The following is a 127,266-nucleotide window of genomic DNA, read 5'->3' as shown; positions in this document are numbered from 1 at the left end:
GTTTCCACATGGTTGGTTTAAAGTATCCGACATTTTTAACCAACTGCTGGATGAATGATATGTTTTTGATTGAAACACAGTGAGGTCCATCTGGTCCTTCTCAGGAATGTTGATCAGCAGCCATCACCACCCTACACACACAGAAGTTACAAACACAAACCCACAACACCCTCCTCCACACACACAACCAACATTAATTTTTTAATTACTCCAGTGTTTGGTTGACTTGTAGGTGGGAAGCATGGTATTATTGATTTATGTGAGGGCATTTTTCAAAAGTCATATTGATCTGGTGGGCGAAATAAGATCTCCTGCAAAGATTGTACTTTCATGTCTTCAGATTTTATACAAAATAACAGGAAAAAAAAGTAGAATTCATTGGGAGACCAGGTTGTTCCATTAATAAATATTTAGGTTTGGATTGCAGCAGGCTCTAAACCAAACACGTGTCAGGCTTACATTGGTATTTAGGATGAAACATTGGGAAATTTTTACAAACATTAGCAAATATTGAGTCCAGATCTCGTATCATTTGAGATTCATTCCTCATTTAGTCATGCTCTTTAAAAATAGCTGGAAACAGCAACTTAGATCAGTACTGAGATATTACATAGGGTCATTTAAATGATATATAGAACAAAACAAAGGATGGGAGTTTTAATTCAAGAATCCAGGATATGGAGCAATAAATTAAAGAAACCAAATCAGAAATTTCCTTCAAAAACGAATTAATACAAAAATACAATAGATGAACTTTGTTGCTTTATTCCAGGAACCCAAATGTACAAAAAGACACAACTTGCTATGCGTTGGTCTAAACTGAATGCTATTCTACATTGCAGAAATGTTTGTCTCGACACAGTACCTTTCTATATTACATTTTGTACCCTTGTTTTGCTCTTTTAAAGAATGTAAAAGGGGCAGAACAATAGGTTGTCTTCTTTATGTTACCTTTCTTTTATTATGTATAAGAATTTGTCATGTTCATCTTGGGGAGACAGACCCAGATGCTGGAACCCAGAAAGAAACACGAGTGTTAGATGGATAAATGGATTTATTTTCCTGGATGTGGATCCGAGGGTGAGTAAGTTAATGATTGTATGATGGCAAGATGAGACTGGTGTGGCAACCGGGAGTACTGGCTTGGAATTGTGGCGTGGCTTGGGGATCTTGACTTGGCTGGAGTCTTGGGGTTGTTTGGGGATCTTGACTTAGCTGGAGTCTTGGCGTTGTTTGGGGATCTTGACTTGGCTGGAGTTTAGGCGTGGCTTGAGGCTAGGATTGCAGATGAGGATTGGACTGCTCATACATGGAAGGACCCAGGAGGACAGCTCGTGGTAATTGGTCCTGTAGATGAGGCAGGGGAGCAAAGTTAGAAGGTAGCAAGAGTACAAGAGCATAGTAAACATAACGTGAGTGGCCAGTTAGGCACCATAAGGGGTAATGAACTGGCGATAAATGTTGGGACTGGATCTCCTTATGAAGGTAGGTGGATGATGAGGTGACCGTCCACAGCTGGGTCCAATCAGGAAAGCAGAGCAGAGTGGGGAGGGGAGGAGAGACTGACAGAGGCACCATGACACTTGTGTGAGATCTGTTGTTGATCCATTGAAATATAAAGAAATAAGGGGAAAAAGTGTGGGTGTGTGGTTGTGTTTAGGCCATAGACATTTACATGCTAGATGGATAATCCATACCAGGCTTTTTGTGGATTTGGAGAAGGCGTTTGACCGCGTCCCCCGTGGTGTCCTGTGGAGAGTGCTCTGGGAGTATGGGGTCCGGGGAGCCTTACTGAGGGCTGTCCAGTCTCTGTATGACCGGAGTAGGAGCTTGGTTTGCATAGCCAGCAGTAAGTCAGACCTGTTCCTGGTCCACGTTGGACTCCAGCAGGACTGCCCTTTATCACCGGTTCTGTTCATAGTTTTTATGGACAGAATTTCTAGGCGCAGCCAGGGGCCGCAAGGGATCTGGTTTGGGGAGCACAGGATTTCCTCTCTGATTTTTGCAGATGATGTTGTCCTGTTGGCTTCATCGAGGCAGGACCTCCAGCGTGCATTGGGGCGGTTTGTGGCTGAGTGTGAAGCGGCTGGGATGAGGGTCAGCACCGCTAAATATGAGGCCATGGTCCTCGACCGGAGAAAGGTAGTCTGCCATCTCTCGGTGGGTGGAGTGCCCTGCCCCAGGTGGAGGAGTTTAAATACCTTGGGGTCTTGTTAACGAGTGAGGGAAGACCGGAGCGTGAGATTGACAGGCGGATCGGGGCAGCATCCGTAGTTATGCGGTCGCTGTATCGGTCCGTCATGGTGAAGAGAGAGCTAAGCCGAAAAGCAAAGCTCTCAATTTACCGGTCGATCTTCATTCCAATACTCACCTGTGGTCACGAGCTATGGGTCATGACCGATAGAACGAGGTCCCGAATACAAGCGGCTGAAATGAGCTCCCTCCGCAGGGTGGCTGGGCACTCCCATAGAGATAGGGTGAGAAGCTCGGTCACCCGCAGAGAGCTCGGAGTAGAACCGCTTCTCCTCCACATCGAAAGTAGCCAGTTGAGGTGGCTCGGGCATCTAGTCCGGATGCCTCCTGGACATGTCCCACTGGGCGGAGGCCCCGGGGAAGACCCAGGACACGCTGGGGAGACTACGTCTCTCGGCTGGCCTGGGAACGCCTTGGGGTCCCCCCAGAGGAGCTGGAGGAAGTGGTTGGGGAGAGGGAAGTCTGGGCATCTCTGCTTAGACTGCTGCCCCCGCGACCCTGTCCCGGATGAGTTGAGGAAGATGGATGGATGGATAAATATAATATTGCCTGAACAAAAAACACTTACATTTGTGGTGCATACTTGGATTCATTTTTAAATTTGACATTAATTTCTGTTAATTTTTTTAAAATAAATACCAGATGATAAAAATCAATCAGTTAAATTGCCAACCAAAAATGCAGATTTAGAAAAATTATTATAAACCGAGTTTTTAAGCTTCATGTTGGAATTTAAAGAAGGAAAACAGGCTCAGTAGCTGAAATATAAAAATCTACCCTCAAATTATGACTCCAGGTAAACCTGAAGCAACAGGGCCTATTGATTTTAGGTATTTATTACTTGTAAAGTCAGGGAAGGAAGATTAATTTTACTCCAGGAAAAATAGCCTATAAACTGCAGTTAAATGTCAAACCAAATGTCACAATGAGTCTCACCCCTCAGCTTATATCCTCAAGGTAAAATCCCTTTTGTTTTTTAGAATAATTAAATTTTATGTTACTGCAAGATGCCTAAACAGTGTCTATTTAGTATTTTCCCCAGCCTGATTTGGACGAGAATGTAAAAATGGACTGGCTTCATTAATTCTGACTGCTGTGTGTTCATTTCCCAACAATCACAGGCTGTCAGGCAACCGTGCATGCTCGCAACGAAAGCCAATTTAGAACCAGCAGTTGGTATTACATGTGTGCCGGGGAAAATGCATCCTTCAGAACAACTGGCACAGGGACAAGAATTTTTATAAACAAAAATTAAAGAAATAAATAGAATTCTCCTCGACGTCAAACACCAGTGACCTCAGAGTCAAAATGCCCTTGTGCTTTTGACCTCAATTAAAAGTTCAGTTTCATAACGATCGTCAAGAATCTTTTGCTATAACCTAGAGCCATAAGTTCCTTACAAGTTTTATTATTCTAACTGTGAAAGTTTTAACCTCAGATGCAGACAAATCTGTTAAAAATAATACATTTTCATTGCATTACATACTTTTAATAATCATTTTTTTCCTCTGTTTACCTAATAAATGCTCAGCATGGTCAGTATGACCTCTCATCAATCTATTTCCATACTCCAGCATGGACAAATATTCAATTTCACTATCATCGTATTTGAATAATACAGACCAATTATAATAATAATGGATTGGATTTATCTGTGCTTTTGTCAGATGGTCAAAGTGCTTCCATTGTGTCCATTACTCATTCACTCCTCATTAATACTTGGTGATGGAAGAGGCGTGGCTCCTCCATCTTTGAGTTTGTGCCTATGGTCCCTCTGACCATCACCGGGATCCTTCACGCATATTCATGCTGGTAGGCATAGCGTCACGGGTCTTGCCCAAAGGCCCTCACTTTTAATTGCTCGCCATTGATATGGTAGCGGTACTCCTAGTACCCCTAGGGAATCGAATCCTGGATTCCTGCATGGTAGCTTTTCACCTTACTAACATCACTGACATCACTTTGATGTCACAGATATATGTAAAATTAGCAAAATTTTTACAACTGTCAGGTGGTGCTTCATTCACTGACATGAAGTGCTGGCACCATGGAAACAATGCAAACAGAAAAGGCAACCAGTTGAGTTCTCATTATGAAAACAGAGTATTCATTTAGTTACCGAAAAGACCCAAATTCGTCACTTTAGAGGACAAAGTTTCCTTAAAGGTGTTTTCACTCTAAATTGTTGATTTTCTTTCTCTCTCTAAAACTGGCTTTGTTCAAATTTAGGTAAATGAGCTGAACGGGATAAAGGTGATACAGAGGAGGAAAAAAAATCAATAATTTTTCAATTATGACAAAAATAATGAACAAGTAAAAATTAACAATCAAGATTAATTGAAATGAAATTATTTTTACCCTACAAAAACTAACCTGCAAAACACTTATTGTGTTTTGCGTTTGGCAACTTTACTTTAAAAAAAGGCTGGAGAGCTTAACTTAAGTTCTCGGCATAATTATAATTAAATGCTTTCAAAATAGATCAAAAGATGCTTGAGTTGGAACTTTAAGTAAAGAAAATCTGCTTCAAAATCTAAAGTGGGCTGTGGGTCCAAAGACTGAACTAGATCTAATGACGTCTCTACAAGACAAGCTAAAAGCCAGTTTTACTTTTATTTGGGTGTTTATGACAGGACAATTCTGTTTGTTTACTGTATTTTGATTAACTTTACAGTAAATCTGCAATGAATCACTTAAACACAATAAACCACAGTGAGTTCACTAATTTTTTACCACAACTGTGCATAACCATGGAAACCTCCAGCAATTATGATGTGTCATGTGAAATAATGAATGGCACGTTATAAGAACGGCCAAGATTATAACCTATAATAATAAAGTCAAATGCTCTCTGCGTGAGTCATGGCAACCATTAAAAGTGAGATTAGAGGATGGTAGTGAGTTGAGTCACTCTTGTGCAGGAGGCCAAGTTTGGAAAGAAACAATCAGTGCACAGTGCCGCACTGTGATATTCAGCAGGTTTAGGAAAATTATTGACCTAAAAAAAATAATCAGTCTTGTATTTTCAAAAATACAGATTGCACTGGTTGGGAAAGTTGGATATCTTAATGGAACCTAATAATCTTCAACATATAAACAAATATTAACTGGGTTATTTTTGTTCCATTTTAAAATCTACATTATGGCTCACAGACAACTGATTATGTTTATGAAAGTAAACAAACAGCAGGCTGGAATGAGCTATAAAAAGAGTCATTTCTGTGCTGCTGAGAGAGATTCTTCCGTGTTAATTTGTTGTATTCAGGATCAACTCATATGCAGACCAGCAAGCTAGAAGCCAATGTGTGGAGGTTGAACATGTAAACAAGAGAAAAAGAAAAAAAAAAGCAGACAGATGGAGAGGGGGTGAAGACGGAGCAAATACAAAGTGAAGAGTGGACCGATACCATCTGTAAAACAGTTGGGAGAGATTGTGGATAGGAGACGGGAATGAAACTAAAGAAGCTTTGTCACTTCAATAAACATGTCACTTAACTTGTAAAAAGCCCTGTCAGAACATTTGATCACAAACATCCAGAGTCCATTCACGGTGCATGATTTCTATGATGATTGAGAGCAAGTTTTTAGGCTAAAATTTAAAAATAAATGGCTAAACCACATAGCTAATGGAAAAAAAAGTGTTACATTTGCAACATTCAGGTATATTTGTTAACCAGTTTTATTCTGCTTTGCTTTCAGCAGACAGTCTCTCTGTGATGTGGGCGTGTTCAGCTATTTGTCATTGTGCAAACTGTGGTGACGCAGAGACAGGATGGAAAAGTTGATTAATCTGGTCATTGAACTGTGACAGTCTACAGCTGGTTCTTTGTGCAAAAGTGGGCGTCGTCTTTTCAGAGGGAGTTTAACAAATGTTCACAGCTAAATTTATCTCAAGGGAAAAAAAACTTTAATCTAAACCTCTGGCATATTCTTTGTCTTAAAGAAACTAATAATAACACAAGTAACCTTTTTTTCCCCCTTGAATCTGAGACCATCATGTAACCTACAGTATCTTCTCAAAGGCTCTAGCAATTTCCATTTCATTTTATCCACATTTTGTAGCTGAATGCTGACATGGAATTGTAATAAGCAGGAATCCACTGGTATCAAATTTTTTTGGGTGCCTCATCTACTCAAAGACCCACTCTGATTATCTTTTGATTCATTTTCAAAGCATTCCCAGCAGAACTTTAGTTCTGTGTATGATGTTTTTAGGCCAAATCTAAAAACCAGTGTCATTATCTAAGACGTAGTTTCTGCAGAGCGTCAGCAGTTCATTCAAAATTTGCGTCTAAGTTGTGGGCGGGACAGTGGGCGCAGAGCAACCCCCTCCCTCCCCGTTGCTTAGTGTTCTTAGGAGGAAGCTTGTGGCTTGCCAATTGTAATGTCTATGTCACAGCTACGTATAAGCTCATTCCAACAGCATTTTTTATCTGCTCCTGATTCATGACGATTTGAATAAAGGATTACTCAGAAATGCAATTTTAAGCCTAATTTTCTTTGTCAATCATCAGAAAAATGCCACAAGAACATGTTAAAAACATCAAAAAGACCATTTTCATCAGATTGGGTCTTTAAACATTCATTTAGCTTTAAATGTTGATTTAGCTCCGCTCAAAATGTAACAAGTGGGGACCAATTTAAAGAAAAGAAGAGTGGACTAACCTCTCTCTGGAACACATTGAGTTTTACACTATTTACTTTTACATACATTTTAATTTTAGAAAAAACTGTAAACAAATCAAATTGGAACAAAAAGTAAATTAGATGTGTCTTTTCCACCGTGCAAAAGAAAAATAAGTAACTTACTTTAATTGTGTATGAAAAATGTTGAGTAAATACAGTAAAACAAGCACAGAAAAACAGCTACACATAGGAATAGTAAGGCAGCACTGTAGACAACACTGGTACAATCTATTCATCAAGATAAAAATAGAAAAAGAAAAGAACAGACCAGGTATTGATATATGGAAAAAACCAGCATGAAAATACAAGTCATTTTGAAATCAAACGTACCAGTTAAGTAGGTCTGTTTCGCCTCAGAAATACCTGAAGCAACACATGAAGATTGAGTCTAGGACCATAAAGTCTAAAAAAAGGATTTATAAAGGTTTGTTCTGGAAACATGTGACCTTCATTTACCTGTACACGGGGATATAATAATTTAACACAAGAAGACAGTAGATGATCAATGTAGAATAATTAAATACTTAAAGTCAAGCTCCCTAACACCTATTGATGTAAAAGCGTTTCCAGAGGTCATTAAATTATGATTACGCCATTTTTAGCCAAAAGCAAAAAAAATTGTTGTTTTCTAGGACAGAGTTTCCGCAAAGTGGCAGTAGTCTATCAGAAATTCACCTTTGTGGTCCCAGATTCTTCATCATTCTCATGATCCAAAACAGAGGCAGTCTGATAATCTCACGAAAGTTGTTGGAAGACTGGAGTGCAAAGACAGGGAGACCAGAGGATGACCTGTATACAGCAGAAGGCTTGAAGATGGTTTGTTCCAGGGTGCAGAAGCTGGTCTGGTTGCACAGCTTTTTGGTGTCTGCGATTAGCATAAAACCCAGAGAATGACTGACAACTTATGGTGCTAAGTGCTTCTGATTAAAAATGTTTTAAAGTAGAGTCAGGTAATTTTAACAATGTGGATCTTCACATAATTACTGACAATTAAACACAATAAAAACCTGAAAAACAAAAGCATCTCTAAGAATGCTAAAAAACCTGAAGTGCTTCTATGTGTACTAATATGTCTAACACTAATCAATGTTTTCTGATATTAAAAAACTGCAAAGGTCGGCAGATTTCTCAAGAGATATTTTTAGCTTTAGAGAAATGGACATTAGACGGAAAATCGAAGGAATGAGATTGAATGTGATAATTGGCCAGAAAAGAGATAGGAAGCACAAATGTACCGTCTTTGACACATAAAGGCGCTTAGTCTTCATTTAATAAAAATGACTAAAGTGCTAGTCTTTGTACCTGAGGCACATGATTTCAAAAAGCATCAAGGCATATTTGTTAAATCTCTACTGATAATGATTCCCCCCAAAACCTTAAAAAAACTCATCTCTAATGTAAACCTAGCTGCACATTTCTTGGAGGTTTTGATCTATCTATCTTTAACAGTGTTCCCACTGGTCTTTTAATTATGATTATGTTTTTTGTTTTGGCAGAATCAAAAAATCTGTGTTATTTTCTAGGTCACAGTTTTTGCAGAGCGGCCGGAGTTCATTAGAAATTAACCTCTCAGTTGTGGGGCAGGACTGTGGAGCCTCCCCTTCCCATCATCAAATGCTCTCTTGCTAGATTAACCCCAACCTATCATTACCAGTCCAACAAAAATGGTGAGCAATATTGGAGCTACCCAGCCGTACAGATCTGAGCCAGATTCCAACTCAGACAAGAAAAACAAAGATGTACATCAATCCATTGTCTACTAGCGCATGCAACAGAATGGATTTGAGCAGGGAGCTTGTGATCCGCTTTTTTTGTCTGCTCCTGATTCACAAAGATTTGAAGAAGGAAAAGCACACAAATGCAAATTTAAACTTAATTTCCTTTATATGTGTCCTCCTTCATCAGAAAAATCCCTCAAGAACATGTTAAAAACACCAAACACTCAATTTTCATCAGTGGTTCCTTTGTATTAATGTGTGTCTTCTTCCTTAATCTTTCTGGTTTGCTTTTTTCAAGTACTTCTAGAAAATAACGTTCACTCTTTCTTATTTTTAGTTCAATCATCTCTCCGTCAAGTAATGTTCAACAGACAGGACGAAACCCTTTGATGGCTTCTTCAGATCTCCTCCTCCTGTATTTACATTTGAGCCTGTGACTGCTTGGCATTTTGACAAGTGTGTGACGGTGAAGTCTTTGACAACAGCATGATGAGTCCTCGCACAATATGCTGTCAAAGAACAGTGTCTCTCAAAGCAGTTAGAAGAAGGAATAGCCAAATGTTACATGAGGAAAAAAACCAACCCGGTCTCATCCTAAAATGTGTAGTAGCTACATTTGTCCACATGGAAATGCGTGAGAGTTTTACAAAAACGCCCCCTAAACTGTGAGGGGGATACGTTTCATTTTTCTATTCATTTTCTACGAGCCTTCTCAGGATCACGTGACTTTGGAGGTTTGGCCTGCCGTGAGCAAAAAACATGGCGGATGCACGTTCATTTTTCGGTGGAATATCCCATAAAACAAGATATTTTGAGGACTTATTTTTATTTTGACAACATTTCTAGTGAGAAATATACCATTTTCTTTTAAAATATGCTTTCATTTTGGACATACAGTTTGTAGTTTGCTTGTTTCGTTCAACTTTTTATCCCAAAGGCTCTGTTACGTTGGAGAAACACGTTAACTTTCATTCATATCTGCAGACGTGCGCGTGGGTCACGTGACTAATATGATTCTCTTTTTTCCCCGCAGAAAATGCAATAAAATAGGAGTGATTGTGGACTAATTTATTTTTGAAAACATTTCTAGCAGTATATATCCCCTTTATTTTCATAATATCCATTCATTGCAGACATGCAGTTCGTAGTTTGTTTGTTACGTTCAACTTTTCCTCAAAGGATCTGAAGGCGTTTGATCTTTCAGCCGCATATATTTTTCCATAAATATATGTGGGCTGACGTGGGTCACGTGACGTGACCTGAGTTTCTCTTTTTTCATATAAAAGATCTCGTAAAAAGGTACGTTGCTATTTATTAATTATTTTTATTTACATTTCTACGGACCCGTGTATAGGTTTCATGCTGTGTAGTTGCGACTTTGAAGGACATTTAAACAAACCGGAAGAATGTTGTTCAGGAACGGACTGGAGAGTTCTCTAAATTTACTTAGCGATTTGTTTTATTCAATATTCTTTTACATGTTAAGGTATTCACACTACAAGTCTAAATGCTGTGTACAATGTCTGATCTTTCCCATCATATCTGTGGGCTGACGTGGGGTCATGTGACGCGAGTTTCTTTTTTTTCCCGTGGAAAAAAAAATCTCGTAAAATAAGATCGTCTGAGGTTTAATATTTACGTTTAATAACATTTCTAGGGACCGATGTACTCTGTCGTAACGTCCATGCAAGCGTATTTTTTCAACATCAACTAGTTGAGTTAAGAAATACACTGTAAATACTAAAAAAAAAAAGACGTTTGGCTCTAAACTGGTTTTGTGATTGCTCCCAGTCCCACGTTTATCGGGAAGATTAAGTTTTAAAAATAAGCCCAGCGACAAACAGGTGTTTATTTTTATTTTTTATAGAAATTAATGTTTCCATTACTAATGCAAACTTTTTGTTTTGCAGGTACTTAAAGAAACAAAAAATCAAATGTTTTTCAGAGCGAAGGTACCTTGTCGCGTGACAGATTGCAGTTGTTTTTTATTCAAACTTTATTGACTGTAACAATTCAAAACAACAATTCCAAAAAGCAACAAGAAAGAAACAAACCAGGGGATTATTATGAAATTTTTCACAAAAACATTGAAACTGACGCACAGATTGAATGTTTTAAATGCTTTCTTATTGTCAGAGTTTCTTATTGTGTTCATGTTTTGTTTGAACTCATTGATAAAGTTAGAAAAATGGGGGGTATGATTTATAACTTTGTATTTATGAATGTGCCATATGAATAAAAATAAAAAAAGGTTAATGATGTAGAATTGTTCTTTTTTATGGGATGGACAGTGGGTGAGGCACGACAGATTACAGTAAAACAGTCAAACTGCTACCACAATAGCGTTGAACTTCTGTTGAGAATAATTCATTCATAAATCTGTCTATATATTAGAATATCAGCATCTGGATCATTTACGTCTATTTTAACATAAAAGGGGCTAAAAAGAACTAACATCAACAAACAACAACTACTAATAAATATTATAGGAAATAAGGAAACTAAGTATAAAAAAGTAAAACAAAATAAATGTACATAGTATATTATTTATTATTGTAAATAAAAAAAATAAACATGTCTGACTAAGAGTGGGGGTTGAGGTCGGGGGTTTTTTTGTCTCTTTTTTGGAATCCAGCGTAGAGGCCATGACCCCCCCCTGCAAGAAAAGTAGAGAAGGTTCAATCAAACAGTGATAGACGATGGGCTACAGTTTGTTCACTCAGTGCTCACAGGACGACTGTTTCTAATTTGATTAGTGTCAATTATCCTTTGTAGGAAATATTAGTACTATTCAAATATTCATGAATAATTACATTACTACATTGATTTTTAATGCATAGCACAAAAGCATCAAATAATCAATATCTAACAACTTGTAGAACATGAATAACAAAACTTGGACATGCATCCATCATCTACCCCTTTTGTCCTTTTATTGACAAAATTAGAAAAGATTTATATAATTTTAAATAAACAAAAAAACAAATTAGGCTGATTATTATTTGGACTTATTTATTTGCGACCAAGCAAAAAAACTGATGGAAATTCATGTTGAAGAGGCAAGTTGCTGGATTGTCCGCACGTATTTTAACCATAACCCCGGCTTCTTTACTTGCAAATAGGCACTTCAAAATAAATAAATAAATTCATTAATAATATATACAACATAAAACATGACTAGCACTCCATTAACTCCATCTGGGTTTCATAAATAAAATAAAAACGTTTACCACTCAAAACAATCATCAGAACTCTAACACAGTAAATATGCCAAACAAATTAATAAAAAAGCATTTATATACATTAGAGTTCTACTTTAAAATAGTAATAATGTAAAATAAAAACTGCTCCTTTTTTCTTTAAATGTCCTCATTGCATATTAATCTTTTCCTCCAATCACACGGCTGCATTCTGAAAGATGAAAAGTGTAAACTTGTTTAAGAGATGTTTAAGAGGACTACTGTGAACTAAGATAAATGTGTTAGTTAAAATAAAGTAATAATGCATAGTTATTTTATAATAAAAGACTAAAAAAGGCAAATTAATAATACAAAATCCAAATCTTTACAAATTCTGCAAGTATTTTGTCGTATTACTTTTTACTGGTGGAAATGCAAAGAAAAGCGACAAATTAGAAGAACTGGTTTGAACATGAATTATTGCACAAAGACGGAAAGGTGGGCGTGTCTCCAGGAAAGAGATCCTCATGACAACCAACATGATTTTTGATACGGAGGCTGATGCTTTAAGGAGAAAAGAAACGTCAACAGCCAGTGCTGATCAGAACACAATCCAATATTCTCATCATTTGAATAAATCCTGAAATGTTCATCTGCTGGTGTTTGTCTACATTTCTTGATGAAGTTTTGCTGCAAAATAAACCCATTAACCATCACTGTTCTGTCTGTGATGGAATAAACGCCAGGGCTACTATGGGAAGATATACGGTAGTCAACATTTTCTTGGAAAGGATTCTTTTTAAATAATATTTTATAGAATCTTTTAATAGTGTGTAAAATGTTTTTAACTACAAAGCATATTAATTGCATGTTATATGTTTTATATCAACTGTAATGCCCATTAAAAAGAAAAGCTAAAGTAAACTTGAACTGAATTATTTCTTTCTTATTAAAGATTTGAGGAAAAGTGTAAAAATAACCACCAGATGAATAATTCTGTATTTTCACATTTCTTTGGAGAAACATTTGTTGAGGATAAAAAAACACAGGAATATCTTAAAAAACATATTTTTGCTAACTGTGCAGAAAAATAAGATTGTACCAGGATAGTAAAATGTCAGAAGTTGGCACACTGGTGGACGGCTGTGGGGCTGAAGTGGTGGGAGGATGGATGTCTGAAACGGTTGATGGTTGGACGGCTGAAGCACTGGAGGGCTGCTGGTTTTTCCAACCTTAATGGATGAAAATGATAAAATGATTAGTGTGGTTGTTTTGGTGAGACATGACCAGATCTGCTGACGGTTCACAAATGAAAGTTTCTAATCAAACTAGAGTTTATGCAGATTGAAGATGTGGTGTCATCAAGCTTCCATGAATAATGAGGAACAACAACAGACTGAGGTGAATGTAAAATTATTATTACCAGTATACCTGATACAAGGCCTTCATCCAGTCAAAGCACGTTTCTGCTTGATCAGGGAACTTAAGGCAACTTAGGGGGCACAACATGTGTGTGGTAAGAGGCGGGACTTTTTGGCAGGTTTGGCAGCAATTTTTGTATCGTCATCGTCAAAATTTAAATTATCATACAACACTGTGAACAGATCGACAATTGGTTAATGACTCTGAGTCACAGATGGTAAATACATACCAATACAGACACTTCATCACATGTGAGGCGTTCTCTTTTGGCCTGAAATCTTTGTAGCCCGCCTTACATTTGGATGTTTTGGTGGCCACAGCGATCACAGTTGATGCAAGAAGTTGTCGAGCCTCGTGGCAGAGTCAGCTGAAAATAGGAAAAGCAGAATTTTTGTGTCCAGTTCCCCATTCTGATAAGATTTGGGGAAAATATTGCCATATTAATGACAATGGTTGTTAGTTTTACAATTAAATTAAGGTAGCAATTGAAGTCTAACAGTTTTGTAAGAATGTGCAGGTTATTATTTCTGAATTTTAAAAAGAAAAGTTATAAAAAAAGGTCATGAAGACTTGGTTTTGAGCTGAAGATGTCTTTCCTCTTATCCAAAATGATTTCTGGAATAAAACTGGTAAAAAAGCAGTTTGACTGGATCAGAGAAAAGGTCTGAGCGAGTGTGACGTCACCCATTTCCTTCCAGATCCATCATAACAAATTCAATTCTGTCGTCGTTTCTCTGTGATAAAGACGTCACCACGTTGGAGCCAGTTGACAGTGATTGATCTGAGTATCAATTCTATGGCAACTACTGTCGCCAATCAGGAGTAAGCTTGTTGAAAGTCCACACTGCTTCCACTGAAAGTGAGCTTGGTGGAATTTGTCAAACAAACATTCAAGGTGGCACATGCTATTACTGAGGCATCTGTTGGTCAGTCTATAATTTGAATAACTTGTGATAAAGAAACAGTTTTGTAAAACAAATAACTGGAATTAGAAAAAACATGTTGAAAAGGGTATCACAACAAGAATGGTTAATCTGACCCATAGAATGACTAACTAACAGCTGTTGTTTCTCTTTAGAAGTCTACAGGATTTTGGCTCCTTGGAGCCAGCGGGTACTTCCTGTTTGGAACGTGAGGGGGAGGAGTCAGTCAGTCCAGGTCTCTGAGACAGAGACTGTTTTAAAATATTTACAAAACCAAGTCCAGATGATCGTTGTTACAACGTTTTTTGTGTAAATTTGGAGAAAAACCCTAAATAGGTCAATCATAACACTTTAATATGTCAGTAAATTACTGTTGCTTTTTTTGCCGGGAAACCGGCGGTGGCGCGAGCGCTGCCATAATCATTAGCTAATGTAACCCCGATTCTCACAAACCTCCCTTCCTCTGCTCCACCACAATAACTATACAGTCGAAACAAATAATTAATACATTTTTCTATGACGATCATAGTAACCTGCAGTCGTGTTACGTTCAGTCTCTCGATGGAGGCCGTATTTTTCAGCACCGCTCTGCCGTCACACAGTGATAACAACAGCTGCATTCATTTGTCAGATGAAAATACATTCAGATGACCATAAAGTATTTTCATTACTGCCTCTTGTGTTTACATTTCTTACCTTTGAGACTTCTTTAGCTCGTGCAGAGATGCAGAACGCGCGACAACCAGATTACCTTTATTGACGCCCAACACCCACCGACCGGCGCGCGGATACGTGGGGGTGGGGTGGCTTAATGTGCACGGCGCGCACGCATGCGTATTTGCACTAAAATTTTCACATGGCCTCTTTGACATATAAACCTAACATTTCTATCATTTGTGTCTAAATTACGTGCATTAAATAACACAACTTGATGTGTGTCTGTCATATAAAATATTCCATGTTGGGTCTAAATCAGATAAGCATTGTTCATCACATCAAATATTTACATATTTACTGTATTATACTGTTTTCATATATTTATTACTTTTATCATCTAAATTTTCCCAAGATTTATGAAAAAATGAAAATCACACACTGAAAAATAGGGTTTGCTTTATCAGTTTATTCTGCATAATGGAATGTTTGGCTCAGAACTGAGCTCTTTGGCATCAACTCAACCATTGGGTTTGGAGGAAGAGAATTGCTACCTATGACCCCAAGAACAGCTTCCCCACTGTCAAACATGGAGGTGGAAGCATTATGCTTTGTGGCTATTTTTCTGCACAGAGCTACGTCACCACGTTGATGGAGCCATTAATGGAAAATCCTGAGTGAGAACTTCCTACCCTCCTTAAGCCAGGACCCTTCAAATCAGTCATGAATGGGTCTTCCAACAGGTTAGTGACCTAGAACCTACAGCCAAGGCAACCAAGGAATGGCTGAAGAACAATCATATCAAGGTCATTGAGAGGCCCAGCCCATGTCAATCCTATGGAGAGATCTCACAGTCGCCAAGCAACAGCCACCAAATATTCTTGATGTAGAAGGGTCAAAAGAAGGGCAAATACATTTATATAAATTCTTTCAACTTGATTTCTTTCTAGGTTTGCAATTCTGCACAACAAACAAAGGACAAAAACTTTTTTTCCTCCAAATAAAGGGAAAAACCTTGAAACTTCATGTGAGTTCTTGGCAACTGCCATTTCCCAAATCCTGCTCATACTGGACCCACATCTCCATGTCTTGGATATAAGTAATTAACTTGCCAATAACAAAGACTTATTAAAGGTCACTGAGGTGAACTTTGTAGACAAGTGCGGAAACTGTATAGTGTAAGGCTGATCGGCAAATAAAAGACCATGAAAGTCATCTTGGACTATAGTAGGCACAGAGGAGGGTTCACAGCTTCCCTTTCCTGGGCATCCCCATCTCAGCTGATCTAACTTGGTTTCCTAACATCCAGGACGTTATCAACAAGCACATCAGCACGTCTGAAGCTGCTAGCAACCTACCGCTCAGCCAGTCCAACTGTATCATGGTCTGGCTCTCAGATCAAACTGAAGAAGAGCAACAGAAGCTTCTGTGCTGAAGATACTGGAGCAGATCATCGGCTACCCCCTTCCCTACCTGTCATCCTGTCTGAGTAAAGGAACGTGTCAAGGACAGCACCCTTCCTGCAGCTAACATACTGATAAACACACATTTCTCTCCACACTTCTAATATTCTTAATTTCTCATGTCATTTACCCCTAATTTAAGATAACTCATTGTCATTTTGTTACATTTTACTTCAGTCTTGCTACAATTAAAATGTAGTCTGTACCCTGACAAAGGATTTGGAGATGCATAGCACATTATATGAGTTTAATAGGTCAGTGTTTCATTCTAAGGTGTTGGACATACAAATCAAAGGCCAAACGTTTGAGTTAAAATGAGAAGTGTCTTCAGCACAGGTGTGAGCACTGAAATGTTTAGCTAGTGTTGTAGAAACTTGAACGGAGGTAAAAAACAATGTAATTGTTGAAATTTAGGTTGAAAAACCCTTCATTGGTGCAGTTCAGAAAAAAATCTCTCATTTCAATTAAAAGTCATTTATTGGTACAAAAATGAAATGAGGTTTTCCTTCATATAAGCCTTTTTTTAGGGGTGGAGCTGGGGCTTGAACTGCAGAAAGTCTCCTCCTCAGCAGACAATTAGTCCCTCATGTTCTCTCTCCATCAATGACTCTGTGCTGCCTAAAAATGAAATGAAGAAGAAAACACATAAATGCCACAAGCCCTGGACATCCATGCAGATCACAAAGAGAAACCTCCTGGCTGTGTGGGGCAGAACCATCCAAAAGCTGGGAGGAGAGCTCTTCAACCACACTTCAAGGACCTGCAGTGCTGCTGGACTTCACCAACCACAGTCTGGTCAGCAGCATGACATCATAGAGCCTTTAGTTCTTTACCATGGCACCATAACCTGCAATCCATCACATCATGCTTGATCAGTTATGCAACAACTTTAGAAAGTGTAACCCTTGTGCTATCCTAGGCACTTTACCATTGGGAGTTGGGTCATCTAGACCCACTAGACAGTGCTCTGAACCTTTTTTCTTCAATAATTTGTGATCTTCACTGGTGTCCATGGATTACATGAAATCTTTCCACCTTTATCCACCTTTGTCATGGTAGGGAGAACACGTCAATGTGAGGGTGGGGTCACAAGATAGCACAAGGGTTACAAAAGATTTTTACCATATGTTGATGACAGCTGATTCTTGTTTTCCTGATGCTCAGACAAAGCCCTTCAGTGTTTTTCTCTGGGTCATTTTGATTGGTCCTTGTGGGAAGAGATTAATGTATTAATAATACTGAAGAAATCAAGAGATATTCCACATCAACAGCATGAGAGTAACATGAAAGAAACAAGCCAACATTTATCTACAACATTACCACAGTCTTTACCTGGAGGTATCATTCTGGTCACGTCTGCTCCAGCTTTTCTGACTTCCGCTTGTTCCAGCCACCGGCCTGAACGGCGAGGATGTCTGTGCAGAATGAAAGGATCAAAATGTATTAAACTGAGAAAACAAACTACACAAAAAGGATGCATCTTCAATGAGTATTTACCAGTTTTTGACACATATGTACTCGGAACATGTGTCTGGTGAAGAGAGGAAGCTGTTCAGTCGGTTCAGTCGGTTCAGTCCCTTTCCCTGATGTTGTCCCTTCTTGATTTCATCCTCGGATCCTCATCATTTCAACCAAAATGTATGTTTGCAAACTTTTGAAACATAAGGGGTTAGAAAAAAACTCCAACAGGAATAAGGGCAGAGGCCCTAAGGGAGACCCAGGACACGCTGGGGAGACTACGTCTCTCAGCTGGCCCCGGGGTCCCCCAAGAGGAGCTGGAGGAGAGGGAAGTGTGGGCATCTTTGCTTAGACTGCTGCCCTCACAACCTGGTTCCTGATGAATGGAAGAAGATGGATGCATGGATGGAACGTGTTCAGGCCTTTCAGCAAAACTCCACGATGGCAGACTGCGATCCTTCCTCATTTACTTTGCCAGAAGACTTGTTGGAGGACTCTGGTGCTGCCACAAACTTACCTGCTCCACATCTCCCATCTCCAGGATTCTATCAAAACAAATAAATGTCGTAAATTAACATGATGATATGACACAAAATACAATAAAACATATATGCAGGCATGTTCATTTTCTTAAGGAAGAGGCCATGAAAATAACCTTACATATTCTATTTCCCCATGAATGCAGTTCACAAAGGAGGTCACCACAGTGTTTTTGGTCAAAAACGCATCTTCCAAATAACCACTGAGCCTAAAAGAACAGAAAAGTTTACATAAGAAAAACATTTATACCATCAAAAATGTAGGTGGAAAAGAATTTTACACACCCCAGTTGGCTCTCAAAACAGTACATTTAGCAAGTTCCATCCACTGCTACAGCCAACATGGAGGGAGAGCATGCAGGACCCTGAAACAGATGAACCTGACAGCTTCTCCATCTCAAAGTTAGCAGAAGATCAGTCCAGGAACTATTTGTACATGTTGTCTCCAAATAACTGACCAGTCTGAGAGAGGAAAGGGAAAAAAACATGTGGTTCTTTTATGTATATACATACATACATGCACACATACAAGAATCAGGAATCAGACATTCTGTTGGAGTGGAACTTTAAGTCCCACTCCAACAGAATTTTTAGCTATTATAAAATCGTTCCCAGTGTTTCTTTTAATTACGATCATTTTGTTTTTTTTAAGACATTTTTCTGCAGCACAGCAGCTCATAAGAATTTCACCTCAGAGCTGTGGTGCAGATGTTTGCCTCTGCTAATTTTCCATAAACCGTTTGTTAATTCTCTCTCCCGCTAGCTTATAGCACCTCACAAGCCCTAGCCGACATTAGCATAGCAAAAAAAAAAAAATCAATGAGCAACATTGGAGCTATCCATGTGTACACTTTTGAGCCAGATACCAGCTCAGACAAGGGAACTCAGGACATTAATGGATCTACCGGTATTTGTCTGCAAGTGGATGCATCAGAATTGGAGCGGAGTAGAGACTTTGGCCCATTCATGGCAGTTAGAGCGTCACAACTATAAGCTTTTTGAGACAATGAGTTTCATCTTCTCCTGATCCATTGAGATTTGAATAAATACTCAGAAACAGTTTTAATCTTATATTATTGTGTATGTGTTTATATTTTTGTTAATGTTCTCAATAAAGAGAAAAATGTTTGATCTTAAAAACATGACTTCCATTGGAGCGGCTCTTTAACTTTGTTGACAATGCTAGGATAAATACATGTGGTCAGTCAAATCAGCCATAACTGTTTAGACCAGGGGTCTGCAGCCTGAGGCTCCACAGCCACATGTGGCTCCTTGACCCCCCCTTTGCGGTTCTCTGACAAAAAATAAAAATGTTTTTAATTCAAACAAATATCCTATTTTTCAGACGACACAGCGCATCACGCAAAACATAACAGTCAGATAAGTCAAACTTTACACTTTACTCAACTTGGTGATCTACTCAACAGTTGAAGCAAAGTATTACTGTGCCAGGCTCCTGACTACAGTACCCATAATGCTTCAATAATCTATCAAGCGGTGATGCACAATATTTTAAGAAATTCCAGCATTTATGAAGAATTTTTTTAAACCTGACAACGTACCCTAAAAAAATCAATTTGAGGTCAATACGCACAATTTAGAGGGCCTATACCATGCTAGCCATTTAGAATAAACTATTTCCTCGATCTCTGAGGCTCCGCCTTTCTCTTCTTGTGGGTGTCGCCTATTTCATGACATCAACCTAGAGTCGGCGTCTGCAGCGTTTCTGCGTTTCTTCCATCCAAACTTTTGCAAAGATGGATGTGAATATTGTGCAATGAAAGCATTTTGCTGATCACCACTAGCTCCATTGAGAAAGTGGGCGTGTCTGTTAGCCTGGAGGCGGTTTTAGCTGCACAGGCTCTTCCTAGAAGAGGCTGCTCCTCACTTATGATGACGTCACAATGTGAGGACCCTCTTATTGTGAATTGGGAGGGGCTGGTGCTCAGAGGGTTTCAGAGGAATGCTGAGAGATGCGTGAATGGATCAAAATACTGCTGTGGATTAGTTTTTGTGAGGAATTAACATTATAATACACTTTAAAATTTTAAAACGTTGATGTTGCATGATATAGGCCCTTAAAGAAATACTGGCTGAGATGTACTAACAACATAAAATTTACAATGTGTAAAAAAAAAGCTTTTGTAAACCCCAGTAGTTATCCAGTTTCCAAAATAACATAAATGCAAATGAGTGTTTGACTTTCTAAACGCTGAAGAGACACCTTGTGTGTCCTACTGAGTTCTGGACAGTGAGACATTAGAAAGGCTCTTTAGCAGTTTAAAGGGCTGCAGACCCCGTTTCTGGCTAAATGACCCAAAAGGAAACTTACCTCTGCGGAGACCACGTGACGTTTCCGCCCACGTCCTCTATACAGAAGAGGCCTTCACCGTGATCCTGCGGCCTTTTAAATTTAAGATGGAAAAACGCCTCGTCATTCAACGTTTATCCTAAACAGCCAACACGTTTTTACTAAAAACCCATCTCTGGTTTCCCAAATCTAAACATTACATTTCTACAGAGAAAAGTTCAAAGCATCGCCCACCTTCCAGCTGTCCAAGAGTTCTTTAGCCGCGCGCCTTCCTGCGGGTTCATCCGAGGGTTTCCGGGGGAGTGGGGTGGGGGTGCCCGTATGACGCTGCGTTCACTGGCTTTTCGAAATGCGCACTTCATGTCAATTGGGGCAAATTGAAGGCTTAGAAGCCTGTTTACTTTAGATAATATATCCTATTTAATATATCCTATTTAAAACATTATTGAGAATTACTACAGGAAACAGTGATGAAACCTTTTTTAACAGATAAATTAGAGCACTTCATTGTAATACTATAATATATGAGATACGTCAAAAAATTGACAGTTAAAGAAAAAAGAATATAATAGATCCTAATATTTTATAAAATCCATCAAAATAATTGTTTCATCTCATTTATCATAATATTTATAGTTTTTTTTATCACACACCATTAGACTCATAGTGTAAATAAATTAAAATGCAGAAAAATCAATTTAAAGAACTCTTTGGTCCGTCCCTGAACTCAACATTTTTCCGGTTTGTTGTCACATGTCAATCATAGCCTGATCGCCGCAACAGCAACACGGAACGAGAGAACCTATACACGGGTCCCTAGAAATGTAAATAAAACAAATTAGTAAATCGCAACGTACCTTTTTACGAGATTTTCCACAGGAAAAAAAGAGAAAGGCACGTCACGTGACCCACGTCAGCCCGCATATATGAATGGAAAAGATCAGACGCTTTCAGATCCTTTGAGGAAAAGTTGAACGTAACAAACAAACAACTTCATGTCTGCAATATTACGAAAATAAAGGGGATATATACTGCTAGAAATGTTTTCAAAAATAAATTAGTCCACAATCACTCTTATTTTATGGCATTTTCTGCGGAAAAAAAGAGAATCATATTAGTCACGTGACCCACGCGCACGTCTGCAGATATGAATGAAAGTTAACGTGTTTCTCCAACGTAACAGAGCCTTTGGGAGAAAAAGTTGAACGAAACAAGCAAACTACAAACTGTATGTCCAAAATGAAAGCATATTTTAAAAGAAAATGGTATATTTCTCACTAGAAATGTTGTCAAAATAAAAATTAGTCCTCAAAATATCTTGTTTTATGGGATATTCCACCGAAAAATGAACATGCATCCGCCATGTTTTTTGCTCACGGCAGGCCAAACCTCCAAAGTCACGTGATCCTGAGAAGGCTCGTAGAAAATGAATAGAAAAATGAAACGTATCCCCCTCACAGTTTAGGGGGCGTTTTTGTAAAACTCTCACGCATTTCCATGTGGACAAATGTAGCTACTACACATTTTAGGATGAGACTGGGTTGAAAAAAACACAGCAGCCTGCGATATTATCCTCAGTGTAGCTTAACCGACAAATGAATCATGACAGACAGTGACTGGCTTTGGGACAAGCACAGCTCAATTATTGCCTCAATTAACAGATGTCAGTTCTGAAGGTGTTTTTCAAAATAAAATGACGATGTCCATCCAGAATCCTGCCTTTCTGTTAAGGAGTCAGATTTTCCGCTAAGTCGTTCAAATGTAATGAAAACTTAATTTTTGTTCTTTTCATACATCCGAGATGATTAATCTTAATGATTGAACTAATGACGTCTGCATATTTGTTGCTAAAACTGAGGTAAAGAACATGATTTCGCCACATCTTGTTTTTCAAAAAACATATATTTTTACCTGGTCTGTTGCTAATTTTAAACTCACAGGAAAAGACTTCCTGCTGTTTCTGAATAGCCTCTTAGTGTCGGCTCCGACCTCGGGGAAAGCAAAGGGAAATGGTAGGAGTGAAGTACTCTACTAAAAGAAACAATTACAGTAAATGACTCGTGGACCCTTTAGGCCCATGAAGTATAGTTTCCTCTCGCCAGCTATCAGCAGTCTTCTTGAGTTCATTGTGAACTTCTAAAAAAGAGTGACTCATAAACTTTGTTCATCAAGTAAATGTGAATGATTGCTGGTATCACCGACGGGGGAACTAACAGTGGGGTGGGATGTGCGACACAAAGCAGAACACATGATCCTCAAACTCTGATTAAGAGGACGTTTTACTGCAAATTTTGAATCAACTAAAGTATGATGGTTGAAACTTACTGTATGTTTCATGTAATAAATGCTTGTTTAATGTTTTAAAACTCACTATTTTAGGACTGCTTCCACGTGGATTGGATTTAAAGTTCAACCGCGATCAAGCGTTCCCAGTTGTGGGTAGGACTTCTGGCTCATCTCCCATTATCCCTTTGTTTACATTCTCTTCTGGTAGCTTACAGCCCCTCACAACCCCGACCTGACATTATTGGAGCAACAAAAATGGCAAGCAACATTGGAGCTATCAAGCTGTACAGTTTTGAGCCGGATGCCAGCTCAGACGAGGAAAACAAAGGCGTTCATGGATCTATTTGTCTGCATGTAGATGCATCAGAATGGAGCAGAGCAGAGAGCAAGTGTCCACTGACTGTAGCAGCTGCATCATAGCTAGAGGCTTTTTTCTTCTGCTCCTTATTCACGACGATTTGAAAAAATATATACATTCAAAAATGCAATTTTTATGTTAATTTTCTTTAAATATGTTCTCCATCATCATAAATGCATGAATGTGTTTAAAACCAATACACCATTTTTATTGGAGTGGGTCTTTAAGCTGTGTAAATTCACATAGATCTTTCTGAAAAACAAAAATTAATCTAAAAATCCATAAAAGAAAAAGAAAATGCTCACTTCATATTAAAAAAAAGCATCTCCAAATTATCAATTTTTCTTCACCAAAATGGGAACTTAAAAATCCGGCACACAATGAATGCTGTTCAGATATTAAAAAGCATTTAAATTTCCCTCATTCTATGTGACGTTTTTAAAAACTTGCTAAATAGATTCCTATTCACAATTTCTTTCCACATTTCCACACTGTTATTTGTCTTCTAATTTTTCTTTGGGGAATTCAGATAAAGGGATAGCACATATAATGAAGTTGAAGGGGGTTTTCTAAAGAATCTCTCAGAGGTAGAAATGGTTTACACCAATAACTCTTACACAGGTTCCGCCATCTAAAATGACTGTTGGATTGTTGAATGTAGTGACAATTTAAGCATCTGATTTAGAGGTATTTTGTGGTTGATGTTGTTTTGTTTAAATTCTTGCTGAAACTTTAGAAACCCTCTTTTATGAAGGGTCTTGCCTAAACACACAGCTGTCAACCTGGTACAGTTTGCATGATGTAACAGGGAGAAATGTCACTCATGTCCTGCTTTGCGATGAACCTGCAAAGATGAAAGACTTCCAAGGGGAATAAAATCAAGATATTCCACATATGATGGTGAAAGCGTTTGGGAATGGAGGAGGCCCCAGTGTAAAGTGGTGAGACAATAACAGGACACACTTTGCACCACACAAGCCTCAGTTTATTTATACTGTTAACACTCCCACAAACTCCAGTTGGAGACCTATCAGCGTTAGTCAAGCTGGACACAGGAGCCAGCAAACCTGATTGCCATCAGTTTGGTTCATGAATCACATGGATCTTGTTTGAGGTGATACTCCACTCAATTCCTTAATCACTTATAAACCCATCTCTAGCTCTCCCTTTTATTTATGTAAAAGATTGAGAAGGAGGTTGATCTTCGTTTGAAAGAAGGTATCATTATTTTCTTTGTGTTGTCATTGGGGAGACAACAAGGGAACGAACTAAATTAGTAAATGGCGCCCACATATCTCCCTCCGAGTTCATAAAGAGTCTAATGTATTTTGTGCACAAAGCATTTTCCCCATTACACCCGGAGGAGAGACTCCAAAAGAGACACACTCTGTGAGAATATTTAACCCAGACGAGACATAGAAAAAGTTTTCTCTGTCGCTAAAGCAACAAGAAAATGCCAAGCCAAAAAAAAACCTTTTCTTTGGAGGAAGGAAAAAAGATCAAACCCTCCCCATCTAGATCAATTCAATGTATATTATGTACAACTGCAAAAAGAAAAAAGAAAAAAACAAATACATCAATTTGTTTAAGCTTCTGATGATGTTGTGAAAGGACTGTTTAAATGCCAGCACTCCTCCTTTAAAGTAATTATCCTTTCAATCATATTTTATTCATAGTCATATGGGTGTGATCCCCGATATTATTGTTGGTATGAGTTTTACATCCATGGGTATAGGTCTTTATTGCAACCTACACCAGTGAGAATTCTTTGAAAGAGTAATTTGCTTTCACATGCGAGAAAAGACTGGAGACCTAAGAAGAATTGAGTTGCTGTGATAACGTTGTCAACGTCTGCGACGCAGAGGAGCATTTTTTATATGCAGGTACAATTGTTGCAGTTCATTCCTGTTTGAGCATGTCAAATATATCATAAAGAACTTGACTCAATGGAAAACTATTTTTTGCGTTGTAGTGTTTTTATTTTTATTTTTTTTATTTTAAACACAGCCTCACCTGCCTTTTCTGACTCCATGTCACTGAAAGTCAGCGACTACTAGATTCAAGGAAAAGTTGACCTGCCAAAAGAGACTGTGTTAAAACACGAAGAGGCTTGATTAAACAAAAAAAAAGCAAATAAACTTATAGTGTATTTAGCCAAATCCAGTGATTCCCTTTTACACTACTGCCTAACTATGTAATCATGTGGGGGCTCAAGTCTGTGTCCCGCTGTGCCTGTCCCCAGCCAGGATAAAATACAGGGTTGTGTCAGGAAGGGCATCCGGCGTAAAAAATCTCTGCCTAACCACCTGTGCAACTCGGTGAAAACTAATTCGCTCTGGGAAACCTGATAAGTTCTGATAAGATCAGAACTGTGTGATAAATAGACCTTTTGCTAAAGCACATTTAGCTTTTGCAAAAGCTCCATATCACTGACTGAAATTCTAATGTTTAATGTGTAACCTAATGAATTAACTTGATGAAGTAACTTAATGAATTAACCGTTGTTGCTCAGCAAGAAGTTTTCTTCCTTGAGCGCATAACATTGGTACAATATGTGTTTTTTTATTGAGTGGACTGTTTCCAGTGAAACCTATTGTCTTCATGTTGACATTGTTTCCAATAGGTTTCCAGTGAAACCTATTGTCTTCATGTTGACATTGTAATGAAAAAAAAAGTTTACTCTTGAAAGAGCCATTTTCCTAGTTACAACTTAATAGGGTTTTTGCTACAATATAACAGTTTCTTTTATTTTTGTGGAAGGAATTCATTAAAAGTATGTCTGACAAAGGAGGATAAAATAAAATGAAGATTTATTGAAGTTTTTTTAAATTTGGCAACATCTTACAGGGTTGATCTGTCTCTTAAGCGCAATTTAAGGGAGTTGAAACATTCTCAAATTTCTATGCATCCTTTTTTTCATGTGCTGACTCTGGAGGCCCCTGAAATCAAATGTGGTGTTTGTCTTGTTTATCCATTTCTGCTTTCTTTGAACCCATGGTGAGAAAAATACAGCTCAACAGTTTTGTGTATTTTATAGATGTTTGGTTTGAGGAAAATACATGAAACACACTTTAAAGCTGTTGTATTAGAAAAATCTTGTCAAAATATTCTCCGTTTTTTTTTTCTGTCGCTGTGCGCTTGCACTCAATTTCTATGAAGCTAAAAAGGGGAAAATTACAGTGAAAAATCAACCCAAGTGCTAGAAGAAATGACCAAAAACATCAGGGTGCAGCTGTGAAAGAGGTTTGGGAGGGAGATGGAGAGCAGTGAATCAAATATGATTAATGCAGGGGAAGAACAAAAAGAGACAGCAATACATTTATATAAAAAACATTTGAAAGAAAAAGATGTTGTTTAAAGGCAGCAGTAGAGCTAAAGCATGCTGTGAGGCAGCAGGTGAACAGGAGGTTCTTGCTTACTGCCTTTTGATTCTTCTTCTGCGCTCATGCCTCTTTTGAAAGTCATCCATAACAAAGGTGGGTTGCTGTGAATGTCAGCAACAGCTGAGCTTTTAATAGACCAAAATAATATGAATCTTAACAACTCACTTCCAACTGAGGTGCATTCTCCACAGTTTATCTGACACGACTCGTGTCCTGTTTCTTTTCTGGACTACCTTTCCCAACTAAAAAGCTTTCATTGTTGCCTTTTAGAAAACAGATGCAGCCTCTGCCCCTTGAAATCAATTTTCTATAACAAGCTCTCACACTCTCCCCTGTGCTGCAGCTTGTTTCGGACGCATTGTTGTCATTCAGCAGGTGCCAGAAGGGGAGTCCGCTCATTGATCTGCCAATCAGGTGGGCTCTAAAATTAGCGTGAGGCCTGCACTCACCTTTGCCAAGATAATGATGAGAGTCAAGGAAAAATGGATATGTTTTTCTACATCATAATGAGAACATCTTTGAAAGACTAGAATTTCTGTTGATATTTCCAAACTACAAAAGAACTAAGTATAGGTGATGAAAAGAAACTGAGGTCACATCTTGAAGGGATTTAATTGAAGTACTTATCTATTGAAACACGGTTGCTACCAAGCGGTTAGGAAGTAAAGTATTAAAGTTGTTCCTTGCACGCTATTTTATAAATGTCCGATTTCCATGCTAATGAGTCTGTAATGTCAAATGAGAGTTAAAGGAGACCAATTTTAACATTAACGAGCAGCCCACTTGTTTTTGTTGCCTTATCTTTTGTCTTGTTTTAACATTTTACTGCTGCTGTCATATTAGTTAACAATAATTCAATGATTAAAGTCTATAAAGTTGTCTTATGCTCTTTTCTTAACCAGCAAATTTCCTTTTATCTTTACAAAACATCTCTATCAAAAGCCTCTCTCACAGCTTGTTTACTCATCCTTTTAACTTTATTTTGCTCTGTTGTGTGAAATTCACTTGACTGGAACATTTCTTTTCCACCTCCTTCATGCCTCACTGACCACCACAACCACAGATCCAGCTCTGATAACTAAACCGCTTCATTGGAGCAATCGTGGGTCAAAGTGGGTCAAAGACTTAGCTCAAAGTCTCCAAACTGGGGTAACAACTGAGGGAAACACAAAAAAGCATTTGTTCCATACAGAAATCTGTCAGTCTCTGGACTTAAACCAGTGACCAGTGACAAAACGTCATCATACAATCAGTGATGTTCTGTAGTGTCCATCCTTTCTGGTACCTTGTTGTGTTTCATTTTCAATATTTCATTTTGATTTCTGGAAATAACTTTCAATTTCATTAAGTTTTATTTTTATTTTATTTTATTTTTTGTAACTGTGTTTTGGTTTCTGGAATATTGCTTTGATCTCTAAAATGTAATTCTGTTTTTTAATTTTTTTTACATTTTTTGCTTTTTTAATTGTCGTTGTGATCTTTAACTTGTTTTTGTGTTCACCGATTTGTTGGTGTGATTTGCACTTCAGGGCCACCGTAGATTCCTCCTAAGATCTGCAATACCAATAAAAAGTGTACGTAAAAGAAGGAGTATTTAGAACCACAAGAGTTTGGGTCACATCAAAGGGTTTTTGGTGCAAAACACACAACTGAGTGTTTAACCCTTGTGCTATCCTATGACCCCACCCTTGTATTTACGTGTTCTCCCTACCATGACAAAGGTGGATAAAGGTGGAAAGATTTCATGTAATCCATGGACACCAGTGAAGATCACAAATCATTGAAGAAAAACGGTTCAGAGCACTGTCTAGTGGGTCTAGATGACCCAACTCCCAATGTTAAAGTGCCTAGGATAGCACAAGGGTTACATGTGCAATCATCCCCAAAAACAAATAAGTAACAAAACCAGTTTTTAAGAGTTTTCCCATGAAAGCTCTGCCAAAGAGCCAAAGGTCCCATTTAACAGCTTATGTCAGCTTATTTATCATGAGTTGTAGGAAAGTAAAGAATTTCTTAGGACTTTGACTGCACGCTTAAAGTTATGTAAAATAGTTTAATAAGCCACGTTTCTTCACAAATAACAATAATAATAATAACTATTATTATTGTTTATTATTAACCCAGAAGAGGGTCTAGATGACCCAACTCCCAATGTTAAAGTGCCTATAGCACAAGGGATAAGAAAGATTCTCTGAAACAAAAAGAAATGTCAAGCAGAACCAGACTCTGTCAGGACGACTGCCTGTGAATGCTTGGGGTCAGAGATGTTGGGCATGTCTCTGTTGCCACCTCAGGACGGTGTGGAGATAAAACAGAGCTGGGAGGAAATCTTGCATCAGTGGTGCAAGTCAAACAGCAATATAACAAAACTATAAGGGAGTGCCACATGTGTTTCTTTTTGCGAGTGCCACACATTAAAGTGATTTTATACAGTTTAAGATTTGAAGTTTACATGTTATTTTCACATATCTTTTTTTATTTTGTTACAAAAAGAATTTCTTCTGGTGGCATTTAAAGGGCAATCTGTAACTACTGATTTAAGATTTTTCTGACAACCTGATGTTGACAGAATGTTGTTATTTCAAAATTAATGAACAGACACGACTTTTTATTTGCTTTGAGTTATCAGTTTGTCACTTGTTTGTTTTTCGTTGTGAACATCTCAGCATGGTTCCACTGTAGAACAATTCACCAAGTTTTATTTAGTCTTTTTTCCATCATTAACATTATTTTCTGCATGGTCTTGAAATGACCATGTTCTTTTATGACATTTTCTTTTAACTTCTCCTGTGTTTTGACAATGACATGTGGACTTTGTATACTTCTGAGGAGCTAAAATCAAGTGCAGTGAATCAGCAGTAAATCAACCTGCAGTTCAGTCTTTTTTCTTTAAAACTGCATGCAGAAAAACAACAGAATTCATCTGGAATTAGCAGAAACAAGTTTCAAATATTCCAGTCAGGCAGGATTTTCTTCTAGATTCTCTTAAAATGTAGAGTTGTCTTTGTTCTCACCATTTTATAACTCAAAATCTTTAAATTTGCTGATAGGAGATTTTGTATTTTGGCCATACAAAAATAAAACTAAAGAATTAAAAAGGAAAGGGCAAAGATAAAAGATTAAACTGAAAAAGACACATTTTTGAGTACAGACAAGGTTTTGAGTAAAACATGAACTTTGTTGCAAATGGTTTCCTGATTAATAACATTGTGAAGTATATTTTTTTCTATCTTTTATTTTTTTGGGACCATGTCCATTAATCACACAAAAGAGATGTTTCTGCCAGATTCAGCATGATACTTTTAATCTGCAGTCCTCCAGCATAGCAACAACTGATCACACACTAATAACACCAATTAACAACAACAATAAAGGAGAGCAAAAAACGGAACAAGTGTTTAATCATAGCAAAATTAATATATATTTTATTTTTTATATAACTACGGTCTGACAAATGGGACTGAAAATAATTAAGTGCAGTCTTTGACAAGTTATAATTAGAAAGCTCTGATAGTTGTAAAGGATGGTAAACAGTGTCAAAACGCTTTTGTAGGACCATAAAAACACAACCAGCTTCATCCAAGTTTGCTTTTAGAGTTTCACCATAGAGGGATATAGCTCTGAGTCTAAAATGTATGTGATGTAAGCGATTAGGTACAGGTTCGGTGTTCTGTAGGTTGCTTGTTGATGACCTGGGTTGTAACGATTCAATTTTAACAACAATTCGATTCATATCACAATTTGTGGTTGCAGATATGATTCATTGTTTATATTGGTTCATTTTGAACGATCCGATCCAAACTGACCTAAAATTGATCTTTGGCCAAAAATGTTATCAGTGTCACCATGTCTCCATCCAAAGGGTATTTTCCAATATTGAGATGCATATTTTTTTTCATTTTTAATTGACTTTATAATAAACTAAAACAACTTGCCTTTGCTTGATCTGTTTGGTACAAAAGAATAGAACTTAATTAAGTCCATTAATCATTACACCCCATTGATGAATTTCTTTTAGAACAATTTGACGATTACAAAAGATTACCACACTGCTCAGATCTGACTCTGTTGCATTTCTTTTATCATCACCTACAAAACAGTTTTAGTTGACTCAGTGCAAAGATAGCCTTCCCAGCACAGCTGTTCCCTCATTGAATCACAGCGGGGCTCATGCTAAACTGGTAATGAGCTATGTCCATATTTCATATTCCTTATAACAGGATGATTCATTCTAAATATCCTTTTATCTATTTGTTTTGAATCATTGTATGTTTTGTGATGCCATTTTGACCCCTTCCACTCATTTGTTTATTTTATAGGTAGCTCATAATCCAGTCAGTGAAGGAGCCTTTCATCTGCACCTTCTTCAGGTTCTCTCCCAGCAGGGCGGGTGGATCATGCCTGCTGCACAGAGAAATCAAAGACTAGGATCCTTAGCGTGCTGCTGCGTTGTCCATACCAGAGTCCTCTCTTTTAAGCAGGTAGAAAGAAATCCTGTGGGGTTTGACAAAGACGTTCTCTCTCATTAGTTTAGCGTAATTAGTTGTGGTTATGGATGCAAGTAAAAAGCTTTCACACACACTGAGACAGGCTGATTAAAGGCACTTAGTATATGTTGTCTGTAACTGTAACTTTTGAAGTAAACTTTTTCAAGTTCAGGCCACATTTCCTGAGACCATAATGGCAAAACCACATTAGATATGCTTAAAGTCCCCCTCTAATAAAATCATGTTTTTTGAGTTTTTGACATGTACTTTTGGTATTTTTCTTATGAAAGAGAACAAATGTAACAAAAAAACTTTCATATTTGCATTAAGGAGTATTTCTCCTTTCCTGTCAATCAATATGTCCCAAAGATGCTAGGTTTGAATTAATGAGCAGTTATGATGTCACAACAGCCCAGTAGCCCATGTGCATTGCACAAGCTCCCTGCCTCCTCCAGCATCCACAGGCTCAGGGAAGAGAAGATAGCACATTGCTGCATTCCCATTTTAAGTGCGTCCAAGGCTGGATTTTGTTGTTGCAGCATCAAATTAAACTTAAAGTTAAAAACCCAAATGTGTTTGCCCCTGCAATGGACTGTCCAGGGTGTACCCGTCTTCGCCCAACAGTAGCCGGGACGGGCAATGTAGGGCAATTTGGTTCAGACGGGTACCAAATCGCTGCTGAAATTGCCCTGCTGCCAGACCTTTGTGCCGTCGCTCAAATCACGCCGCTGGACCTCATATCCCATCTGTATCATTGACTTAACATAGAAACTGGCCGCCTATGCCGCAAATCCCGGTGTGAACGCAGCTTAACCGTAACCCGTAATCCTGAACTTAACCCTTCCTCTGGGTTCGTGGGGCTAAGAGAAGATTACGTGGGAATTGTTACTTTCTTTGTGGCATTTCATTTTATTTGCTGTGCAAGGTAACTGAACAATTTTCACAGTTTTTGAGACTGTCAGTTGGTGTCGTTTGTGTCACCCCCTTGTGTCAAGCTCGTCACTCATGCAAGACAGCTTGCAGAAAGATCACGGGCAGAGCTACTCAGCTCAGCACCAATGACCGTGCCCATGTAGAGGAGATTTTGGTAACAGAGGCTTCAGATAAACATGAAATATGGCTTTTTAAGACATTCGGGCTGTGGGATTTTGGTTAAAACACAATAATCATAATTAAAACACCACTGAGAACATTTTTATTGAAACAGAAAATTGTCCCGGGGGTACGGCATTTCATTATGCCATTAATTGAACAAGCGCAAAGATAACTGAGCGACTGTATTTAGGAACTGAGGGAGCGAACCTTACAACTGCGCAAGCACAATGTTAACTGAGCGACTTCGTATTTTACAACTGCACGGCTGCAATCCTAACTGAGCGGCGATCCTGCGCGTTCGCTCGGTTTGCAACAATGTACAGGGAGGGTTTTTGTCACTTGGGGGCAATAACCATTCTGGTTGATCTGATTTGCTGAAATTTGCATGTCAAATCTGGTGAGACAGCAGGGCGGGACTTTCCTTTTTTAGAGGCTTTAATAGAAAAAAAAAACGCTGGATGTAACATGGATTAAAACGTTAACAACGACCAAGACCATGTAAGAAAGTGAAGAGTTTTTTTTTAGTTTTTTTTAATTCAGCTTCATTTATGGTTGTAGAGCCAAATTGCAATATTTCAAGAAGGCGATAGGAATACGAGTAATTATTTATTTGTGACACAGAAAGATGTGAAGAACAAGTGGGCACAAACCTGTGCTTGTGCCTGTCCCAAGCCCGGTAAAGGCAGAGGGTAGTGTCAGGAAGCGTATTCAACATAAAAGCTTGAAGACAAATTGATCAAAGGATACAATGGGTATTCGAATAGATAAACTGATATGATGATAGCATGGTTTTCTGGGGGCTTGGAGGGATATGACACCCCAAACTCTCAGCACACCTGCACTTGCCCCATTCTGATACTTCCTGCACCCCAGGGGCTGGCTAAATCCAGGCTTGTTACAATGTTGTTTTTTGTTACGTTTTTATTCCTTATTGAAGACACACATTCAGGGTACCTTGCCAAACTAATTCTACTTGATCTAGATATAGAAATCTCTGGTGTGAAATCCTCTAAAGTGGATTTTTTTTTTTACGAGAAAGTTAGAGCTACTTTTCCCCCCTTGAAATTCTGTTTATCACGTCACCTGACCTAAAACTAGATCTGAAACCACCGTGTCGCACTGAAGCAGCTTAAGTCAAAGTATTGATCACAGGACTGCATCAGAGAGATACTGATGTTATCGGTTAAATGCGAGCCAGTTGTCAATTGCCTGCCAGCATGACGGCCTGCAACAACATTCAACACGTGTCACGGCTTCCTGGATTTACTTGTGCTTCCTCTAAGAAGATGAAAGGATAAGGAGGCTGATCTGGACTATCAGGAGGCAGTCGTGGAAAACAGACTGCAAAATCAGTTGCCTTGCCAACCAAGCCCCTCAGAGTGTGAGGGTTAAATGCAAAAGATGCTCTGCCAATGCAAATATGGGTCGCCATCTGTTTTAATTACATTCCTATTGTTAGGTATTCTGAATGGTGCCGAAATGGTTTTATTGGAAGTAGATCCCTATAATCCCATTTTGTGGAGATTAGCAAGTAAATTTAAATATTATATTAAATTTAGAATTGATAATTTATAAGATTACATATTTCGTGTATACATCAGGTGTATCTTTTTTTAAAAATACGTTGTGTTTTCATTTGAGAACTTTTTGTACTCCTAATTATGGGGAAAAATTAAAACACTAGCTGAACTTCTAAAATAAAATAAAATGATCATTATTTTTATCACTATTACCCCAGCATGTTGGGTAATAAAGCACACTTATTTTGAAACAAAAGACAAAGAGCTGTTTCATCTTCAGAAAAAGAAAATGCTTTATCACACTCCCACAGAGTTGATGCCACCTTTTACTCTTCCCTCTAACATAAAGAAGACTTTGCAAAAAATGTTAAAAGTTTTGAAGTCAACTTAATTTCTGTCTCTGACTATTAATCTCCAGCTGAGCTATCAGTGATACAGTGAAAGCAAGAAAACAGCAAACGTGTTGCTAAGGAACAGAGAGAAATAACCCTAACTTTTCTTGAAGCATCTGATCTTCTCTCCCAGGGTGCTCATAGCGTTGTGTGTATGTGCGTGCTCGTCTGTGTGTGTATGTGTGGTAGAATCGGGTTTAGCAGAGGTTGTTTCTAGGCAACAGCTTTTTTTTCCTTTTAATATGAAAGTTGTTTGTTTCTCTGCATTTTATATCTTTCTCTATTCATTATCTTCCACTTTTTCACAAATATGAGTTTTGATCATTAGGGTTTGGTTAAGCGGTTCTGTGCTGCATCGGTGCAAAAATCCCCACACTCTAATTGCAAATTTCAAAGTTTCTCTTTTGCTTCTATGCTTAGTTAACAGAGGTTTTAATCTCTCACTTTGTCAGAAGCCCGACAATAAAACATCTTCAGCTTTCATATAGTTTAGCTTCATCACACGCAGCCTTTCTTCTAACATTCCTGCAGCATGGATAAACTAAATACTTGACCTACAACAACTGCTGGCTGATTGCCTGGTTCTGCCTCAGATGTGAGGATTTCATTACATTACACTGTGGGCTGTGGTTAAATAAACAAACATTTTGTTAACCTTTCCTCATCAGGTCTTTTAGCAATCTAAAGCCTGTTATACAGCTGTTAAAAAAGGAGCCACGGACCTTATGGAATGCCATCTTCTAACCTCATTGTCTATTAAATTTTAATTAAAGCTGTGCATCTGTGCATGAGAGAAACGGGTAAGATGGGTTCAGGCTTTGGTTCATGCATGAAAAATCAGTTTGGCATCATATTTTAAATAAAGAGTTGCATAGTGGGGTAAGTGAATGCAAATGTAGTTTAGATGCAAAACCATCCATAAAGCATAAAAGTGGCTGCATTGTTTCATGCGTGTTCACTTTGACAGAACCAGCAAAGCAGCAACTAATTGCAGTGTCTAGCCCCTACACCTCTGCACCCACCTTCACACCGCATTGATTCCAGCAATGTCTTTTGCAGATGGACCCCTTTGATCAGTTTTAATTGGCTGTGTGTGAAACCTTTAATTATATTTTTCAGGATGAAAGTTTCAGGGAGAAACCTGTGGTGGATTCTGTGTTTGTCATTCCCTAATTAAAATTTTCTTCATTAGATGATGAGATGACCCAAAACCCCTTGGTGTTGACAGAGTTTGCACACAAAACAAAAGGAAAACAAGTTTTCTCTGGTTCTTTAGTCTCACAATTAATCCAGGAATTTCACTTCATGAAATTGCATTTTAGGTCAAGTCAATAAGCAAATTTTTGCTATCTGATACATCGCTATCTTTTTGTTTTTCTTGGCTCTATTATTAAAGATAATTGCCAAGTAAAAGACCAATGAAAAGGTTAAATTCAATAAAAACTCATGGGAAAGGCACTCCTCCGAACAACTGGTAAATGGAAGTTCTGTTTGTCCTTTAGGCAGGTATTCTTGTCCTACCTGAAACAGCCATTACAATGAAAAGACATCGTCTTTTTCCATCCATCCTAATCTGTTTTAGCAAATGAGAAAAAGCAAATGCTTTTGCTTGGACAGGACATTTCTGATTTCAAGTGGTTGTAGTATACTGTTTACAGTAAAAAAGGATGCACATTTTTAAAAACACATTTGAAATATAAATTTGTATGAATAAAGATTTAAGACTTTTGGTCGACTTCAAAAATGTTTTCCGTTTAAATTCAGAAAACTAAAAAAGATCTTTGACTTTCCAATGTGTGCAAACAATCTGACATACTTTAGTATCAGATAAATCACTATTACATTTTCAAATAGTTTCATATTTCCATGTAATTTTTCTTAATTCACTTCAATTTAGTTCTTCTGCCACAGATGGGAAACTAATCAACTCAACATTGCACCAAGTGTCAAATGTGTCTGTGGGGAGATGATGCCCTCTATTGGTGAATAAATTAAACTACAGCTTTGACAGATTATTGAAGGAGCAAACTTCTTCTGGGTTAATTTTGATGAATTTCTTCTGAGGAAGTGAGACCACTTAGTGGGTTCTTAGTGTAAATAGTGGCTCACAATGTTTTCAGGTTAACCTTTCAGGCCACAAAAAATGAGCTTTCATTGAACTAGAAAAAACAAGTTTATGGTTTTTGCCAAACAGAAACAGTAGCATTGCCTATTGATAGTGTAAAAATAGAAAGTGTGGCAAATCTTAGATTCCTTAGGGTAATATTGAATAAAATTCTTGGTAACCCATATTATATGTTTAAAACTAAAGTGTCCGAACAGCTTATTATGTATTAAAAATAATTTCTGCGAGATTTAGGAAAGATTCTTATAGCATCATCGTTTGTCTTCTTTTTTAAACTACCAAAGAAATTAATTATACTTGTGTACTTCTAAAAAAGAAAAAAACACGTTCAACTGTATTTTCCTATTACATACATAACAAACATGTGTTCTATATCTACTTTATCAAACATATTATTAATCCATGCTATGGTTGTTTTAAGATCGTAAAATACAGAAAATAAACCACCGGCAGTGCATCATGGGAAAAGGGCGGCTCTGAACTTTTGTAAGTGGGCGGGGCTGACAGATCATGTGACAAGAGTCGCTGCAATGTGGTTACGACCCGCTGTGTTACTAGGGGTATTAGGGACCAGGGGCATCGTGAGAACCATGGTAAGTCCTGCGCACAAACAGAATGACTAAATGCTTCTTCATGTGTAAATGAGCTTTACGTGTTTAAATATTCGCGTGTTGAATGTTGAACAACATGCAGGTCAGACTGGTTTCTTTTTTTAGACGCAGTGCAGCAGAAAAATACGTCCGACATGATCGCGGCGGGTAGCTTAGCAACACCAGTCAAATCTCGTTACCTGACTGTGTTGCGTGTTCGTTTTGGTGTTTTAGAGCTTGCTGGGTGGTTTGATTGAGAAAATGGAAACCTGTATTGTTATTTTTCTTTAATTTATTGCATTTATTTGTAATCTCTTCCTATTATTTGTGTAAACAACACATTTTGGATTAATAAGTGTGTCGTTATAGTTGCTTTATCCAACAGGAATCAACAGGAGATTTCCTTTTCATGTTTAATCCCAATTATTTCCTCTTGTTGTCCTGTAGCAGTAGGGATTTACATTTACAGCGGACAGCTACACCTCTCTTCATGATCCAAGCAGTCTTTTATTTCTTGAGTAACTAACAGACAGGGGCGTGGGGTTTAGACCAAAAGTCGATCAAAGTGCACCAAGAGCTCTGATTAGGCTCTGAGTCGTTTCTGCCAGGACCATGTGACTGTTATGATGTTATGATCTTTGCTTCATCCGGTGCCACTCCAGCTGTTGAAGTACTCGGTTATTGCCTAATGAACCCACATCTTTTTGCAATAATCCCTCTATTTTTTTTCATTTATTTACTTTTGCAGTGTGCTCAGAAAGAAGACTGGAAAAAAGCAGCCTCCATCTATGAATTTTCGGCCATAGACATCGATGGGAATGATGTGTCCCTTGAGAAATACAGGTAAAAGGAAGATCACTGCACTGATCAGTAAGGATGTCCCGATCGGTTTTCTTTGGCCCCGGTCCGATTCTGTTCTAACACGTTTACAATATGAACAAATTGCTCCCCGACTTTGGAATGACCTCCCCCTGTCTCTGTGCCAGATTGACTCAGTGGAGTGTTTTTAAAACTTAAGTTAAGACGTTTTTATTCAGGAGAGCTTTTAGCTGACTTGTGTTCCCTTTTGTTTGTTTGTTTGTGTACTTAAATGCCTGAGTGTGTTTCATAGGGTTGTACCAGCTTTAGACTCCCTGTGCCATTTTGTGTTCTTTCTCTGATTTTATGTTTTAGGATTGTGAAGCACTTTGAGTCGTTCTCTGAGAAAAGTACTATTTGTGCCTCCTGCTCACTAGTGCTGTATTCTGCTGTGCTTTATGGCAATGAAATGTCTTGATCCATTCCTGTAGGATATTTGTCTGTAATTATAAGCTTTAAATATGGCACTGATTATAATAATGAGAATAAAATAAATATCCAATTCCCGATAGGGATACAACATCCTGTCTGAAAATATGTGATCGTATCACACAATGTTTGATCGCGTGACCGGATTGGGACGCCCCTCGTCTTAACTCTGGGTTTGCTTTCTTCTCTCTTCCAGGGGTTATGTCTGCATCATTGTAAATGTCGCCTCTAAATGAGGACTGACCGGCGTAAACTACACTCAGCTCACTGCAATGCACACCCAGTATGCTGAGCAAGGTTTACGCATCCTTGCATTCCCATGCAACCAGTTTGGCTCCCAGGTGAAACCAATAGACACTTTGTTTTTTGTCTGCAAATGCTGCTTCTCCCTTGAATTTACTGAATAAAATTGCCTAAATGTTTAACATCTCATTGTGGAAATGCCGAGTAGTTATAGATCACTGAATTTTTCAATTAAATGTCCTTCTGGTTTATTTTGCTGCTTTTAACTTTTTTTGTTCTGCAACTCAGGAGCCTGGAACAGAAGCAGAGATTAAAGAGTTTGCTAAGGGTTACAACGCAGAGTTTGATCTCTTTAGTAAGATAGATGTCAACAATGACACCGCTCACCCCCTGTGGAAGTGGATGAAAGAACAGCCTAAAGGAAAAGGATTCATGGGAAAGTGAGTTATTAGCATGTTTCCATAGATGAAATCAACATTCCTTTAATGTAGTATTGATCAGTCTTATTCTGTGTTAAAGGACATGCTATTTTTTTGTTTTTGTTTCCTTAAAGTCATGGACATTCTTGTAAGAGAATGTCAGATGATTTACATAGTTTTAAAGTCTAGATTGTAACAACAATAAAAAAAAGAGCATCTTTGAATTTATGAGGGGTTTAGGTGGGCATTTATGACACTGTCTATAGCAAAATAAGTGTATAATATTTACAAAGTGAAATTATTACATATATTTTTAAAGAAATAAAAGTAATGTTGATTCATGGCAGCCACAGAATAGTTCAAACATTAAAATAAAATGCCCTTTGTAATACACAACCCGGTTCCGGGTTACGGCAGGACACGTGCGTGGCTCTCTGCGGATACAACTATCTTCAAATGACTTAAAAAGTTGATTTTCTCCAAAAAAAGAGAGCTGACCATGCCCCCCAAGAAAAACCAGGACTACGAAGACCTTAAAAAGATTCTTAATGATATCAAAGCTACGCTGTTTTCCTTTATGGAGCAAGTGTCCGCTAAGCTAACGCCACTTATGGAGACAATGGAAGAGTTCCGAAGATTTTGGGCTCCAAACGAGCAACGAGAAAACCGGGACGACATTCTGGAGAAAAGACTGGAGGATGTGGAACAACAAGTAAGGATGAATAATGTCATTCTCACTGGAGTACCAATCAAACCTCGAGCAAAGCTGAATGAAGCAGGAGCTAGCACTGCTAATGCTAGCGTAGCTAGCAGTGCTGAAGCGGCGAGCGGTGGAGAATCTCTGGAACAGCAAATACATTCATTTCTCACATCTAAAGGGATTTCCCTGGATCTCAATACCATCAAGACCTGCCACCCGCTCCCCAGGAGAAAGGAGATGGATAAACCAGCGATCCTCATCAGGTTTGTGAATCAAAAACACAAGCTAGCTTTGATGAATCCACGTAAAAATCTCCGAGGTTCCTCTGTGTATCTGAACGACCATCTGACCAGAAGGAATGCTGAATTCTCCAAACATGCACGGCTTCTCAGGAAGCGTAAGCAGATTGAGAACACTTGGGGATAAAGGCTGCAGGATTTGCGTCAAACCACTCTGTCCACCGGACCGGTCCAAGGTTCTGGTTGTGAACACCATGAAAGACTTTGAGAAGTGTCTTATCACGGTCGTCTGAAACAACATGGAGTAATAATCCAAAGAGCCAAATAATTTCAAGAAATATGAAACCTGGTTTCCTCACTTTCTCCATACGTCTGACGTCACCTGAATAACAGCAGAGAGTTCTGACATGCAGATAGCTTGACCTCAACTTTCACCGCCGCTGATATCAGCTGAAGAAGGATATGGACCTGAATCTAATGTCTGCAGTCATAACATCGAAGAGAACTATTAACTGTTTAAACCCAGAAGAACGGCTGTTATCAGTAAAAGAAGAAATACCAACCTTGGACAATCGACAGTTATGGACCCTTTTTACTTTTCCCCTACAGCATTACTTTATTATAAAAAAAATAAAAATACAAAAAAAAACAAATGATTAATCACTTATTGAAAATTGTTAAATTGATTGACTTTTAATGATATTACTTCACTTTCTCCAAAAATTGATAAATTGATTCAAAAATCTTTCCTAATGTAGCATAATTTTGCACATGTTTTTAACTTTTGATACTTGATGAAATTTTGCTATGAAGATTCCTGAAACAGTGTTGTGTCTACTTTACTGATATAGTATTATGTTTTAATCATATGAATTACTTTTATAAGTAACATAATCTGCATATATTTTAGATGACTGATCTGCATTTGCCATGTTGATTTCTGAAATAGTTATTTTTGCATAATAATTAAGTAATTCATCTTTGCCATGTGCTTTATTGATACTTTATGATTCTTAATTCTGTCTGATAAAAGTTAGGAACCGGATATTGATAAATCATGTAATAAAATGGTTATAGTATAACGGGGTGGGATTATATAAATTCGCTTCCTTCCACTCCCTTTCAAGCAATATTTATTAATATGTCTAATTATCTTAAGTTTGATTAGTTACTGTATGAATGTATAACTGATGATTATATTGCTTTTGTGTATTATTTCTACTTGATTGCTTTGCTTGATTTCAAATCAAATCAAAAAAATGTAACACATATTAAAGAATTAAAGCATTATTTTTATTTTTTTTGCAACTTTATTGCTTTAGTATTTATTTGTTTCTGTTCAAACGGAGACTTGAAAAATGTAAATACACAGATCCCACAAAGTACAAGAACCGAAATACTAAAAACTGATGATTCTTCCTGAACGTCTGAGTCAATAAATCAAATGGACCTTTGTCTTAATATCCAGATTAAATAACTCAGAAATAATGTTTGCCTGCAGTGTCTGCCTTTTTAGAATACATTTGTAGCTCATTCCCAGCCTACAAAAAAAACCTTTTTCTGTCCAACATATAGCTTTACTCAATTTTTTTTTTTTTACTCAGCATACCACGCATTCTAATTAAGTACTATTCATCAGTTTTATATCACAAAATGTTATTTATTTACTATCTAAAATAATGTTTAAAAACATGTTTCTCTTCCTTTATGGGGTTGCAATGGAGTCATTGTGAACGTTTCTCTGTTTTTTGTTTTTTTTAAAGGAATACTTTTTAAGCATCTGTTTAACAAAGTTTTTTTCCTTTTACATTTATAAAAAGACAAAATGCTGGATAACCTGGAGAAAGAAATGTTCGGACTGTCTTTTAATGATTTTATTTTGTCTTTCTTTAGTTATATCAAGTGGAACTTCACAAAGGTACACTTTCAAATTTGATTCTTAGCATCTTTACATTTTAAAACCGACCATATTTATGTAATGAATCTATTTCTGTTTCTTTTGATAGTTTCTGATTGACAAGAATGGACAGGTGGTAAAGAGATACGGTCCAAAGGATGAACCATTTGTAAGCTACTTTTTGTTTGTTTCTGTGCCCGTCTGTAGCAGCATTTATGGAAAATTAAGGATTCAGATTTTAACTCCAGGAACATTGTCTAGGTTTTAAATTTGTATTAAACAGTTTTTCTGACTCTACATGTTTGTCAAAATAACATTTCTCTGCCAGCATACAGCAGATGTCCTATTAGCGCCCTACCCGCCAATTTTAACCGCACCGTAGACATTTAGGGCCCCTTGGTGGGGAAGGTGATGGGAGATCACTATGAGTAATCAAGAGATGTCCTCTCAGTACCCTACCCGCTAATTTTAACTGCACCCCCTTTATACACACGCCCTTTAACCCTCAAAATATACACTCCCATACAAACACACATACATGCACACACACACCCTCACACACATGCATTTTGCATGAAAGTGGGACCTCGGACCATCTGTCTGCAAGCCTGGACGGGCCATGTTTACAACACCTAGTGTGGACCCCCTCTTCTCCTGGATGTCTTCCTCCTGGGCGGGGGCATCTGGCCCCTGCCTTGCTCCATCCTGGACCAACAGTGGGCTGGGTGGGTGGCTGCCTGGAGCACAGGGCGGGTCTACCTTGGGGGGGTCCTGGCTCGTACGCGGGGTTGGGGCGGGGGGATGCCCAGAGCTCCTGGGTGGTGATGGGGTGCTCGTCTGGGGCTGTGGGCGTTCTTCTTGGGCGGGGCCCCACGTTGGGCCCTCCTGGCGTGGCGGAGGGGCTGCTCTCCTGGTTTGGCCAGGGCTGCGCTCTCTGTCCCCCCCCCATGCCTCCCTGCTCACTGGCTCTGGGGGCCCCCGTGGCGGTCCTGCTGGCCCTGGCCTGGGTGGCGGATGTGATCACCTGGGGGGGTTGTTCGCTATCTCCTGCCGTTCGGGTGTTGGGGGGGGGGGGTTCTGGCTACTGCTACTGCTGCGGCAGGAGTCTTTAATAGAACATAAATACTCACTTGAGCACAGGTGTTAAACTTAATGAAATATATCACACTACTTGGTTTGAAGGCATAAGTGTGCGTGTGTGAACAGTATTTTTATTGTGTACATGTCGACAGGTGTGCTTATAACAATTGAGTGTGTGGACAGGCCCCGCCCTTGTAGACCTGTATTACATCTGAACCTCACCGTAATAAGTATAACCATCCAGAAAACCTGTTGCTTTATGCTGCTCCATGGTTTTACCCCCCCTTCCTATAATCACCCTTCTATCCCCCCCTCTCTAGCATCCCTCTCTCTTCTTCTGTCCTTTCATTTTCCGTCCGGTCCAACACAAAAGATTTTCAAATACAATTAAAATTATTAAAGTTTGGCCTCGATTACAAAAGGGGTTTATTCAGACATCCCTCTGGTTTGTCAGAAGATTCATAACCCCTGTTGTTAAAGTAAAATATTTCCAACACAAGAGGCCCTCAGCTCTCATCTGCCTGCCCAGGACAAGTTAGGGGAAAAGAAAAAAAATAACATTGCTCTTGTATCTTTTTTTTGCAGTCAATAAAGAAAGACCTGCCACAATACCTGTAATTTTTCCTCCCATCTCTTCACGTTCTCTGGGACTCCTGACCTCTCACATGGACCGAGGCCTTGTTGTGTATTTTCCCTGGACTAGTGACGGCTCTGCCTGCAAACCCATCACCGGGAAAGACTGAGCCTGATGACTTCTGGTGTGCAACTTAACTCCAGGGCTGATTCACTGCAGACCTCATCGAACCAAATGAGAGATGTTCCTTAGTCACAGTAGAGAAGCTTTCTTCGTACATTAGCGTCTGACAGTCGTTCTGTTTTCTGACACGCATTAAATTAAATTCTTCTAAAGTTGTATCTGCATCTGTTTGATTTGTAGATGTTCAATGCAATTATCAAAAGCTATTTATGGCCTGTAGTATGTATGAAATAAACCATTTTTGCTTCAGCTTCTGTGCAGCAGTGGACATTTCTTCTGTTGGCTCTCCTAAAAGGTCAAGGGGTTTATTAACGTCTGTCACACATATGTTGGAATACTTCTATCCAAGTCAATAGAACATTAAAATACTTATGTTGGTCTGTTTATAGCAGAGGAGCAACACATTTTTTGACAAATTGGACTTGGTTTATAAAAAAAAAAGACGCATAAGTTAAGAGAGCCATAAATTGGTTGTAAAAAAAAGGCCAATATAACTCTTCATCATAAATAGATATATTAGGAGAGTACACACGCACACTGAATCCATTAAATAGACTGATTCTGAAGAGTTTATTTTGAAAGGGAGTGGAAGGAAGCACATTCATATTATCCCACCCCCTATTGAGTTTCACTTAACTTTTATTTATTACAAAGCAACCAAAATCTGGTTCTGAACATATAGTATTTTTATACCTTACCATTCTTGATGCAAATTTGATTGGGTTTTGCAATAAATTAGCACAGACCTGGAAAAATAAAGTTTCAAAGTAAATTTGATGGATTTCTTTTTTTTTTAGATTAAAATGGAGCCGGTGGTTTTGAGGAGTGCTGTAGAGACGGCCAGCCCAGTCAACCTATGCATGTCCTGGTGTCTGAGTCATTACCAATACAGATTTTGTTTATTAATGAGGTTAAACGAGTTAACAGGAAATTTGATTTTGTATTTGGACATTTTAGTGGTGTCAACAGGAAGTATGGGGCAGTTTTGTCCACGCAAACGTAACATGGTGAGGATTAGATTTAAACTCTAGCACTGATTACAGCAATCCAAGTTCCTCAAAGTAAAGGGCGACATTTAATAGAAAAGTAATATAATCAATAGAAAAGTATAACCATAACCGTCTCTGTGATGTTTGAGAAAAAAATCCTTAATAATCCAACAATCACTGTCCAATATTTTTATAATCCAAGTTCATCTTTATTCTGTGCAGTTTTAGTAACAAACCTCTAAAACAATGGTTTTGACTAAAACAGGTGACAGCTGTGAAATCAAGACCAGCTTTTTGAGGAGAGGCTAACTTTTTGAATTATACAGATATCAAACTCTAAGCCTTGAGCACCAGTGTCCTACATACAGTGGTATGAGAAAGTTTGGGCACCCAAGATCATTTTCAAGATTTTTCTTCATAAATCATTGGTTGTTCGGATCATCAATTTCAGTTTAATATATCATATAGCAGGGCCTGCATTCTGGTTGAAGGTATTTTGGACCGTTCCTCTTTGCAAAACATCTCCAGTTTAGTCAGATTTGATGGCCTCTGAGCATGGACAGCCCGCTTTAAATCACACCACAGATTTTCAATAATATTCAGGTCTGGGGACTGAGATGGCCATTCCAGAACATTGTACTCGTTCATCTGCATGAATGCCTTTGTAGAATTAGAGCAGTGTTTAGGGTCATCGTCTTGTTGAAGTGTCCAGCCCCGGCGTGAACTTCAACTTTGTCACTGATTCTTGAACATTGTAAGAATCTGCTGCTACTGACTGGAATCCATGTGACCTTTAACTTTGACAAGATTTCCAGTACCTGCACTGACCTCACAGCCCCAAAGCATAATGGAACCGCCATCAAATGTTACTGTGGGTAGTAAGTGTTTGTCTTGGAATGCTGTGTTTGTTCACCAAGCATACCACCCCTTATGTCCAAATAACTCCATTTTAGTTTCATCAGTCCACAGCACCTTATTCCAAAACAAAGCTGGCTTATCCAAATATGCTTTATAATACCTCAAGCGACTCTGTTTTTTGGCATTGAGCAGAAAAGGCTTCTTCCGCATTACTCTTCCATACAGCATCTCCTTGTGCAAAGTGTGCTGAATGGTTGAACGCTGTACAGTGACACCATCTGCAGCCAGATCACATTGTAGGTCTTTGGAGCTGGTCTGGGTTGAGTTTGATTGTTCTCACCATCCTTTGCCTCTGCCTACCTGAGCGTTTTCTGGGCCGGCCACTCCGGGCCTTTGCTTGAACTTCCATTTTCTCACTAAGATCCTCACAGTGGAAATTGACAGCTAAAATCTCTTAGCGAGCCTTTTGTATCCTTCACCAAGACTTTGATGTTGAACAATCTTTGTTTTCAGGTCATCTAAAAAGAAATACACAGTGTCGAGAATACACGAGCTGAGGTACAGTGTATAGTTACAATTAATAAAAAAGTTAATAAAAAATACTTTAAAAAAAACTAAATTCATTAACAAGGATAGGAATAAATACCAAGATAAAAAGATTACATATACATACCACACTATAAAACCTTAATTACAAAGACAAGTAAAAAGACAGTCCCTCCAGTGTTTCCATAGATTTGACCGGAAACGTATTGCACTAAATCTAATGTTGCTTATAGCCAGGATGAGAGTATTCTCTGAAGCGTTTAATCTGCAGATAAATTTGAACATCAGCGAGCGCATGCAAGCCCAGAGAGTGTTAATTCTGAGTGAAACGAAAAGCTCACTAGCACTTGTCCTCCTTGGCTTATTAAAAAGCACTCTTAGAGCATCATTGTACGCCACCTGCAGCTTTCTCATACTGGCACTTTTATCGTTCGCCCAAAGATGAGCTGTGTACAGAGGAGTGCAAAAAGCTTTAAATAATGTCACCTTGACTCTTTCCGTACAAATACCAAACTTTCAAGAAAGAGTGTTGGCTTGGCCATATACCACACGACACTGCCTGTAGATGTCTGCGTCATCTGACAAGTCCTCCGAAATGATATGCCCAAGATACTTGATCTTACTAGTGCACACAAGCACAGCATTTGACAGGTAGAAATCAGGGAATTTTTGGTTTTTGTCTTCTTTTGTCCGAGAGATCATAATCAGACTTTTTGTGCATTAAAAATGATGTCATTATCAAGCCCATAGGCTGAACAGATGTTAAGCAATTGTTGAAGACCAGCAGTACTTGGACTCAACACAACTATATCGTCAGCATACATCAAATGGTTGATAATTAGATCTCCAGCCACACAGCCAGTGTGACAGGCGTTAAGTTTAAGAGACAATTCATCCAAATATAAATTAAACAAAATAGGAGAGAGAATGCCCCCTTGCCTCACCCCGTTGGTGGATTTAAAAGGTTCTGACACCTGGTTTCCCCATTTAACCTGCATCGTCTGTTGAGCATACCAATACGCCAGAATACGCACAACACATTTGGGTACACCTCTCTTCATCAGTTTCATAAATAATTTCTTATGATTTACCCTGTCAAATGCTTTAGAGGCATCTAAAAAACACAAAAAAACAGAGGAATTTAGACTCCTATATTTGTGAATCATTTCTTTAAGAGCATATATACACATGTCAGTACCTAGCTTTTCTTTAAACCCAAATTGATTGTGAGTCGTTTTCACAAACTCTGTAATCATGTCCAGCAGGATTATCTCAAAGAGTTTAGATAGTATACTAGCCAGAGCAATTGGTCTGTAGTTTTCAGTGCAACCAATCTTTACAGCTTTGTTTTTTAACACTGGGACTAACATTACAGCTATCATAGAGTCTGGTAAAAATCCATGAACAAGAAAAGCTGTAAAACACATTGCAAGTAGTGGAGTTACCCTTGCACTGGCAAACTTCACATGCTCAGAAGATACCCCATCAAGTCCAGTAGCTTTATTATTAGACAGTCTGGAGATGGCTTGGTGAACATTATGTGTTGTGCTTTAGGTGAAGCAGCCAGTTTAATATGATATTTTTCAGATTTTCATCGAGAAAATAACAGATCGACCATTCTTGCTTTTATTTTTACCTCTATTGAATGCTCACAGAGACACGGAAGTAGCGGCCGGAAGCGGCTTTTGCAGCAAGATGACTGAGGGCGTACCAGATCATCATGTGAATGAACGTGAATCAATACGATGGATGCTTTTGTGCTTTTTGAAATAAATAAATCTGTTCTCTAAACATCCTCCGTGTCTTCAATGCAATGTAATGAGACACACACAGACAGAAATGTGAAGGTATCTGCTGTAAATCTATGACGTAAATTAATAACAGGAAATGATCGGCTAGTCAGTTAGCATGTAGCCTAATAGCCTTCGAATGTAAAGCGACTGACAGCTAAAGTTAATAAAAGACAAGTCCTGAATATTATTATTCCTATTTGACCCTAAACTACAATATCAGCTGTCTGACAACAGACCAGCCAGTTGCCCAAATGCCGGCATACATCAAAGAGCTCTGCGGCGGCGCTAGTAGTAGCCTAGCAGGAGCTATCGTATGACAAAGCAGCCTAGTTATCATAAATCTATTGATATTTTTCTTATATTCATTGAGACGGTAATAAAGTGATCATTTTTGTTTTTCATGTTCCTTTTTTGAACGAATATAGGTCACAGAGACACGGAAGTTACCGCTGAAAGCGGCTTAGTTTTGCCGGCGTACAGAGAGCATATCCGCGTGTGTGATTTTTATGACGTGAATAATTACTGCGTTCGAACGGATTAATTATTGCGTTCGAACGACATAATTATTGCGTTCGCACGAGTTAATCATTTCGAGGGAACGGAATAGTATTTTGAGGGAACGCAATAGTATCTTGTGGGAACGGAATAGTATCTTGTGGGAACGGAATAGTATTTCGTGCGAACGACATAATAACCTGTGGGAACAAGATATTAATCTGTGGGAACAAGATATTTTTTTATATCTTAATGTCAGGACACGGGCTCAGTACAGAAGACATTTACTCATTCAGTAATCTGTTAAAGTTGTAGTTTAATGTATTCACCAATAGAGGGCATCATCTCCCCACAGACACATTTGACACTTGGTGCTACGTTGAATTGATTATTGTCCCATCTGTGGCAGAAGAGCTAAATTGAAGTGAACTAGGAAAAATTACATGCAAATATGAAACTATTTGAAAATGTAAAAGTGATTTATTTGATACTAAAGTGTGTCAGCTTGTTTGCACACATCAGAAAGTCAAAGATCTCTCTTAGTTGTCTGACTTTGGACAGAAAACATTTTTGCAAAGTTTTATAAATGAGGCCCCAGGTCTCTAGGGCTAATATCCTGCTGTTTTTCAGAACCCCTGCCCCAACTGCTTCTGATTACCTTGGTCAGGTGTGTTTGACAACACCAGGTTAGTTGATAATTTTCAAGATTTTTCTTCATATAGCATTGGTTGTTTAAATCAGTGCTTTTCAACCTTCTTTTGAGCCAAGGTTCACTTTATCCTTGAAAAGAATCCCGCAGCACACCAGCATCCAAAAACTAAAAAAGGAGAAACTCAGTCTGCATTGGTGTACAGTCCCTCCGCAATCTCACATGCATTTTTGTGATAATTGTGGCAGAAAAAGCTGAAAGTTGCAGCTGTTTTTTCTTAAAGATGTAATAAAAGTTAAGTTAGTTAGTTAGTAATAATTTTCAACTAAATTATTTGAAATTTACCCTGGTAGTTGTTTTATCCCTCCAGTTTTTTAAGATGAAATTTTATGTAACCTCACAAAAAACAAATTCTTTCTGAATTGTGATTTATTCTTTGAATGTTTTATTAAATGTCAGTGCAAAGGGAGCTGTAATTTTTCAACACTATGATCACAATATTTTTGATACATTTTACACAAAAAAATTAACATTATGTTTTCTGTAGATACACAAAAAGTGAACATGTAATAAAGTTTGGCCTCAATTACAAAAGGGGTTTATTCAGACATACCTTTGGTTTGTCAGAAGATTAATAACCCCTCTTGTTAAAGTAAAATATGTCCAACCCAAGAGGCCCTCAGCTCTCATCTGTCTGCCCAGCTGTTGGACAGGACAAGTTAAAGAAAAAAAAAGAAAAAAAGTGAACATGTTGAAGTTTTATTAGTTTTTCTTTGTCTTTATCAAAGTAGACGTCTTTGAAAACTTTAACAAAGATGTTTTATTTCTTTTTAGATAATTAAATTGTTTCAATTTAGTTTAATTGTGTCTGCTGGCCAATTCACCTTAATCCTATTTCTTAAATGTTGTTATTACTTCTTCTGAAGTTTAACATATAAAATAATCCAGACATTATTAGAAAAGTGTTTCAGTTAGAAAGATGACTTGAACCAAACTATGGGATGTTTGGCTGTTAATAAACACAAACCTTGAAGGAGAACTAAACTATTTACCTTTGATTTCATCAAGAAGATTTAAAAACTGTTTGACGTGTGGCTGTTGTGGTTTCAAGATATTTAACAGGGAAGACTCATTTTACGCTGAGTCACTTTAACCCCATGGGAGATGTAGTGCAAAACCCCCGCTGATTGCAGAAAGACTCGCTTCTCTGGGCTTTATTATTTTGTTCACTTGTTCCACGGTCTGATACCAGATCCCGCGGAAAGCTACACTATTTTTGTTGGAACTGAGAGAATTTACGGGCTAAATCGGAACAAGAAAGTGAAGACTTAAATCACTTCTGATTGGTCAGAATGATGACGTATGATTAAGCCTCCAAGAATGATTGGTGGAGACAGTTAAAGGGGCGGGACTTTTCCAAAAACAGAGCTGAAGCTGCGGCTAAATCGCAACCTCGCCAGTCTTATCAAAATGTCTTTAATCAAATTAAAAAAAACACAAAAAAAATATTTTATGATCTTTTATATTCCGAACTACTCTGGGTTTTATGAGGGCCTGTTTGGATGAAAAAAGAGCTGATATCCTGGAGATGGTAAATGTTTTTAGATCAGTGAAAATGGATAATTGTGGGGAATTGTTGTAATAATTAGATACAACTCTTGGAAATCCATATCATGTGTTTAAAACTAAAGTCTCTGAACACCTTATGATGTATTAAAAACCATTTGTGCGATATATAGGAAAGATTTGTTTAGCATTCATCATTTGTCTCCTTTTTAACTGCTAAAGAAATGAATTATAGTGGTGTACTTAAAAAAGAAAGGAAAAAAAGAAAAGCATGTTCAACTGTATTTTCATATTACCCAAATAAAAAACACGTGTCCTATATCTACTTTATCAAACATATTATTAATCCATTCTATGGTCGTTTTAAGATCGTAAAATACTGAAAATAAATCACCGGCAGTGCATCATGGGAAAAGGGCGGCTCTGAAGTTTTGTAAGTGGGCGGGGCTGGCGGATCATATGATAAGAGTCGCTGCAATGTGGTTACGACCCGTAGTGTTACTAGGGGTATTAGGGACCAGGGGCATCGTGAGAACCATGGTAAGTCCTACAACAGCGCACAAACTGGATGACTAAATGCTTCTTCTTGTGTAAATGAGCTTTACGTGTTTAAAAATTCGCGTGTTGAAGGTTGAACAACATGCAGGCTAGACTATATTATATAATATAGCATCAGTCAAATCTCATTACCTGACTTTGTTGCGTGTTCGTTTTGGTGTTTTAAAGCTTGTTGAGTGGTTTAATTGAGAAGACAGAATCCTAAATTGTCATTTTTCTTTTATTTATTACATTTGTTTGTAATCTATTCCTGTTATTTGTGTATAAGTGTGTCGTTATAGTTGCTTTAATCCAACAGGAATCAACAGGAGATTTTCTTTCCATGTTTATTCTGATGAATGTTAAGATTCACGTCTTTGCTTCATCTGCTGTCTTTTTCCCGCCCTGTCAACTCCAGCTGTTGAAGTACTCAGTTATTGCCTAATGAACCCACACCTTTCTGCAATAATCCCCTCTATTTTTAATTATTTATTTACTTTTGCAGTGTGCTCAGAAAGAAGACTGGAAAAAAGCAGCCTCCATCTATGAATTTTCGGCCATAGACATCGATGGGAATGATGTGTCCCTTGAGAAATACAGGTAAAAGGAAGATCACTGCACTGATCAGTAAGGATGTCCCGATCGGTTTTCTTTGGCCCCGATCCGATTCTGTTCTAACACGTTTACAAAATGAACAAATTGCTCCCGTGATACGTGATCGTGTCACGCGTGACCGGATTGGGACGCCCTTCGTCTTAACTCTGGTTTTGCTTTCTTCTCTCTTCCAGGGGTTATGTCTGCATCATTGTAAATGTCTCCTCTGAATGTAAACTGACCGACGTAAACTACACTCAGCTCACTGCAATGCACACCCAGTATGCTGAGCAAGGTTTACGCATCCTTGCATTCCCATGCAACCAGTTTGGCTCCCAGGTGAAACCGATTGACACTTTGTTTTTTGTCTGCAAATGCTGCTTCTCCCTTGATTTTACTGAATAAAATTGCCTAACTGTTTAACATCTCATTGTGGAAAAGCTGAGTACCGGTAGTTATAGATCACTGAATTTTTCATTAAATGTCCTTCTGGTTTATTTTGCTGCTTTTAACTTTTTTTCTTCTGCAACTCAGGAGCCTGGAACAGAAGCAGAGATTAAAGAGTTTGCTAAGGGTTACAACGCAGAGTTTGATCTCTTTAGTAAGATAGATGTCAACAATGACACCGCTCACCCCCTGTGGAAGTGGATGAAAGAACAGCCTGAAGGAAAAGGATTCATGGGAAAGTGAGTTTTAGCATGTTTCCATAGATAAAATCAACATTCTTTTAATGTAGTATTGATCAGTCTTATTCTGTGTTAAAGGAAATGCAATAATGTTTGTTTGTTTCCTTAAAGTCATGGACATTCTTGTAAGAGACTGTCAGATGATTTACATATTTTTAAAGTCTAGATTAAAGGAGGGGTTTAGGTGGGCATTTATGACACTGTCTATAGCAAATCAAGTGTGTTGTAACATTTAAAAAGTGAAATTATTATTTTTTTTAAAGAAACAACAGTAATATTGATTCATGGCAGCCACAGAATAGTTCAAACATGCAAATAAAATGCTAACTTTTTGCTGCAAAATAAGTGTTTACTTTTTGGTTTTTCACGCCCCCCCCCCCCCCCCCCCCCCGAAAAAAATGAAAAAAATGATTTATTTATCTTTTTTATTTTAAAAACGAAATTTTAAAGAAAAAAACAGTTATTTTCTCAAAACAAAAATATCTAACTTGTCTGAACTGGCTGTCTTTGTTGATTTTGGGATCGATCCTCTCAGAAGCTCAGAAGCAGAAACTTTTTCTGTCCAACATAAAGCTTTACTCTATTTTTTATTTTTTACTCAACATACCAAGCATTCTAATTAAGTACTATTCATCCGTTTTATATAACAAAATGTTATTTATTTATTATCTAAAATAATTTTTAAAAACATTTTTCTCTTCCTTTATGGGGTTGCTATGGACTCAGTGTGAACGTTTCTCAATGATTTTTATTGTTTAAGGAACACATTTTAAGCGTCTGTTTAACAAAGTTTTTTCATTTTAAATTTATAAAAAGACAAAATGCTGGGTAATCTGGAGAAAAAATGTTCGGACTGTCTTTTAATGATTTTATTTTGTCTCTTTAGTTTTATCAAGTGGAACTTCACAAAGGTACACTTTAAATTTGATTCTTAGCATCTTTACATTTTAAAATAGACCATATGTATGTAATGAATCTATTTCTGTTTCTTTTGATAGTTTCTGATTGACAAGAATGGACAGGTGGTAAAGAGATACGCTCCAAAGGATGAACCATTTGTAAGCTACTTTTTGTTTGTTTCTGTGCCCGTCTGTAGCAGCATTTATGGAAAATTAAGGATTCAGATTTTAACTCCAGGAACATTGTCTAGGTTTTAACTTTGTATTAAACAGTTTTTCTGACTCTACATGTTTGTCAAAATAACATTTTTCTTGTTTCTTTGTTTTTGCAGTCAATAAAGAAAGACCTGAAACAATACCTGTAATTTTTCCTCCCATCTCTTCACGTTCTCTGGGACTCCTGACCTCTCACATGGACCGAGGCCTTGTTGTGTATTTTCCCTGGACTAGTGACGGCTCTGCCTGCAAACCCATCACCGGGAAAGACTGAGCCTGATGACTTCTGGTGTGCAACTTAACTCCAGGGCTGATTCACTGCAGACCTCATCGAACCAAATGAGAGATGTTCCTTAGTCACAGTAGAGAAGCTTTCTTCGTACTTTAGCGTCTGACAGTCGTTCTGTTTTCTGACACGCATTAAATTAAATCCTTCTAAAGTTGTATCTGCATCTGTTTGATTTGTAGATGTTCAATGCAATTATCAAAAGCTATTTGTGGCCTGTAGTATGTATGAAATAAACCATTTTTGCTTCAGCTTCTGTGCAGCAGTGGACATTTCTTCTGTTGGCTCTCCTAAAAGGTCAAGGGGTTTATTAACGTCTGTCACACATATGTTGGAATACTTCTATCCAAGTCAATAGAACATTACAATACTTATGTTGGTCTGTTTATAGCAGAGGAGCAACACATTTTTTGACAAATTGGACTTGGTTTATTAAAAAAAAAAGACGCATGAGTTAAGAGAGCCATAAATTGGTTGTAAAAAAAAGGCCAATATAACTCTCCATCATAAATAGATATATTAGGAGAGTACACACGCACATTGAATCCATTAAATAGACTGATTCTGAAGAGTTTATTTTGAAAGGGAGTGGAAGGAAGCACATTCATATTATCCCACCCCCTATTGAGTTTCACTTAACTTTTATTTATTACAAAGCAACCAAAATCTGGTTCTGAACATCTAGTATTTTTATACTTTACCATTCTTGATGCAAATTTGATTGGGTTTTGCAATAAATTAGCACAGACCTGGAAAAATAAAGTTTCAAAGTAAATTTGATGGATTTCTTTTTTTTTTAGATTAAAATGGAGCCAGTGGTTTTGAGGAGTGCTGTAGAGACGGCCAGCCCAGTCAACCTATGCATGTCCTGGTGTCTGAGTCATTACCAATACAGATTTTGTTTATTAATGAGGTTAAACGAGTTAACAGGAAAATTTGATTGTGTATTTGGACATTTTAGTGGTGTCAACAGGAAGTATGGGGCAGTTTTGTCCACGCTGTAATAAAGTCAAATAGCAATAAGTCAAGGTATTTTTCCCTATGAAATGTTTAACTTAAAGCACTCTTAGTTTAAACGTAACATGGTGAGGATTAGATTTAAACTCTAGCACTGATTACAGCAATCCAAGTTCCTCAAAGTAAAGGGCGACATTTAATAGAAAAGTAATATAATCAATAGAAAAGTATAACCATAACCGTCTCTGTGATGTTTGAGAAAAAAATCCTTAATAATCCAACAATCACTGTCCAATATTTTTATAATCCAAGTTCATCTTTATTCTGTGCAGTTTTAGTAACAAACCTCTAAAACAATGGTTTTGACTAAAACAGGTGACAGCTGTGAAATCAAGACCAGCTTTTTGAGGAGAGGCTAACTTTTTGAATTATACAGATATCAAACTCTAAGCCTTGAGCACCAGTGTCCTACATACAGTGGTATGAGAAAGTTTGGGCACCCAAGATCATTTTCAAGATTTTTCTTCATAAGTCATTGGTTGTTCGGATCATCAATTTCAGTTTAATATATCATATAGCAGGGCCTGCATTCTGGTTGAAGGTATTTTGGACCGTTCCTCTTTGCAAAACATCTCCAGTTTAGTCAGATTTGATGGCCTCTGAGCATGGACAGCCCGCTTTAAATCACACCACAGATTTTCAATAATATTCAGGTCTGGGGACTGAGATGGCCATTCCAGAACATTGTACTCGTTCATCTGCATGAATGCCTTTGTAGAATTAGAGCAGTGTTTAGGGTCATCGTCTTGTTGAAGTGTCCAGCCCCGGCGTGAACTTCAACTTTGTCACTGATTCTTGAACATTGTAAGAATCTGCTGCTACTGACTGGAATCCATGTGACCTTTAACTTTGACAAGATTTCCAGTACCTGCACTGACCTCACAGCCCCAAAGCATAATGGAACCGCCATCAAATGTTAAGTGTTTGTCTTGGAATGCTGTGTTTGTTCACCAAGCATACCACCCCTTATGTCCAAATAACTCCATTTTAGTTTCATCAGGCCCCAGCACCTTATTCCAAAACAAAGCTGGCTTATCCAAATATGCTTGCATTGCTTACTAAGGGTTACAAAGCAGAGTTTGATCTCTTTAGTAAAATAGATTAGATATAAATTAGATTAGGATTAGATTTAAACTCTAGCACTGATCACAACCTAGTCAATCCAAGTTCCTTAAAGTAAAGGGCCACATAAAAAAGTAATATAGTCAATAGAAAAGTACAGTGGTGGAAAAAATTGTTGGTAACCCTCAGTTAAAGAAAGAAAGTCCACAATGCTCACTGAAATGACTTGAAACGTTCAAAAGTAACAAATTTAAATTTATTGAAAATTAAATAATCAAAATCAGCCATTACTTTTGAGTTGTTGATTAACAGAATTATAAAAAAAAAAAAAAAAACTAATGAAATAGGGCTGGACAAAAATTATGGTAGCCATAACTTCATATTTTGTTGAACAACCTTTTGAGGCAATCACTGCAATTAAACAGTTTCTGTATTTGTCAATGAGCCTTCTGCAACCTGTCCACGGGTATTTTGGCCCACTGCTCATGAACATTTTCCCAGAAGCTTTGTGGCTTGTCAACATGCATTGGTGCAAATTCCAGTCTGGCTTTTTTATGATTTCCTTTCACCAGTGGTGTCCTCCTTGGTCGTCTCCCATGAAGTCCATTCTGGCTCAAACATTGACGAATGGTGTGATCTGACACTGATGTACCTTGATCTAGGAGTTCACCTTTAATATCTTTGGAGGTTGTTCTGGGCTCTTTGGATACAGTTCAATCTATCAGTCTCCTCAATTTGTCATCAATTTTCCTCTTCCGGCCACGTCCAGGGAGGTCGGCTACTGTCCCGTGGGTCTTAAACTTCTGAATAATATGTGCCACTGTCGTCACAGGAACTTCAAGCTGCTTAGAGACGGTTTTATAGCCTTTACCTTTACGATGTTTGTCTATAATTTTGTTTCTAATGTCGTGGGACAATTCTCTCCTTCGCTCTCTGTTGTCCATGTTCAGTGTGGTACACACCTTTTCACCAAACAGCAACGTGACTATTTGTCTCCCTTTAAATAGGCAGACTGACTGATTATGGGTTTGAAAACAGCTATGATGTCAATTAAAGGACATACCCGAGTTCATCATTACCCACTGGGCATTTAGTTCTGTCTTTTATGGAGGTACCATAATTTTTGTTCAGCCGTATTTCATTAGTTTTTTTTTTTTTAAATAATTCTGTTAAACAACTCAAAAGCAATGGCTGATTTTGATCATTTAATTTTCAATAAATTTTAATTTATTGTTACTTATGAATGTTTCAAATCATTTCAGTGAGCATTGTGGACTTTCTTTAACTGAGGGGTACCAACAATTTTGTCCAACACTGTACAACCATCACCATCTGGGATGTTTGAGAAAAAAACATCCTTAATAATCCAACAATCACTGTCCAATATTTTTATAATCCAAGTTCATCTTTATTCTGTGCAGTTTTAGGAACAAACTGCTAGTATTTCATAATCAACGGTTTTGACTAAAACGAGTGACAGCTGTGAAATCAAGACCGCCTTTTTGAGGAGAGGCTAACTTTATGAATTATACAGGTGTCAAACTCTAAGCCCCTCACACCCCCAACCTAACATTGGAGACCTGGAATCTTACACAATTCTTTAACAGAAAACTAGAAAAGATAAAAGGCCAAAATGCATCGGAAAAAGATGTTTAAATCCCTAAAGGGCTTAAATGTGCAATCATCTCCAAAACAGCAAAGTCACAAAACCAGTTTTTAAGAATTTTCCTATGAAAGCTCTGCCCAATGTCTTATTTAACAGCTTATGGGAAGTTTCAGCTTATTCATCACAAGTTGTAGGAAATAATGGATTTCTCAGGACTTTGACTGCACACTTAAAGTTATGTAAAATAGTTTAATAAGTCACATCGCCTCACAAACATGAATAATAATTATTTTTATTATTATTATTGTCATCATTATGTTATTAATCCACTTCAAAAGAATTGACATAAAATATAGTTTTTGGGGGGGAAATTCAGATGTTTTTTTTTTTTTTAAATCCTTTGATGAAAAACAATTATTTAATATCAGATATAAATAAGCCTAGCATCAATTACTGTATGATTCATTGGGTGATTTGGTATGTTTTTGTTCACGACAATGTTAGTTTAAGATGCAGAAATATTGACACGACTGTTGCTTCATTTCAATACAGCAATTAGTCATTTAAAACTGAGCAACAATAGATGAGGTATTCTCACTATAAAGTTTGAAAATTAATTAAACATTTCCCGCCAAGTGTTTGGAAGCACCTGTGTCCTGCATATTTTCCAACTAACCGGGCATGGTCCATTGTCATTGGTAAAACACCCCTGACCAAGGTAATCAGAAGCAGTTGGGGCAGGGTTTCTGAAAACCAGCAGGATGTTAGCCCTAGAGACCTGGAATCTGACAACTCTGTAACAGAAGACTAGAAAATATAAAGGCCCAACTGTGGGAAAAAGATGTGTAGGGTGCGGCAGATACAACCTGAAGGGCTTAAATGTGCAATCCTCTCCAAAACAGAAAAGTCCCAAAACCAGTTTTTAAGAGTTTTCCTAGGAAAGCCCTGCCCAATATTAACAGCTTACTGAAGCAGCCATTTTGAAAATGAGCAAGAAAAGCCCTTCTGCTGCCTCTGCCTCTCAGTTGAGCTATCATACATTAAATAACAAACAATAACAATATATTTGACCTTACCTCGAAGATCAGTCACCATTGCCAAACACAACGTATTAACATAGAAAATAAAGAATAGAGGAAAAAAAAGAAACAATAAACATAACACACAAATAAATAAAAACACAAGTAAAATAAAAATAAAATAAAGGAACATAGAACCAATCTAAATAGTCTAATACTAGTTAGGGGTACTCGTGAAGTTTGTATTTCTGAACAAAACTAAGCAATTTCAAGCCATTCTTCTTTTTCATATAATGAAGTGATTCAAAGTAAAAACAGAGCTCTAAATGTTATAAAAAGTGGTTTGGTCTTCAAAAATTTATTTTTGTGTATATAAAACTTTCCTTGCAATATCAGGATATTAAGAATTGTTTTTATAATTCCACAGTTAAAGAATAAATGATCCACCGTCTGAATGTCATTCAAACAAAAACTGCAGTCATTCTCTTCAAACCCAAAACGAATCCTCAAAAATTCCTTAGATGGGTACGACGTCGCTAAGTATTAAAATCGCTAAACGTAAAATCGCTCGCTAAGTAGTTTGTCCAACTGGTGTTACCGTCGAGAACATCCGGCAGCCCGAGTCGATCCGGTACCCACACCGGGTCTCAGAAATCCATGTATCAAATATGATACGAATGGAATTGTGTTCAATAATTGTATACAATAATTGCCTCAAAATTGATCTAGAGTAACAGTTGCTTCGCCAATATCGTTTTTGATGCATTTCTTTCTATTAAAAAACACATCTGAGTATACTTGAATAGTAAATCATCAAAACCTTTGCTTAAATGTGTCCACATCAATTAATGGATTTTAATTACTCAAATAGACATCACATGGATGAATGAGAATTTTAATCAACATTTTGTATTTCATTTAATGAAAGATTTATTTTTGTATCTATGCCTTCTGTTTTAAATGTTATGTCAACGAGCTTTTGCACCTCGAAGTAGGCCAAGCTTTTGCGTGTCTCGTGACCGGCGGCACCCGCACACACTGCATGAGAAATTGATGACGCACAGCCGCGGTGGGGATGAGCGGCACCGCTGGATCGGAGCATGACAGCATCGGCTCTACGGGAATGATGCATTCTGCAGGCGAAAATGAAGAACATAGAAATTCATTTCGGAGTTTTGAGATGAATCCGGCATCACCTGCTTCCATCTGAGGACGCGTCTGCGTCTGCAGCCATGCAGGAGATGGACGCCGGAACTGCGGAAACCGGCAGTGATGGAAGCTGGAATGAGGATGGGGCCGTCAGCATCTGCCAACAGCTTGAATTCGGAGACACTGGTTTGTATATTTGTCTGTCTGAGATCATAATGCACTTCCTGGTGTGTTCTGTGGAGATCCAGACCCAGCTTCTGGTGTCAGTGTGGAGTCATGTTTGGTCAGCCTTATTATAAACAATTATTGGCACCAAAAACGTAAAATAGTGCATCAAAACTGCTGGATGAATAATTGGGCAACTCCAGTGCTTGTCCAAATGAATAATACATTGCTTTGTTAGATAACAGTGTCAGGGCTCAAGACACACATGCTCTGTTTAAATGTCAGTGGCTCACAGGAGGCAGAAAACAAAGTGCACATTAGAAATGTGTACACGTTGTTAAATTGAGTTAAAACTGAGCAGCTTCCGTGATGAGCAGCTTTTCTTGCACTTGATGGACAGCTGTTCTTTCACTGCACTCTTTGGTCCTAACTTCAGTGTCATGACATTTCTTACATCCTCTTTTATCCTGTACTTGAATGCAGAGTGCATTATATAACAAATGTAAATCATTCCATAATCTTCTGTGAAAATGCAGGAAATGCAAAAGGAAGTGTTGCAGAGTGCTTGCAGCTCATGCTATCAAAGTTGTGCACAAATACATTGGAGGGATCTTCATCAGGGCCTGTTTTTGTGTCAAATTAATGTCATAAGAAAAAAAGAGTCCACTGTTTTCTCAGATGAGGAGTAATATTTAATCCTCTTTTCCATGTCACACACCCACACTAAACCCTGAAGGCCTAAACTCGGGAGATACCATTACACAAGTAAATGAGCCTTTAGTGAACGTACATGTGTTCGGTCGTCTTTCCCAAATCAGCTGCCTCACACCAAGTCATTGCGCACATACACATAACTAACATCACAGAGAGGCTGTTCTGTCTGTTGCTTGTTGACACATTATACTGCCTGACCCTAATCCCCAGAAGACATTGCTAGTGTCTGTCCTACAATCCTGCTCATTGTTCCAGAATTAATCTGCAGGTTACAGGTGGGAACATCCTGTTGAGCAGGCCTTATTGTCATGTCAGAGTCCTAAAATCGTATATTAAGAGTATCCGGAAGATGTTTTTTTCTTATTTCTGTAATGACCAAATCTTTTTTAGGCATGTCATTTTTGCTTTTTTTTGGGCAAGTTGCAAGCACAAGGGGGTATGGGACAGAAGGCTGAGGATGTACCCATGCATGCGCAGAGAGGAGGAGAGGCAGGAGGTTTCAGGCAACAGGATATTTAAATAGATCCAAAACTACAAACAAAAACCACTGCTTAAGCAGGCAAAACAAAACTTGACACTCGAAATGCACTAAACAGGGGAAGAACATAAAATGGACCAGCACAGGAGGAAGGGAATGACAAGACTTAAATACAAACAGGACTGACCAGATACAGGTGAACACAATCAGCACAGATGGGGACCATAGTAAAACTCAAAACCAAAGTACAACACAGGAACCTTTCAAAATAAAACAGGAAGTGAACTGAAAACATGCCAGAACAAAAGGAGAATCAAAACACAAAGGCTTGTTTTTGTGGTTTAAATTATATCTGCTTGGACCCTGAAGTTCTCTGAATTCTATAAATACATTCTATAAAGATTTATGTGATAAACATGGTGCAGCACATGCTTTTGAACAAACTATCCATTTAAATAAATGTTGTTTGGTAGATTTGATTTTTGATAGATTTTGTTCTTTTATCTCAAGACTTTTGGAGTTTTGTTCATATTAGTCAATCCATCAAAATTACAGAATGTTATAAAACATTTTTTTTAACTGTCAGACTAAAATAGAAAGTTTTTATCATAAATAACAACACAACAGAGGACAAACAGCTACATTATTCAGCTTGTAAATATGTAAAAAGCGGCAGAACAAAATGTCCATACCTAAAATACAGTTTACTCAGATTCAAAAAAGCTAACTAATATTTAAATTGATTTGTATAAGTGTACGTTTAAATGCACAGTAAGTCAATTAAATGTTAACCTGCTATAAAAGACATACTAATGAAAAAAAAGGGACATATCACCAAAAATTGTGCAGCAGATTGCCAGCTGGACACAAAGCAGTGGCATACAGATTTTTGTGTGAGGAAATGAAATTGTAAAAAGATTTGTTTAACCATGGGTTATTTTAAAACGATTGTTAAAGTTTCCATTATTGGTTTAAAGCTAAAGTCATCCTAAAGACCCATTCCAATAAAAACAATGTTTTCGGTCTTTTTAACATGTCCTTGTAGCATTTTTTTGATAATGGAAGACGTATAAAAAAATTCCGCTTTAAATGTTATTTCTGAGTATATCTTTATTACTCATTAAGTGTTGTGAATCAGGAACTGACGAAAAATGCAGTTTAAAAAGGAACTTATTTGTCACGTAGAAAATATGCAGGGTGGGCCACAAGCTCCCTGCTCTGCTCCCTTCCAATGCATTTGCTTGTAGGTGACTAGTCTCATGTGAATCAATACGGCTGGATGGCTCCAATATTGCTCGTCATTTAAGTTGCATTGGTAATGTTGGGTTGGGGGTGTGAGGGGCTTGAAGCTAGCAGGTGAGTGTGTAAACAAAGAGCTCTCAGTTATGGGCGATAGAAAAGGGTTTTGCAGGTTTGCTACGCCTTTACAGCCCCAACAACTTAATGGCAAATTTCTTAAGAACTTTAGCAGAAATGATGTCCCAGAAAACGACACATGTTTTTAAGATATTGCATAAAAACTGCATAATCACAATGAATAGACCACTGGGAGCGCTTTTAAAATACATCAAAAGATGTAATTCGGGTGATGCTAATGAGTATCAGCTGAATGATATTGTCTTACAGTTTTTTAGAATTCCAAAATCACACATGGGACAGAGTTTGTAGCACCAGGATGCTACTCTGAAATGGTGTGATCTCGTTTCTTGTCCCTCTTGCTCTCTCATCCCTTTATGCAGAAGCGCAGAGTCTAGCTTGGCTCCTCATGCCAGCTGGAAAAGTCTTCCTAATCCTCACCTATGATTGGTTGGTGAGATGAGCTGGAAACTCCAACCAATGACAAAACAAGGATTAGAGAGGAAGTCAATCCAATAGTCTTTTTTTTTCTACCTTGTCTGTACAAATCTGGTCACTGGTCCTGGAATAGGAAATACTGAACTGCACTATTCTGACTGTTTGTTGTGGTTTGCTGCACTGTTTCTATTTCTTCTGTGGGTCATCAGACTAAAAAGGTTTCTGTCGGTGAGTTAAACACCAATTTATTTTGAGTATGGCAAGTTATCTTGAAAAAACAGCAATGTCTTCTGCTGACTGATGAGTATTTTCCTTTACAATTCATGAAATCTTTAGTTATAGTTACATGCAGAGGTTATAACAACTATTTTTTTATTTTGTGTGATTAATTTCTTTAATAATCAGAATAATTGAAATCTTTGAAATAAGTTTTTATGTTTTGCAGATCCCTGGACACTGAATATGTTAAAGCTGAGGAATTGCTTAACCAGTTCAATGTTTTTTGAATCGGTCTTCAAAACAGCTGTTTTTTTTTGCAACACTTTGCAGTAGCCAAATCAAAACCAGTGCTAAAAATGTATGAGGTTTGACACATCCTAATGTGTCTCCTCTTTCTGTCTTTCAGATTCAGCCAAGCAGAGTCAGTTGACAGAGGTGAGGGCACACAACACATGATCCACCTGTCCGGTGTCACCATCTCAATTCTCTGTTTTGGCATCTTGTTTAATACAATTCAACCCATGCTTTGAATAAAATATTATTTGTATAAAATATTGCATACCAAATTATGATCGGTCATATTTTTTCTTAGATGCCATCCCCCTTTGGAGCAGACCCAAATCGTGAGAAGAAGATCGGGCACAGGAGAGTAGATGCTTCTGGAGAAACATCGTACAAGAAGGTTCCTTCTTTATTTAACAGTTTGGTTTTTCCTTAGCGACTTTCTATCATATTTTGCTTAGCTGTTTTATTTGTTCACCACCTCTAGACTTCATCCTCTGCTCTGAAAGGGGCTATCCAGTTGGGGATTGGATATACTGTTGGAAACCTCAGCTCCAAACCTGAGAGAGATGTTCTCATGCAGGATTTTTACGTGGTTGAAAGCATTTTCTTCCCAAGGTGACGTCTTTATAAATAGATGTGCAATTGAGTGTAAAGCGTTCATTTGCTTATTTTACTGTGGAAACTCTCTTTCCAGTGAAGGCAGTAACCTCACCCCAGCTCACCACTACCCAGACTTCAGGTTTAAAACATATGCCCCGGTGGCGTTCCGCTATTTCAGAGAGCTTTTTGGGATCCGACCAGATGACTACCTGGTGAGAAAGTAATTTTATTAAAAACTCATAATACTGAAAATGTGACACAATTCATTCATCTCTGTTGATATCACAATTCACTCACATTCCCTACTCACTTGAATTGAGTGACCTGCAGCGTGGGGGATAACTCGTTTAAGTTCAAACTGCACCTGTTCCAAAGGCAGATTAGTGGAGACTTTCTTTTTCATGTTTAAGTAGTGGCCGTCACGACATTCATGAATCTGCTTGGCTTTGCTGTGCCATTTGAGTAAAGCTTTATTTTATTACTCCTCGTGCAAAGTTATGTATAAAAGGGATAAGAAATATTACTACAAATACATAAAGTTTCTTAAAACCTGATGGAGGAAATATCAATATGAGGAAAACACAAATTAAATATGTTTTACATGGCAATATTGTATTCATTGAGGAAATACAGAAAAAGATGATGAATGAACCAGTGTTCAGACATTTTAAACTCAAAAATAAAATGCAAAGGTTTAATAATAAAGATGCAATAGATTGAAAAATGAATTTACAAATGAATAGGGTGCTTTGTAATCACTAGCTATCCATGTTGATCACATTCTTTGCTTTTGAATTGGTTTTGTTCTGGGAGTTTGTAAGGGTGACTATAACAATAAAGAACTTTTCTAAATGTTAATAAACCTCACGTAATTTAGAATCATTTGATTGTGATCCTACCCACAACGGGTAGCTTTAAGGGGAGTAGGCTTCTTCCCACTCTCTTTATGAACATATTATTGCTTTAATTCTTATTTTTTTTAATTAGAACAATGCATACAAATCAACGTTTTAGCACAGCTAGAGCATATATATCCCAGAATTAGCACTGTAGCTAAACTACTGTTGTCCTAAGGCAGTGGTTCTTTTGTGTCTTAGAATTTACTTTTCATCAGTGTATGAAGATCGATTATTTCCTGTTTGTGTCTATTTGTACCCTAAAATAACTTTTTATAATAAAAATCCAAATCAATTCAATGAATTAGCTGAAACACTCAGTCTGGCAGTTTGCAGCTAGTGTGGATAAACCTTTTAAATGAAGTTTGCTTTCAGGATGGCTTTATGTATTTACATTTTTTCTTAACAGAGAGATCACAGCTGCAGTTTTAGCTTGAACGAGGCTATTGAATTAGGTTTGGTTTTTAGTATGATTAACATATTTTCCAAAACCTTCAATTGTCATTTTTGAGAAAATTTATCTTAAGCCAAACTAGTGATACCCAGCAGCATAAATAAATCTGGGGTTGTACTAGTTATGTACTAAGTTATCATTTTAAATCTGTTTGTTTCTTGTGACTTTGTCTAGTATTCTCTGTGCAATGAGGCACTGATTGAGTTGACAAATCCAGGGGCAAGCGGCTCCATTTTCTATGTAACCCGTGACGATGAGTTCATCATCAAGACTGTCATGCACAAGGAGGCTGAGTTTCTACAGAAATTGCTCCCTGGATACTATATGGTAAGGCAAGCGTGTCACTCCAGCTGTAGTTTGTTTTAAAATGCGTCTCAACACCACTACTATGCTTTGTGAGAGTGTGGTCAGTCGCTTTTAAAAGTTCAACGCACGTGTCGGTGTACGCTTTTTGTGTAGTTGAGTGAGCGCTTAAGAGTAATACTGCTACAGAAACTTCTAGCCACCTTAATCCTGTTTATCCAACCCCCTGGAGTTGGCCCTCAGTGAACTGTGACGTCAGCAGGTGGCTTCATGATGGTTAGAAGAAAGGAGCTTCTTCTAATACTCCTTAATGGGTTAAGCATGCACACAGGACTACATAGGTTTCTGCTAAAGCTTGTTTAAAAGTCACGCTGTTGTGCAGGTGCATATCACTGAGTGTTGCACAGAGTTAATGTCTTTTCTTTCATCTCCAGAACTTGAACCAGAACCCTCGAACTCTGCTACCAAAGTTCTTTGGCCTCTATTGCGTCCAGTGTGGAGGCAAAAACATCCGAGTTGCTGTGATGAACAATATTTTACCCCGCTCAGTGCGCATGCACCTTAAATTCGACCTGAAGGGCTCAACGTACAAGAGACGAGCATCAAAGAAGGAAAGAGAGAAGTCCAAGCCAACTTTCAAGGACCTGGATTTTCTGAGCGACGTTCCCGAGGGCCTCAATCTGGACCAGGACACATACAACGCTTTGGTCAAAACCTTGCAGAGAGACTGCCTGGTGAGAAAGAAAAAAACTTTCAATTCCTATTGCTAATTCCTAAGTGCTCTAGCTCTGCTTTATATTATTACAGATCACTTTGGAATATAATAAATTGTCTCCTGTTAGGTTCTTGAGAGTTTTAAGATCATGGACTACAGTTTGCTGCTTGGCGTCCACAACAAAAGCATAGCAGAGAAAGAGCAAATGTCCCAGTCAGAAGGTGGTGAGGAGAAGAAGCCTGCGGGGCAGAGAGCCTTTTATACCACTGCCATGGAATCAATACAGGGTGGCTCCACATGCAGAGACACTTTGGACCACGATGACACGTAAGACATATCCTTTCAGAATGCCTTGAATCCTAATGCACATTGGATTCATATTTCTTTCCTTTGTGAAGCATGGGGGGAATTCCAGCCGTCAGCAGTAAAGGAGAGCACCTTCTGCTGTTCATCGGGATCATCGACATCCTGCAATCCTACAGGTTTGTTCAAAAAAAGTGCTTCAAGTTTTTACACATTAAACATACACATAAATCTTTTGAATACTTTTAACTATTTGTTGAAATTTCACTGTCAGGATAAATTCTGAAATGTTAAACCTCTAAAGGTGCTTTAGAAAAGATGTTTATGACAAAAATGGGAAAAAGAAAAAAAGTCTTTGGAAATTACTGAACATTTCTTACAAAAGTTATTAAAGGGTTTGTTCTTGAGACAAAAAAAATTCCAGGGTATTACCCCTCCATTACTGATAACTTCTTACTGGTATTGTTTCAGTCAAGAGCAATTACAAAAATAAAAATAAAAAATGCTTGAAGACCCACTTTAATGGAAATTGTGGCTTTGGTGTTTTTAACATGTTCTTGTAGCGTTTTTCTTCTGATGGAGGACGTGAATAAAGTAAATTAAGCTTAAAATTGTATGTTTGTATTTTGAAAACTTTGTACATTTGTTAAGTTTTGATGTGGAGCCTTTACTTTTAATCTGACTCGACATTCAGAATATATTGCTTCAAGATATTTTAAAATATTCAATATGTCCTCAGGAAACATTAGAAGCAGAGCATGTGGGCCTTCTTTGTATTTGTAATCAAAAAACATTTTTCTTGCAGGCTTATTAAGAAAATAGAGCATTCTTGGAAGTCTCTCATCCATGATGGAGTGAGTAACTCTTCTGTAGTTTTTGAGGGATTGATTTCAATGAGGCAAAGCAGACCTCATGTGTACCTTAAAATACATTCTAATTAATGATTTTGACTGATTTAGCATCATTTTAATCAACATTTTTACAACTACAGGATACGGTATCGGTTCACCGGCCAGGTTTCTATGCTGAGAGGTTCTACAAGTTCTGCAGCACGATCGTCTTCAAGAAGAGTTGCTGTGAGTTTTCTTGAGATCTCACCCAAACGCTCAATTTTCTTGGAGGGAGGACAGCTTAACTGCATCTCCCTCTTGCAGCACTGCGATCGTCACCATCTAAAAGAGGCCGCGGGCAGCTCTCCATGTACAAGTCCGGTACTGGAGCTGGTTCAGTTGGGCAGCGTCGCTCGCTGAGTGATGAAAGGCAGGAAAACTTGGACAATCTGGAGAACCTAAGAGGGGCACACAACTTTCCTGTTCTGGAGGATAACGGTAAGATACACCGCAAACTAGACTCACTTAAAATCAAATACAGATATAAAAAGAAGTGATCCTCATCAGTGTTTTTAACCATTTTATGCCCAATTTTTTTCTCTAAAGCTTAAAATGAAATTAGATTTTTACAAACGTGAAATCATAAATAGAGTAAAACGGCAGTAGTAAATCTAAATATGGATAAACATTACAAAAATATTGAATTTGAAGGATTTCCAAAACACGCTTAAAATAAAGTATCCTTGTCTGCAGAATAATAATGGAGAAAGGAAATGCAGAAGAACAAAGCTTGTGGCAGAAATGCAAACATTTTTAATGAACTAACATAAGCAGGACATGAAGAACCAGACTTAAACATTTCTGAACTGTAGGAAACCTTTAAACCAGACGGATAAGAAGGTGGTAAACCAGAAATATTGACTCTGACTAACTCCAGACCATAAACGTAATAGACTGAGGTCAAACAATCTAAAAATAGAAACATCTATGAATGATCACAACTGAAACTGTGTGCAAAGGAAGTGAACACAATCTAGAACCTGAACATGATTTGATTACCTGTACATGAAAAATAAGACCTGAAGACAGAAAGAAACAACAAAACTATGAAAGGTACAAATCCTGCATTTAGGGAAAACTATTTATCTATTATTAATAAGTCAGTAACATCAGCGGCATTTTACCATCTGAAAAACATTGCCAAAATCAAAAACATAGTGTCAAAGCCAGACCTGGAGATACTTATTCATGCATTTGTCTCCAGTAGGTTAGACTACTGTAACGGCCTGCTCACCGGCCTCTCCAAACGAGCTGTAAAACAGTTTCAGTACATCCAGAATGCTGCTGCTCGAGTCCTGACCAGAACCAGGAAGTATGATCACATTAGTCCTGTGGTCAGGTCTCTGCACTGGCTCCCTGTACCTCAAAGAATAGACTTCAAAGCAGCTCTGCTTGTGTACAAGTCTCTCCATGGCCACGCACCAAAGTACATCTCTGACATGTTAGTGCCATATGAACCATCTCGTACTCTGAGGACCTCAGGGGCCGGCCTCCTGTTGATTCCCAGAGTCAGAACTAAACAAGGGGAATCAGCGTTTCAATATTCTGCAGCTAAAATCTGGAACAGCCTCCCTGAAGTCGTAAGACAGGCCTCTTCTGTGTTCATGTTCAAATCTAGACTTAAAACATTTCTGTTTAGCCGTGTATATGACTGAAAGGTCCTATCTGCACTTTTCTTTCCTTTCCTTCCTTTATTTTTAAATCAATTTTCAAATTTTTTTTTTTCTTTTCTTTTAAAGTAAATTTTACGTTGATTATTTCTATGATGTATTGTGATTTTAATGCATTTTTCTGTTTTGTGAAGCACTTTGAATTACTTTGTGTACGAATTGTGCTATACAAATAAACTTGCCTTGCCTTGCCTTGCCTTATGAAGGAAATCCAATTAAAAAGGTGGACACACATAATCTCAAACATTCAATGTAATGTTTAGACTCAGTGTAACACATTTTTAATATAATCAATTATTAACCCTTTCATGCCTGACTTCATTTTCAATAATATAGAAAATATTCTTTCATGTTTGACATACAATGTACCATTAAATGAAGTGAAGTCCTGCATTTGATGTTACTTTGCCAATTAGCGACATACGCCATGAAGGGGACAAACCAAAACATATTAAAATTGTTAAGCTTTTTATAAATCTACATAAAAAAAGGCTGTTTTATTTGTTAGTACTTTATCATTGTCTGTTGTTTGGGCTTTTTCAATGTAATCTGTGCTTCTAATCATTCCAAGTAAATTAATAATTCTTGCTGCTTGTCTTACATTAAACCCATAAATTTATGCAATACAGGGAAGGAGCCCCCCTGCACCCCTCCCTCATTTGAAGATGCCACCACAGCGTCCATAGCCACCACTCTCTCATCCAACAACTCTTTGCCGACGACCCCGTTTGACACGCCGGAGCACCCCCGCCAGAGGAGACAAGCGCAATCCCCAAATGTTGCCAGGTGAGAGAATTTCTTTTCTCTATCCAACAGTTGCACAAACATTTCACTGGTATGCGTTTGACAGTTTTTATGGGGATGGGATTGTGGGAAGCATTGACATCAGATGAGTAAAACTGAAAGGCATGATGAACCGGAAAAAAAACAAACTGTTTCAAACAAACTGTAGGTATTAGGACACACTCGTACTGCCAGTGGGAGATTTACTGAGTGTTCCTGAACGTGTCGCCGCACGCCTGCATGTACATTTGCGTTAACAAGTGAGTTGATGATGCAATGTTAATGATGGTAACACCAACACCCCAACCCAAAGAACGGTGGGCAAGCCCTTAATCGTTTTCCTTCCCCTAAACCCCCCCAGAGAATTTGTAACTGAAGGTCTTTTGCAAGATTTTTTCTGTGTTTTCAAATGATCAGGAAGGACAGTCATCCTTACTTTACTCCTACATGTGGGTTACTACGGAGCCCTGGACATGACATGAAAAAAACTAATATAAATTGTTCACTCGATTTAGCATTTTGTGCACACAAGTTAGCCTTGCACGCACAAAGTGCTAATAAAATGTTAATTTTAATGTCTTGTCCTGGGCTCTGTTGATATGCATCACATTGTGAGCTTTCTGTTTTATTTGTTTGTTTCCTCAGATCACAAAAAGAGGTGGTTGAGGTGCACGGTGACAGACAGGACACCATCACTGTAGAGGTGGAGCTCAGGTATTCGAAAACAGAAATTAAGGGAGTCCAAACAATTTAATCCAAGACACAGATTTGTCTTTAATCTATGTTTTGTTTTTCTTTATGAAGCAAAATCCCTCAGAGCACTGAGCTCACACAGATGACCTCTTCCAGCCAGCAATCATCTGATCAGACTCACGTTGCTTCATCAACTTCCACTTCTGCCAGTTGTCCCTCTGCGTACTCCTCCTCTACTCTTCCCCCTTCCTTTAATTCAGCCTCTTCCTCCTCTCACTGTGCTCCACAATCCTCTTCCACTCCTCCATCCTCCATCCATCCTTGTGAAGTTGCTCAGTCGTTCACCCTCCCTTCCACAGCCTCTCGCTCAGATGCACAATCTGCATTAACAAGTTCGGCCCCCCAAACCACCACCCTCCCTCCATCATCAGCATTTACTCCTATCTGCCCCTCGTCCACTCAGTCATCTACCCAAAGCTCCTCTCAGCCTCTCCTATCAACGCCTCCTTCCTCTGCCTCTTCAAGCCCCCAGCCGCCGCAGCGGGCGGCGCTCGCACCACGCAATCAGCTTTCCGTGTCCAGCAGCCACGATTCTCTGGACGGGGAGGTGCAAGTTTCGGACATTTACTTTGTAAGTCCTTGACGTCACATCTGAATGATTTTTGAAAACTGCTCAATGACAAATAATAAAAATAAATAAAAGTAAAGTTGGCCTAACCGAAGAAGGAGATGTAAATCCATCACATGACTTTGCTTCATTGGGTTTCTACTTCTCTTCGATTCAGTGGCCCAGTCAGGACAGCGTGATAGAATTATGATGGTGAGGAGGGTTGTGTGTTCTGCACGTTCTATGACATATGCTTTTGCTGCCTGAGAGGCTTTTTTCCATGCAGCATGAGGCTTCAGTCAGCTCGTGCTTTTGGTCAAATCTGTAAAGCACAGCTTCTCTTCTATTTAGCATGAAGTATATCTGTCAATCTGCCTCCATGCTTCCTGTCAATGAACATCTGTTGGCTTTTCATCTGTCCTTTGTTGCTTGTCTTTACAATCACTTCATGTTTGAGTCTTTCATTTCCTCCTTCCATCAGCTCATATCTTGTTTTCATTCCCTTTTTTGTGCGTGCGCCTGTGTGTTCCTCCATCTCTCTGTGCACCAGTATGCAGATGGCAGATATTGGGTTTATTCTCCAGTTCTGGGCCGCCGTAAGCTTAACTCTAGCTCAAGTTACAATGTAAGTCACCTGCCAAGCTTGAAAGTCATTTGAAACACTAATCAATGTTTCTTTGGCCGCAGAGGCTCCACTTAAACTGACATTGTTGTCCAGTTTAGAAACATTTAAAAAGGAATTTTACACCTAAAGTAAACTGAACTTGTTCATCTAAAGGCTCATAATTAGAAATTTTAAGTTCATTCTGCATTTTCTTTACAATAAATCAAACATTTATATGTGCAATGTCCACTTACTGTGCTGCTGTTGGATTAGAGCTATTGTGACACTTCTTTCCAACTGTCAGCACTGAATGGAATGTATGTATTAATGAAACCTCTTCTCAAAAGTTGCACTTCAGAAACTTTTAGTGCTCTTGATAAACTGTAAAAATGTATAAACCAAATTAATTGTTCAAAAATAATACAAATAAATAAATAAATAGAACCTTTTCAGGTGAACATGCAAAACCTGTAAAATGTTTAAAACTAAAAATAGCATAATCCAATCTACCCGAAAATTCTTTTGATGGTAACGCTGATGAGAGCCTTTTTTACATTAGATTATGATCCAAACGTTCACAGACGTCAGGGATATCATCACCACAGCTCAAAGGAACAAGCTTTTCTCAATACAGCTTTACTTGTATTCAATAGACACAGATGTTTTTTTGTTCTTGTGATCATTTTTTTCCCTTTCTGCTCTTTTTTATCTCTTTGCTGCCCTCTGCTGGCCCATTGTCCAAACTGCAGACTCAGGAGGACCGGAGCTGGGTGTACTCTCCTTTGCACTGCAGCTCAGAGTCCAGAAGAGGCTCAGACGGAGAAAATGAGGTTCAGAGTCCATTTATGATTTATCGGAAACACATGCATACTTTATATTAAATTATCCTGTAAAACAAAATCAGATATTAATTGTTTTAAATGTCTTCCTCTTTCTTTCAGTGGAAGGAGCAGTAATGATATTTCACCACATGCAAAATGCTGCACGCCTTTAAGGACAGTAAGAGCTGCTAAAGCAACATGTGGGAGCCTGCTTTGACAACAGCAACAAAGACGTAAGGTGTCAACTCGACGATGATGCTCTCAATTGTAAGAGTGCTATTATGAATTTTGACACATCGTAGGGGAAGTACAGACAGAGTTATTCACAACATATCAACAAGCAATACAAACGCCCCGATTCTGGAACAATTCAAACTGTCATGAAGCGCAGAAACATTAATTGGATGGTTCAATCAGATGAGAAGCGCTGTCATGGAGTTTTGTCAGGACCCCAAGTCCACAGACTTCATCTGATTCAACTTACACAACACAATGAAATTTTCAATAGATTTGAAATCATGTAATTATATATATTCCTATTTTATTTTTATAATTTGGATTGTGGAATTTGAAGGATATAAAGACACATTTCTCTCCAGCTCTGCCTATGCAATACCTGTTAATAATTTCTCTTCAATCTGATGTTAAATCAAAATTTCTTCCAAGTGTTTTTTTTTTTTGCCAGGAGCATGCCAGCTCTGTGAATTTCCATTACAGCACTTTATATTCGTACATGTGGGCTAACGACTTTTTGAAGTCCGTGTTTTAAGTATTTTGTCACAGGTATTGTTTTCTGTGCCGTGTGTACAGTGTTTCTTATTCTTCCAGCGGTCCACTTTGCAACCTCTGCTGTAAAAGTAAAACGGTTTTGTTGAAATTGCCTTTCTTGCCAATTTGTTACGTTGTCATGTGCAGTCAAAGAAAAAGTGGAAAACTAAGCAACGGACAACCCTTCAAATTCAAACATTAAAAGGTTTAATTCACGAGTGAACAGCAAATATTTGCAGCAAAAATAACACGATGCAGGAATGAAGAAAACAAGGGAATGTTGGTTTTGTGTTGTTAATATGGAAGTGCTTTAGCACCTGCTTAGGAGTCTGAACTGCCCTTCAGTTTCTGTGTGTGCATGTACTTGCATGCACACGACTGGCAGCAACTATCCAGACTTCTCTGTTTGTCAGTTTGTGAAAAGGTTTTGTGATTTTGGGCTGTGAGAGTTCAAACCAGCTGGAAGCATGTCTGTCGGTAAAAGGCCGTTTATGTAAGTGGTTTTGCAGAAAATGCTCATGGACACTCCTGCTGAGACATGACTCAATGTAAATGTCGCTGTATGTGTTTGCAATCACTTCTTTACCAAGGTACTTTATTATTTCAATCTGCTGATGTTAACCGGCCTAACTGTAGGCAACTGTAAGTGTAGCATACCACTGTGAAAAATACAATAAAAAAGTATGTTGTGTAAAATGTCAGTCACTTCCTTTTTGTGGATGTGAAGCAAGTTCAGTCCAGCAGATGGCACCACAGCATCTAAAAAGGTCATTTGCATTTTATTTTGTAGGACTATTTACACCTTTGGGTTATTTGAACATTTATTGTTGCATTTTGAAATGAAATTGCACAGTGGCAGGTTGCCACAAAAGGTGCCACCTGTAGGTTGTGAATCAACGTATTGTGTTCCTGATGGGTCATAAAAGTGAAGCTCATATTTAAAGCCTCATATTTCATTTTGACACATTCAGCTGACTATATTTCTTCACTGAGGCTGGCAATAACTAATCAACAGCACCTGGAATCTCAACAATTTGATAGTCCACACAGAAAAGGGACTGAACCCAGCAAAAATGGCCTTTCCCCTCTTTAAAGGGCTTATACCATGCTATTCTTAAGCTTATTATGGTAAACAATATCCATGTATATGATAATATATCACCTTTGGCGAACAAAAGAATGAATTTCTAAAATTTAAATATTTGTTTTCCGGAGCTCATATCAAACCAGGAAGTAAGAAGACTCTATCTCTGAGGCTTCGCCTTTCCCTCCATGTGGGTGCCGCCCATTTTATGACGTCAACCTAGAGCCGGCCTCAGCAGCGTCTCTGCGTCTTCCACATGAAAACAAACAGCACCCAAACTTTTGCAAAGATGGATCTGCATATTGAGCATGTACGCCAATCACCACGAGCTCTGTGGAGAAAGTGGGTGTGTGTGTTAACCTGGGGGCAGTGCTGGGAGGGCAGACTCTTCCTGGAAGGGGCGGTTCCTCACCTGTCTACGTCACAATGGGAGAACTTACTAGTTTTTGTGGGTTGGGAGGGGCTGGTGCTCAGAGCGCAGGTTTTTAGAGGATGAAAATGCGTGATGGGTTCAAAATACCGCTTTGGGGTTTCTTTTAGTGAATATTATAACACACTTAACCCTTGTTCCATCTTAGATGACCCCACCCTTACATTGACGTGTTTTCCCTACCATGACAAAGGTGGATAAAGGTGGAAAGATTTCATGTAATCCATGGACACCAGTGAAGATCACAAATCATTGAAGAAAAAAGGTTCAGCGCACTGTCTAGTGGGTCTAGATGACCCAACTCCCAATGTTAAAGTGCCTAGAATAGCACAAGGGTTAAGAGCTCCACAGATTGATTTTGCATGGTATAGGCCCTTTAACACATCTCATACAGAACTTAAAGTCATGCCATTAATGCAATCAAATGATGGTAAACGTGCTGTGAGTGAATGTAAAGCTTTCTGTGCGTGCCGCTGCAAAGATGTGTGTGCTTCAAGAGATGGTTGCAAATGTCACTGATGGAGACGAGTCAGCCATGACAGACCATGATGGAATGTGTGATGGACAAGGATCAGCAGCCACCTGCCCAGCTGACCCAGAATGCAATTGTCCTTTTACACACAGACATACACTCACAGACACACAGTATCTTTCCTGCACCAAACGACTTCTCCCTAAATTTAAACTAAAAAGACCTTCTTCATCACCTGTACCCTTGACAGTTTCACTTTTTGAAACTTTTTTTTAAAGTATTAAGACACGAAGATACGGAACCCGTGTCCTGACATTAAGATATAAAAATATATCTTGTTCCCACAGATTAATATCTTGTTCCCACAGGTTATTATGTCGTTCGCACGAAATACTATTCCGTTCCCACAAGATACTATTCCGTTCCCACAAGATACTATTGCGTTCCCTCAAAATACTATTCCGTTCCCTCGAAATGATTAACTCGTTCGAACGCAATAATTATGTCGTTCGAACGCAATAATTAATCCGTTCGAACGCAATAATTATTCACGTCATAAGTCATTCACGCGGATATGCTCTCTGTACGCCGGCAAAAGCCGCTTTCAGCGGTAACTTCCGTGTCTCTGTGACCCATATTCGTTCAAAAAAGGAACATGAAAAACAAAAATGATCACTTTATTACCGTCTCAATGAATATAAGAAAAATATCAAAAGATTTATGATAACTAGGCTGCTTTGTCAAACGATAGCTCCTGCTAGGCTACTACTAGCTCCGCCGCAGAGCTCTTTGATGTATGCCGGCATTTGGGCAACTGGCTGGTCTGTTGTCAGACAGCTGATATTGTAGTTTAGGGTCGAATAGGAATAATAATATTCAGGACTTGTCTTTTATTAACTTTAGCAGTCAGTATCTTTACATTCGAAGGCTATTAGGCTACATGCTAACTGACTAGCCGATCATTTCCTGTTATTAATTTACGTCATAGATTTACAGCAGATACCTTCACATTTCTGTCTGTGTGTGTCTCATTACATTGCATTGAAGACACGCAGGATGTTTAGAGAACAGATTTATTTATTTCAAAAAGCACAAAAGCATCCATCGTATTCACGTTTATTCACATGGTGATGTACGCTCTCAGTCATCTTGCTGCAAAAGCCGCTTCCTGCCGCTACTTCCGTGTCTCTGTGAGCATTCAATAGGGGTAAAAATAAAAGCAAGAATGGTCGATCTGTTATTTTCTCGATGAAAATCTGAAAAATATCATATTAAGCTGGCTGCTTCGCCAAAAGCACTTACCTTTAGCTCGTAGCATAACAACAATAGCAGTACGTCATGTTTCCCAGCGTGCTTTGCTGCCAATCACTGGCCAATCACCGTGTCCCTGTGACCAAGGTCTAACAACAAGACCAATGATTGGCCAGTGACGAATATGGGTCACAGAGACACGGAAGTTACCGCTGAAAGCGGCTTAGTTTTGCCGGCGTACAGAGAGCATATCTGCCTGAATGACTTATGACATGAATAATTATTGCGTTCGAACGGATTAATTATTGCGTTCGAACGACATAATTATTGCATTCGAACGAGTTAATCATTTCGAGGGAACGGAATAGTATTTTGAGGGAACGCAATAGTATCTTGTGGGAACGGAATAGTATCTTGTGGGAACGGAATAGTATTTCGTGCGAACGACATAATAACCTGTGGGAACAAGATATTAATCTGTGGGAACAAGATATATTTTTATATCTTAATGTCAGGACACGGGCTCCGTACGAAGATACCATCCCGTAATGCATAGATTAATTTTTAAAATAATATTTTCTTCCTTTTCTTTGTCATAATTCCTGAAATGTGCTGTTATCCATTGCTAAAAATGCAGCTAAAACACTGTTTATCTATTCATGTGTGTCCAGAATATTTTCCCTTTCAAACATTTGTTGGAATTTTAAAAAGGTTTTGCTATTTCTTCATTGTTGAATGCACAATAACAGCACACACAGGGTGAGAACGATTTTGTATCCAGGCAATTTTGCAGTGCCAGAGTTAGCGCACAAATGAGAGGATAAAGGAAAATTCCATATTAAAAATCCTAATAAAAACTTCTACCTTTTGACAGACTGCTGCAAAATGGTTCAGTATGTAACAATACAATTGCATTTTTGCATTTGGACTATTAATACTTGTAATGCATTGCATTGTGCATTGTGCAAAGTCAGGATGACTATTTACATGTGTAAAGGAAATAAGCAGATGTTTTTCGAGCTGCTGTGCATGAGTGCACTTTTTCAGAAGTCTGATTTTAGAAGAACGTCATTGTAGTAGCTCAGTCCAATGTTTGAGCTGTAGTGGTGGTGTTGGCCTCATGTCCTGAAATGGTTGGTGCATTCAGAAAACTTCATAACAAAAGATTCACGGCTCTGACAACTGTTGCAAGTAAGAAAAAAGAGCCATATCTTACAAATACATTTCTTTTACGGTACTCTGTTGAAATGGCCGTAAACCATTTGCTCCTTCGGATCAAATCACCTCCAATGACAGATTGCACCTGTAGTTAACACGTCGGTTCCCATCAAGGTGACACCAACAGGACAAGCAATATTTGCACAGTTTGGCTGCTACACACCGGCCCCTGATGTTTTAACAGCAGAATAACAATTTCAACGTTATAAGTCAAACAAGTGTAACTTTACACCTACTATACCAAAAGACAGCCACATGTTTACAACAGCTTTTAACGAAAATCCGCCAATCACAATAAAGAATACTGTAGTTCTTAGAAAGTGCTGGAGGCCACATATTGTTGATTTTAAGACAGGAGCCTGCGGCCAGTAGAAATTTGAAAGTGAGCTGGATTTTGCCCGCGTGCCAGACTTTGGACATGCCTGGTTTACAGGGCACAGCACTAGAAAGCAAAGGTGGAACAGTGGCATCTGGCCCCCATGGTACCTTGTGAGGGGTTTGGCACAGCACACTTTCACAGACATCAGATCTATTGAAAAGAAATGAATGTCTTTGTTAGTACCCCACTGCCCCCTACCCCACACAGCCTGCTTGCAGCACCTGTGACTGTGAACGCCATCATTATTATTAAAAAAAATATAGAGAAACAATTGTGGGACAAAAAGGGTACGCATTAGCATCGGCAAGTGATAATAACCTTTGCAAAATGAAATGGAATTTAAAGAAAAATTGTGGAGTGGCGGCACCTGCAGCGGGGGTGAATGGGTCATCTCAAAGCCGAGCTTTCATCTGCAGGGAACACAGACAGATGCCTTTGTTCTTTTCAAAGGAGAGAGGGGCGAAAGCCACAACAAACAGGGTGAGTGTTCGGTTTGTGTGTCTGCACGTGAAAAGAAAGGGAAGAGGACGCAGAGACACATCAAAGCGGAAGGGGGGTTATGCTTCAGAAACCCTGTGTGGGAGGTGAAGCCTCACCTTCCCAGAATGCCTTGCCTCACTCCTTGCAGCCCACTCAGGGTTTTAGGAGCATCACTTCTTTTAGCCAGCTTGTTATACTGTCTCTCCATCAGTCATCTGCAGCTATTCTCAGAGTCCTGAAAAGGGGACTTGATGTGAAGCAGCAGTCGGTCTCTGATCGCTGCTGTACAAACTCTCCCACACACTGCTCCGTGTGTGTGCTTCAACAGTTCCTAGGATACATCTGTGCAGGATATCGAACAGTTTGAGTGCAGAATGTCATCACCTGGGATCTTGGATGAAGTCTTGGCTGAATGTTGCTGCAGAAAATTCCTGAAGTTGGATCAGAGCCCATCCCCCCTTTGTTTCAAAGCGCTATGAAAGAATCGAAGCATCTCTTTTTAACTCAGTGTGAGAAGCTGCTACCAGATGTCTGTCTGTCCACGCAGGGAGAATGCATGCCCTCTCACATGTATGTGAATAGACGTGAAAGACCGTCGGTGTCTTAAGGCAGTGTTTATCTTTGGCAGACTCAAGAAAACAAAGCCATCGATTTCTAATCCTAATCCCCTCCTACTGCTTCTCCTTTATTGATCATCTATCCTTCCTTAATGAGATGAAGGGGAAATAGAGGAATGGTGGGTTGATGAAGGACAAAACTGTGTCTGACAGTGTGGTTCTGTCTTATGCATCTATACATCTCTGTTCAGTCACTTGTGGGCTTTAGTCAGGTTGATGGTGCGGAAAACAAATGAAGCCTGGTGTTTCTGCAGAGGGCGTTTAAACCAGGAGCTCTGCGAAAATGTCACTGCCACATGGTGGAGAGGCTTTTAGATCTACAGAAAACAGCCCAGCTTCAGTAAAAACACACTAAAAAAATTGCATACCTTCTTATTTCCTCCAGCTCATTCTCATCCTGTTGTGCTCTTGTAGAGTTTAGCAATCATTCCCTCATCACATGACTTTAAATCGAAGGCGATGGAGTCCTCATGTCTCTCATGCTGATATTGGAATGAGGTCTGCTCTCCTATTTAATTTGTTGAAGTGGCTTTGATTGGGAATTGTAAATGGAAGAATTTTCATCTCGGATCTTGGTAAAAGCAAAATTGAAGAAAAATAGAATAGGTCTGTGATCGGAGATCGGAAATACAAACACAGTGTGCTTTCTGGTTTTCAGCTTTAAAGACCCAGTCAGATAAAAATTGTGTTTTTAACAGGTTACTTTGGCATTTTTCTGATTGTGGAGGACATTTAAAAAAGTAAATGTAGCTTAAAATTACATATCTAAGCATTTCTTTGATCAAATCACTGTGAATCAGGAGCAGACAAAAAAGCAGAGTTGGAAAAAGCCTGTAGGTGTGACATTGAACCTACAATGGCAAGTCACAAGCTTCCTGCTCCCCTCTGTGAAAAAAAAATAGATGATGGAAGTGGAGGCAGGCTTACTCCATGCCAACGTTCCCGCCAACATCTCAGAGGCCAATTTGAACCACTTCCACTCTGCATAAACTATGTCCTTGAAAACGACACAGCTTTTTTGATCTAGCCTAAAAATGGCATATCATAATTTAAAATACATCAAAAGATGATTGGGGACTTCAAAGGTGAACAGCTTGGTGTCTCTTGAATTTGCCTTTTTCTTGGCAAACATTGTAACTGTTAGTCAAGAGCACAGCAAAGTTTTCCTTTTTATTAAAAATGTATAAATTATCAGACTGAAAATTAGCGACACCTTTCGCAGTTTAGCTATCTTTAAGTCCACAACAAGAAAAAAATTACCAACCGAGTTCTCCTTCTATGGGTCCCTCTCTTACACAACTAAGTAAATGGCAGTAGCTGACACAGCTTTCACACCAGCGAAAAACCCACCCTTGCCCTGCAAAAACATGCGTTGCTTGCAGAAATTTAGATTAAAAAAGAGCTTTGGATGTGTGTCACTGGAGAAATGCCATCACGGGACATGCTTCCACCTAAGTATTTGATAATGGCTGCAGCAGAAGTCATTAATAGCAGGCTAATGTGTGTCAGATGCTACCTGTCCAGTAGCAGCAGCAGCAGCAGAAGCAGAGGAAAGGAAACCAGGATACGAGTGACTGACCAGCATAATGAGAGGTGCATGGCCTGCCAACTTGGACAGCTGCTTGTGTGTCTCTCAGTGTGTGATGTGGGTATTTAGTCACCTGAATCTGCTAAGCCAATCGAGTTATTAAAATATGGACAAAAACAAAGCAGGATGCAAGATTTTGAGAACAGACTCAAAGCGCCATCATCTAAAAAAGTGTGTTAAGGTGTTTGTGGATTATTCTGCTTTAAACCTTTTTTTAAACTCTTATCTGCTGTTTCTGTTGAAATAAAACCCCACACACACACATGCTGATCACTGAACCCTCACCCACAGCATACAGACAGACAGTCACCCTCCTCGGGCTTACCGTGGGAATGCCTCTGGCATTATGTCAGTTATTGAGGTGATGCTTTTAATCCTGAAACAAACCTAGACTGTGAGCAGGGTGCCTCCATCTATGTGTGAGTGAGCGTGCCCCCGTACGAAGCCCAATCTCGCACCCATTAGTTTACAGCTGGTCGCACAGCAAAGACACCCCACTGCCACTCCCACATGGAAGCGCGAGCAGGATTAGCCAATTCTATACCCGCCCTAATCTGAGGACAAAAACCCACAATCACCTCCCACTGTGACACGAAGACAGAAAAATTCAATTTGATCTGCCCTTCTGAATGTAAGGAGAGTGTCTTTTAGGGTTAAAATGATTACGCCACACCACCTTCAGTCAGGCAGTGTGGCTTCAGTTTCCAACTGGGTCCTTTTGAAGGCTGTTTGTTACTACAATCCGAGGATTTGATCACAGATTGTTGAATGTGAAACAATGCTGGGAATAAAGTTATCACATTCCACTCATAAGCCTTTTTCACACCAACGCCGAAGCCCTGAAAATTGTTCTGACACCACCCAGACGAGGTCTTTTTAGGATGCAAAGCAGATTGGGCAGTGCAATGACTCCATTCTGCCTTCTTTTTAAAGTCCTTCTGCAAGGAAAATTGCTGCTCTGCTCCATTCTGATGCATCCACTTGCAGACAAATACGTCTTCGTTTTTCTCATTCGAAGTGGCTCAAAACTGTACGGCTGGATAGCTCTGATATTGCTTGCCATTTTTGTCGCACAGGTAATTAAGTTGAGGGTGTGAGTGTGATGGGCTGTAGGCTAGCTGGAGAGCATGTAAACAAAGGGATGATGGGAAGTGTCGGCAGGCTTACTTGTGCCAACATTCCTGCCCACGACTTAGAGGCAAGACTCTAACAAACTACTGCCGCTCTGCAGAAACTATGTCCCTGAAACAGCAGTTTTTTTAAAATTTGGCTTAAAAGACATAATTATAGTAAAATAGCACTGGACTGGGAATGCTTTTAAAATAGATCAATAGATGATTAGAGTGGGACTTAATAGGGTCATGGAAGAGCAGATTAATGTGCCTGCAATTCATTTTCCCTAAGATTCTTCTTTTCAATTTTTTAATATATGTTCGGTGTCCACTTAAAAGTTGAAACATTTCCAGTTGAGTATAAGCCCCACCCACCCAAACACTGCTCTGAAAGAGTATTTCCCTACAGTTGCCCTCCAAAACCACGAGTAATTATTTCCAAGTCAAAAATAGTTATCAGGGTTTGTCTGCTGAATGCATAAAATCCTTTTCTACCAGAAGAGCTGCCATTAAAGAAAAAGAAAAAAAAGGATTCCGTGCACTGATGCATTGCCATGAACGGCTACCTACAAAAGGTGAGGTCAGCGTCTCATTATGTGACAGAAGCTGACTGTTTCATTGCCTCCAGGCAAGACCACTCTGTCCATCCATCTTTCCTTCTCTGTGTGTCTCTTACTCAAAGGCATCTGCCTCATTAACCACCATCAGCATTTTATTTGCTGTGTGTTATTCGGAAATACTGAGAGGGAGGCAGGGGGCCGGGAGGATGTGTGTAAGGATGTGTGTGTGTGTGTGTGCATTTGCTCATGTGTGCTTGCAGCTCCTCATTAGGCTGGAAAACATTGACATTGTTGCCAGAAAACAGATCATATCCTCTCTTGCTTTATATATCAAAGGCTTCCTCCAATCAAATCCCTGGAGTGAATATGTGTGTGTGTTTATATATATATATATATATATATATATATATATATATATATATGTATATGCACACACATGCAGCTGAGAGTGGGAGACAGATGTTTGCTGATTCGACAAGTTTGCTATGCAAACTCAGCCCAATTTAACCGATAGAAATGTGATACCAGACAGACAGCCATAGTGGCGCCCTTCATTTTTGCCTCATTGAATTTAAATCCAACCGTTTTTTTTCTTTTTTATCCTCAGCTCTTTCCCACCTTATTTGCTCTCTTTTATTTCTTACTTTCAAACCAGCACTGAGTGTGATTAACACCAGCAGAATTTCAGCAGGGCATTCTGGACTTGTTTGGCTTGTTAAAGGGAACCTCTGACTAAGTCCTCACTTTCGCAGAGGGTGATGTCTTCTGCCGGAATCATAAACAGAGAGCACTTCAAATGTCATTTGATACACTAATTACAGAACATCCAGCAAATATCATCCTTTGTTTAAATTGAGGCAACATGCATGGATGGGTTTGGCATTTATTGCAATGCAATATGGCACTCATTACAACGTTTCCTCATCGTTTACTATTTTACAATGTACAAACTAGATAAAAAAAGGACCATAAATAAACAAAAGGCTTCATTTAGCTAATTGTCAGAGACGTATATGTACAGACACGTAGGAATGACATTCTAATTTAAATCTAAAACAATTTCTTAATGAGTTCAAACAAAAAAATGAACAACAAAAAACAAACAATCAAATCAGTTTGTTAGCACAATCAGTCAGGATGAAACTAGAAAGACCTTGTAATGATACATTCCCATACTCCCACTTTCTCGTTGACTTTGCATAATAGGATTACTTTAGATTATGCTGACATCTTAACAGGGAGAGTCCATGTTGAATGCATTCCCGCTACACAATGCTCTCCCACAGACACAGACTTATGAGCAAACTAAAAACACATTTTGTTCAAGTCAAGTACAAAGCAGCAAAAGAGAATCACAGAAGCCTTTCTACTCATGCACATGTCAGATTGTGCCAAAAATAATTAAAAAAAGAAAACAGGAAAAAAACAGATCAAGACAGAACCATCAGTCTATGTGTCCAGCAGATCATTGCCTTCTGCAGCCATGTCCAGATCCTGGTCCATAGCAAACTCCACACGATGGAAGTTCAGAAAAGTGCTGCTTTGTTTTTGTCTGCGCATCTTGTTTTTCTCTCTTTTATTTTGCTTCTTTCCTTGTCTTTTTCCACCAGTGAGAAATCCCTCTAAAGTGCACAGATGAGGTAAATGAAATTTTTGTCAGAGCAGGTCTGAGTCCGTCCATCAGCTCAGACCGGGACCATGGAGTGTTGCATGTGCTGCATTCGAGACAACAGTTCTTGCTGCACGCTGGCAATAAGCATGTCCTGATGTGACGGTGTGATTATTCCAAGTCTGTCCATTTCCCTGCAGATGCACAGGCAGACACACATGTGGTCAGACACAATATTTAAAGGATGAGGTCAGTTGTTATGTTCTAGCAGTAATCTCTGGTTTTGAGAAAACTTGCGCACGCTTAATAATGGTGACTTAGACCTGCTTTGGGGTTCGGTATCTGCTTGAATTGTAATGTTAGCCAGAACAAAAGTGTCTGTTAAGCTTTAGTCTTCACTGAAAGGGATAATGCTCTTACTGGTGTGTGAGAGCCAGGAGACTGTCCAGGCTGGTGTAACCTGCTGCTGCGAGGGTGTCTCTGTACCGCTCCAACCCAATGGACTGCAGCCACTCACACAAAGTCCACTGTGGCAAACACAGCTCAGGAATGACAGACACGCAAACTTCTGAGCCCACTCCAGACTCTATTAGTGTGCCCGGAGATCTGTGAAAGCCGACGGAAATGTTAGCATGCAGTCATCATTTTGATGAAGAACTTTGCATATAAATCTAAATTAGGGTTTTTTTTCACAAATGCATCCGACTTACCTGTCCCCTCCTGTGCGACGCAGGGTCCCAGGATTGCGGATGAGTTTATCCAGCATGTTCAGTATCTGGCTGAAGGTGGGTCTCTCTGCTCGCTCCCTCTCCCAACAGTCCAGCATGAGCTGGTGCAGCACCACCGGACAGTCCATGGGAGCAGGCAGTCGGTACCCCTCCTCTATCGCTTTAATCACCTGAGGGAAGGGTTAGAGTTAAATAAAATCAATGACACTTCTAAAAAAGTGATTCCCTTTATGTCTCTGTTCTCTTCCACACATCAAAAACAGATCCCCAGAATTAACTGACAAATTCTAAAAAAAAAATAATCTGTAAATATGTTAGCATTCACGTTCTTGCAAGAAAGAAAATAAGACACTTTTTTCTAAAAAGGGGGTCATTTGACTCTCTTAAGGTTCAATTGTTACAAGAAATGACTCTGACATGTGAAGACACTATTTTAGTCAATGTAGGTTTGGTAAACTTGCATACCTGAGACACAGTTACACCACATAATTCTTAAAGAACCACTGCAATGAAAATTGTGTTTCTGCCACATATATTAAGAAAACACATCTTAACAAAATTTTCTGCAACAAAATATCAACCTTTTTCTGTATCTCCTTTGCAGTCACACAAGTCAAGCTCAAGCAAGTGTTTTTTTTGCACACAGAAAGGCTATTGGATCCAAAGTGCATCTTCCCCCATAGGATACACCACTAGTTTGACTTCTTACAGCATTTCCTGCAGCTTCATATTGATTCCTGATGAAAAAATAGCTCACCAAAAGATCCTTATTTTTGATACTGTACGTTTTAAACAGCATGCTCACAGTTTGTTTTGAAAGAAACATGATACACGTAACGGTTTTCTTTAACACATAAAAAGTCATTTTTTAAAAGTCCTTTTGGTCCTCTTTTGATCTATTAGAAAAGCATTCCCAGTGGTCTTTTATTTATGATTATGCTGTTTTTAACCAAAACGAAAAACATCTGTGTCATTTTCTAGTTTTCTGCAGAGAAGCAGGAGTTTATTAGAAATTTGCCTTTGAGTTGTGGGCGGGACCATTGGTGGAGAGCAACCCCGCCCCCTTTCCGCTCCCTATTGCAGAGTGATGGGGAGCAGGGAGCTTGTGGCCTCTTTTCTATGCCACATCGATGCTCTTTTTCCAAAGGCATTTTTTCATCTGCTCCTGATTTACAACAATTTGAATATAGAAATACTCAGAGATGTAATTTATGAGCTAAATCCTTTTTATTTATGTCCTCCATCATGAGAGGAAGACCAGAAGAACATAAAAACACCAAAACAGTCTTTATGGGTAAACCACTTCAATAAAATGCAGTAATAGAGTGAGGATTAAAGCAGTTTTACAAATCGAATAGTTTCAAGTGACTCACATCCTGGTTGTTCATGTCCCAGTATGGTCTCTCTCCATAAGAAACCACCTCCCACATGACGATACCGTAACTCCACACATCACTGGCTGTGGTAAACTTTCTGTACGCGATGGCCTCAGGAGCTGTCCATCTGATGGGAATCTTCCCTCCGGGGGAAAGATAAGATCCAGTGGCTTCCTGAAACACAGGAGCAGTGATTATGTGAGAAATAAAGCATTTGCGTCAGAGTTTACTACAATATTGCTCAAATTCAGTTTTGTGTTCTTGTGTTCACCCTTGTTGTGTAAGCCGCCTCAGGGTCGTCCTCCAGAACTCGACTTAGGCCAAAATCTGACACTTTGCACACCAGGTTGCTGTTTACCAGGATGTTTCGAGCTGCCAGGTCTCTGTGTACGTAGTTCATGTCTGACAGGTACTTCATACCTGAGGCGATGCCGCGCAGCATGCCTATCAGCTGGATCACTGTGAACTGGCCATCATGTTTCTAAAATAAGAACATAATCCACGTTAACCTGGGAACACAGCTAGCTGTCCAGTACACTGTTTTTAACTAGTGATTTAGTTATTGTCTTTTATTTAAAAAGTCAGTGCATACTCTGAGATATGCATCCAGGGATCCGTTTTCCATGTATTCAGTGATGATCATCAACGGCTTGCCTAGTCATGTTTAAAAAATGATCGTTATTGGAATAAATCCCATACATAAACATGAACTACATAAACTATACTCACATCTTGTAACAACACCCTCCAGCCTGATGATATTGGGATGATCAAACTGTCCCATGATGGAGGCCTCTGACATAAAGTCCCGTCTCTGTTTGTCCGAATAGCCTGCCTTTAAGCTTTTGATGGCGACGTAGGTCTCCCTCTTACCCTGGACACGGAGCCGGCCGCTGCACACCTCCCCAAACTCTCCTACACGCGGCCAACAAATGGTGGTGTCATCGCCAAGTAACTGTGTGTGTGGGTTTGTGTGTTTCAGCTTCACAGCCTGGCTTACCCATGCCAATAACCTTCTCGATGTGAATACTGCTGACATCTATCTCTTTGGCAAACTCGTGGACGGCCTGATCTGGGTCTTCATAGGTAAAGGGATCCACGTAGATTTTAACTCCTGCCATGAGAGGGAGGTGGAAAAGGACAATGAGTGAAGGAGCAGCAGGAGGATTGCAGAGGAGGGTGAGAGATGTCCATTGTGTAACTTCATGTTATGTAAAATAAAAATAAAAAATGTGTGAAGAATTTGAGTAAAATGACCTGGGAGAATAGCAGAAATACAGATTGCACATGCATACTGCACCTGGATTCAGATGCTTCTCCTCCTCCGAGTCCTGCTTTGTCTTGCTGTACTTGCTTCTCCTGATAAATAAAGAGGATCTTTAACACACTGAAAGCTCTGAAGCAGGCTTGCATAAGAGCATCTTAAGACTGTTCCTGAAGATTTTAGGTTTTCCACAGTTTTGAACTTTTTTGTTTTCTTCCTCTTTTTTTTATTGGTTTTTTAGGGATTCAAAGTAACAGAAGCCAATGACAAAGAGAACAGAGAGTGACGGGCTGCAAAGAGGAACACAACGACCAGATGAAAGCATTTCAGGCTGAGCAGGAAGCGGGAATGATGCCTCAGGTAGCAAGAGATAAAAGGTGTTTTTCTATTAAACAAAGAAACTGTCAAAAAACACCTTTGTGGCTGAGCAGGTGTGCGTGTTTGTGGGCAGCTGCGCATGGTTGTGAGAGTGCGCGGCGGTGGACGCTAACGCACACGCCGCTCCACGGAAGACAGTAATGACAAGCCAGGGACAAAGAGATTATTACTGTCTCCACTCTAATCCCCGTCAGAAACCCCAGGTTACACACACGTTATTTGCCAACACAACGGTAAGACAGCCATTAGTTTTGTGCAAGCCCAGTGTGTCAATTTGTTGAGAAGTAGTAGTTGCTGGTAAAGCTGCGCTCTTGGCAATGTCAGTTGTCCTCATGGGAACCTTGGGGGGCTTTCACACTAGAATTATCTGGCGGACTCAGTTCACATGGGCAGAGAATTAAAAAAAAAAAAAAAAATCACAGTCATTTGGTCTGAATTGCTTTCCTACTGCACTTTTGAGAGCAGACAAAGCCACTTGGAATTTTAACATAAAGTCAAAACAGCTTCTCGTTTGGGGGAGGTTTTGTCTGAAACGAGCATTGACCAATAAGAAAGAAAAAGAATGAAGAAGAGAAACAGTTGGTCTCTCTAGTCCTCTAATTATCACAGTATGATGATCTGAATGAGAAATGCAGCGAGTTTACATCACTTGCTCTCTACGGTTTACTTCCTTGAACAAGAAAAAAAAAACCATGGCAATGAATAGTGCCATATAGAGCTATTACATGACTCCTTTTTCTGCAATAAATACCAGACAGTTTCTTTTATAGAGTGTGGATAGTAAGAGTGTAACGATTAATCGACTTAATCTATAAATGCATTTTTATTCCTGCGATCCAACCAGATCGATCTATCTGAGGTACCGGTAAGTTGTTAATCAAATCAAGTTGATCCATTTCATTATAAAATCATTTAAAAAAGAAATAAATCGATTACAATTGATAATGGAAAATACCATTTGGATTAAGGCACAGTAGGCTTATTTTTCTACAATGTAAAAATGACCACGTGCATCACAGCAAATAACACATATGTGATGGGAGCAAAAAATGATCAGTCCATCATTCCAGTCCAATGTGTGGTAACACTTTAACTTTGGCGAAGTCATGTGACCACACAGCAGGGGTGGGCAATTATTTCAACTCGCGGGCCACATAGGGTTCTAAAGTTGGATAGAAGGGCCGGACCAGGGGCACATGCATGGAGTGGGACAGAAATAACAATCTGGATCAAAACGTTTGCATTGAAAATTCTATTTTTCAAACATAGCATTTTAGAGTTTTTAGGTTAAAACTTTTGTTCTCATTTTAGAGCCAATTTTACCAATGGTTTGATGTACCTCGTGTAAAACCTAGAGAAATGCTGCATTCATGTGGTGTTTGAATGATCGTAAGAATAAAAGGCAAAAAATCTTCAAACACCACATGGATGCTAGAGCGGAGTCCCCAAAACTTTTCTGGTGAGGGGCCACAATAAGCCTTTTTCTCTAAAACTTTAAACTTCTTTTAGCTTTCTTTTATTGTAAAGCCCTATAATACAGTTGTATTAATTCATGATCCTTTTAACAAAATAAATAACACTATTTATGAAAAAAAAGATGACCAAATAATTCTCTGTGATTTTTAAAGACAAAAAGTCCGGAAAAAATACACTGATATATTGAAAAAACAATAAATAATGGATCCTCGTCTCACAGTTTGCGCTAAAACTGAGCAGCAGTTTTTCCTGCACGTCTGTTTCTCATCTAGTAATAATGGAAAAATATCTAATTTCTGTGTCTTCTGCTGCAGCTACGCATATATCTGCGTTACCTTTTCACCAGTACAGAGTCCCTCATTTTTTGCAGAAGTTACGTCCTGAAAAAAAAACGTGATCGGTGAAATCCACAGAGTCTGATTACAGACCTTTATGGCAGTAAAACTCCTCACTGCCTAAATACACTTTTCTCAGACAGACGTGAACATTTTCACCCTTTTCTTTTAAATTCTCAAACCTTCATACAAAATTAGGTCCAGGATCTTAAATGAGAACAAAGATTTGATCGATCAAAGATTTCTGTAGATCTGAAGAGTTTCTGTACAGGAGACACGGCACGGAGGATATTAAGTGACAGGGTCTCCAGCCAATCAGGACACAGAACAGGGTACGCTGTTTAAAAAAAGCAGCATAATCACTCTGAAATAACGAGCTAAACCGCAAAAGACGAACTGTGACGTAGAAAGGGAAGACATTCTTCTGTTCTATTTGACAGGGATTTTAGAGGGTTTCAGGTTGGAGCACAGACTTGAGAAGGGTGGAATAAAATGTCACGTTCTATGCGTGTATTGATCGTGTGGCCAGATTAAAAAACAAAACTAAACATGGGTCTCTGATATTGTTCAGTGGGCCGGATCCAGCCCGCGGGCCGTAGTTTGCTTACCCCTGCCATACAGTGTGGTAAAATGTCCTAATAATGTTCGGTTTCAATTTTATGTGGAAAAACCTCAGTGAAAATAAAATGTGAATGCATAAAATGTGAATGCATTCGCTATTATTTCTTGTTTCATTGTTTGTACACATATTTATTTACACTTGATTATCTTGTATGAAATACAAGGAATCTGAAAAAACTTAAGCTGCACTGTTCAGTACCAGGTATTTATGTCTGAGTTACACTGGTTGAATTTTTGGCTAAACATGTCCTGGATATATTTTAGGTCAGTAAATAGTAATCTAATCTGATCATTCACAATAAACCAATATCGAATATGAATCGCATCAGCAACCACAAATTATTACATTAATCAAATTGTTGTAAAAAGGAATTGTTACACCCCTACGTGATAGCCAGTCTCCAATGCCGCTGTGAATGACCACAACAGGATTCATTTTCAAACAAACTGAGTCCCTCAGGCTTGATTTTTCTTTGGTACAGTTAGAGTTCCGATTCTTCAATTGACAAGTATACGTAGCAGACTATCTGAAGATGCAAATTCTGGTGGGGACCAATAAATGCAGTATTAAACAGAAGACGTAGCAGGTTTAAAGGTGAGCTTGTGTGTGTACCTGCGACTGATGAAAAAGACAACAGCAGAAATCAGCACCAAAAGTCCAACTCCACTGATCGACAGCAGCAGGAAGGCGGAATTGACTCCTTCTCCAATCAGAGGAAAGGGATCTAATATAGAGAACACACATTTTCAAACAAACTTTAAACGTATTGTTAATGGACTTCTTGATCACTGCTTACTAGATACCTGAATTGGTGGAGAATTCAAAGGGAGAGCTGTACTCTCCGTATCCAGCAGCTGTGCGTGCACGCACATGGAATACATAAACAGTGAGGGGCTTGAGACCCGTGACATCGACACTCTGTAAGAAGGTCCTGATTATGCGATAAGACCTCTCCCTCTGATCCTGGTGTGACAGAACAAAAAGAAGAGCTTTTTTCTGTCACTGACAGTCCACCTTTAACAAGCAGCAAGCTAAAATATCGACATCCAGAGCTGAGCGAATGCCACTCTCACCTTTTCGTAGAATTTGACCTCGTATTCAAGGATGACCCCGTTGGGTCGATCCGGCTGTTGCCATAACAACGACAAACTGTGTCTTGTGACATCAGTGACTTGGATGGATGACACCGGGGAAGGAGCTGGAGGGGAGCGACCGATTATTAGAGATAAAACACTGACATTTTGACAGCTTGTAGGTACAATGCCATTCCGTATTTGGCATCGTGGCGACCGCTGATGTTCCCTGAGTATCCCTGAACATGCCTTTTTGTCATCAATCCCACTGACCTAATGCAGCTGAGAAGTGACCCACATCTCTTTGCTAACCTCCTTCTTCTCCCCCTCTCTTCTATTTTACTCTTCTCATCTTTGTCCTCCCTTTGAGGCTGTTCATGTGATATTGGACCATATGGTTGTGCAGGTTGGACTTGACACATCCCAGGCAAGCTTTCATGCTGTGCTCACGCTGCAACTTATTTCCCCTGGGGAACCGGGATCTAAGCAGGTGTCCCGGTTACCAAATGCCACCAGGAAAACTTAAAGCAGTGACAGTTGAGAAGTTAACAGCACGCAAAACAAAGAAAAAAAAAGATCAAGAGCAAAGCTTAAAACTAATAGAGACCACGTGTGAGGTTCACCACATGCCAGCTACAACTGAAATGAAACACTTCATAAAATATGGTGATTTTTCATTCATCTTTTTGATTAAGTGCTGAGACATGGAAAAAGCGGCACCAATTGTGTTTAGCTTTGTGAGCAATTCCTGTATATTTTGCTCAGTTCAACAGAGTCTTATTTCCTACTGGAATCAAAGACTTATTGTTTATATCAGTTTTTGATGTTCTTTTGAAAGCATCCAGTGAACCATTACAGGAGTTATTATGTATAGGAGAGCAGGAAAATAAGTGTGGCAACAGTAATGTAATTCATAGACCCAAAAGATATATTTTAAGTCTATGAATTTGTGCACATTACCAAAATGATTAAAAACAATTATTTCCAATTTTGCCAATAAGAACATTTTTTTTCACAAATGGGATTACTACTTCATTTAATGGGAGAAATGAAAAATTGCTGTTTTGCATTGTTAACGTGTTTCAGGGTGTAACTAACCTTCATCATAAACTCAAAAACTGACCTTGTGTATTTCATGCTTCCACAGTTTTGAACATTTCTTCTGGGACCTCATCTCCCTGTAGTAGCGTGTTTTATTCAGCTGACCCACTTACAGATTTAATCTATTAGCAGATTTTGTTTTGCTACCTGAGTCAACAGTATGACACATATTTCACACGCATACACTTCTCACACTCACCAGCTTGGTTTGTTGTGACGCTGACAGATGCACTCTGCGCAGCCCCTGATCCACTAGCCTGGGAGACCCCATTTCGCGCATAGACGATGAAGGTGTAGTGAGTGTGGGCCCTCAGCTCGCTCACCACCACCTTGGTGGTCAGCAGGTCGGTCTGGCTGGGAGAGAAATGCACATCTGGGGTGCAGGGCAGACAGCTGGAGATGGGGGTGGAGCTGGAGCCGGGCCTTTGGAAGACCCCTCGGCCCAGCGGGACCTCAGGTCCAACAATCCCCTGGTCTGACTGCATCCCCACGCCGTGCTGCTGAGCTACAGGTTGGGGGACCGTCCGGTTCCTTTCGACAGGCCGACGTTCAGACTGCCCAGTTTGACAGATGAGACACTCCACATTGTAGCCGATGTCGCTCCTTCCTCCAAGGCGGCGAGGGGGGGTCCACTCCAAGACCACCGATGTCTCATTCACCACAGAGATGAGCTGCTGTGGAGCTGATGGTGGCTCTGAGGAAGACGACGGTAAAGAAAAACATTTATGAAACATACCGAGGATGGAAAAACTGTGGAAGAAAGGGTGGCGAGTTTAGCTGGGATGTTCATAGCTTGATGTGTGTACATCTGGCATTACATTTGAAAGTATATGGTCTAGAAATGTTTTCAGTGGTTGGGTTGTTTTGGTCTGTGGCATTTCATTTTTGTGTGTGCAAGAGTTTGCACAAGTGTGTTTCCATTTTTCCCAGGCCAAGGAAACCATGTGCTGCATGTAGACATAATTAAGTTTAAGACACACAGAGCAAGGTTTTCAAATCTGCTGCACAGACTTAAGGAAAAAGTGAAGACATTTAATCACTTCTTAGTGCCTTCAGTTATCACTACCAGACAGGATGTAGATGGCGGCTTAGTCATAAGTAATGAGATCATGAAACAGGGGTGGCATTCAGACATGTTTCTATCTCCCTCTGTTAGGAAGAGATAGACAGTCGGGGAACAATGACTATTCTTCTTTTTATTTGTGAGAAATGCACAGGCACGCATGGACACAAACTGTTTTCTGTTCTGCATTAACTGTTTGTGCATGTCTGAGGCTGAGTTCTTACGGGTGCACGCCATGGAGGGAGGGTCAGCATCTGCACGGAAGAATCCTGAGTGGCAGTCACACACATTAGCCCCGTCTCTGAGCGAGTGGCTGTGGGGAGGACACTTGGAGCAGCCAATGTCCGAGGATTTGGCTTTGTAGAAACCAGCTGAACAGGCTACAGAAAAAGGGAAGACACTTTTATAACAAAAGTTTGCAATTAAATTTGACACAAAATCAGACTTACTGGAGAGAGAGAGAAAAAAAAAACAAATTTTTCAGAAAACTCCGAAATCAATATAAACATTTTTTTAGGTGAAGCAGGAGATGAGGAAAAGCTAACAAAATGGTTTCTGAAAATGTGTTCATACAAATGTGTAAAAATCTGTGATGTCTAATGAGCAATTTTGATTCTGCAACTGTGTAATAATATCCTCTATTGAAAATCAATAAGATCTTCATTTTTGCTACTTGATGAATAATCTGCACTTGGACTGAAGAAATATTAATACATTTTAATGGATGTTATAAAATGATTTTTTTATAAATGTAAAAAAAAAAGTTAACTAAAACATAACATAGGTAGGATTATACTTGTTTGCTTTTTCCCCTCTCCATTTTAAACAATTATTCAAACTCTGTTTGACAATCGTATTAAATGGATTCACTGTGTCACATGTGCTGTATGTATTAGGGCAAATGTGTCTATTTATGATTAGGAGCAATTATAATCTCTAGAAGATAGCATCATTTTATTTTATTTTTTTTCCAAATCAATTTAAGAATCTTAAATGTATTTGATGTATGTTTTTATTGAATTTTTCTTTGTTTTTATACCTAAAATTGATCTACATAAACCCATCAGTTAATATAATAAGGAGTAACAACTCTGTAGTAGACTGTTTGGTATCTTTGTACCTGTTAAATGGTTACGGAACACACACAAAAATGTCTGAACTTATCCTTAATTTTTCCATTTCTTTCCACGTTGCAATGAGTTATATCGATCTATCTATCTATCTATCTATCTATCTATCTATCTATCTATCTATCTATCTATCTATCTATCTATCTATCTATCTATCTATCTATCTATCTATCTATCTATCTATCTATCTATCTATCTATCTATCTATCTATCTATCTATCTATCTATCTATCTATCTATCTATCTATCTATCTATCTATCTATCGATATAGATATATCTATATTTATTCAGCTATATTTCCTTGAGTAACAACATTTATAGAGAAAGCCAATGCATAGTGATCAGAAGATCAGAAGGCACTAGACCTCTCATAGCTCCTGATGGTCCCTTTACCAGTAGTACCTTATATGGATAAGTGTGTTTTTTTTGGTTAATTTTTAGTACAAATTTTCAATTCGTTTGAATCCACACTTGTCTGAATTATCTTTACCATTTACTTTAGAAACAAAACGCCACAACATTGAGTAAAAACCTTGTATTGGACAGTAAAAATATTGCTGCTACTATGTCTTGCCAAAATAGTTTAGCTTTGGCTTTGCTTCTGCTGCAAACTGTCAGCCATAAAGAGACGTGATTTTAATATGTACAGGATTAAATAAAAAACATTGATTTAGGTGTGCAAGTTTATTAAAAACTCAGAAATAGCAAATACTTAGTGTTGTGAATTTAACAAAGGGATTAAACATCATTAAATATTTGATATTGTGGCCACATTTGATCAAAATACTGGGAACATTTTGAAATTTTGCATCCATGTTTAATTTGCAACATCAATGAGAGATGGGATGTTTCAAAAAAGACAGTGAACAAGAATATGTTCCTTTTTCATCTATTAACCTTTTTATATGTGGAAATATGAGCAGTTTAACATATTTTTTTCCACTACCTGGTTCCATTAATTTGATTCAAATTCTATCTCCTCAAACTGCTAATAATTTTGGACTTTTTTTCACCAGTAGGTTTGTATTCTTACTTGATAAGGTGTTTAGAGTACAATGTTTCATGTCTTCTTGAGCAACATTACTTTAAAGAAGCACTTTTCTTGGTTGAGTCAACTGTTGGAGATTGGTGGTTCAGCTGTGTACAGGCAGCAACCGGCTGATGCATTTCAAACACTATATGGAGGCAAAAAAAGAAAGCATCTGCAAGATGCAAGATATGCAAGATGTTCACAGATAGATGTTGCATTATTTAACACTTCTGGTGAGCTTAATGTTGAACCCTTCAAAGGTTCCGTTTCCAGTCATTTTGAAATCCTGCAGCAAAGGAGTCACCACAAGTTTTTCTTGAAATTTTGCTCTGACATTCCTAAAATCAACAAAACTCACTATAAAAAAATGCCTACCTTAAGGGCAGACTGCAAGGTACTGTCAACACTAAGTTGTCAGGCTAATACAGTTAACATCCCCTGAAGGAAAAGCTGGAAAGGAGTGAATCCATTTTTTATTCAGCATATCTCTCCGTTGGACTTGCGAAATATTAAGAGAAAGAAAGAAATAAGGCAAAACGGGGGGGAGGGGGTTTAGATGTTTTTTTTTTCTTAAATTTTGATGAGCATCGAAGCACCTACAAGAATATTTAATGATCAGCTCCCCCCACACATAGAGGAGACACACAAGAGCTGAAAGCATCAAATCTAAACTGTGCCGGCAGCCCACACCAACACAACTGACATTTAAATATGTGAAAGAGGAGCAACTGAGAAATAGAAAGGGTGACGGGGAGAAGGGGGGGGGGGGGGGGGGAGAAATCCTCTCTCTGTGTACTGAGGAGTTCATGCATTGACAGAGCAACAATACAATAAATGAGTGCATAATTATACTGCTTGACATCCACTGGTGAGGAGAAAGAGATGGGGAAGCCTGGCTGGTTTGAGCTTTTTTTTTATTTCTGTTTACTTTTAGAAGGAAATCCTTCTTTTGTTTCAGCTGCAGTCTTTTATGAGCACCTTTCTTTTCATCATCAGCTCCTATTCATTCTCTTCCTTCGGTCTCAGCAACTTTCCCAGCTTCATCTTTTTTTTAATCCTTTCAAAATTTCCAAGGGAGATGAAGACATCCCTGTGGGAATGGGGAGGAATGTTGGAATTATGAGTGCGCAGAAGCGTGCGCTCAGATGTGTCAGTGTGCTTTACGACGCTCTCATCAGTAAATGAGAAGGAGGAAGTCTCCTCTGTAATCTCCTCAGACCAACCATCCTGCCCCATTTGTGTGAGTCTCTGCAGATTTGCTCTTTCACACACTCATTTGGCCTCCCTTTCACGTTTCACAATCTCTTCCATTTGCTCCCTTCGCACTTCCTACTCGACCTCCACTTATCGGCCCGTGTGGCTTCGATTTCTCTCGCGGGCTTGCTCTATCTCCAAACCCGTCTTCTGTGTGAGAGTCAAGCCAAGAGAAAGCTTTAGAAAGCTGCCATGTGTCATCCCGCCACACTGATACCAGATGAGAGAACCAGAAAGCTATAAATTCATAAACACATTTACAGCTGATAAGACTGCCTATCATCTGAGAGTATCAGGAATATCAAGAGTGACAATGCAACATTTTCGTCTGAAGCTGTAGTCCCCGTTCTTTTGTTTGCATCAAGAGCTGCAGGAAAGATAGGTAATTCACCAACGTGGAGGAGAATTATTTAAGCTGTTCAGAACGTTAAAGTCCAACTCCAATCATCTTTTCATCTATCTTTCATTCATGATTATGGCGTTTTTAGCCAAAATTAGCCTGTGTCGTTTTCTAGAACACAGTTTCTGTAGAGCGGCATGAGCTCATCAGAAATTCGCTTGCGAGTTGTGGGCCTTCATTTCCCGTCATCCTTTTGCTTACACACTCTCCTGCTAGCTTACAACCCTTCAGAACCACAACCGGACCAGTGCAACAAAAATGAGCAATATTGGAGTTATGCAGCTGTACAGATTTGAGTCAGATGCCAGCTTGGATGAGGAAAACAAAGACATGCATAGATCTATTTGTCTGTACGTAGATACATCAGAATAAAGCAGATCAGTGAGGTCGTGGTCCACTCACTGTAGCGTATACATCCCCACTACAAGCTTTTTCCAACAGAATTTTTTCATGTCCTGATTCACAACTATTTGACTGACAAAATGCTAAAAAAAAGACTTTTATTGTTCAATTTTCTTTATATATGTCCTCCAAAAAAATGCCACTTGTTAACCCGTTAATAACAACAAAAACATCACATATATTGGAGTGGGACTTTAAGGCTGATTAAAGCATCCCCTGCCAGAAAGCAGAATGCTGCCTTTGTCTATGAACCATCCAGTCCTCTCTTCCTGCCTCACAGAGGACTGCAGGATGAAGAGAAAGAATGGTATTTGAAGCCATAAACTTCTGTCAGCACCCTCTCACATCTCTATTCTCCCTGCTTTCTGTAGCCTTTTGTGTCTTCCTCAGGTCTGGTTCAGACAGAGGAGTTTAGTGCTGGTGACCTGGAATAAGAGCCCATGAGGGCATCATTAACCCATCATTAACCCCATGATACAGAGGCAAGTGCAAAGACCAGTAAAAAGTAGGAGGTCACAAAAACACAGAACTGGGATCCAGCGATAACATACGGTGGAAACTTGAGCAGAAGTGTGTGGGGTCCCATTAATATTCTACTTGCTTGAAAAGACGGATAATTACACTCAAATCAACTGTTTGTAGAATGCAAAGGAAAGGGGAAGGCTGAGGGGGAGAGAAAACACTGGAGAAAAAGAGACTGACAAGGAGGAAGAGATAAAGAGGTGAAGAAAAAAAAGTGGGAATGACGAGGAGGAGGAGACATGGAGGGGAAGGTGCCCTTTGATTGTTATCAGCATTGTCTGCATTTGCATATGCATTCTTCTGCAACCGAAAATGCAAATGCAGCTCATTGCAAATCCAGCTAAGAGCCTCGTCGGCACACTGTATGTGTGCAAGTGTGTGTTTGGATTCTCCTTGACCCCATGTTATCTGTCATCATCCCTTGTTTCATTGCAGCGGAGGGGTGGGAATGGAGGAAGTACCCCTGACTGCTTCAGTCTGACACTTGTCAGTGTGATGGATGAAGGCAGGGACGGATTGATGGATGGAGGCATGGATTGATAGACTGTCACACAAGCAGGAGGGACACTATTAATCAGCAGTGTCGTGGCCCCTTTAATTAAAACCCAGAGAAATGCTGGGGATGAGAGTTTTAGATTCCTCTACTGTATTTGTTCATGGGGGAGGGTTACTTCTCAAGTGCCAGTTTTAGTGGGGGCATTTAGGAGTCAGTTTTCATTTAGAAACCTTAGAAACACACTCAGCTAAAGATGCTGCTTTCATGAAATCCAAGTATTGGCGGAATCCGGTTTGGAGAGAAATCTGAGTTGATTGGTTAGTGTGTGTCTGCCCAAAGCCTCGGCGCAGCATTAGCATGTGAAAGAGGCTCTACAACAATAACCCTCCTCCCTATCAGACACACATCATCCCCACAACCACCAGCAGCAACACCCCCACCCCCCCCCCCCCCCCCCAAAAAAAAAAAAGAAGAAGAAGAAAAACCCCGACTGTGGATCAGTGAGAGGAGTTGGAGAAGAGAAAGGAGGGATAATGAGGGAGAGTGAAGCTTGTTCGGATGCCAGAGAGCTTCAGACAGCCTGGTGAAGCTGGCAAAGCCCCCCTACGTTTAGACCAACCTGCAAGAGCGAGACAATAGCGCTCACGCACGCATGTGCGGGGCCTTGATTGTGATGCTGGAATGCAAATCATTCCCCCCACCTGAGTTTGGTTCAGACGAATGCCCGTGCCACTCCAACATCTCTGCTTGCATTGTCACCTGGCACGCAGAAAACACACTTCCACAGACACACAATCTTCCTCTTCCCCCTTCTCTAGGCATTCTTGGGCACTTTTCCAAGCTGTGAGTGTATTGGAGGGAAGGCTTTATTGGGCAGAAAATCAGAGATACAGTACGCGCACCAGATCGCACAAGCGCACACTTACTCTTGCACCAGCAATCCAACATACTCTGCGTCCAAAAATGCAGTGCAATAATTAGAGGGACTGAATGCGGAGATTACACAGTCATTCCTGCCACAGCTTTCTCTTTCCTTCAAAATCTCTTTATCAGTGTGGCTATCCTTCCCGTCTGCTTCAGTCCAAGTGCTTGCTGCTGCTGACGAGACACTGCAGGTGCACTGGAGAGACGCACAACCGTGAAATCTCCATGGAAAGCATGAGCGCGCACACACACAGGCTTCACACACAAACATTCCACCCTCCGTGCGTGGAGTCGAATCAGACAACAGGGAGAGGCTGTGAAACAAAAAAGGCTCTTTTTCATTATCCAGACGGTTAGCATTTCTGATTCTTTCTGTTGTCTCGTTTCCGATCATTCCAGACGGATCGCAGCTGTCAAACTTTTGACGTCTTCATCTCCTTCGGTCATGACCCCGCACTCTGTGCCTGAACTCTCCCTGGATGTACATATGTGAGAGGCTGTCAGTCACCGTTTCTGACGTCTTCATCAGGCTCAGTCATGACCCCAGTCTTAACAGGGGCTTTAGAAAAGAGGGGGAGTTCCCTCTTTCTTGTGTTTTCTCTACGTGTCCCCTTTGCACCCGGGGATGGACCCCCAGCGGGGGAGGAGCAGCCGTGTATTGATGCCTTCTGCTGTCAGTGGCCCTCTTTCAAACGTCCCTCTCACCCCATTCAACATCTAATCCCTTCTTCCTCTCTGGAGCTTCTCCCCTCATCATCTTCATCCTCATTATCCTGCGTCAACAGTGAAAATGAACTTTTCACATGGCACACGGCTGTTGCACAAAGGCTGCTCTTGTCTCAGCTAAGTTCAACTAAAGGTGTTAACATATTTCACTGGAAGATTCATCTAAGTTTGATTTCAGTTCCTAAATTCTAGGAAAGCACTGGCAATATGTTTAGCTAAACTGACTCCATGAAATGGTTCTACCTGAGATTAAACTTTTTGTGTAATGTTTTTCGTGTCAGTGATGTTCTTAACACGCAGAGATTATAGAACTGCTTGGAAATTCTGCTGCAAGTATTTTGGATTAAAGAACCACTACTGAGGATTTTGGGTTGTTGAGAATCAGGACAGGATCAAAAAAGGCTGTTAGAAAAACCTTGTGTGATTTACAAGCTATTACGGCAAGCCACAAGCTCCCTGCTGCACTCTATTCCGATGCATCAGCTTTTAGACAAATAGATCCATGTACGTACGTCTTTGTTTTCCTTGTCCGAGCTGGAATCTGACTAAAAACTCTCCGGCTGGATAGCTCCAATATTGCTCACCATTTTTGTTGCACCAGTATTGTTAAGTTAGGGGTTGGAGGGGCTGAAAGCTAGCGGGAGAGAGATAGTAAACAAAAAGGTTATGGTTATGGAAAGTGAAGGCGAGCTTACTTCATGCCAACAGTTCCAATCATAACTCAAAGGCAAATTTTTGATGAAATACTGCTGCTGTGCAGGAACTATGTCCTACAAAATGATAATTTTTTATTTTATTTTGGGCATAATGGCATAATAGTAATAAAAAAAACACTGGGAACACTTTTCAATAGACCAAAAGATGATCAGAGTGGACTTGTCTCCACTTCCTTCCTCTTTTTGCTGTAATTTCTGTTAAAATACAGTTCAAAATGTTTGAACTGCTTTAAATCTCTTTGGTCTGGTAATAAGGAGTCCTAATATCTCCAGAAACTCAGCCAGCTTTCTCCAAATGTTTGGTTTGGCTGTACATGTTTGGAGCCATTACCAACTGAATCTGAAGATGTTTCAACCAGGGAGAGATGCATCCTTCTCTTTGTGGATGAGTATTCAGCTGAAGCGAGTGACTTCTGGGTGATGGAAATTTCTGAGGTTCCTGCCAGCAAAATACTTTGGCCTGCTCGAGAAGTACACACATGTAGAAAGATGGGCCAGAACACAAGTATGAAGAATCTTGGAGAACAGCGCCCAGAAGAGTGGGACTTTGCTCTCTGGCACGCATAAGAAATTGCACAATGTCTGAGGACAGAAAACAGTTGCCTACTCATGCATTAATGTTTTACAGATTGTGTTTTTTTTCCACGCTCCTTCATTCCTTTGAACCCATGCAAAATTCACATTATGAAAACATGTTATGGTGTTTTAGGAGCTTATGTGGACTATTTCTTGGCGAGGGGAACTCATATTAGGGATTTCCCCAAATGCCAAGCTCCTCATTGAGTGCATTACTCATTTTCCTCGGTTTATTGAGAAACAAAGCCTGTAATCAGAGGTGACTTTCCCTCGTTCCTTCAGTCTGTTATGTGCCTGCAGGGAGGCCAGAAGATTAGGGAACCTTTTGACCCAGTGGACGAGAGAAGAGAAAGATTTTCTATCTACCTTCCCTTCATCCCTGCTTTCCCTCCCCTCACCGCTGTCCCTCAAACAGCGTTTTGTTAACTAGAATCAGGAGAAACCCGAGGTGTTTATCTCACACTGCAGGATCTGAGATTCTGCTTAGCAGCATCCTGTATTCATTCAGGCACTGATGGATTTCCACTGAGTCAGCTGCTCCCAGCCAACAGCCTGACAGGCAGCAGGAACCCGAGAATGAAAGGAGAGGAGCCCTGAGGCCCTTCACATCTGCTGGAGGTTCAGCAGAGTCAAGGAGATCTCCTAAATCTAGTTGAGGAGAAACATCTTTCAGACCTCCTGGGCCACCCCACCAAACTCCTCCCCTTTTCAGAAGGAACAAATGGAGCAGACTGGGTAAAGGTTTCAGAGAACATTTGTCACAGGGAAACTTCTGGCTTAGGTCTCACTGCATTCAGGGAAAGTCAAGTTTTGCCCTCCTCCCTTAATTGCCAACTGCCACTAAAGGGCATCCCCCTCTTTCTGTCCATCTCTGAGGCTTTCCAAGCAGCTCCTCTGTTCTCCATGAGTTATAGGTCTGTTTGTTATACAATTAGCCCTCTGGGACAGGCTTCATAAATGAAACTGAGGGTGTAGATCAGCAAGTTTTTTCCTCCTCCTCTTTCTATTGGTCCCCGTCCATCTGTGTGTGCGTTGGAATCAACATTTTGCGTCTCCCTTGCACATGTGACTGAATAGTTGGAGGCAAGTCATGTGGTAAAAATGTCTCCAGCGTGTCTGTTGTTTTTACATTCTACTTTTTGTACAAGTTTAAAAAGTTTCCCAAGTCACAAAGTTCATATAGAAGCCTACATCTTTTCCACTTTCATTTGAACAGCTTCCATGTTTGTTTCTGTAGGACTGAGACATCTTTTTGGTCAGATGGCTGGGTCTACGAAAGCATACTTTTAGTTTGAGTCGGCCATTTAGCGGTCCTCGTTCCAATATGTGAGCACAACAGAAGAATGGATTATTAGAACTAAGTGAGTTCAAGTCTCCAAAAGAAGAGCTGAGAGACTGTTTGAATTTTTAGACTCTCAAATATTTTATCTTAAAAACAGCTTTCATATTAAGTTGGACAAATTTACTAACCTGTTAATTGGAACGTTCTTAAGTTTTTCTTTTACACAAATGAGACCCAGTCTCCCCCTTCTATTCTGACTTCTATGAATATTTGTCCGAAAACTGGAAGTGCAGAACTTGCACAGAATGCCAAACTAGCTCTAAAGGACCATAAATGTAAAATAAGTAAATTTCCCAACGGTATGGTTTGGGTGTGTTTGGCTAACAATAAATGGCTGATTTAAGTCAATGTGAGTCGGAGCAAAAACGTGTTTTTCATCTGGTTAATAACAGTTGGCAGATTTTTCCTCTACATGGAGAGAGACTTAAAGTCTTACTTTTATTCAGGGTGCAGCAAAAAATGTTTACAGGTTAGGATGATCATTCTTAGTCCTGCACAATTTCAGAGAAGCCATATATTAAAGCTCCTTCATTGAATTTTTTTTTGTTTTTTATTGAATTCATCTTGAATGTAAAGTGCAAGTAACCCATTATTTTCTGTCTGGGTAGAGTTATGTGCATCTTTCTCATTCAATGGAAACATCTCCATGTAAGGTATATCCACCACAGAACAGCTGATGGGTTGAATTTAAAGTTAAAACACTAGGTTAGGAAAAGTTTCATAGCTTTTGCAATAAAAAAGCTAAATATAAACATATCTGAGAAAATGCCATGAAACCAATGAGGTAGGTGTTGTCCAGTCTAAAGTGTTGATCCCTATAATGAAAACAATACTACAGCTTGCCAAGAACTGGTGGTGTTGGACCCAACATGAAGACTGGGCTTGGTGGCACAAACTTCAATATTTAACCAACTTAGAGATGACACAACCAAGTGGGCAACAAAAGAGTGACAAAGCAGATGACCTGACAAAGAAAAACTGAAAACCCGGCACTTAAAATACACTGAGGATAATTGACTAAATGAAGACAGCTGTGGATGATCGCCAAACTTAACCTGGTGTGACAGAACATCATCAAAATCCTATTTAAGAACACATATTCACACAGCTTTTAAAAGCTCACTGTTAGTAAAATAAAACTAACAGTGTGTTGGAAAAGAGAAGATTTTTTTTGTCTCTAGTTTTTAATCTTCTTTAGTTTAAATTGCAAAATAACTGCACTTCATAAGATGTTCTAGTCACTCCTTTTAAAGTGACTAGGAGAACATATTTTAATGTCATGGCATTTGATGCTACCTGCCATTTAAACAAGAAAAAGAAGAATGTCATGATATTTATATGTTTTGTTAAAGTCAATAATAAGCTATATTTATGGAAAAAGGAATTGGGGGATTGTTATCTGTGTCATGTATTGCAGAATTATCAAGCCAAAACCATTTAAATGTCAGTAAATTTGTGATGTTTTTTCCCCCCAATATTTAACGTTTTTGGATTTTCTAAGATGTTATATGCTTATAGAATCTGCTATGGGAACATTTTTAAGTGTTTTTTTATGAAGCGTTATCAACAGTTTTTGAAGAAAATACTTACAAATCCTATTCTAATGGCCAAAACCTTCTAAAATATATATATATATTTTTCTCAGAGAAATTTTTCCGATCAGTTGTGAGAAAACAATAATGCTGCTGCATCAATGGTGACATAAAAAAAAAAAAATCTCACGCTCGAAGAGTCATGCCATCAATTGCTTTACTTACCTTGACATGAACCGCCCTTCTCCTCATATCCTGGATTGCAGAGACATCCACCAATTGGAACCAACCACTCTCCATCCGCTCCGCAGTACATTTTAGGTTCCTCTCTTTCTTCTGATTGGTTAACACATGACCCTCTAACCTCCACTAGGGAAGACGTGTCAGCACCGGTGACTGTGTCAGGAAAAGTCGCTAAATTCCGAATGGTGAGCGGACATGTTTTGTAGAAAACTCGAACCGAAACCAAAGCGATGCAGGCGCCGACGTCCTGAAAGGCCAGGTAGAAACCTTTCCGGTTTGTCACTTTCACATCTCGCACCTCTGTGTTGAGTTTCATGATACGGTCTCCAACATCAACCTGAACAGACAGAGAATGGAGCCGCTGTAATGGAATGTGTAGTGAAATGTGTCAGCTCCTATTAATCCAATTTGCTTTTTCGATCTGAAATGGGAGTTTTAGCCGAAACCGTTACGGATCCTCCGATTTTCCGCACTTGGCTCCCATTCAAATAAACTTTTATTGATTTCAGAGGTAAAAGCCCGCAACACCTAAAATCAGGAGACACTTTAGGAAGGGCTAAGCAAAAGCACCCCACTAACATTCCTGGGACAGCAAAACCAACATTCAAGATAAAAGTGCAAGTAAGAAAATTACAGCAAAGTGCCACAGGGTTTTATTTTCCCCATCATAGCAAATTAAAGTGAGTGGAGGAGGCAGTATACTGAGCTCAAAGTCTGACTCAGTTGTTTGTTGTTACCTGGGTGAAGCTCTCATCTGCTGCCACTGTGTCCACCTTAATGAAGCTGCTCTCTTTGATGTAGCTCTCTCTGTCTTCGTTTGACTCATGGTAGTACAGATTGAATGTCTCCTGTAAGACAAAAGAAGGCATTTGAAAAAAAAATAGACATGCCTATTAATTATCAACAGCGGCCATTTTTTTCTCTCTTAACAAACTAATGAGGAAGAGTGAGCTTTTTTGCCTGAGTAATCAGTAGCAGCACTATAAAAACTCCATTATCTGCAGTCATTACATCAACTAATCATGATGAAAGTTACAATATGAAAGAAGCCAAGCCTTTGTCAGAGATCTCTGTTGTTGGCCAGCTTCGGTTAAACTTTGTAAGATCGGATCAGGCAGTTATCTTCCGACAGGGGCCAAGGTTTATCTACCTTGCAGGTGCCAGTGACTCCTGGCAGGCTGTTGCAGTCCCTCAAAGTGAATTTGACTTCCACGTAGACCCGCTGAGCGCCGGACCGAGGGATCCAGTCTGTCCTCAGCCAGTTGTTCTGGTTAGGTCCTAAGACGTTGCACACCTGGTACGTCCTGATGGGGATGTTCTTCTCATCCATAATGCTGACTTCCTCCCACTTCAAAAACATAAATGTGGATCAATGCACCCGTTAGGTCATGCAGCATGCTGTAAATTGATTATGCAGAACGTTTTTGTCTTATCTGTTCCAAGGAAACAGGATTTCAAAGATTAGTCTTGCCCAATTAACTAAAATATAACAGTCAAGTATTAGACATTTATGTGGAAGTTTCAGATGAAATGCAGATAGAGTCCCCACAAGGATTCATTTGATGCTGCAAACAAGCATCCCTGCTGGGAGCTGCGGGTCAAAATTACAAGCATAAAAATTTCCCAGAAGAATGCTGATGCATAAATAAAAAGAGCTTTTTAGACACAGCACTGAAAGTCCACATCAGAAAATGTAACCCTTCAAATGGGTTTCACATAGAAAACTTTCTGTCCATTCAAAATCGGAACAAAAACATGCCTGATGCTTCTGCGCATTCAAGAACAAAGTTCATGAATGGACAACATTCTGCAGTGGACAGCAGTTCCTATGAAAATATGGTTTCTGCATGGGCTTTTCCACACAAGTGCAGCGGGTCCAGCCTTCCCCGCACCATCCATCTCAATGGGGCCGATTATGTGCCTTGTACTGTGACCCTTCAAACGACCGCTGAGCCTCCCAACTCCAAATTGGCTTTTTATTGGCACTGAATAATAATCTGCTCTCTCCCTGCAAGTCAGAGCTGTATACACTCTAAATGCGGTGTGTCCGGAGAGAGGAATAGGGGGAGAGCCACGGAATGAGAGGGTTTGCGGGCCTGTGTGTGTGTTGGGGGTGTTAAGTCTGATTAAAATGTCATCAAACTCCAGAAATTCACTACTAAATTGTTACAAATGTATTTACCGGTAGTCAAAAACAGATTTGTCAGTACCAGAACTTTGTTGGCGTTACATATGACAAAGTTTTAGAAGAGCACATTGTTTTACATTGTTACAGCGACCTCAAAATCAGCCTTAAAAAAAATAAAAATAAACTAACTATGTCTTGGATTTTAGAATTACTCCAGAAATGTTTGTAGTGTGTTGAGTGTTAGCTGTGCAAATGATTAGGACTGAGTATGATGCCCCCCACCCCCGTGGAGCTTTTGTTTTCCGACAGGAATCACACACAGCTGTCAGAGGAAAGAAAGCTTTGCGGTTGCCCCAACCATGGAGAAACTGTGGATGTGTGCAGCTAAGGGATGAGGAAGGTAGGGAGAGGAGGGGGGTCCCTGTAATCAAAAGCTCAGTATGCCGAGACCAGGACCCCATCAATCAAGCAGCATGAGTGACTGAAGAAATAAAATTCAAGTTCACCACGGCCTCCTGAAGCAACAAAGTGATGAGAGAAATAATCTGCAGGCAAGAAAGGCGAAGAACCACATCACAACAAGGAAAAGTACAAAAATGATTGAGAAAATAACAAACAAAACATGTATATATATATATATATATATATATATATATATATATATATATATATATATATATATATAAAGAAGTATCTGAAGGACTCTTTCTGGCAACTGCTCCGTAGTTCAAATCCCTAAAAAATCACACCCACCATCAAGCTGGCTTGTGCCGTTACTTCTGCCAAACACAACGCCAGCAATCTCATATTAGCACTTAGGCTTGGTGAACAACAGCACATTGCAAAATCTGTGGGATGATTAGCTTCAGCTTTCAGAAGTGTGTGTGTGTGCATGTGTGAGGAGACTAAGTGTGTGTGTTCAAAAGAAAGAACTGGTTGTAAACAGCAACTAATAAGAAGACAGAAGAAAGAAATAAAAGAAGGAAATAAGGAAGTTCCCACTCACTCCTCCTTCTGAAGGGCGAGCAGCCCATTTCAGCTCTCCTGGCACTGTTCTGGTGTCCAGCAGGGTCACTGAAATTCAAACACACACATGCATGGAGTTTGCACAAAAAGTCAGGGTTTTAGAAAATTGCTATGAAACTTCTCACTTCTAAAAAGTGTTCAGTGTGTTTAAAAATAGCGAACAATCTGGCTCACTTTGTCAGATTCGTTTTCTTTGGTTAAACATGAAAGAAAACCGGATACTTTTTGGACACGTTGAATTATGAAGTCATACATACTAAGACGGAAATTCTTTGCAGAAATCATTTATGGGATCTAAATAATTTTTCTGCGTCTCCATTGGGCCATTAGGGTGAACAATAGTGCAACTTTTTCCGCCCTTAAAACCAACTTATTGAACAGTCCGAGTTGCATCTAAATCGGCTTGATCAATTCAGGACGCGCCGCAGTGCGCGCGCCGCATCCACCGTGCGCATACGGACCCTCATTTCTTCCGCACTCACCTTCGTTGGGGGGATAAATCCTCGTCCTCGAGCTGGAAGCAAGCGTAAGGATCCAGATGGACGCCGACAAGGTTCGCCATAATTTAGCAGCCATGTGTGCCGCCTGGAAGCCTGCGAGTTCCCTGTTGGCTCCGCGCGCCGGCTGATGCCGCTCCATCCCGGTGGGAAAAGTGTGCGTGAATGAAAAGCAAGTGTGAAAGAGAGTTGGATGCAGCGGCAGATAATAGGGCGGTCTCTCACACTCTGAAACTTCCCCTGACAGTGAATGACATGAGCCTAATGGCACACAGAGCTGTGGGTCAGGAAAACTGCGCGTCAGTGGGTTCTCTTTGGAGAAGACTTTGCAGTTAATTTTTAAAATGGAAGTAAGGAGGCATCAGACTGACAATTATCTGATTAAATATAAGTTTGCCTTTAAATTAAGATACAGATAACACATTTTTTATGACTGTAAGTCATTTTTAAGACCCAAAAAACATTTTAAGTGGTATTTTATAAGGTTTTAGAAAATCCTCAAGAAAAAACATAAATGTTTAAAAGGTAAGAAAAACAACGAACTGTCAAAAGGATCTGACTTTCTTACATTTAGTTTTATTAGTCACAAAAAATGATAACACTGTTGAAAAAAATAACTCAGCTTTTCCTGGCATCACTTCTTTTTTTGTGAATATGTCAAATTTCCCTGTCAAAGGGTTGGGCTGTCTGAATTTCTTTGAAGTTGTAGGCGGCTCTTTGTCCTGAGGAGCTGTACAGCTGAAAAACCGAGACTACATCGCCACCTGTTGGTGGCAGCTGAAGCAAGGAAACACGCCGTAGGTGAAAAATCCTCCATAAGAGGCTGTTGGAAATTTTAAGGCTATAAGAACATGAGGATAACAAGCTCCAGTGAGTCCCCCACCATCTGTCATCTGCACTTGGAAAAATGTATCATCCCATATGGGGATAATAAAGAAAAAAAAAATAAGTGGAAGAGATTTTTACAAAGAGGCGGTTGTAAACAAAAAGGCGGCGTGTTGTGGCCCAGTGTGAAAGCAGGATGGGACAAACAAAGAGCAGTCTCCTGACCCGTCCTCCTACACTCCAGTACACATTCACTCTTAATGGCTCGGCTTGAAGAACTTTCATTTGCTTTGTGTTTCTCCGCTATCTTCTGCACGGTGGAAGAACAGAAGGTGAAACAAAGGCGTTCTCACATTGCAAAGGCAGTGGGAATCATGCTCTGATGACCTGCACCAAAAGCATCCAAGTCTCAGCAGCCAACACAAACTGTTTGATTATTTTTAGGGAGTGTTGTTTTTAAGTTAGCATGTTTGTGAGTCCATGTGCAACACTGTTGGCCTGTCCCTCGCTTGTTTACGCGAATCGTCTTGATTGGTCTCCATCTTGCTTTTGTGTTTTTGCAGTTGCTACGCTAAAACCATCTCAGTCCCCTGTAAGGCCTCACAATTGACCAAGGAAGAGCATCTGGCACTTTGAGATGGCGGCCACCGAACTCCCCGCTTCGACCTGCCACTCTCCGCCATAATACCGTTTTTCACGTCCTTTTCTTCCTCTGCAGCACGATAGACCGCGCAATTACAAAGACCCAATTAGACAGGAGAGGAACTCGATTTCACTCAGGGACCAGCCGGCCAATCGTAGAGGGTGCAGTCCGGCGAGGGCCTATGGTGCGGTGGCACAGGTGGGTGGGACATGGCGGTGACATAGTGGAGAACGCTCCGTTGTTTCTGGTCATTTGTGTCACCAAAGTTTTGATTGATGATAGCCGGAATGTTTTTCCCACTCTCCCCTGAGATTCCCAGCCCTCTGGTGTGTGTGTGTGGGGGGGGGGTTCCACAATGACATCCCAGCCTCGAACCCTTTGGTTTGGCCCTTAGCCCTCTGCAACACAAGCACACATCTTCTGACGTTTTGTCCTGTTTGGGGCCCCAGATGGCTGCTGCCCACACATCTGCATTGGAGAACACTAAATATAGGCGCTGAATGTTTGTTTCTCACTGTAAACGTAGATGTGCTTTTAGACACTTACAGATCTAATCAAAGATGGCAAAAAAAGGATTGGAAGGAATAAAGTGAAGTACAAACAAAGTGTAAATGTAAATCTGTGCATGTGTGGTAAGAGCGTAAAGAGAAAAGCCCGGGGGACGGTAGGTGTGTAGGCGGCCGAGAGTGATGAACAAAAGAAGCAGGCAAGAGAGACGAGGAGCAGCACGTTGCCAGTGAGGATCTGATTGGGTAGGTGGGTGTTTGGGGTGGGGTGCTGAAAGAAAAGGATCTTCCATCAAAAACTGTCTTAGATATTCTTGGAGCGAACAAGGGTTTTATTTGGTTTGCAGCCCTACAGAGCGCTAATATCACCCAGGGAGCGAAACCCATTTAATATTCACACAACTAGACTGGTATTGTCTTGGATAAGTGACAGATAATAGTCAGAGTTTCTAAATCTGCACAGTGTGAGTGCGTGCAGTTGAACTCCTCGGGTCGACAAAGCGTCATTAGCATGTCAGAGGCGTTTTGCTTCTTCCACAGCAGCTGCTTGTCTGCTGATTACTCAGTGCATGTGTGAAGGCAGGAGGATGTGCAGGCCTGTTTATGTACATCTCAACAAATGAAGGGAGGAAGGTAGCCTCAAAAACATCAAACCATTAGTGCGTCATTGTTTGCACTTTGAAGACGGAGTGAGTCTCCATTACCGCCTTGGTTTGGAGCCTAAACGTGTGTGTGTGCTCGCAGAGTGTGTTTGTGTGGAGTGTTTGCATGTGGTTGCATAAACATGGTGTCAGAGTGATGAGATGTTCTCTGCATCCATCTGTTCGGTTGGCATTTACATCTTAGAACTATCACAATGAAGAAGAGATAAAATAGCGCAGATTCTGCTGCGATATTGTTGGTTTTGTCACCAGAGGAGACACCCGGGCCGCCTTTGGAGCTTAAAACTCCACTCCGATGTGATATGTCTACACAGACGAGGGGTTTAAAGTGTTTGCGAAAAGATACGTGAGCTGCAGTGTCTCTTCCTGTGGATGTGGTTTTGTTTCCGAGTGTGCATCTGTGCCTTTGTGGACCTACAAGTGTATGTTCACTGTTCAATTCCTCCTTATCTCATGTCTCTGCGGAGAGCTCGGTGCTGTTTCCCCCCTTGGCGATGTGGCCCGGCTGGTATTCTGCGCCCTCGTCTCCACTGATAACAAACCACCCTAAAAATACTCCTCTTTCTCCCACTCTATCGCTCCCTTCCACCTCTGTACTCCTCACCTCTTCTGGCTCACTGTATCCTCCAGAGTTCCCCTGGCCATGAGTTAGCTCTGCCTGACTAAAACACCTCTAGGCTCTTTGTCAGATTTTTTGAAGTCCTTGTCTTCTCATCGTCTGCAGACTGTGGATGTTGGGCAACAAAAGTGGTTCAAGCTGTTACATCACCGCTTATTTACCACAATAATTCCTCTTCCCCCCCACAGACACTCCAGTCACCCACGGTCTGGACACACGGGGCAGATGGCATGTAGGAGGAAAAAGTAAGGACAGAATCTAGTGGGCTCACATATTTGTATGTCAAAGAGTCTACAGAGTTACCGTTTAAGAGTAGAACAATGCTGATTATGATAAATAAGGCTTTTTTTCTTAAATGCCAATGTCACCTCTTCTTTTTTTGGTCTTCTTTGCTCTGGCACGCTTTAAAGGACATTTACATTTCTGTAGGTTTGAGGACGTTTCAGTCTAATTAAGAAATGCTTTTATTCCACTCCATTTGGCTACATTTAAGATTCAGGGTTAAAAAGATGCACACCCATTTGAGTGGATGTTTTTGCATCTGCGCCTTTCTTTCAGCCCACGCCCACGCAGGTAAGCAGAGGGGGCTTCGTGTGGGCGGACAACTCAATGGTGACCCTCTCTGTGTTTTTACCCTCACCCCTTCTTTGACCCCCCCATCCCCAAATCTTTTCTTTGGTTCCATCTGATTTGCAACCCCCCAGAAACAAACAGCTTTTAAATTAAAAGAACGTACATTTTGTACTGTGAGGAAGATATTAGATTTCTTCAACAGACAAGAATAAGTCATAGTAATGAAAAAGTTGCACTAATCAGCTTTTTCTTCAGCTACTTTAAAAGCATGAAATGATGTGTAATGAAAAGTGTTACTCATTGAGTTGAACCTTCAAAGACCTGAGCGATCCCCCGTGGTTCTGCCAAGCTTTTTCTAGCTTTTGTTTTTTGGCTTCACATGGGTTTTTCCGCCTTTAGTGCTACTATTTTGGGTTGGTCTCACGGTTCTGTGCAGCTTTAGTGATAGTAAGCAAACGTGTCATGGGGAATGTGCAACCTGCAGCATCGGGCAGTGTTGGTCCCTCTCATAATTTTATTTGATTAAGAATTCACAGGAGAGGATGAAAAGGAGCTGCTACAGAGCCAAACATCGCCGTTGTCCTCGGGCTCTTTCTCCACGGGGGGTCTGGGGGAGTCCCTGGCTAGCTGAGCTGCTTCCTTGTTCTTCCATGCTCAGGAAACACACACTAAGCTGAACACATCTGGCTGCTCATCTCTGCACAAACACAGATGTTTGCATGCATGCAGGTTTATCTGGTGTCTGAGGTATGTGTTTGTGTTGGTATGTGCGTGGGCGTTTGCACATATGTGCTGAGTACAGTTGCATGTGTGGATCCTCAAAGCTATATACTGTATATGTGCATGTTAGTTTGTTGAGACAAATGTCTGTTGGTTTGTGGCTAAATAGATGTGTTTTTTTTTTAATTCAACATTTATTTCTAAAATTGACAACATTATGTATTAAGAAACTTTCTTGTCTATTTTTGATCTTTTATATTTCCTTTCTCTTTTTGTTTTTCCCACCCCTTCCCCACTTTGACCCCCCTCTTTTCTCCTTCAACTTTTCTTAACTCTCACCATAAATCTTCCTCCTCTTCTCCTTTTAACATCCTGAATTTAAATTGCCACTCTGATCATCTTTTGATCTATTGCAAAGCAGTCCCAGTCGGCTTTTAATCACGATTATACCGTTTTTAACCAAAATCAAAAAACCTGTGTCGTTTTTCAGGACATAGTTTCTCCACAGCAGCAGGAGCTCATTAGAAATTCGCCTCAAAGTTGTTGGTTGTACAGTAGGTGCCGAGTATGCTTCTACCAATGTCCATCATCCATCTGTTGATGTGCTCTCCCGCTAGCTTACATGGACCCCCTCACATCCCCAACCTCAAAAGAGATTGGGGATGTAAGAAATACTCAGAAATTCAATTTTTAGATTATTTTAAACATATGTCCTTCGTTACGAGAAAAATGCTACAAAACATGTTAAAAACACCAAAAACATGATTTTCATCAAAGTGAGTCTTTAAATTAGTTGTTCATATTCAGGTTTAGCCTAAAAGCCAAAAAGGCTTTTTACAAATGAAAACCTGATTTATGCAAGGAATTTAAAATATAATTCCAACTGTAACCATAAAATCTCTTCAGCATGGTGGAAGTGTATATAAGATATTTTGTGATCCCCTACGCCAAAAAATACGACTTTACAAATTTTTGGAGACTTTGTGGAGCATCAGTTGCACATATTCTGGGGATGTTTCCTGATATATCAGTATTGGACGGAGATAAAAAAAAAAGTGTAGATGAAGCTCCCCCCTCACCATTCACCTGGGAAGGATTGAGATGGTTAATCTACAAAGATTTCCATTAATTCATTCGTTTATTTATTAAACCTCCTAAATCCCTTTCAGGATCATGGTTCTGCAGGATCCAACCCAGCTGCTATTGGGCAATAACAGGGCACACCTCCAACAGGTCACCAGCCTGTGACAGGGCCACTCACTCACATGCACACCTAGGCGCAGTTTAGAGAAACTAATTAACCTATGATGCATGTTCTTGGAGTGAAGCTGGAGTCCCCAGAGAAAACCCGCACATGCACCAGGAGAACATGCAAACTCCACTGTTAGGGTTATGTAATTATCATTTGCTTACACGCTATTATCACCATATGATTGTCTAAGTCCTATCTTTCAGTAAGAAAACAATGACCTGAAAAGTTCTGATTATACAAGAATATGATGTTCCTGTACTGCTTGATTGAATGACCTACTTTTATGTTATCAACCCCAGCCACCAATAAAACCAGACTGGATAGACTGAGAAGGCAGAACTCCTCTGTGACAGTTCGCGCTGTCACAGACCGATTCTCCTTCTGCAGAAGTCTAGCAAAAGTTCTCATCTCCTGTGTGGTCCTTCTCTTTATTAAGGAAAAAGTCAGAACCCTGACATCCACACAGAAAGGTCCCAGCTGGGATTTGAACCAGGGCCTTCTTGGTGCGTGTGAAACAAGAGCACCACCGCACAGCCCTCTAAATAAAAATGAAGATAAAAAAACAGTTGATGACTATAAAATCCTGAGATTTATGATGCTGGCCTAAAAAATGGGGATTACCAGAAGATGACAAAGTGCCTAAAGTGGAAGAATTGGTTGAAGTGATGCTCAACAGCTATAATATGGAGAGACGGACATCTTCACTCCGGTTGGAATTTGATAAATCCGATTCTATTTGGGAAGGATGGCTACAATACATTAGACAATCGAGATCTGACCTTGTGTAGGACTGGTGTAATATGCAAGAATGTATGCACTGTGAAAATATTGTATAAATATATAATGGACTGCAAATAGAGATTACTTTTTTGTATTGGTTTAGTTGTTTTCTTTTAGTAAGTGGTTTAGTTCCTCTATAACAAACATATAATAAAAACAACAGTCATTAAATGTATACACTCACTGATAAATAAAGACAGCCATTCACAAAGTCTCAGAACTTAAGAACAATAAGCTGTTTGAAAGGGAGATGGGCATGTATCTTATTTAAGCCCACTTCCTTATACTGAGTCAACTTTGACAACATAAAATACCAAAATGTAAAAAAACAAACAAAAAAAATACACACAATATATTGATATTACCAATATCATCATCTGTATAAGATTTATCAAGCACCAGCATTTTATGACATTATAACAAATAAGAAGAGTATAGAAAGAGTGACCATATGAGTATTTGATGTAAACATTGAAAACAATTTTTTTGGTATTTTTAAGTTGACTAATGTGTATGCGTGTACATTTTACACTGATCAATCTTTTTTACAAGGGGCTTTATTTTTTCATTCCATTTGTTAATAACTATCTTTGTAGAATTTAACACAGTTTTACTAAACCTAACAATAAATAAATTACAAAAAAGAAAAATCTGTTGAGCACTGGTGGCTTCCATTTGCAGCTGGATATAAAGAAAATAAATGTCAAAAGTCAACTGTGCTTTAGAACTTTGTTTTTAGATGATACTTTTTCTGTTTCCCAAATAATTCTTCATATTTCTAAATTTAAAAAATGTAGTTTCACTAACTGATATAGTACAATAAAATGTGTTTTTAAAGGGGAGACGTTTGAAGTAAACAAAGTAACTCGTTAAAAAAATGTGAAGCCTGTATTTATTTTAATGGTAATCAATTTGGAAGGGACATTTAAAGTTTAAAAACTGTGTGAATGTCTTTCACAGTGAAAGGCAGGGTGTTAAGAAGCTGTGTTTCATAGAGGATTAACAAGGATTAGGCTGTCAAACAAGACAAGCATCAGCTTTATCTCATTAGCTTTCCCCTTATCAGTAACAACTACAAAAACCTGGGCATGAGCACACACGCTGAAAAAGGGAGATACAATATTAATTAAAACCCATACCTGCTCTTGTGCCCTTAACTGTCTGGGTTAGAATTCACACCGGAGCGTTTAGGAAACTCCCTTATTTTTCTTTTCCTCTAAGACAAACATCATGGGTTTGTTCTGTAAAGAAGCTTGATATTCCCCTGTCCCCTGTGGGTTACGTAATATGTGTGCTAACTATGTCCTCCTCTGGGGTCAGAGGGAAAAAAAATGGAAACGAAACTGCAGCCATTTAATGTGGCGTATGTTTGGATGATGCATTAAACTGAGAAGCGTAAGCCTGACGTGGGAGGACAGAGGAGCTTTTAGGGGCGGCACTGGGGAGGGTCGGATTTCAGATCCATTCTTCGTTATTCTAAAGAAATAGGAGCTTAAAGCTCCTCTGGAAGTCTTGTTTCCTCTAAACATCACAAGACTCCCAACCTTCTTTATCGCTCCCTGATCTTTTATCATCGGGCTCCACAAGTTACCTTGCTCAGGTAAATGGGAAGAAACATTTGTGAACCCAGAGGAGGATTTTGTCACTTTACAGACTCCATAAGCTTCACTGCTGCAAGCAGCACTGTCATGTGTTTGCACTTGATAAGTGCAGGAAACTGGAAATATATGTACAACTTAAAGATGCTATCGGTTTGATGCAATCTAGGTCGGCTGAGCGGGATGCGGCGCCTTCACCTTTTCAAAATAGGTCAGCCTAGTGAGATGGGGATTTTCAAAAGCATGTTACAGTCCATTGGGTTTCACCACTAAGCAGTATCAAGATTCTGATCAAGGTTATGAACCGACTACTACTGTTTTAAGCAAGAGTTCATTTTATATAACTGCAATGTTATGTCATCACAAGATAAAGGTGAGTCTTCTGGACCGGAAGCTGTAGATTTTGCTTTAAAATCATTTAATAGAGTAATAGGAGTTAAGCTCAGATGATGAGAAGAGTTTGCGTCTCATTAAAAGAATTGGGAAACGCAGAAAGGGGTAAATGTAGGGAAAAGGGCAAAGGTTGTGTGGTACTCTCCAATAAGCCCACGTCAATGAATCATGTACAGTCAACGTAAAAAAAAATTAGCATATTTTGCTTTCGTATAGCTTTAGGTTTCCTGTTCTCAATTCGGTAGCCACAGCATTAGAAAAAAGGTGTGGCAAAAGATATATAAACATGCTGAGATTTCTAGGCTCCTGAACTCATCTGACTCAACAACTTCAACATGGCTATCAGAGGTATTGCTGCGGCATCCCTTCTCTGCTTCCTACTGGGCATGCTCTGTCCAGCTCCAGCTGACAGTAAGTTCTTACTTCTCATGTATTTAATTGTCTATTGTGCATTCATCTGAAATCATTGATTAAATAATTCGTTTTGTTTTTGTAGGTGCCCGTTCAAACTTATCCTGCTGTACAGCATACAATAAGATGCAGCTGCCCTTCCAACGCATTAGGGGCTACAGAGAACAAACTTCCAACTATTGTCACATTGAGGCCATCATGTAAGACTCTTTCCCTCCACTTTAGCCTGCATTCATCTGAGTCTTTGAGAAAGAAATGTAAAATATGTATTTTTTTAATTATGAATTAGGATTTCATTTTATAAGCAAACAAAAATATAATTAAAAAAAGATTGAATTTGGTGATGCACCAGATGATTTCATACTTCCAAAAAGGCAATTTTTTTCTTTCTTTATTCATTTGAATAAAGATTGAAATTGTTTAGTAATACAAATAATATAATAAGACACACAAAAAATATATTTTTGTAAAAAATGTTTTGTAGAGTTTTCTCTCACAATGATGGGGGAAAAAAATCACAAACTTCAAATAAGTAATTTTTTAAAAAGTCTTTGCCATCAAATGAACCAACATTCCTTTGATTTCACTGACTCTGTTCTGTGTTTTTTTCAGTCTAATGTGTCTCTTTCATATGTTTCTCTGTGACAGTTTCTACACCATTAATAACAGGCAGTTCTGTGCAAATGCAAAGGAGACGTGGGTGAAACATTCTCTTGAATTGCTGAGGTATGACATGCCAACAAGTTTCAAATATAAGACTTTGTTTTTCAGGTGTTCTAAATAAAAATGACTTTTTATTTATTTAATCGTGTGTTTTTTTCAGCACAAAACTGAAGAGAATGTCCAAAATCCTCCCTGGACCAGAGAAGGCAGTGATGGAGAAACCCAAAAACCCTGAACTGTCAAAGACCTTGGAAGTCATACCAGAGACCTTCCACAACAAAACTGAAAGTGTGTAAAAGAGCAACAATTGAAAGTTGTTACAGAAACAATCAAGTGAAAAGTCGTTGGAAATAAAGCAAACTTTTTTCCGTCTAATCATTCTGATGATAGATTTCAGTCTCCTACAAAAATCCTTATCCTCTTTTTGCTTTTAGGATTTTATTTTATTTTGGGGGTTAATCACCATTTTATCAGCAAATCAAAGATTAAATTATTTTCTTATATAAAAAAAGCTCTTTTAAAATGTTTTTCTTTGTTTACATTATTTGCTCCACCATTTCTTTTTGTTGATTTGCTTACTCAAGTGTTACTATTAAAATGTGATAATAACAAATACATGTATTTTAAAGCAACCTTAAACTGTTGTCTGTTTTTATTTTATGATATAAATTTGCAATATAGTAAACATTTTACATTTGTTTTACTCAACAATAGCATCTACTGAAATATAACAAAGAAAACAGACCAATTCATTAATCGTCAAACACACATTTACAATCAATAGATGATAGATGACCCTCACCTTAAGTCTAATGGGTAAACGGCAGCACCAGATGGTGTTTATTTCAAAGGGAAAATCTGATAAAGGTGTCTGCATTTCATTAAATTGCTCTGGCCTCTGCCAGATGCGTGCTGTGCTTTACCGAGATGCAGTTTTGTTTTAGTTCAGATAAAGACAGCTCTTGCACTTGATAAGTGCAGCTCCAGTCAGGCGAGATGTGATGCTCCTCCTGAAATCTTCACTAGATGGCAGAATGTACTTACAAAAACTTTCTCATATGGTGTAAATTGACAAAATTGGCATTCATTAATTTAGGATTTGTGCTGTTTTTCCACAAAAAAATGACTAAAATCTTTAGGGTTTGTTGTTGAAATATGATTTTATATTATTGTAATTCTGATTCCAATATGAATACATTGATTTGCAACAGAAAAAAAAACAAAAGTATCTTAAAACAGATGTAAAATAAGACTAATGGCTTATTTGCATAATATAAAGTATTTATTGTCCGGTAACCAAATACTCCGACAATAAGAAGTACCAGCTGAAGTAAAAACGCGCCATACTCTCACTCACAATGCACGTTTACTAATATATTCATTCATAATACTACCATATTTACAGTACAGGGTAGAAGTTTGGGGAAATACTTATAAAACAAACCTACAGTGTTTATATATCTTACAATAAAAAGCTGTTCGGATTGTTCATGGAGTGGATTATGGGACACATACAAATATAATTTTAAAGTCGGGTTTATTGAAACTATGGGATCTAGTGAAACTGAAAACGCCTCTCATCATTTATAAAGCCAGATACAACTTACTTCCAAAAAACTTGCAGCAACTGTTCAAAGACAGAGACGGGAGTTACAATCTAAGAAAACAACTGAATTTCAGAAAGCAGTGCATTCACACAACAAAAAAGAAAATGTGTTTATCAAATTGTGGTGTGGATTTATGGAATGGATTGGATGAAGGTTTAAAACAAACCAAAAGTTTACATGTATTCAAAAAAACCTACAGAAGTCACTAATAGTACTGTATAAGACCAGAAGCGATTAATTAAACACAGAATTTCACTTTTGCACAGTTGCCATGCAGAATTGTACCGTGAATGTTTTGTACCCATCTGTCAATACCAATACGCATATTGAATACGCACATCATCAGGTTTTGTAAAAAGGGGTAAGACAAGATTTCTCTTCAACCCACTCCTTTTTAAGCACACAATATTGTTTTATGTCTTTTCTAAACCACTGTGTTGATTTTTCATTTGTGTTTGAAATAAACTGAAACTGAAACAACCTCTTCTTGTGGCTTCTTACAAAAACCTTTAGTTGCATTGACACTGCCCTCTGCAGGAGAAGAGACAAAATTACAGCTGTCCAAAAAGCAGCTCAGTCCTCATCTCTCCATCTTTACTGTCTGAGCCCGTTTGGCCTTGTCTGTAAAAATCTTTCTCCAAAGACGAAACTGAGCGGTTTCCTTTAATGATGTTGAAATTCTCTGCAAGGGCCAACATGACGACTGAGGCAGAAATGTCAGGATGGCTGACCTCCAGCTGAAGTTGAGTGTGGCGATGCGGAACAGTAATTACTCTGAACACAGCAGTAAATGCTCAAACAATACTGAAGGAAAAATTTTCCTTTTACCAGCTTCAAAACACAAATAAATCTCAGAATAAATACTTAGCTGTGGTATAATATTAAACACTTTATGAATGTGTTAAAAAATAACAAGCTGCTTTCAAATATTAGCTGTAGTCTATTTATTTCATATTTTGGATGACACTAACATTTTACAACAGCAAGTCAGGTAGAAGTGTTAACATCCCGTCACATGAGTTTCAAAATAAATTACAACATAGATAAATCTGAAACGGAATTGTTTCATAAAAAAAACAAATAAATACCACTTGAAATAAATATTAAATATTAATAACAGAGGGTATTCTAAATTAATTTAGGACTTTTGAAGTTTTGCAGGATGCGTTGGCAGTCTATGGGGTGGATGGTTTTGTCTTGGAGTCAGTCATTTTTTCTTTGCGGATCTTCCTGTTTAACAAGAGAAGAGAAAAGAGAAAATTGGTATTTTGGCAAAAAGGAAAAACAATCTAAACTTGATGCCATGGCACATTATAATTCCAGGAATAAAAATGGTCAGTGCTAAAAACAATATTTACTCACTCAAGTTCCATGATTTTTTCATACACCCAATCCTGCTTCCAGTGGCTGCAGATCTCTCCCTCTGTGGTCTCAAACCTGGGTGGAAAAAGTAGATTCATTCATATTTCTTAAAGATTTCTGCTTAACTGAAATTAATATTTGATAATTTATGGAGATATTTCTTACACAACAGCGCGAATGCAGGGCAGGTTCTTCTTTTGGATCCTGTAGCCGATGATGGGCGCAGAGATGTTTGCAATGCTCAACTTTGTGCAGCAACTCTTAACTTTCATTTCTGTTGTTTTTTTTGGAATAAGCACACAAAAATATAATTAAAGCAGATCTTTACACTTTCTTCAAAATATAAATATTTTAATTCAGATAATCTAGTTGTAATCATAGTAATCCCATCTAGTTGTTAATTATCTTCATGCCTGTGTCAGATGCTGCAGATTAAGAAAGAGAGGAAAACGTACCTGTGGCTGATGAGAGCACCAGTAAAACCCCGGCAAAAAGAGCCAGACATGCCAGTTTTCTCATAGCTAGCTGCATGTTTCTTATGTCAGAGGATCTGGAGGTTTTCTGCAAGTTCTGATTAGCTACTCTGACAGATGAGGACTAATGATCTCCTCAGAACAAACCCTCCAGCTTTTATTGCATGAAAAGAGGAAATGCGCTGAATCATCTTTTTTCTGCATTAAGCGAAGTACGGCACAGCAGACACTCATTCCCTTTTTTTTCTTGGAAGTTTGTTGCAACAGCTACAATTTGTTGGCAACATGAGTAAAGTGGATTTACTGTGTAAATTGAATGTCATCCCTTTCAGTTTTACGTATCAGGACATACGTAGATCTTGCCCTGACTCTACCCTGCCCTTGCTCTACAGTGGCTGGCTCCTCTAACCAAATCACCCCAAATTACATCTCTTTTGGTCAACTTCAAATAAAAAGAATCCTATACATTTCAAAATGAATTCAAAACAGTGATGTAGTTTGAGAACATAAAAATGTTAAAATGACAACTTAAGTATAAATAGCTAAAGTAAAAAAAAAAAAAAAGTTTCACTAATGTAATAAAGCTCAATTTTTGCACTTCTTTAGAGGTTCTGTCAAAGTTTATCAGCTAGAAAGAAGTCAGAGCTCTTGTAATGCCAAAACACACAAAAGGTTTTTTCTTCTTATTGGTCTTAAGATTGTAAACCAAAACACAAATCATAATCCTTCCACCACCATGTATGATAATTGGTACACATTCAAGTGCACGTGCTGATGTTGATGACGAGCATTTAAATACAAGTTTTTACTTTGCTTTAAATTTTCACAGAACCCTCAGTTTGGCTGCTGTAAACATTTAGGTTCCACCTTTGATAAAGAGAAACCTGACAGAAACCTTTTATAGAATAAATATTAGTTTAGTTTTTTGTTTTATTCACTGGTATGAGCACATCAACTTAGTTATTGGGTTTTGTCATCTCGCTGAGCTTTACTTAGACATTTTAATGGGTGAATTCTCTCTGGAATAGACTTCTTGACAATGTTTTAACACACACTTGGATGCATCAAAAATGTAGACTGACATTTATAGATGTGGTCCCACTTTTCTATTACTTTGGCTGCCCTTTGCCTTCAGCTGACGCAGGAAGGGCCTAGTTTCCTTTTCTATTCTAAAGCTGCTTTTGCATTAATTCACTTCTCCTTTTAACAATTTTTACAAAAACATTTCATTTTGTTCTTCTGAACCTTTTTTTCCTGCATTAGAAAGCACGTTAAGGATCGGATTGAAGCAGAGACAAATGAACTTTACATGATTTATTTTTAACTTGAATGAATATAATCCAATACAATATGATAATACAAATATAATCCATCTGAATTTTTCCAAACAAAGTAATTAAAGCTGGAGAACAGATAAAAGTCGATATATAGATAGATTTATCACAGAAACTGTTTCTCTATGACGTTACCCATATAACTAACTTTGAATATCATTCCTGCTGGTCTCAGCAGTTATTTGCAGGAAGTGTCATGTGACAGTCACATTCGTTTTCTTGTCCGGACAATCATGATGAAGAGTTTTCATTGAAAAGGGAAGGAAGGGGATTACTGAGCTTCCCACCGCAGACCTCCTGTTTGAAACATTGTCTGACCATATTTGGTCATTCCTTCCAGTCCGTTTTGCAAGCCTCAACAGTTTTATTTTAAGAATAACTTTTTTTTTATTGATACTGTTATACATCCTGATTTGAATCAATAAATAAAATAGAATGTCATTTTATTTCAGAACGGTCTCTAGTTTTTTAAACTTAAGATTTGTTGTAAAAAATAAATAAAAAAGAGGACATGTTTTCCTCTCAATGAATTGTGTAACCTCACAACAAAACCAATGAATTTCTAAAAAAACAAAAAAAAACAGATGTCTGAAGGAATGGGGAAAATGGACAGACTACCAAAAGCTGATGAAATTTAAGGCAAACACTAATGAATCAGTTAAATATGCCAACTATATGATTATTTTCAGCTGAAATTGACAATGGCCAGGCAGTTTTTCGTACACCACATGTCCCTGTCTCCCCGGTGGATGGGGATTCGCCGCTGGACTCTTCGGTAGCAGCTACTGATGAAATGCTGGTTATTTTCTTTTTCCTCCGCTTAATTCCTCCGTAATATACTTAAATCCAGCAGGGCATTTGGTCTGATCTGAGGTCGAACACACAAACAAATACCATGATCATCCTCCAAAAAAAACATAGAAAGATTGGTGGTCCCGCCAGAAGATGTGGAACTAGAGCAAAGTCTAAAGCTACCATCAATTTTGAATAGACTACATTAAACATAAACTCATTCATAGTGCCTCCTCAGCCAAACGTTGCTCACAAAATGGAGGACTGCATGTGGTTCCAAGAATTAGTAAAAGTACATTTGGAGGGAGAGCCTTTAGCCACCAAGCCACTGTTTTATGGAATAAGCTCCCAATTTATGTAAGAGAGGCCGACACAGTTTCTACATTCAAAGTTAGGCTTAAAACATTCCTCTTTGGACAGGCTTATTACCAGTCTAGCTAGTAATCACAGAATATTTAAAATCCTATTAACATGTGTGAAGAAATTGGTGTGAAGACTAGTTAGAAACTGCCTTTAACTTTTATTACACTATTGGTTTAAACTTAATTCACTGAGCATGTATTGTCATCTCAAAATTATATTATATTTGAAGAAAGCACAGCCAAGCTATTTTCCTCACAGTTTCTTCTCATACTCCAATTTTTCTGTGCATGTGTGATCTGCTGAGCAGGCCTCAGAATTATTTTCACTTTAGCCTTGGAGTTTCTCTCCAGTCTCTTTGTGGGCGTGATTTTCACACAGGGTCTATCGGACGATCTTCTGAATATGCAAATGCAGGGTTTTTCATCTCTGAGCTCGTAGGTTCGGACTTTGAATGCACCATGTTCATCTGTCTGTCCCCTTCGTGTTTGAACGAAGTAAAACCTCCACAAAAGATAAGTTTTGTCTCTGAGTCATTATTCATTTATTTCTGTGTGCAAGAAACTGACGGGGTACGAACTAATATAATACAGTCCTTTCTAGAGAATCCAGTTTCTTCACAACATGTTTGAATTAAACTTAATAACAATAACAATTAGTTGCTAATAGGCTGCTCCAGATCCTGCCAGCATTTTAATCCGTCTTCGATCTTACCCGACCTGCACCACACACACTTCAAGGGATGATCTGATCCCATTTCAACCACACGAATACTTTCAAGGGACCTCCAGATCCCGCCTGCACTACAATCTATCGTCGACTGTACCCACAGACTACTGAAAAAACTCCCCTCTACTCCCCCTCCCCTTTTTTTAGCCTAGCCTTGACCAAGATGCCAATAGATCCTTTTTTATGAATGGATTGAGGTTTTTGGAGGATTTTTACTGATGGTGTTGCACACAATCAGGAAACTGCCAGATATTTTTGGAGTAATATATATATATATGAATACACAAATGAATATAATGGTACTATACATAAAACTTAAAAAAGGTAAGAATGCTAAATGAATAATGAAAGTAACCTTTAGAAAAGGGAAGTGCTTTCACATCAGTTGACGTAAAAGCATCCTGTCTGTCTTAGTAGGCAGGATTTAGAGGTTTTAAGGGAAAAGCAAACTGTTCTAAAAAGCAGAACTGATTCGTGACAAGGAGGAAGGAAGCTGGAAAAGTCCAGTCATCTTCAGAAAAGCTCCGTTTTATGAATTGAAAATCCTTTTTCATTTTAGCTTTGCATCCGATTTTCAACACAACTAAATATAGTTTTCTCAGTAATGAAAGAATAATTTCCCTCAAAAATTTGTAATGAAATGGTAGACTAATTCCCTCATTCAGGTTACAATTTTAAAGGATTTTAAAACACTAAGATTATATTGTAAACTAAGTTAGAGCATGGCTTTTGAAAATTATTGAGCAAAAAAAGCTGCCCTTGAGAGCCAATGCAGGGTCTAGGGAACAATCAAAAGTACATAACACGTAAAGTCAAAAAGAGCAAATTTTTGTAAAGTCCTTTTAGTTTTCAAGCATTATTACTCTAATGTCTCCAAGTTGCTGCCAGCTTTTAGAATAATTTACTTCAATATACAATCAAGTTAAATCTGAATATCTTGATAAAAATCCGCACATCAGAATGCAGCTCTTTGTGGAGAATCTTCTGATGTGGATCAACATAAAAAACAGTCATTAGGAAGAAAAAACCTACTAAAAGCTACCAGGCCCTTGATGAAAGCCAAAGGACGGTAATTTCATCAGTCCATCATTACTTTATTGATGTGTGGATCTGCTGGAGCAGCTGACAGAAAGGGGGAGCATTCAGCACAGGTTACAGTTTATCTCACAACAAACAGGCTCCATAATGAAGTGAACAGGGCAACCAGAAACACAAGAACCCTTCTTATTGAAGGGTTTCAGCTGTTCTGTCATATGTCACCCCTAAAGGAAATATTGGTCAGATCGTCACAAAATAAGTACACATTAATACTTTTATTGTTAATCATTTTGTCTCATGTTGTTCTTTTTGCTACTTTGGTCACCTGTAACTCTTTTCTGTATGAATGCTGTCACACCTTTTGCAGATTGACAGAAGTTCAACTGTCGTGTCACAGCTTCACACTTTCTTCGGGTGTTTTCACAGAAACGTTGAGGCATTAGATAACTTTTGACATAATTCAAACACAAAAAATACTCAAATGAGCAACATGGCATACTCATAGCATAATACAAAAAAAAATAAAAGTATTAAAGTGAATAAAAGAATAAAAGTATATGGAACTTATGTAATGACTGATGTGACCTATATTTTCTTTAGGGGGGACATCTGACAGAACAGCTAAAACCTTTGTTCCCTAGTAGGAAATCAGCAACATGAATATGGGGCTTCATTCAAAGAGAACTTTTGGTGTGGTCGCGTGGCATGACAACCCACATTTGAAAAAAAAAAATTCTGCCATCAGCAGGAACGCAACACATTTTCAGAAAAAGGTGGAGGAAGCTGGTGGTGCTGATGGCGGTTTTAACATTTCTCTGCATGGTCTCAGGTAAGTGACTTTATATGCCTTTATCCATTTTACCAATGTAGAGATACTTCTGACAGATTTCAAAGTAAAATAGGAAACAGGGCTGTGCAAAAGAAACTTGTGCGATTCATCAAAACACTTCAAGGTTTAAAGTCAAGTCACATTCACTTAACTTGCAGAAACACAGAATCCAAGAGTCTACAACATGTGATGTCTATTCACAGAATAAAAAATGTGTCCAAACTCTTGTGATCATGTGACGCACTGGTTCCTATTGAAGCCACTTTTCAGTGGTCGTTGTCATTTTCCCCCTTTGATGTCTGAGACATAAAACAATACCAGAGCAGTGATGGAGGAAGAAAAACTAAAGCAAAGACCCTGGCGTGACTCTCTGTGACCTGGTTGTTCAGTTGCAGGCGTCAAGTTTTCCTTCTTGAGTCATCCCACAGGTTCAAAACTTTCCAGATTCTTTTCTTGTCAAAAAATCTAAAATCTCAATTCTTTTTAGTGCTTTTTCTTAATTTCCTTATTTTTAATGGGATGCATCTTATAGTTTAGCTCTGGGCGCTTCACTTCATGAATCTGATTTTACCCTCAGTCCCTGTCACCAACAATCTAGAGTGCTTTTGAAGATTTTCAGGGACCTGCTATCAGCCACTGACGGCTTTCTCTTTCCAACACGTTCAAGAACTGTAGCCAGTTTCCCTTTCTGAACTTAAAATTGATGCAGTTTAAGGCATCTTGTTAAAGAATTATGCCTTTAC

General features: G+C 39.0%; 7 protein-coding genes and 2 long non-coding RNA genes across 23 annotated transcripts; 5 read left to right on the top strand and 4 right to left on the bottom strand.

Moving 5' to 3' along the window:
* Positions 1-10,635: 10,635 nt before the first annotated feature.
* On the bottom strand, positions 10,636-14,999 carry LOC144986917 (uncharacterized). Its single transcript, XR_013650798.1, has 4 exons — positions 14,878-14,999; positions 13,488-13,625; positions 12,939-13,068; positions 10,636-11,313 (listed from the first exon to the last, which is right to left on the bottom strand). It is a non-coding gene; the product is annotated as an uncharacterized LOC144986917 (long non-coding RNA).
* Positions 15,000-16,756: 1,757 nt separating this feature from the next.
* On the bottom strand, positions 16,757-21,604 carry LOC111949091 (uncharacterized). Of its 11 annotated transcripts, XR_013650791.1 has the most exons (10): positions 21,464-21,604; positions 20,841-20,946; positions 20,628-20,699; positions 18,417-18,504; positions 17,796-18,301; positions 17,631-17,713; positions 17,421-17,505; positions 17,227-17,343; positions 17,059-17,145; positions 16,757-16,916 (listed from the first exon to the last, which is right to left on the bottom strand). XR_013650791.1 is itself a non-coding variant. In XM_078935655.1 (6 exons), exons 2-6 carry the CDS (start codon positions 20,888-20,890, stop codon positions 18,119-18,121), a joined length of 252 nt encoding a protein of 83 aa, XP_078791781.1. In that variant the 5' UTR covers positions 20,891-20,946; positions 21,464-21,604; the 3' UTR covers positions 18,100-18,118. The 11 variants fall into 11 exon arrangements, 1 of the variants encoding a protein (XP_078791781.1); XR_013650790.1 differs by having other exon boundaries at positions 16,757-17,145; XR_013650792.1 differs by lacking the exon at positions 17,227-17,343.
* Positions 21,605-36,705: 15,101 nt separating this feature from the next.
* Positions 36,706-43,713, top strand: LOC101160762 (phospholipid hydroperoxide glutathione peroxidase-like). The gene is made up of 7 exons (XM_020710995.3): positions 36,706-36,845; positions 37,591-37,685; positions 38,326-38,470; positions 38,661-38,812; positions 41,624-41,648; positions 41,737-41,796; positions 43,293-43,713. The coding sequence occupies exons 1-7, from the start codon at positions 36,783-36,785 to the stop codon at positions 43,323-43,325; spliced, it is 573 nt and encodes a 190-aa protein (XP_020566654.2). The 5' UTR covers positions 36,706-36,782; the 3' UTR covers positions 43,326-43,713.
* A 7,058-nt stretch (positions 43,714-50,771) lies between these two features.
* LOC111946273 (phospholipid hydroperoxide glutathione peroxidase-like) lies at positions 50,772-74,888 on the top strand. 2 transcript variants are annotated; one of them, XR_013650789.1, is made up of 8 exons: positions 50,772-50,900; positions 51,403-51,497; positions 51,686-51,830; positions 52,026-52,177; positions 53,064-53,088; positions 53,176-53,235; positions 53,409-53,505; positions 74,878-74,888. XR_013650789.1 is itself a non-coding variant. In XM_004079176.5 (7 exons), the coding sequence occupies exons 1-7, from the start codon at positions 50,820-50,822 to the stop codon at positions 53,439-53,441; spliced, it is 591 nt and encodes a 196-aa protein (XP_004079224.2). In that variant the 5' UTR covers positions 50,772-50,819; the 3' UTR covers positions 53,442-53,834. The 2 variants fall into 2 exon arrangements, 1 of the variants encoding a protein (XP_004079224.2); XM_004079176.5 differs by lacking the exon at positions 74,878-74,888 and having other exon boundaries at positions 53,409-53,834.
* LOC101169066 (phosphatidylinositol 4-phosphate 5-kinase type-1 gamma) lies at positions 59,316-73,889 on the top strand. Of its 4 annotated transcripts, none has more exons than XR_002292190.3 (18): positions 59,316-59,617; positions 63,208-63,236; positions 63,394-63,483; positions 63,571-63,701; positions 63,781-63,898; positions 65,211-65,363; positions 65,774-66,073; positions 66,182-66,381; positions 66,453-66,536; positions 67,163-67,211; positions 67,349-67,433; positions 67,512-67,685; positions 69,547-69,703; positions 70,346-70,414; positions 70,505-71,024; positions 71,179-71,213; positions 72,354-72,434; positions 72,546-73,889. XR_002292190.3 is itself a non-coding variant. In XM_011486674.4 (18 exons), exons 1-18 carry the CDS (start codon positions 59,515-59,517, stop codon positions 72,558-72,560), a joined length of 2,433 nt encoding a protein of 810 aa, XP_011484976.1. In that variant the 5' UTR covers positions 59,316-59,514; the 3' UTR covers positions 72,561-73,889. The 4 variants fall into 4 exon arrangements, 3 of the variants coding, with proteins under 3 accessions (XP_011484976.1, XP_004079345.2, XP_011484977.1); XM_011486674.4 differs by lacking the exon at positions 71,179-71,213 and adding an exon at positions 71,551-71,625; XM_011486675.4 differs by lacking the exons at positions 59,316-59,617; positions 71,179-71,213 and adding exons at positions 62,686-62,810; positions 71,551-71,625.
* Positions 74,889-83,251: 8,363 nt separating the features above from the next.
* Positions 83,252-108,640, bottom strand: LOC101160266 (ephrin type-A receptor 4-A). The gene is made up of 19 exons (XM_011486673.4): positions 108,340-108,640; positions 107,838-107,905; positions 105,854-106,051; positions 105,441-105,551; positions 104,686-105,040; positions 93,634-93,789; positions 92,546-93,040; positions 91,246-91,370; positions 90,976-91,135; positions 90,785-90,896; positions 87,398-87,456; positions 87,098-87,211; positions 86,827-87,012; positions 86,690-86,751; positions 86,369-86,578; positions 86,095-86,271; positions 84,704-84,891; positions 84,414-84,599; positions 83,252-84,187 (listed from the first exon to the last, which is right to left on the bottom strand). Exons 1-19 carry the CDS (start codon positions 108,494-108,496, stop codon positions 84,070-84,072), a joined length of 3,237 nt encoding a protein of 1,078 aa, XP_011484975.1. The 5' UTR covers positions 108,497-108,640; the 3' UTR covers positions 83,252-84,069.
* Positions 108,641-110,478: 1,838 nt separating this feature from the next.
* On the top strand, positions 110,479-113,513 carry LOC144986901 (uncharacterized). Its single transcript, XR_013650772.1, has 2 exons — positions 110,479-110,574; positions 111,798-113,513. It is a non-coding gene; the product is annotated as an uncharacterized LOC144986901 (long non-coding RNA).
* Positions 113,514-116,806: 3,293 nt separating this feature from the next.
* Positions 116,807-118,638, top strand: LOC101160023 (monocyte chemotactic protein 1B). Its single transcript, XM_004079174.5, has 4 exons — positions 116,807-117,336; positions 117,422-117,536; positions 117,985-118,062; positions 118,160-118,638. Exons 1-4 carry the CDS (start codon positions 117,261-117,263, stop codon positions 118,293-118,295), a joined length of 405 nt encoding a protein of 134 aa, XP_004079222.1. The 5' UTR covers positions 116,807-117,260; the 3' UTR covers positions 118,296-118,638.
* Positions 118,639-120,535: 1,897 nt separating this feature from the next.
* Positions 120,536-121,582, bottom strand: LOC144986900 (uncharacterized). The gene is made up of 4 exons (XM_078935572.1): positions 121,424-121,582; positions 121,134-121,242; positions 120,969-121,043; positions 120,536-120,836 (listed from the first exon to the last, which is right to left on the bottom strand). Exons 1-4 carry the CDS (start codon positions 121,497-121,499, stop codon positions 120,782-120,784), a joined length of 315 nt encoding a protein of 104 aa, XP_078791698.1. The 5' UTR covers positions 121,500-121,582; the 3' UTR covers positions 120,536-120,781.
* Between the last annotated feature and the right edge of the window lie 5,684 nt (positions 121,583-127,266).

This window comes from Oryzias latipes, chromosome 17 (assembly GCF_053564925.1).
Source record: "Oryzias latipes strain Hd-rR chromosome 17, Olatipes_Hd-rR_3.1".
In the NCBI taxonomy this organism is placed as follows: Eukaryota; Metazoa; Chordata; class Actinopteri; order Beloniformes; family Adrianichthyidae; genus Oryzias; species Oryzias latipes.
This window is presented reverse-complemented; position numbering and strand designations above follow the sequence as displayed.

Bases quoted from the DNA above. Each gene is read 5' to 3' on its own strand.
- LOC111946273 (XM_004079176.5), top strand. From the start codon at position 50,820: ATGATAAGAGTCGCTGCAATGTGGTTACGACCCGTAGTGTTACTAGGG. The intron at 50,901-51,402 runs GTAAGTCCTACA...TTACTTTTGCAG, and splicing joins GGGGCATCGTGAGAACCATG to TGTGCTCAGAAAGAAGACTG. The intron at 51,498-51,685 runs GTAAAAGGAAGA...TCTCTCTTCCAG, and splicing joins GTGTCCCTTGAGAAATACAG to GGGTTATGTCTGCATCATTG.
- LOC111949091 (XM_078935655.1), bottom strand. From the start codon at position 20,890: ATGAACCCGCAGGAAGGCGCGCGGCTAAAGAACTCTTGGACAGCTGGA. The intron at 20,700-20,840 runs GTGGGCGATGCT...TAAATTTAAAAG, and splicing joins AACTCTTGGACAGCTGGAAG to GCCGCAGGATCACGGTGAAG. The intron at 18,505-20,627 runs GTAAGTTTCCTT...CTGTTCTTTTAG, and splicing joins GTCACGTGGTCTCCGCAGAG to GCTCAGTGGTTATTTGGAAG.
- LOC144986900 (XM_078935572.1), bottom strand. From the start codon at position 121,499: ATGCAGCTAGCTATGAGAAAACTGGCATGTCTGGCTCTTTTTGCCGGG. The intron at 121,243-121,423 runs GTACGTTTTCCT...AAAAAACAACAG, and splicing joins GGTGCTCTCATCAGCCACAG to AAATGAAAGTTAAGAGTTGC. The intron at 120,837-120,968 runs GTGAGTAAATAT...CTTGTTAAACAG, and splicing joins GAAAAAATCATGGAACTTGA to GAAGATCCGCAAAGAAAAAA.
- LOC101160023 (XM_004079174.5), top strand. From the start codon at position 117,261: ATGGCTATCAGAGGTATTGCTGCGGCATCCCTTCTCTGCTTCCTACTG. The intron at 117,537-117,984 runs GTAAGACTCTTT...TCTCTGTGACAG, and splicing joins TGTCACATTGAGGCCATCAT to TTTCTACACCATTAATAACA. The intron at 118,063-118,159 runs GTATGACATGCC...TGTTTTTTTCAG, and splicing joins CATTCTCTTGAATTGCTGAG to CACAAAACTGAAGAGAATGT.
- LOC101160266 (XM_011486673.4), bottom strand. From the start codon at position 108,496: ATGGAGCGGCATCAGCCGGCGCGCGGAGCCAACAGGGAACTCGCAGGC. The intron at 91,136-91,245 runs GTGAGAGTGGCA...CTGTCACACCAG, and splicing joins AGGTCAAATTCTACGAAAAG to GATCAGAGGGAGAGGTCTTA. The intron at 86,752-86,826 runs GTGAGTATAGTT...AAACATGACTAG, and splicing joins GGAGGGTGTTGTTACAAGAT to GCAAGCCGTTGATGATCATC.
- LOC101169066 (XM_011486674.4), top strand. From the start codon at position 59,515: ATGCAGGAGATGGACGCCGGAACTGCGGAAACCGGCAGTGATGGAAGC. The intron at 67,212-67,348 runs GTGAGTAACTCT...TTACAACTACAG, and splicing joins AGTCTCTCATCCATGATGGA to GATACGGTATCGGTTCACCG. The intron at 67,434-67,511 runs GTGAGTTTTCTT...TCCCTCTTGCAG, and splicing joins CGTCTTCAAGAAGAGTTGCT to CACTGCGATCGTCACCATCT.